At 45.7% G+C, this 119,405-nt stretch overlaps 1 protein-coding gene across 2 annotated transcripts; it reads left to right on the forward strand.

Annotated features, from left to right (window-relative positions):
- Positions 1 to 20,063: 20,063 nt before the first annotated feature.
- GARRE1 (granule associated Rac and RHOG effector 1) lies at positions 20,064 to 116,764 on the forward strand. Of its 2 annotated transcripts, none has more exons than XM_040329431.1 (14): positions 20,064 to 20,171; positions 59,207 to 60,550; positions 76,501 to 76,701; positions 91,734 to 91,874; positions 93,554 to 93,649; positions 94,874 to 95,035; positions 96,756 to 96,914; positions 100,116 to 100,213; positions 100,656 to 100,781; positions 101,139 to 102,199; positions 110,214 to 110,379; positions 111,667 to 111,804; positions 112,219 to 112,297; positions 114,144 to 116,764. In XM_040329431.1, exons 2-14 carry the CDS (start codon positions 60,065 to 60,067, stop codon positions 114,441 to 114,443), a joined length of 3,213 nt encoding a protein of 1,070 aa, XP_040185365.1. In that variant the 5' UTR covers positions 20,064 to 20,171; positions 59,207 to 60,064; the 3' UTR covers positions 114,444 to 116,764. The 2 variants fall into 2 exon arrangements, with proteins under 2 accessions (XP_040185365.1, XP_040185366.1); XM_040329432.1 differs by lacking the exon at positions 20,064 to 20,171 and adding an exon at positions 20,172 to 20,243.
- The last annotated feature ends 2,641 nt before the right edge of the window (positions 116,765 to 119,405 follow it).

A 119,405-nucleotide genomic window follows, 5' to 3' on the forward strand; every position in this document is an offset into this window, starting at 1 on the left:
CTCTGAATCATTCAGATATTCATTAGCAAACATCAGACGGGCCTGTACATGTGCTTTCTTGAGCAGGGGGACCTTGCGGGCGCTGCAGGATTTCAGTTCTTCACAGCGTAGTGTGTTACCAATTGTTTTCTTGCAAGAAACACTAGCGCTAAGAATGGTGGATAATAATGATAATTATATTAAAAATTATAATAATTGAGGAGGTTGCAAAAATCTCTAAAAGAGAATATATATGAGTCCAGAGCAGCAGGATGCAATCGTACCCAGAAGTACCAATTATACACAATTTAAACACTAAAACCAGCGTTTATAAGACTCAAACACATGTAAGCTTAATAGCAAAAAGTGAAACTAGGTCCATTTATTATTCACAGTAGGGTATAATCAGTCCAATACAAACATGGATGAAGATAGAAAGGTTATCCGTAAGATAACAATAACAGTTTGCAGTTCACAATAAACAGTGCTGACATCCACGATCCATAGAGAAAAGGGGAGTTAAAGTTTTTAGCGTAGCTCAAAAGGCTCCTGTAGATAGATTGTGGTGTGTAACACAGTACCTTAAAACTGGCTTTCGTTAGCAGGCCGGCGGCAGTCGAGAATGGGGGGGGGCCCTCCAACATAAACAACGTAAATCGGGACAGTGGCTCAGCTAGGACGGGGACGGGGTGTGTTTTCCCGACTGAAAACCATCTCTTAAGGTTTGACATATGTCTTCCTCTGCTTCAATGCCAAATAGATATTCTTTTCAACCTGCGTTATAAGCACCTTACCGTAATTAATACACCATGGAGAGGGTCTGCACTGAGGGGGTGTCTATACTGATGGAGGGGATCTGCACTGAGGGGGTGTTTATACTGATGGGGGTCTGCACTGAGGAGGGTCTATACTGACGGAGGTGGGTCTGCACTGAGGGGGGTCTATACTGATGGAGGGGGATCTGCACTGAGGGGGGGTCTATACTGATGGAGAGGGGTCTGCACTGATAGAGAGGGATCTGCACTGAGGGGGTGTTTATACTGGTGGAGGGGGATCTGCACTGATGGGGGTGTCTATATTGATGGAGGGGGTCTGCACTGAGGGGGTCTATATTGATGGATTGATGGAGGGGGTCTGCATTGAGGGGGTGTCTATATTGATGGAGGGGTTTGTACTGACCGGGGGGGCATATTGATGGAGGGGGGTCTGCACTGAGGGGGTGTCTATACTATAAACATCACATTCTGATGCAGTCTTCATGTAAAGGTCACATTCTGGTGGAGTCACACTGTAAAAGTCACTTGGAGTCTCAATGTGGATTTCACATTCTGGTGGAGTCTCAATGTGGATTTCACATTGTGATGGAGTCTCAATGGGAACTGCACATTGTGGTGAAGTCTCAATGTGAAAGTCCCATGCTGGTGGAGTCTCAAAGTGAACGTCACAAGCTGGTGGAGTTTCAATGTAAACATCACATGCTGATGATTTTTTTTGGGGGGGATTTTTAAAAAGTAAAAAATAATGTTTTTTTTTTTAATTTTCCTGTTTTTTTTATAGCGCAAAAAATAAAAACTGCAGAGGTGATCATCAAATACCACCAAAAGAAAGCTCTATTTGTGGGGGGAAAACATTTATTTCATTTTGTTTGGGTACAGCGTCACACGACCGCGCAATTGTCAGTTAAATCGACGCAGTGCTGTATCGCAAAAAAAATGGCCTGGTCATTAAGGGGGAAATCTTTCTGGTCCTTAAGTGGTTAAAGATGCCTATAAATGAAAACACTTATAAACGTGAGTTACCGTGTTTACACGCTGTTACAAGCATTTGGCTTTTCATTCGTCCAGAATGCATTTTTTTGCTTTAAAAAAAATGCTTCCAACCTCAACTGCCTTGAAACGACTATAAACGACCCTGTGTACATGTCCTGATAAGATAACATATAGGAGAGTTCATGGGCTGCTGAAAATACGCCAAACTGTTCCCAACCGTCCATTTATCAGCTGCAGTGTACATGAGGCCTAAGCCTGCGAGAATGAAATTGCAACAAAATTTGAATAGAATAAAATCGGATCCAATAAAACTGCAAGAAAAAAGCGGATGACATCACAGTGCGGTAGATGGTCATGTGACCTTGATTGAGATTAAAATCCTACAGTCCCATGGCTGACATAAAGATCTGTATTCCTAGGATAGCACTGTGAATTGTGTCTTATCACTTCATAGAAAGCATTTCTGCAGATCAAATAATTTTCTTTCTGTCTTGCTGTTATTTATTTTTTTAATTATCTTTCATTTAATCATTATTACCCAAAATAATAAAAACAAATTCTGGTCCTTACAGTATTTCTTTATCAGTCTCAACCCCCTCCTGACATCTGTTTTCGGCTCTTTCTGAATTCTGTGTGCGTTCTGAACCCAAAACAAACCAGCAATCATTACCAGCAGGGCGTGTATATGTAAATTACCACCAAAAATGAAAGAAAATCCCAAATTTTGGGTTGTCACCAGAACAGGAATAGAGGAGAAATCTTCCAATGGGGACACTAGCTATGATAACAGCCAGGGTTTTTGTCACTTTAGGGAAGTTCTGTCACTTCCTGTTTTGGCTATGGGACAGGAAACGAAGGGAAATCTCACCAATGGGGACACAGATGACAAAAAAAACCCGACAGAAGTTATAGCCCTCCCGTACTCAATTCAAAATATTGAAAAAATATTTTCTTTTAACTATATTTTAACTTTCAGCTGGTCTGTGGGAGATAATAGGGACTTAATCTCAAAGAGGGTGAAGCATAATATACATGGGGCTCAGCGGGGGGGGGGGGGGGTGTCTGCAGACATGAGCAACTGTTACTGCCAGAGAGGTGGTAATTTTAACCCCTTCACTGATAAACAAATTTCATTTATTTTTCATTTCTTTTGTCCCGCTATGATGGGACAACTAATCTATAGGGACTCGGGGCCAGATTCACGTAGAATCGCGGCGGCGTAACGTATCCTAGATACGTCACACCGCCGCAATTTTTCATCGCAAGTGCCTGATTCACCAAGCACTTGCGATGAAAACTACGCCGGCGGCCTCCGGCGCAAGGCGGGCCAATTTAAATGGGCGTGTGCCATTTAAATTAGGCGCGCTCCCGCGCCGGACCTACTGTGCATGCTCCATTTCTTAACTCCCGCCGTGCTTTGCGCGGCGTGACGTCATTTTTTTGAACGGCGACGCGCGTAGCGTACTTCCGTATTCCCGGACGGCTTACGCAAACGATGTTAAATTTTGAATTTCGACACGGAAACGACGGCCATACTTTAGACAGCAATACGTTGCTGACTAAAGTTAGGGCACAAAAAAAAACGACTAACTTTGCGACGGGAAACTAGTCTAGCGGCGACGAAGCGAACGCGAAAATCCGTCGTGGATCCGCCGTAACACCTAATTTGCATACCCGACGCTGGTTTACGACAAGAAACTCCCCCCAGCGGCGGCCGCGGTACTGCATCCTAAGATCCGACAGTGTAAAACAATTGCACCTGTCGGATCTTAGGGATATCTATGCGTAACTGATTCTATGAATCAGTCGCATAGATAGAAACAGGGATACGACGGCGTATCAGGAGAAACGCCGTCGTATCTCATTTGTGAATCTGGCCCACTGTGCTTAGGGCCACTAATCTATGGGGGGCACAGTGATGGAGCAGCCGATCTATGGGGACACTGTGATGGGGGCCATTAATCTATGGGGCACTGTGATGGGGGCCATTAATCTATGGGGCACTGTGATGGGGGCCACTGATCTATGGGGACATTGTGATAGGAAACGGATCTATAGGGACACTGTGATTGATGTCACTAATCTATAGGGGCACTGTGATGGGGGCAACTGGTCTATGGGGGCACTGTACTGGGGCAACTGATCTATGGGGACATGTGATGGGGCAACTGATAAAAACGGGGGGTTGCAGCATACATAATGTTTATTTTATGACTGATGGACATTTAAACATTTAAACTTTATGTATGCTGCAACCCCCGGTTATAGAATTTTGCTATATACTGTGTGTATGCATATATACACTCAGGGTACACCTGTTCAATTGCTTGGTAACACAAATTGCTAATCAGCCTATCACATGGCAGCAACTCAATTTATTTTGGCATCTAGACGTAGTGAAGACAACTTGCTGAAGTTCAAACCGAGCATCAGATTGAAAAAAGTTGCCGGTGAGTATATATATATATATTTCTTTTTTTCTAATCAAATGAACTAATGACCGCATGAGAGCAAATTCTGTAAACAGGTAAATAATAATTCTCATTCAGAATGCATTTTTATGCACTTAAAATCCCTTCCTATCATTCTGATAACTGCTCCAAAAACAAGTATATAATCCACCTAATACCGTGTACACACCATCACTTTATGTGATGAAAAAAAACAATTTTTTTTGTGAAGTAAAAAAACAACGTTTTTGAAACCTCAATTTTCCCGGCGTGCATTGCTCCCACTGACGTCGCTAGGACGTTAGTGGTTTCGACGCTTACGTAAACGACGTCCATCTGTATTCGAGAACGAATTACGCAAACAGCGTAAAAAAAAAAAAATTGACGCGGGAACGACGGCTATACTTAACATTGGCTGCGCCTCATAGAAGCAGGGGTAAGTATACGCCGGGAAAACCGCTACGGAAACGTCGTAACAACACTGCGTCGGGTCCGCGTATGTTCGTGAATTGGCGTATCTCGCTGATTTACATATTTCTCAGCGTAAATCAGCGGGAACACCCCCGCGCCATTTTTAAATTGCAGATAAGATCCGCCGGTGTAACACAGTTACACCTGTCGGATCTTAGGCATATCTATGCGTAACTGATTCTATGAATCAGGCGCATAGATACGACCAGTGTAAGTCAGAGATACGACGGAGTATCTGGAGATACACCGTCGTATCTCTCTGTGAATCTGGCCCATGGTGTGTACGCGGCATAATTGTTGGTCATTAGGTTTACTGCTACTCATTGCCTTGAACTCAAATAAGTTACCAATTTCATTCACTAGGTGGCAGCAAAGTACCACCATCTGTTGCTTTTACTAGTTCACTGACTCACAGGGCTGATTATCACCGTCACCCCCATCTGGTGATAAGTGAGAATGAATTCAATGAACACACTATTTGGGCTAATTTACATTTTTGCATTGCGGTTGCTGTTTTCATATATAACGCACATAACATGCACAATTACATCACTGCATATTGAAAGCCCCCCCATCGTACTTAATGCAACACAGTAGTGCATTGCGTTATAAAAAAGTGGGTCATGTCAAATTGTTTGGCATGTTGATTAGCATTAACATTAGATTCAGGCGAGTTGTTAGATGCACAATCGTTTTTTTTTTTTTAAATCATTGCCGTACATACTGTTTTAGAGATATATGTCCAGGTTTTTTTTTTAACTCCAGTCCAGTTTTTTTAAAAATCCAGTCCGGATTTTATTTTTTTAACTCCAGTCCATTTTTTTTACAAATCCAGTCCGGGTTTTTTTTTTCAACTCCAGTCCAGTTTTTTTAAAAATCCAGTCCGGGTTTTTTTTTTAACTCCAGTCCAGTTTTTTTAAAAATCCAGTCCGGGTTTTTTTTTCAACTCCAGTCCAGTTTTTTTAAAAATCCAGTCCGGGTTTTTTTTTTTTATTCTGGGTTTTTAAAAAAATCCAGTCCAGGTTTTATTTTTTCAACTCCAGTCCAGTTTTTTTAAAAATCCAGTCCGGGTTTTATTTTTTCAACTCCAGTCCAGTTTTTTTAAAAATCCAGTCCGGGTTTTTTTTTTTTACTCCAGTCCAGTTTTTTTAAAAAATCCAGTCCGGGTTTTATTTTTTCAACTCCAGTCCAGTTTTTTTAAAAATCCAGTCCAGGTTTTTTTTTTACTCCAGTCCTGTTTTTTTAAAAATCCAGTCCGGGTTTTTTTTTTTTAACTCCAGTCCAGTTTTTTTAAAAATCCAGTCCGGGTTTTTTTTTTTAACTCCAGTCCAGTTTTTTTAAAAAATCCAGTCCGGGTTTTATTTTTTCAACTCCAGTCCAGTTTTTTTAAAAATCCAGTCCGAGTTTTTTTTTTTAACTCCAGTCCAGTTTTTTTAAAAATCCAGTCCGGTTTTTTTTTTAACTCCAGTCCAGTTTTTTTTAAAAATCCAGTCCGGGTTTTATTTTTTCAACTCCAGTCCAGTTTTTTTTTAAATCCAGTCCGGGTTTTTTTTTTAACTCCAGTCCAGTTTTTTTAAAAATCCAGTCCGGGTTTTATTCTTTCAACTCCAGTCCAGTTTTTTTTAAAAAATCCAGTCCGGGTTTTGTTTTATGCGCGTTTTAATAGTGCTATTTTTAACGCTAAAACGCTGTAAAAACGCTTCAGTGTGAAAGGGGTCTTAATAAAAAAAATTTTAGATGGACCTCCTTCCTCACCCCCTAGTGGCTAACCCCTTGCATGCCAGTGCCATTTACACAGTAATCAGTGCATTTTTATAACACTGATCGCTGTATAAATGACAAGGGTCCCAAAATAGCGTCAAAAGTGTCCGATGTGTCCGCCATAATGTCGCAGTCACAATAAAAATCGCAGATCGCAGCCATTATTAGTAAAAAAATATAATAATAAAAATGCCATATAACTATTTTTTCAACTCCAGTCCAGTTTTTTTAAAAATCCAGTCGGGGTTTTTTTTTTTTACTCCAGTCCAGTTTATTTTAAAAATCCAGTCCGGGTTTTATTTTTTCAACTCCAGTCCAGTTTTTTTTAAAATCCAGTCCGGGTTTTTTTTTTAACTCCAGTCCAGTTTTTTTAAAAATCCAGTCCGGGTTTTTTTTTTAACTCCAGTCCAGTTTTTTTTATAAAATCCAGTCCGGGTTTTTTTTTAACTCCAGTCCAGTTTTTTTAAAAATCCAGTCCGGGTTTTTTTTTTAACTCCAGTCCAGTTTTTTAAAAAATCCAGTCCGGGTTTTATTTTTTCAACTCCAGTCCAGTTTTTTTTATAAAATCCAGTCCGGGTTTTTTTTTAACTCCAGTCCAGTTTTTTTTTAAATCCAGTCCGGGTTTTTTTTTTTTAACTCCAGTCCAATTTTTTTTTAAAATCCAGTCCGGGTTTTATTTTTTCAACTCCAGTCCAGTTTTTTTTAAAAATCCAGTCCGGGTTTTTTTTTTAACTCCAGTCCAGTTTTTTAAAAAAATCCAGTCCGGGTTTTATTTTTTCAACTCCAGTCCAGTTTTTTTAAAAATCCAGTCCGAGTTTTTTTTTTTAACTCCAGTCCAGTTTTTTTAAAAATCCAGTCCGGTTTTTTTTTTAACTCCAGTCCAGTTTTTTTTAAAAATCCAGTCCGGGTTTTATTTTTTCAACTCCAGTCCAGTTTTTTTTTAAATCCAGTCCGGGTTTTTTTTTTAACTCCAGTCCAGTTTTTTTAAAAATCCAGTCCGGGTTTTATTTTTTCAACTCCAGTCCAGTTTTTTTTATAAAATCCAGTCCGGGTTTTGTTTTATGCGCGTTTTAATAGTGCTATTTTTAACGCTAAAACGCTGTAAAAACGCTTCAGTGTGAAAGGGGTCTTAATAAAAAAAATTTTAGATGGACCTCCTTCCTCACCCCCTAGTGGCTAACCCCTTGCATGCCAGTGCCATTTACACAGTAATCAGTGCATTTTTATAACACTGATCGCTGTATAAATGACAAGGGTCCCAAAATAGCGTCAAAAGTGTCCGATGTGTCCGCCATAATGTCGCAGTCACAATAAAAATCGCAGATCGCAGCCATTATTAGTAAAAAAATATAATAATAAAAATGCCATATAACTATTTTTTCAACTCCAGTCCAGTTTTTTTAAAAATCCAGTCGGGGTTTTTTTTTTTTACTCCAGTCCAGTTTATTTTAAAAATCCAGTCCGGGTTTTATTTTTTCAACTCCAGTCCAGTTTTTTTTAAAATCCAGTCCGGGTTTTTTTTTTAACTCCAGTCCAGTTTTTTTAAAAATCCAGTCCGGGTTTTTTTTTTAACTCCAGTCCAGTTTTTTTTATAAAATCCAGTCCGGGTTTTTTTTTAACTCCAGTCCAGTTTTTTTAAAAATCCAGTCCGGGTTTTTTTTTTTAACTCCAGTCCAGTTTTTTAAAAAATCCAGTCCGGGTTTTATTTTTTCAACTCCAGTCCAGTTTTTTTTATAAAATCCAGTCCGGGTTTTTTTTTAACTCCAGTCCAGTTTTTTTTTAAATCCAGTCCGGGTTTTTTTTTTTTAACTCCAGTCCAATTTTTTTTTAAAATCCAGTCCGGGTTTTATTTTTTCAACTCCAGTCCAGTTTTTTTTAAAAATCCAGTCCGGGTTTTTTTTTAACTCCAGTCCAGTTTTTTTAAAAATCCAGTCCGGGTTTTTTTTTTTTAACTCCAGTCCAGTTTTTTTTATAAAATCCAGTCCGGGTTTTTTTTTTAACTCCAGTCCAGTTTTTTTTAAAAATCCAGTCCGGGTTTTATTTTTTCAACTCCAGTCCGTTTTTTTTTAAAAAATCCAGTCCGGGTTTTTTTTTAACTCCAGTCCAGTTTTTTAAAAAATCCAGTCCGGGTTTTTTTTTTTTTAACTCCAGTCCAGTTTTTTTTTTAAATCCAGTCCGGGTTTTTTTTTTTCAACTCCAGTCCAGTTTTTTTTTAAATCCAGTCCGGGTTTTTTTTTTAACTCCAGTCCAGTTTTTTTAAAAATCCAGTCCGGGTTTTATTCTTTCAACTCCAGTCCAGTTTTTTTTAAAAAATCCAGTCCGGGTTTTGTTTTATGCGCGTTTTAATAGTGCTATTTTTAACGCTAAAACGCTGTAAAAACGCTTCAGTGTGAAAGGGGTCTTCATAAAAAATTTTTTAGATGGACCTCCTTCCTCACCCCCTAGTGGCTAACCCCTTGCATGCCAGTGCCATTTACACAGTAATCAGTGCATTTTTATAACACTGATCGCTGTATAAATGACAAGGGTCCCAAAATAGCGTCAAAAGTGTCCGATGTGTCCGCCATAATGTCGCAGTCACAATAAAAATCGCAGATCGCAGCCATTATTAGTAAAAAAATATAATAATAAAAATGCCATATAACTATTTTTTCAACTCCAGTCCAGTTTTTTTAAAAATCCAGTCGGGGTTTTTTTTTTTACTCCAGTCCAGTTTATTTTAAAAATCCAGTCCGGGTTTTATTTTTTCAACTCCAGTCCAGTTTTTTTTAAAATCCAGTCCGGGTTTTTTTTTTAACTCCAGTCCAGTTTTTTTAAAAATCCAGTCCGGGTTTTTTTTTTAACTCCAGTCCAGTTTTTTTTATAAAATCCAGTCCGGGTTTTTTTTTTAACTCCAGTCCAGTTTTTTTAAAAATCCAGTCCGGGTTTTTTTTTTTTTAACTCCAGTCCAGTTTTTTTTTTAAATCCAGTCCGGGTTTTATTTTTTCAACTCCAGTCCAGTTTTTTTTATAAAATCCAGTCCGGGAGGCAGTGCAGAGGTGGGGCAGCTAAAATCTCGTGATTTTCACATCAAAAGAATGTCGGTTTCGGACATATCAGGGACAGATGTAAAAAAAACAAAGGGCCAGATTCACAGCGGAGATACGCCGTCGTATCTCTCAGAGTATCTATGCGACTAATTCATAGAATCAGTTACGCATAGATAGCCCTTAGATCCGACAGGTGTAATTGTTTTACACTGTCGGATCTTAGGATGCAGTACCGCGGCCGCCGCTGGGTGGAGTTCGCATCGTAAACCAGCGTCGGGTATGCAAATTAGCAGTTACGGCGATCCACTGTGGTTGTTCGCGTTCGGTACGTCGTCGCTAGTCTAGTTTCCCGTCGCAATTTTAGTCGTCGTTTTACCTGGCCTAACTTTACACAGCACACGTATGTGCTGTTTAAAGTATGGCCGTCGGTCCCGCGTCGAAATTTAAAAATGTTTTCTTCTTGCGTAAGACGTCCGGGAATACGAATGTACATCGCCGTTCGAAAAAATGACGTCACTTCGCGCAAAAGCACGGCGGGAATTTCAAAACGGAGCATGCGCAGTAGGTCCGGCGCGGGAGCGCGCCTAATTTAAATGGCACACGCCCCTTTGAATTACGTGGGCATATGCCGGAGGCCGCCGGCGTAAGTTTTCACGCAAGTGCTTTGCGATGAAAACTTGCGGCGGTGTAACGTATCTACGATACGTTACGCCGCCGCAATTCTACGTGAATCTGGCCCATAGATTTTTACATACTGTCCCTGGTTTTACTGAGCCTGGCAACCCTGATGGGGCCCCCTAGTGGCATGGGGCCCTCGGGCAGTGCCCGAGTGACTCAATGGTCAGTCCGCCCCTGCTGCTGCTAATATAAATACAAAAGGTATTGTTTATAGAACACAACCACTGACATTCTCTCCTGTGCCCGAGTTTGGTTACCAATTGCATTCTTGTGGTTTTGCTCTCTAATTCCATCGGAATTGTTCACTGCAATGAAAACACAGAAGGAGCTTTGAGAAAACGGTGAGTCATCTGAGATCACATAAACAGCAAAACATTTCTACGGAGGATCAGGAAATGAGAAGAAGAGAAATCTGGCCCCCGTGATTTTAGGTGCAAAAAAAAAGTTACTCCCACACCCCAAAGGGGTGACAAAGGGGGATCAAATGACAAAAAGCGAAAACTGCGACTCTGACAGGATATCGGGTTTCATTTCCTGAACAACAATTGTGGCACTGCACTCACTGTAAGGAATCAGCTGATCCGTGCCTGAGGCAGTAGGGGAAAGTGCAGCGGATACTGTGTATATCTTTGTATTCTTTGCTTTTGTTTCCATTTGGAGTTTCGTGACGCTTGTGGGAAAATTCAACTTTCCAACTGAAGAGGGCGCTGCTGAGAGGCTCAAGAGTCGCAAGGCTCCTGTAAGGTGAGTTAAAGCGGGAGTTCACCCATTTGTAAAAAAAAAAAATTTCTCCCCATAGCTTCCTGCTCGTTCGGTCTAGGGGAATCGGCTATTTGTATTAAAATATGAGCAGTACTTACCCGTTTTCGAGCTGCATCTTCTTCCGTCGCTTCCGGGTATGGGTCTTCGGGAGCGGGCGTTCCTTCTTGATTGACATTCTTCCGAGAGGCTTCCGACGGTCGCATCCATCGCGCCACTCGTAGCCGAAAGAAGCCGAACGTCGGTGCGGCTCTATACTGCGCCTGCTCACCGACGTTCGGCTTCTTTCGGAAAATCGTGACGCGATGGATGCGACCGTCGGAAGCCTCTCGGAAGCCTGTCAATCAAGAAGGAACGCCCATTCCCGAAGCCCATACCCGGAAGCGACGGAGAGGATGCATCTCGTAAACGGGTAAGTACTGCACATATTTTAAAATAAATAGCCGATTCCCCTAGTAAAAACGAGCAGGAATCTAAGGGGGAAAAGTGCCCTCTAAGGGTGAACCCCCGCTTTAAAGTAGACGTGGGACCACTTAAAGGGGTTGTGAACCCTCATGTTTTTTCACCTTAACCACTTGCCGACTGCCTCACGTAGATATACCGTATAGACTCGAGTATAAGCCAAGTTTTTCAGCCCTTTTTTTAGGGCTGAAAATACACCCCTCAGCTTATACTCGAGTCAGTGTGCCTGAAGGGCTGCGAGTTTCCATGTTTAACTACTTCCCGACTATATACGGCGGCAGTTTAAAGATGGATATCTCGGTAACGGCAGCAGCTGCTGCCACAACCAAGGTATCCATCTTTAGTGTGAGCGGTCCTGTAAAAGATAACGGTGGTCTCCGTGGCGGATTCACCGCGAGATCACCGTTATCGGCAGCGGGAGGGGCCGCTCTCCCGTGCCCTCCGCCGCTTCCCGGAGCCGTCAGTAGCGGCGGAGGCGATCGGGTGCTTCAGCCTGCTCTGTGGGAATACGAGTGAGGGCAAGATGGCCCCCACCCGTCCCCATAGCATTGCTGGGCGGAAGTGACGTCAAAACGTCAGTCCCACCCAGCATCTTAAAGAGACATTTTTTTGTTGTTGTTTTTTCAAATGACAAAATTTACATTTTTTTTTTGCATTCAAGTCTTTTTGACCCCAGATCTCATATTTAAGAGGACCTGTCATGCTTTTTTCTATTACAAGGGATGTTTACATTCCTTGTAATAGGAATAAAAGTGATACATTTTTTTTTTGTGTAAAAAATAATAAAAAATAATAAAAATAAATAAGAAAAAAAAATGTTTTAAAGCGCCCTGTCCCGACGAGCTCGCGCACAGAAGCGAATGCATACGTGAGTAGCGTCCGCATATGAAAACGGTGTTCAAACCACACAAGTGAGGTATCGCATCGATCGTTAGAGCGAGAGCAATAATTCTAGCCCTAGACCTCCTCTGTAGCTCAAAAAATGCAACCTATAGAATTTTTTAAACGTCGCCTATCGAGATTTTTAAGGGTAAAAGTTTGACGCCATGCCATGAGCGGGCGCAATTTTTAAGCGTGACATGTTGGGTATCATTTTACTCGGCGTAACATTATCTTTCACAATATATAAAAAAAATGGGCCAAATTTATTGCTGTCTTATTTTTTAATTCAAAAAAGTGATTTTTTTCCCAAAAAAGTGCGCTTGGAAGACCGCTGCGCAAATATGGTGTGACAAAAAGTATTGCAATGATCGCCATTTTATTCTCTAGGGTGTTAGAAAAAAATATATATAGGGCCAGATTCACGAAGCAGATACGACGGTGTATCTCAGATACACCATCGTATCTCGGATTTTTTCTGGTCCTATCTATGCACCTGATTCATAGAATCAGATACGCATAGATAGGGCTGAGATCCGACAGTGTCACACTGTGTTACACTGTCGGATCTTTTTTTTGAATTAAAAATGGCGCCGGGGGCGTTCCCGCTGATTTACACTGAATAATATGTAAATCAGCGAGATACGCGAAATTCACGACCGTACGCGGACCCGTCGCAGTGTTCTTACGTCGTTTCCGTAGCGCGGTACCCGTCGTATACTTACCCCTGCTAAAAGCAGGGGTAAGTATTGTTAAGTATGGCCGTCGTTCCCGCGTCGAGTTTGAAATTTCCTACGTCGTTTGCGTACGCCGATTCACGAACACGCGCGTCGCAAGTCTAGCTCCCGTCGCAACCACTGACGTCCTATTGACGTCAGTGGGAGCAATGCACGCCGGGAAATTCCCCGGACGACGCATGCGTATTTAAATCGGCGCGGGAGCGCGCCTGATTTAAATATGACACTCCCCTAGCCGCGGAATTTGAATTCCGCTGGGGGATTTAGGATCCGCCGTCGCAAGTTTGGAGGTAAGTGGTTTGTGAATTAGCCACTTGCCTCCTAAACTTGCGGGAGCGGATCTTAATTCACGTAGATCGAGCGGATCTATAGATCCGCTGAGCTACGTGAATCTGGCCCATAATGTTTGGGGGTTTTAAGTAATTTTTTAGCAAAAAAAAATGTTTTAGTCTTGTAAACACCAAATCTGAAAAACACCCAAAGTAGAGAAGTGGTTAAAAGTCGCGGCTTCGCCCTGGTCCCTTCCGTGAAAGGTGTTTCCCAGCAGACACTGTGTTCAGTGTTTCGCCTATCACGGATATTCTCTTGTGCGAGGATGAAAAGACGTCCGTGATTGGCGGAACACTGAACACAGCGTCTGCTGGGAAACTGAGTCCGAGGATGAGAAGACGTCCGTGATAGGCTGCTGGGAAACGCTTATCACGGAACGGGACAAGGAGGAGACCACGACTTTTTAAACAATGAATGGACACCTGTCAAGAATTTCAGGTACACTGACTCGGGCACAGGGAGGCTGCAATGGGCACAGTGAGGTGACAATGGGCACAGTTAGGTGGCAATGGGCACAGTGAGGTTGGGCACAGTGAGGTGGCAATGGGCACAGTGAGGTTGGGCACAGTGAGAACCGCAGTTCTTTTGAATGGCACGAACGCAGTGACGTCATCGACTACGACGAGCATGCACTCGTCACATTCGATGCCGTCGCCGCCATCTTGCTTCACCCTAACTATGCCTTGGAAGCTACCGCGCATGCATCGAAGTCATTTCGAGCATGCGCGGGTTTCCATGGAGACAGGTAAGTATACACACGCTCGGGTTTCTCGGCAGGAAAACACTGCCGCCCTAAGCACAGCACAGTGATTGGACACAAGAGGCGGGATTTATGATTTATCCAATCACAAACAGGGGGTAGGGATTGTGCTCCTCCAGGCATTCCTGACCGGGACAAGTACTGTCAGTGAGAAAAGCGGTGATGTGGCGGCCCTTTTTTGGGGGCATCAGATTGGCCGGGGGTGTAGATGTGTCAGTTTCATTCCGGGACACTGTATTGTCCTGGAATGAAGGTGCCCGGGACAGACCTGCAAAATGCGAGACTGTCCCGGGCAATCTGGGACACGTGGTCACCCTAGGCGGAGCAGTGGCCGCAGACATTCAAGAGACAATAGTGCCACCTCCTGAATGCCCATTTTTTTTTACATCTCATTGGGGATTTAGTTTGCTGCAGCGCAACCGCAAGCTTAGCGATTGCATTGTGTCCCTATTTAGCTTGGCAGGGAGTTTTGCGATAGCATCACTGCTGTGGCACGTGTACACCCCTGAGTGGCAGCATACTATCTTGTTGGCTCAACCGCCTGTTTTTACCGCCGCCTGTGTGAATGAGGCCTTACAAAATTAATGCCCCCCTCCAACAGTCAGCTTGGAACGTGTGTGGTCAGCTTTAGGCTCTTTAAACTCAGAGGGTCGGATTCAGAAAGAGATACGACGGCGTATCTCCTGATACGCCGTCGTATCTCTGAGTTCCGACGGTCGTATCTATGCGACTGATTCAGAGAATCAGGTTACGCATAGATATCCCTAAGATCCGCCACGTGTAAATGTTTTACACCGTCGGATCTTAGGCTGCAATTCCAGGCTGGCCGCAAGGTGGCGCTTCCGTATTTTTACGCGAGGAATATGCAAATGGAGATTTACGCCGATTCAGAAACGAACGACCGCCCGGCGCTTTTTTTTTACGTTGTTTGCGTTCGGCTTTTTCCGGTGTATAGTTACCCCTGCTATATGAGGGGTAGCTAATGTTAAGTATGGCCGTCGTTCCCACGCCGAGTTTTGAAATTTTACGTTGTTTGCGCAAGTCGTTCGCGAATACGGCTGGACGTAATTTACGTTCACGTCGAAACCAATGACGTCCTTGCGACGTCATTTAGAGCAATGCACACTGGGATATGTACACGGACGGCGCATGCGCCGTTCGTAAAAAACGTCAATCACGTCAGGTCATCACACATTAACATAAAACACGCCCCCCCTTCCACATTTGAATTACGCGGCCTTACGCCGCAACACATATGTTACGCCGCTCTAACTAAGAGCGCAAGTTCTTTCTGAATAAAGAACTTGCGCCCAAAGTTAAAGCGGCGTAACGTATTGGAGATACGTTACACCGGGCGGACAGATACGCCAATGTATCTGAATCCAGCCCAGAGATTCTAATCGGCGTCCAGCCGCCTGAGTGCTGATGTGAGTCACGGTGACACAGCGTGAGTTTCCACGTCTTCCAGTAAACGCAATTGGAACACTTTGAGACAATAAGAGGTCACCAGTGCTGCCCTTTTCACTTGGACCTTCTTAATCATCTTTAAAAAAGTTGAATAAACAAGTTTCCTTTTGTCCACAGACATGTACAGCTTTGTAACCCTTTGGTCACAAGATTTTCCCTTTTCTCTCTCCCAAGCGATACTTTGCTGCCTCAAGCTGCTGCACATACTCAAACACCGGGATGGAGAGGATGCACATGGGCTTCTTCACATTGGGGGCTGATTGTTGTCACCAGAAAAGGAAATGCAGGGAAATCACCTATTTTGGTGACAAGTGTCTAAGACTAGGTTCACACCATAGGTGTGCGCAGCCCATTGCATTAGGGTGTGCACCCCAAAGCTCAAACACATATTCCTTTCTCTGCAGCCTCCGCTGCATGGGGTAGTAAATAAATGGGAAGTGCTCTGTGCTGAGCGGCTTCCTGTTCATTCACCAACTGAAGCATAGTAAACTATGTTTACTATGCTAAGTTTACTATGCTTCAGTTATGAATGGACACAGTGAGCAAGTGTGTTCTTGTGTCCATTTAGAAAAGGAAGAGGCCGGTAAATTGTATATTTACTAGCCCCTTTCCCCGCTCTCCATCCTGAAACATTTCCGCAGCAGCCAGGTGAGAGGGGGGAAGCCAGAAGCACTGCAGGGCGGGGGGGCAACATGGGGGAAGCCTGGACAGTAGGGGGAATCGTGCCGAACAGTGATTAGGGTGTGCCCAGGCACACCTGGCACACTCCCTGTGCACGCCTGTGGTTCACACCATTAAAACGGCTGCTACGGTTGCACCCATCCAGGATTGACCCAGACAGTCCAGGTTTTGAATCCTGTGTCCAGATTCCAGACAGTCATAGGCGTGCACACAGGGTGCCTGGCAGTGCCACCCCCCTAATCCATGTGCCCGGCCCATAATCTACATGCAGGTTGCCGGACACATGGATTCCAATGTTTCTGGGTTAACACTGTTTTTATGCTGTTATCTATACCCTCTCTTCCAGGTATAAATAGGGTGACCACGTGTCCCGGGATAGTCTCGCATTTTGCAGGTCTGTCCCGGGCACCTTCATTCCAGGACAATACAGTGTCCCGAAATGAAACTGACACAGCTACCCCCGGGCCAATCTGATGCCCCTAAAAAAAAAACACCATATCACCACTTTACAGTGCTTGTCCTGGCCGGGAATGCCTGGAGGAGTCCAATCCCTGCCCCCTGCTTGTGATTGGAGAAATCATAAATCCCGCCTCTTGTTTCCAATCACTGTGCTGTGATTCGTTACAGCACAAGCTGATTTTTGGGAAGAGAGGGTGTCCCTGAATGGTAGTTTGGAAATGTGGTCACCCTAGGTATAAACCCTGTTTGATCTGGATCCACCCATTCTGACATCAGTTTTTTTGCCCAAATTTTTGCTCAAATCTACGTGTCCGAAGATTTGTTCAATAAGGCCTCTTTCATTAGCTTTACCGCTAATTTTGCGGCGCTATTCAGCCGCTAGCGCGCGGTTTTACCCCCGCCTAGCGGCAGAAAAAGGGTTAAAAAACACCACAAAGCACCTCTGCAGGGACACTTTGCCGGCGGTATAGCCGCGGTGTCCATTGATTTCAATGGGCAGGAGCGGTGGAGGAGCGGTAAACACACATTCTCTCTGAATCTGGCTAATAGTGTATGTGTGAATGAAAGTTTTTTGTGCCCAAGATTTAATGAATGTGACCAAGGGTATGACAAAAACATGGATGGGATCCCAAAAGCTGGAAAGGCGGAATCTGGACTAAAGAAGGATTCCGGAATGTGATCAGACTGCAGTCTGTTTTTAATTTCCAGCGGGGCGCTGAGACGGGCGGACAGTCTGATCCAAGCATTGTTTGCTCATTGCACAGAGAGAGACTCGGCGGGAGCATTTAGGGAGAGTCGGGGTGACGGTGAGGTCAGTCTGAGACCGTGCGGTAATGTGTTTTCTTTGGCTGTGTTCCCCTGCTTTACATTACGAGGGGCGCACACTGGGGGGGAGGGGCGATCTTTTTTGGGGGGGCGATAAAGTTACTTCTTTCTTTGTTCCCACAGACTTTCAAATCCCCACCCCAGTCAGACACAATACTTGTCCTATGAACTGTGCTTGTGATACTGTGGGATCTATTTGTAAAAAAATATGCATAGCAGTTCACCAAATGAAAGTGCGTGAACATTCGTTCTGTGTGACTGGGGGGGGGGGGCGGGGGACGGGGTTGTAAGAAAAACAAGCAAATGCAATATGCTGCACACCCACAAAGCCCCAACAGTCTCTATAGGAAGAGTAGCGTCAGATCAGGCTCCATTCAGGCCACCCCCCATGTGTTTTACCCTGCCCACGAGGCCCTCCATGGCTAAGCCCCGTGGGAAGGGCGAAACGCGTAGGTGAGATGTGGTCTGGATGGAGCCTGGGCTGAGGCTGCTCTTATGTGCAGCACCTACTGTGTTATAATTTTCATCTCTCATCTTTCATGTCTCATCTCTGTACGGTGACAGTCTTTTGTGTCTATCATCTCTGTACAGTCACAGTCTCTTGTATGTCTCATCTCTGTACAGTGACGGTCTCTTGTATGTCTCATCTCTGTACAGTGACAGTCTCTTGTATCTCTGTACAGTGACAGTCTATTGTATCCAGGGCCGGCCTTGGGTGTTCAGGCACCCTGTGCGAGCTAATCCTGTGGCGCCCCCCCCCCATCTTCACCCCTCGCCCCCAAGACATTGTGTAATTTGCCGCCCCCCTGAAAGTGCCGCCTGGTACATTGGTACCATCGGGGTCCCATGTAATCATGTGAGCAACTGACTGCGACTTACATTCTGCGAGCTGTGATGGCCGCACGGCGCCCCTGTTGCCCATGGCGCCCTGTGCGGCCGCACAGCTCGCACACCCCAAAGGCCGGCCCTGATTGTATCTCTGTACAGTGACAGTCTCTTGTATGTCTCATCTCTGTACAGTGACAGTCTCTTGTATCTCTGTACAGTGACAGTCTCTTTTATCTCTGTACAGTGACAGTCTCTTGTATGTCTCATCTCTGTACAGTGACAGTCTCTTGTATCTCTGTACAGTGACAGTCTCTTGTATGTCTCATCTCTGTACAGTGACAGTCTCGTGTAATGTTCTGTTGTTAGTCTCTTGTATGTCTCATCTCTGTACAGTGACAGTCTCTTGTATCTCTGTACAGTGACAGTCTATTGTATCTCTGTACAGTGACAGTCTCTTGTATCTCTGTACAGTGACAGTCTCTTGTATCTCTGTACAGTGACAGTCTCTTGTATGTCTCATCTCTGTACAGTGACAGTCTCTTGTATCTCTCATCTCTGTACAGTGACAGTCTCTTGTATGTCTCATCTCTGTACAGTGACAGTCTCGTGTAATGTTCTGTTGTCAGTCTCTTGTATGTCTCATCTCTGTACAGTGACAGTCTCTTGTATCTCTGTACAGTGACAGTCTCTTGTATCTCTGTACAGTGACAGTCTCTTGTATCCCTGTACAGTGACAGTCTCTTGTATCTCTGTACAGTGACAGTCTCTTGTATCTCTCATCTCTGTATAGTGACAGTCTCTTGTATGTCTCATCTCTGTACAGTGACAGTCTCTTGTAAGTCTCATCTCTGTACAGTGACAGTCTCTTGTATCTCTGTACAGTGACAGTCTCTTGTATGTCTCATCTCTGTACAGTGACAGTCTCTTGTATCTCTCATCTCTGTACAGTGACAGTCTCTTGTATGTCTCATCTCTGCACAGTGAAAGTCTCTTGTAAGTCTCATCTCTGTACAGTGACAGTCTCTTGTATCTCTCATCTCTGCACAGTGACAGTCTCTTGTAAGTCTTATCTCTGTACAGTGACAGTCTCTTGTATCTCTGTACAGTGACAGTCTCTTGTATCTCTCTACAGTGACAGTCTCTTGTATCTCTCATCTCTGTACAGTGACAGTCTCTTGTAAGTCTCATCTCTGTACAGTGACAGTCTCTTGTATGTCTCATCTCTGCACAGTGACAGTCTCTTGTAAGTCTCATCTCTGTACAGTGACAGTCTCTTGTATCTCTGTACAGTGACAGTCTCTTGTATCTCTCTACAGTGACAGTCTCTTGTATCTCTGTACAGTGACAGTCTCTTGTATGTCTCATCTCTGTACAGTGACAGTCTCTTGTATGTCTCATCTCTGCACAGTGACAGTCTCTTGTAATGTTTTCTGTTGTCAGTTTCTTGTAACACATCACTCTCTCTGTTGAAATGATCTCCCACACTGCCACCTGCAGTTCATAGTATGTCCATCAGGGGGCGCCAAAAGACACGGGGACCGGCAGGCGCGCTCTGGTAGGAGGTACGCGCTCACACATACACAGAGGTAAGCAGGCAGAGATGATGCGGCGCATGCGCATTTTCTTGGTGAGCGCCCGGGGGCGCGCCTGTGGATCGGGCGGGGCCGCGCACGTCGGGGGAAAGAGGGCGGGGCGGGAGGACAGAGTGGCCGCACGTCGGGGACGGGGCTGGAGACGATGAACATAGGCCCGCTGCGGCTGCGGGGGATCTGAGGTGCGGAGTGAGGGGCGGTGACGTCACTTCCGGTGGGCGGGATATCAGAGGGTGAGAGCGGCCCCGGTGGACGGTGAGTTCGGTGTGAGGCGGTTGTGTGTGCTGTCAGTGGTGGGGGGAGGACTGAGGGGTGCTCTATGAGGAGGTATGTATACATTCCGGGGTTGTACATTGTGTGGGGGATTCTGGGGTTTGGTCATACTGCACTGTGAGGGGGGGCAGGGCTGATGATTGGGGTCTGTGCCGGGAGGGGTCAGTGAGGTTGTGAGGGGTCAGTGACAGGTCGGTGTTGGGGTGTGTAGTCAGTATCGGTGTTGGAATTCTGCATTGTGAGGGGGGGTCTGGAGTGTCAGTGTTGGGTGTGTGATGCACCATGGGGGGGGGTCAGTGTTGAGGTGTGATGCATTTTGGGGGGGGTCAGCGTTGAGGTGTGATGCATTTTGGGGGGGGTCTGCATTGAGGTGTGATGCATTTTGGGGGGTCTGCATTGAGGTGTGATGCATTGAGGTGTGATGCATTTTGGGGGGGGTCAGCCTTGAGGTGTGATGCATTTTGGGGGGGTCAGCCTTGAGGTGTGATGCATTTTGGGGGGGTCAGCCTTGAGGTGTGATGCATTTTGTGGTGTACCTTTTGAGGGGGGGGGGGTTCAGCGTTGGGCTACAGTGCACTCTGGATCATTGTTGAAGTATAATGCATTTGGAGGGGTCAGCATTGAGGTGTGATGCATTCTAGGGGGGGGGGTCAGTGCTGGGGTGTGAAGAATTTTGTGGGGTTGGGTGTGATGCACTCTGGGGGGCGGCAGGTATGGTGTACTGTTGGGGGAGGTCATCGTTGGGCTACGGTGCACTCTGGGGGGATCGGTGTTGAAGTATGATGCACTTTGGGGGTCAGCAGTGAGGTGTGATGCCCTCTGGGGGGAGGAGATGTTGGGGTGTGATGCATTCTGGGGGGGGTTGGGGTGTGATGCATTCTGGGGGGGGGTTGGGGTGTGATGCATTCTGGGGGGAGGAGATGTTGGGGTGTGATGCATTCTGGGGGGGGGGGGGTTGGGGTGTGATGCATTCTGGGGGGAGGAGATGTTGGGGTGTGATGCATTCTGGGGGAGGAGGGGTTGGGGTGTGATGCATTCTGGGGGAGTAGATGTTGGGGTGTGATGCATTCTGGGGGGAGTAGATGTTGGGGTGATGCATTCTGGGGGGGGGGTCGGCATGTGATGCATTCTGGGGGGAGGTGTGATGCATTCTGGGGGGGGGCGTCGAGGTGTGATGCATTCTGGGGGGGCGCGTCGAGGTGTGATGCATTCTGGGGGGGGGGGGGTCGGGGTGTGATGCATTCTGGGGGGGGGGGGTCGGGGTGTGATGCATTCTGGGGGGAGCAGATGTCGGGGGGTGATGCATTCTGGGACGGCGTCGGGGGGTGATGCATTCTGGGACGGCGTCGGGGGGTGATGCATTCTGGGGGGGGGTCGGGGGGTGATGCATTCTGGGGGGGGGTCGGCGTTGGGGTGTGATGCATTCTGGGGAGGCGTTGGGGTGTGATGCATTCTGGGGGGGTGGGGTGGCAGCGGGGTGTGATGCATTCTGGGGGGGGACGGCGGCGGGGGTGTGATGCATTCTGGGTAGGGGGGAGGTCGGGGTGTGATGCATTCTGGGATGGCGTTGGGGTGTGATGCATTCTGGGTTCGGCGTCGGGGGTGTGATGCATTCTGGGGGGGGGTCGGGGTTGGGGTGTGATGCATTCTGGGGGGGTGGGGTGGCAGCGGGGTGTGATGCATTCTGGGGGGGGACGGCGGCGGGGGTGTGATGCATTCTGGGTAGGGGGGAGGTCGGGGTGTGATGCATTCTGGGATGGCGTTGGGGTGTGATGCATTCTGGGTTCGGCGTCGGGGGTGTGATGCATTCTGGGGGGGGGGGGGGGTCGGGGTGTGATGCACTTTAGGGCTCTGTTGGGGTCAGGTGATGTAATGTGAGATGATGAGGTGAACACGGAGTTGTGTATTTTCCTTCTGTTGGTCTTCAGGTGAAAGTTCTGACGTAAGATTCCTTCTCTGAGTTCAGAAAGCAAAACTGGAGATTGTGAACGTTGTTGTTGTTTTTTTTTTGGGGGGTGGGGGGGATAATCAGTATCGGGTTATGGGGTACTCTGACGTAGTAGTGGGCTTAAGCACTATGTGGAAATACAAAAAGGGCAGTCACTTCCAGCGCTAATAGGTCTTCCAAGGTGTGGCGTATCGGATGTCACATAAAATGGTGATGTGAAAGGTATATAGGGTATCCCCAAAACTAGGTGGATGCTGCCTTCCTCGGAGGAAGGGGGTGCACCCCTGAAACGTGTTGGCTGTACCCCGTGTTCTGTGCATGCCCTCGCACTGTGTTTATGGCCAGTTGCATTTTGTGAGTAGTACCCACTTTTATACAAAAATTTCTTAATTTAATAACATTTCTGGTAATACACGAGGTGCGCGCCTTCCATTCTGTCTTTCTTCAGCACTGTGTGACCAAATCTTCGTATGTTTAGCTTGTTTGCTGAATATGTTCAGGTGTTTTATAGCCTTACAGGATTTAAATGTCATTTAGTATGTGAGCGCTGTAATCATTTCCTCTGTCAGTCTTATAGCTGCACCATCTAATGTTATGCGTTCTTAGGCTCCATGCACAGTGGAAGCGAAAAAAAAGCTATGAAAAGCGCCAGTAGCTTTGCAGGGAGCCTTTCAACGTTTTTTAGTGTAGCGTTTTTTTTTTTTTCAATGGATTAAAAAAAACGCTGGCGATCTGTGTTTATCAGCGTTTTGCGTTTTTAGCGTTTTCCCCTCTGAAAAACGGCACTTTGAACGCAAATTTCTAGCGTTCAGCAAAAAAAACATAATCTCCACTGCTCGTTAACGCTAAAAAACGTCCATGTGTGCATGGACACATAGGCTAACATAGAATGCAGTTTATGGGGTTTAAAAAAAAAAAAAAACACCAATAAACTACAATTTATCAGCTTCAGTGTGCATGGAGCCTTAGGGTGTGCCCCCCAAGGGTTGCAGGTAGGGTTGTCCCGATACCGATACTAGTATCGGTATCGGGACCGATTCCGAGTATTTGCGGGAGTAGTACGCCGCATCCCCGCTTGGTTAATACGGGCGGGGAACATTACAGCTTTCATTTGAATAGCTGTTCTGTTTCCCGCCGCGTATAGACACTCCCCCTTGCTCGGGTGAACTGTCCAATCCCGAGCAAGGGGGCATGTCTATACGCGGCGCGAAAGACTACAGCTATTCAAATGAAAGCTGTAATGTTCCCCGCCCGTATTAACCAAGAGGCGGCGCGGCAGCATGTACGGTAAGGGGGACATGGCTGCATATATGGGGGGGGGACATGTCTGGATATGGGGACACATTTAAAAAAAAGTATCGGTATTCGGTATCGGGGAGTACTTGAAAAAAGTATCTGTACTTGTACTCTGTCCTAAAAAAGTGGTATCGGGACAACCCTAGTTGCAGGGGCTGTAGAATATTGGGGGGGTGGGTTGCAGAGGCAGTAGAATATTGGGGGGGGGGTTGCCTAGCAGGGGGCTGTAGAATATTGGGGGGGGTTGCGTTGCAGGGGCTGTAGAATATTGGGGGGGTTGCGTTGCAGGGGCTGTAGAATATTGGGGGGAGGTGTTGCAGGGGCTGTAGCATATTGGGGGGGGGGGGGGTGTTGCCGGGGCTATAGAATATTGGGGGGGGGGGGTTGGGTTGCAGGGGCTGTAGAATATTGGGGGGTGTTGCGTTGCAGGGGCTGTAGAATATTGGGGGGGGGGGGAATGTTGCAGGGGCTGTAGAATTTTTTTGGGGGGGGGGTCACATTTATCAAATCTGTCAGAAATGTGCCGATATTGGTCAGACCTCCTACTGGGATGTTGTGGGGGTGGGGTAGAATATTGGAGGGTGTTTTGCGGGGTGTGTAGAATATTGGGGTATTGCTGACATGCCTGTCTCCGTTGAGTTCTGTCTTTAGTATAGCGTGTATACTGGCTCTTGAGGAGTCCTGGTATTTAGGATGGAGATCGTTCATACCACCTGGTACTATTAATTGGAAACGGTAGAAGAAAAAGCCCCCCCCAGAACACATGCATCTGATGTGTATGGCTTGTAATCTAATCTGTACCCCTCTGCAGTGACAACATTGGGGCTCTCCACCCCAATAATGATCTGTACACCGGCGCTCCTTTGTGATGACGATCAGCGGATCTATGCCGATGTCTGTGGACAGCCGCTGATGGATCTCAAAATCAGTAACAGTGTAGAAATCACAATCTTTTCCTCTTGTGTGCTGGATGCCCCAGTATTTTACATTATTGGGGGTGTTGCAGAGTAAAGAGTATATTGTCACTGGGGGGACGGGGGGTGCAGCAATGTAACATTGTGCTGGGCCCTTCCTTTAGGACTTGTCACCAATGGACACAGATTCCTCAGTAGGGCCTCCCATTGTAGCTTCCTCCCCCCCCCCCCCCCCCCCCCCCCCCCCCCCCCCCCCACCTTGTGCTCATTCCGAAAAAGTGATGTCATTGTAGTGAAGCCGGATAGGTTCAACTTCATGTAGATCAACAAAAGCCAAACTCTAAAATCTCATGTAACATGTTCACATTATTCCAGATGTTTTCAGTCTATTTAAAACTGCAACTTTCACTAAAATTACTAAATATAACTAAAGGCAAAACTTTTTTTATTTTTTTTATTATTTAAGTTTTGGACAGTGGAGAGGAATTGGAACCCCTGTCTGGTTTTTATCGCTGTCTGTGCCCCCATTAGGGAGATTCACCCTCTGTTTGGCCTGCTTAGTGCTTACCATTATCCCCCACAAAAGTAATGGAGGGGGAATTGTCTGGTGTCTTGGGGGGGGTGGGGTTTGAAGGTGAGCGTAGCTGTGCTCACCTTCACATTTTGCACATTTATTGCGCTCATCACCCCAATCATCAGTCACTTATGTATTTATTTATTTACACATAGATTGAGCAGCACTAATACGCACTTTTCTTCACTACTCATTGAGTTCATTTTGGAGGCGCAAGAGCTCTCTACCTATTCATTTTGGGGGGGTGGGGGGCCTCCCTATGTATTTCCTATCACTTCCTGTGTTGAATATGGAACAGGAAGTCAAGGGAGATATCCCCAATGGAACACAGATGGTAATAAAAAATTGACAAAGGGTTAGAACCCTTTCTTAAAGGGATTGTAAACGTACATTTTTAGTATCATGTTCAGCATGCACCCTTGATTCCCCCCAATAGTTGGGGGTCCTCTCCCTGCACCAGCTTTCACAATTTTATAAACAGCGTGGCCTCCGCCCACACAGGTATGTCATTTGAATAGACTACAAGTTCCATCATCCATTGCAGCTGACGGCTTTTAGCACTTTAACTGCAAGGGTGTAGTGAGTGCTCTTGTAGTTCATTGATCTTCCTACCTGTATCCGAGGTATGTGCCGACCGCTATCCTGAGAGTCTGATCGTGCCTGAAATCTGCTGACTTTTGGTGTAATGCTCTGCAGGTTCCCTAAAATCGAAATGGGACCTGTAAGAACTCAGCAGGGAGATCGCGCTGGACTAACCTTGTATTGTTAGTACAGCGGCTCCAGACTAAAGCTGCCTTTTTTTTCCCCCCATGCAACCCGTGGGGTTGCACCAAAAAAACTGTAGTGTGTCAAGATTATAAGGTTCATTATTGTTTGACACAAATGGGATTAGGGTGGGTTACGAGGGGAGGGGGGATATTTACCATAAAAAGGCTGTTTAGCATACCATGCATACAGTTTTGGTTAAAAAATAAAAATAAAAATAAAATTGTTGCAATGTTGATAACTCGCCCCCAAAGTCGTACAAGAACCTTTTTCTAAGTCGGAGCGACTTGGAGTCGCTCCTATTAGAACGGTTCCATTGAACAGAGCGGAGCACGACTTTCAGGGTCGCCCCTGTGTGAACCGGTGACTTGTCCTTAAGGTTCCCCTAACGAGAAAGATCCTTCAAGGACTGTGCAGGCGCAAACTTGCCGACGGAAATCTCAGAATCTCGCCCGGCATCCAGGCTCATTCTTTAACATCTCCGTGGATTGGAGGATGTTAAAAAAAGAGCCAGGAGGGCGAGCGAGCCATCCAAGCGATTTCCTCAAAATCCACGTCGCCCTGGATGCCGGGTGAGGTTCGGAGATTTTTCCGTCGGCAAGTTTGCGCCTGCGCAGTCCTTAAAGGAACTTTCTCGTTAGTTGGAACCATATCGGCAGATCAGATTGCGCCTGCGCAGGAACTTTCACGTTAGCCAGAACCATATCGCCAGATCAGATTGCACCTGCGCAGGAACTTTCACGTTAGCCAGAACCATATCGCCAGATCAGATTGCACCTGCGCAGGAACTTTCACGTTAGCCAGAACCATATCGCCAGATCAGATTGCACCTGCGCAGGAACTTTCACGTTAGCCAGAACCATATCGGCAGATCACCGGCTTTCTTTTGGTTTGCATCGGTGTAAAACTTTTGCATCTGTTTAGTATAAACATTTTATGTTTTTTCTTTTGTTTGCATCTGTATGGCTGAGAATTCTGTCTTTGCCCCGTACGTGCGGACCCTTCCAGTTATTTTAGGAGAGACGACCATGTTTGCCTTTATTTAGGTGATGGACTCTTTGGCACTGTTTTTAGGGAGAGAGGGTGGAGGGGGGGCACTCCAGCTTATGTAGGAAGCTGTGGGTTATTTAAAGAATGGGTGGTATTTAGGAATGACATAGCCTCTCTTTCTTTCTCTCACATTTTTTTGGAGGGGGAGGGGTGACTAAAGGCTCTTGGTTCACATAATAAAAAGGAATCTGGCTGGAGTGACATGGACTATGTAAACAATACCGGCGATTCAAGGCGCAGTTGAGAAGTAGGTATTAGAAGTAGCGGCTGATGCGTTTTCTGTGTATTGGGGAGCTTGCCTGCTATTGGTATGTAGTACATGTACTGTGAGTTTCAGTGAAACGGAACATAAATTCCACAGGAGTCTTCCTGGGTTGAAGCGATTCCGCCTCGGTCCTGGCAGCTCCCGTGACGCTCGGTGGATCAGGACTCGGTACTACACCTCCCCAGCCTTTTGCCATAAGACAGACATGCACACTAATCCCGGCTTAAAGCAGCTGGAGACCCGCTTACCTTGCCTCGCCTTTGCTCTGGGAATCTCTCGGCGGCGTTCATGCTTTACCTCGCACCAGAGCGATTGTATCACAGAGGTAGGTGTCGGGTTTGTGCATATTTTAGCTTTGATTGCTGGCGGTTAATGAGACTGCAGCACTGACAGGATCATGTTGATGTACTATTAATCTGAACTGTAACGCTTTTTAATTAGCAGAACCTGCCAACCTGTGTGGTGCCTTTCCGATGCGATGCGTAGAATGCTGCAGAGAGGTCCGGTTTGTGTGCATTGCTTTATCAGTGGCCTGCTCTGTGGATTCATGGATCTGGAAGGGGCTGCAATTTAAAATGCATTTTATTTGTATGGTGTGCTTTGCAGGTTGTGCAGATTTGTTTTTGTTGAAGTAGAACGAATATTGACATTACATTCCAATCTGTTACAAGTTGGACACTACTGATTTACATCATGTTACATTGTATCTGCTGGCTTACTGAACATTAAAGGCCCCTTTCACTTGGGGCGGATTCCGTTCTGATCGGCAGGGGATCAGCTCGCATATCCTTAGCTGATCGAAGGAGAGCGGACGGATGACAAATCTGTGTCTGCTCACTTTGTGCAGAGCAGACGTGGATGCAGCCCACTCTGCTCTATGGGTGGATGGTAGTAATTGGACTCTGCTGTCTGTTTACCCCGGACTTATGGCCCGTACACACGATCCGACTATCGGACGACGGATCATACGACTTTTTTCGCTTAATAGTCGCAAGTAAAATGAAATAGGTTATTAAAGTCACACAAATTCTCGTACTCGGAAGTGATGTCATGTGTTGTAATGTATTTGTATTGTATTTTCGAACGACAACTATACTAAACGAAAATCGTACGAGGAAAATTTTTGTGCTTGTTCGATCGAATAATATCGGATGAACTGTCGTGATCGGCTCTCGAAAGTAGTGTACACACGATCCGAAAATCGTACGATTCTTCCTCGGACGATCGTTTTCGTCCGATATTCGGATCGTGTGTACGGGCAATTACCCTGTAATCCAGTGTTTCTCAACTCCAGTCCTCAAGGTGCTCCAACAGGTCATGTTTTCAGGCTTTTCATTATTTTGCACGGGCAATTTGATCAGTTTCACTGCCTTGTTAATTACCAAAGCTGTTTCATCTGAGGGAGATCCTGAAAACATGACCTGTTGGGGCTCCTTGAGGACTGAAGTTGTAAACGCTGCTCTAATCCGATCTGCCTAAATGTATAAGGACAGATACCCCCCCCCCCCCTTTTCTTTTTTACCAGATTGGACCCAGAGGTAGGCGAGTGTAACCAGCCATGTTAACGCCCGCCTGGCCATAGGAATGCATTGACCTTCAGATCAGGTCTGCTTGAAAAACTGTCAGGAAGACCTGGTCGGATCGCCCCTGCGAAAGAGGCCTAAACATCATATCAATGTTGGTTTGGAGACATTGAACTATGTGTTTGAGAAAATATTTTTAAGAATGTGAAATGATTTGTATTTAAAATAGTTGTAAAGGTGCATGTGTGTGTTTTTTTTATTTTTTTTTATTATTTAAATAACTTGTTATACTTGCTCCTGTGCAATTGTATTGCACAGTGGCCCCAAACCTCCTATTCTGGGTTCCCCTTGCCCGCAATGTTTGCTCCTCCTTCTTCTCAGAGTGCCCCCATAGTAAGCGATTTGCTGTTGGGGCACTCACGTGGGCTCGATCCCAAGCTGCACTGTGTGCATCTATAGAAACACACAGCACGGCTTGGCCCCCGACCCTGCCCCCTCTCCCTCCTCTGAGAATTTGATTGACATCTCTGGTGCCTTTTTAAGAAAGGAGAGAAGACGAGCGCTACTGCAGAATGGTACAGCGCTGGATTGAAAGCGGTGCTAGGTAAGTAGTTGAGATTGATATTCATTGACAATACATGGATCGATGTTCAGATGGTCCAGCAGAGACAGGCCGGACTTCAATCCATGTATGGGTAGGCTGCTTGTACAGAAGTCAAATTATCATATGTTCTGTGCCGCTGCCATCACTGATCATTGTATTCTGATGGCGGGGAACGCTCTCCACTGTCGGAATACAAAGTCTCAGCAGGAATCGAATGTGTGCATTGGGGGAATCCGCTGGTAAAAAAATAAATAAAGAATCGTATATGGCCAGCATTAGAGAGAATTACCCTCACTTCCTGTTTTGCTGACAACTGCTTCACCAGACAGGAAGTAAGGGGAAATCTTCAGCAATGACTCTGGCAGGGGTTCTAGCCGCCTCCTCTACTAAAGAAGAAATAATTTTTCTCCCTTTGTTGCCAAGCATTCCTCTGTCTGGGTAACCTGTTGTTGGCAGGACAGGAAATGAGGGAAATATCTCTAATAGACCCACAGATAGCAGTAGAAGCCAGGCAGGTGTTGGTATAGAGCCCTTCCTGATTCCATTCCAAGCTAAAATAGTTTTGTCTGAACTTACATTTGTGTTCCCGGACTTCGCTGTACACAATGTTTTCATGAAGCATTTTTTGGCTGCCAATAAAAGGCTTTATATGGAAACCTTAGACAGGTGAATAATTTTGTCTGCATGTAAAGGAAAGTATGTAAACTGTGCCGCATTCCAGGGAGAGGATGGAATTCCTTTATTGACTAATAAAGTGCACCTGTTCCCAGAAGACAGCTGAGATGAGGAGACTCAGAGTTTTGGTATCACTCTGTTACAAAACATGGCTGGCTTTCTTTGTTATGTTTATGTAAGGCCGGAGTCACAAAAAACAAACTTTGACTGCGATACTTATCATCAATCTAAAGCTATCCCCTGCAGTGCCTCTTCTTCATCACAAGATGTCCTCAGTCTTCAGGGTTAAATGGTGCCCATTGTTTTGCTTAAAGGGGTTGTAAAGGTGTTTTTTTTTTCTTAATAGGTTCCTTTAAGCTCGACAAATCCCGGTCGCCATGGCGACTAGAAATAGGGTCCTGGCGACTTGGAGCTGGCGCCATCTGGTGGTGAGCCGTTAGTATTACAAGTTATTACCACCAGATGTGTAAGCTGGCGCCATCTGGTGGTGGCCCTTGGTATCACAAGTTAAGCATTACAAGTTAAACAGCAATTCTAATGTCATTTTTCACAATTTTCACTGCCATCTTCTTCCCTCTAATTAGAACCCCCAAACATTATATATATTTTTTATCCTAACACCCTAGAGAATAAAATGGCGATCGTTGCAATACTTTGTCACGCCGTATTTGCGCAGCGGTCTTACAAGCGCACTTTTTTTGGGAAAAAAATTACACTTTTTTTTAATTAAAAAATAAGACAACAGTAAAGTTATCCCTATTTTTTTTTTAAATATTATGAAAGATAATGTTACACCGAGTAAATTGATACCCAACATGTCACGCTTCAAAATTGCGTCCGCTCGTGGAATGCCGACAAACTTTTACCGTTTAAAATCTTCATAGGCGACGTTTAAAAAAATCTACAGGTTGCATGTTTTGAGTTACAGAGGAGGTCTAGGTATCGCCCGAGGGCTTTCACACTGGAGCTGTGCGCTAGCAAGGCAGTAAAAAAAATGTCCTGCTAGCAGCATCTTTGGAGTGATGTGTGTACTTCTCCTGTTCATTGAAATCAATGGGCACCGCGGCTATACCACCGGCAAAGCGCCCCCTTTTTTTAAACTCTTTTTCGGCCGATTGCGGGGAGGTAATAGCACCGCAAAATTGACGGTAAAGCACGGCTAAAAAAAAGCGGCACTTTACCACCGACGCTCCCACCGCCCCAGTGTGAAAGGGGCCTTAGGTTTCAGAGTAAGTATAACAAGCGTGCTTTACTGCATATACAGACTGATTTTACTGTTGTGGGTAACACTTTTAAAGTGTTTATTAAGCCTTTTTATTAAAAACTGCCAGCCGCTCTCTATTAGAGGCTGGCATACCACACTTGTGTAAATCCTTTCTAAAAACAAGCATTCTAAATGGCTATTTAGAGCTGTCTTCAGGCCGGTCACGTGACTCGTGGGCGCTTTTCATCTTCGATACATGGCTACTGCAGGAGGGACCGCGATCTCCCTCTGACGTCAGCCAGGGAGATCAAGTGGCCACTCGGCTCCTCCCGCAGAAGCCCAGTCTCTGAGCTGTAAAGCGGCTGCGAGTCACGTGACCGGCCTGAAGACAGCTCTAAATAGATAGTTAGAATGCTTGTTTTTAGAAAGGATTTACACAGTGTGGTATGCCAGCCTCTAATAGAGCGGCTGGCAGTGACAATTTTTAGTTTTTTTTTATTTTCAGTAATAGCGGCGGGGCAGAGACAGAGAGGGCGCTGACAGGCAGGAAGGAGGGGTTGAGGGGGGAGCGAAGAGAGCAGGGCAGCGTATGACCGAGGGGCGCACTTTGACCACAGTGTTCAGGGCTGAGTAGCCCTGGTTATCAATACAGAAAGTGGCAGATTCAGGAAGTGTTGTGTTTTTTTTTTTTTTTTTTTTTTTTTTTTTACAGTTTAGAGAGGGGTGTAATAAAAAAAATAAAAAAACTCGACCCATGAAATTTCTCGACCACGTCATTTCCAGTGCGCCAACGTCAGCAAGCAGCTGTTTGCGGAGCTTTACCGAGCATGCGCGACTTCCCCACCGTTTTATTGTGCATGCGCGGACGCAATTTTCGGGTCCAGAAAAATTATAGACCCCAATGGGTGGGTGGAGCGGCGATTTTGTTTAGCCACTTCCATACAGGGCACTTATACACCCTCCCGCCCAGACCAATTTTTAGCTTTCAGTGCTGTTGCACTTTGAATGACAATTGCGCGGTCGTGCTTACACTGTACCCAAACTAAATTTTTATCATTTTGTACCCACAAATAGAGCTTTCTTTTGGTGGTATTTGATCACCTCTGGGATTTTAATTTTCTGCAAAAAAAAATAAAAAAATTACATTATTATTATTATTATTATTATTATTATTATTATTATTATTATTATTTTTTTGTTTGTTATAAAACTTTGTAAATAAGTAAGTTTTCTCCTTCACTGATGGGCACTGATGGTGCGGCACTGACGTGGTGGCATTGATGGGCAAGGATAGGCGGCACGGATGGGCACTATTTTTATTGGCGTTTCGTTTTTTTTAAATAGGTCTTGTGGTTTCTTTAAGCATGCTAGTGAGATTGGTGATTTCAAGGGGGTTGTAGTCTGCAGTCCCATGAACTTTTTGATTGCTAGTAATCAATGGCAATCGCATTCCTGCAACTTTTTACATTTTAAAATGACATTGAAAAGACCTGAAGTCTAAAAGCTCATCAAATTCATGGGGTGCTTTTTAGATGGGGATTTCTGTGCTGTGAATAGAAACGCACTCGCATTGTGCGCACGGCTCTGCGTAGAACTGCGCATTGTGCTTGGCGGTGACCCTTGGCTTCCAAAGGCAGGAAGCAGACTGGTTTCCTATGATCCCACATTCTCAACCGACTGTCATGTCTGCAGACGTGATTATTCATCTCCATAATGAAATCCTTCACTGGCTTCTCATTTAAAGAAAAGTAAAAATAGTGGCCCTGGTTATTTATAAAGAATCTTTCATTCTTAATGACGGAGTGGGAGACTTGTGTCTTTGAAGCCAGTGGTTGGAAAGAAAACACTCAGATTTAAAACTTCTTATACGCCAAGAGTTCTTGAAAATATGACTGTGGTATATCTACTTAAAGGGGTTGTAAAGGTACAATTTTTATTTTTTTCCTCCTAAATATCTTCCTTTACCTTAGTGCAGTCCTCCTTCACTTACCTCATCCTTCCATTTTGCTTTTAAATGTCCTTATTTCTTCTGAGAATTCCTCACTTCCTGTTCTTCTGTCTGTAACTCCACACAGTAATGCAAGGCTTTCTCCCTGGTGTGGAGTGTCGTGCTCGCCCCCTAGTGAGTGATTCTTACTGTGTGGGGGCGTGGCTTGGTGTGTGACGTCACTGATCGTCGTTCCCTATGACAGGGAACAGATGATCAGTGACACTCACTTTCCCCGTTCTTCAGCTCTGTGACCCGATCGCGGGTCCCGCAGGAGCGGTCAGGGAGCATACGACCGGCTGGGCTCTTAAAGGGGATGTACCCGTACGTCCTTTTGCGCAGCCGTGCCGCTCTGCCGACGTAAATCGTCATCAGGCGGTCCTTAAGCGGTTAAAGGGATGTAATGTGTTCTCTGGAGCCCACTAACACACAGCTCCTTTCTCTATCTGCAACGTAGAGAGCGTCCTGACTCTCCAGTAGTCGAAGGGAGGGGGCGAGCACGACACTCCACACCAGGGAGAAAGCCTTGCATTACTGTGTGGAGTTACAGACAGAAGAACAGGAAGTGAGGATTTCTCAGAAGAAATAAGGACATTTAAAAGCAAAATGGAAGGATGAGGTAAGTGAAAGAGGACTGCACTAAGGTAAAGGAAGCTATTTATGAAAAAATAAATAAAAAATTTTACCTTTTACAACCCCTTTAAAATTTTCTGACAACAAATGTGTGTTGTCGGATTTTCCGATCGTGTGTACAGAAAACCGGACAAAACTCCAAAGTACAAACACGCATGCTCAGAAGCAATTCTCACCATAACGCAACATTGGCAGAAGTTGCCCAAAGGGTGGCGCTAAAGAGCTGAAAAACCACATAGTATCGTGTTTGTTGGCTGACAATTTTTTCCTGTTTGTATGCAGTTCAAGTTCACGCCCAAGACCTACGCTTTGTCCGACAGAAATGCGATCGTGTGTACGAGGCTTTACAATGTTGTAGGTCAGTTGCTGGTTCCTTAGGTCAATGTCCTCCGTCCTCAAGGCGCCCCAACAGGTCATGTTTTCAGGATTTCTCTCAGATGAAATGGCTGTTGTAATTGCTAAGTGGCGGGGCTGGAGACTTCAAATTCAACCTACCTAGTCAATGTTTGGTGTCTAAACTCAGAATTTTGTCAATGAATCGGTTCATTGAGAAGACAAGTGTGATTTGTGATGATGACACGTTGTAAACCTGTGAAAAGGGAAGAAATTTGTCTGTAAATGACCAGGAATAACGGGTTTCACCACCATTTGGTTCTCGCGGTCGTGATTTGTCTGCATTCTTTCTCGGACCCAGGCATAGGGGCTTGCGTTGTGTTAAAACAGGATCCGCCGTCTTGTTTGCAGGAAATGGAGAGAGCGACTTATGTCACCAAATAACATCAATTGAGTGACAGAAACTATTCCTCAGGATGTCTGCGTCGGGGAAATTTCAGCCATGCAGTCGTCTCTTCCAGAAATTGCAACGGTTCTCTTATCACTTGACACCCATTCTACAAATTGGCCTTTTAAGGATTGCGGCTTTGTGTCAATTATCTGAAATATGCGCCACCTTAGGCAAATTTTTTATTTATTTTTTTCTTCATGTTTTCATTACAACATCCTGTTTTTGGCCTCTATTAAAGTGAACCTTTCAGTAACTGCATGAATACATTCCTGACAGGTCACAATACACAGAAGCAGGATCATTGTTCAGAAAAGCTCCACCTTTTATCATTAAAAAGCCGTCCTTGAGCTCCGGTTAGTGACATTGCTTAGCCACCTTGAAGACCAGACCTTTTTCTGCCACTTTTTGTTTACATGTAAAAACATTTTTTATTTTTTTTCTGTGCTCTTGAATGAGTTGGCGCCCCCAAACATTATATATTTTTTAAAGCAGCATAAAACGTTGTTTTTTTTTTTTTTTTTTTTTTTTTGCCACTTCTTTTTCTATGACGCACAGTATTTATGCTTTTTTTTTGTTTTTTTGGAAAGAATACACATTTTTGAATCATAAATAATGCAAAAAAAAAAGACGTTCTTTGTTAGATTGTTACGCCAAGTAAAAAAGATGCCAAACGCGCCGCGCTGTAAAATTTTGCAAGCTGGTGAAATGGCGACAAACTATAAATTTTACTCTCCATGGGCGACGCTTTAAAAGTTTTTACACCACCACCACTTTATATTTTCACAGGGGGTCTGGTGCTAGAATCTCTGCCCATGATCTAATGTTCATGGTGATGCCTCACATGTGTGAGACAACCGCTGTTAATTTTTTTACTCTGTTACATTACATATGTGTGTTTTTTTTTTTTTTTTTTTAACACTTTTTATTGCTATCCATAGGCGTGCGCACAGGGTGTGCCAGGTGTGCCCAGGCACCCCCTGCTGCACAGATTCCCCCTGCTGCACAGATTCCCCCTGCTGCACAGATTCCCCCTGCTGCACAGATTCCCCCTGCTGCACAGATTCCCCCTGCTGCACAGATTCCCCCTGCTGCACAGATTCCCCCTGCTGCACAGATTCCCCCTGCTGCACAGATTCCCCCTGCTGCACAGATTCCCCCTGCTGCACAGATTCCCCCTGCTGCACAGATTCCCCCTGCTGCACAGATTCCCCCTGCTGCACAGATTCCCCCTGCTGCACAGATTCCCCCTGCTGCACAGATTCCCCCTGCTGCACAGATTCCCCCTGCTGCACAGATTCCCCCTGCTGCACAGATTCCCCCTGCTGCACAGATTCCCCCTGCTGCACAGATTCCCCCTGCTGCACAGATTCCCCCTGCTGCACAGATTCCCCCTGCTGCACAGATTCCCCCTGCTGCACAGATTCCCCCTGCTGCACAGATTCCCCCTGCTGCACAGATTCCCCCTGCTGCACAGATTCCCCCTGCTGCACAGATTCCCCCTGCTGCACAGATTCCCCCTGCTGCACAGATTCCCCCTGCTGCACAGATTCCCCCTGCTGCACAGATTCCCCCTGCTGCACAGATTCCCCCTGCTGCACAGATTCCCCCTGCTGCACAGATTCCCCCTGCTGCACAGATTCCCCCTGCTGCACAGATTCCCCCTGCTGCACAGATTCCCCCTGCTGCACAGATTCCCCCTGCTGCACAGATTCCCCCTGCTGCACAGATTCCCCCTGCTGCACAGATTCCCCCTGCTGCACAGATTCCCCCTGCTGCACAGATTCCCCCTGCTGCACAGATTCCCCCTGCTGCACAGATTCCCCCTGCTGCACAGATTCCCCCTGCTGCACAGATTCCCCCTGCTGCACAGATTCCCCCTGCTGCACAGATTCCCCCTGCTGCACAGATTCCCCCTGCTGCACAGATTCCCCCTGCTGCACAGATTCCCCCTGCTGCACAGATTCCCCCTGCTGCACAGATTCCCCGAAAGGGACTCAAGAATCTCTGTTCTCAACCCCTTTCCTTGTCTTAAAAGTTAGATATCAGGGGTCTGTTTAGGCCCCTGATATCTCACCAAAGTCTCGCAAAGGTGCTCCTAAAAAATTGTAAAAGAAAATAATAAAAACATATTGTAAAAAAAATATTCTAAAAAATAAATTGTAAAAAGTAATAATAAAAAAATAATAAAAATAAACTGACAACAGTCCCTGCCCACTGACACCATCCACTGTTCTATTGACACTGGCCATTGCCCTACAGCTGATAGGGCAATGTGTTTGAGCCTTGGGGTGCACACCCTAATGTAATAGGCTGCACACACCTATGTTGCTATCACAAAGAATATAAACATCCCTCAGGACAGCAATAAGGCATGTGACGGGTACTCTTTACGAAGAAATCTAGGGTCTATAATACCCCAGACCCCTCCTATGCATTTAAAAGCATTTGACCACACCAAGATCGGTGTGATCAAATTCTTAACTTTTTTTTTTTTTTTTTAGTGACTCCATTTTCATCCGGGTAACCTGGAAGTGATATGACGCCATTGCGTCTGTGTTGGAAATTTTGTGAACACAGCTAAGAACTTCACAGGCATTTACATGATTGTGTCATCGCTGAGCCAACATCCTAGTCCAGGAAGTAGATGATGACCCTGGATGGTGCCTGAACAAAGATGACACTATCCTTGAAAAGTGAAGCAGGTTAAGGCATTGTCGGGGAGTCCTGTGATGCATTGCTAAGCATGCATGCACATAACATGGAAAAATATATCCAAGGCGAGGTCCACTTTAAAGGAGAGATCAAATATATATGTACTGGGTGCTGAGCTCTTGTATTCCTGTACAATAAAGCATGCTAAACACGAGAACTAAAACTTTATTCCCCCCCCCCCCCCAATCACATCGGGGGGGGGGGGGGGGCCTTTATGCAGCAACCCAGGCAGTTTCTTGCCGCCATAGCAGCCTGGTGCCTGGGGTTTGTCGAGCCCTTGCTCCTGCATGCTTCCTCCTCTCCGTGCCCCAAAGCCTCTTCCTTTCATTTGCCAACTTGTCGCAGCTCTCTGTCATCCCATACAATGCAGGCCCAGCAGAGGGCCCACCCTCGTTGGCTGCTGGAAGATTAAGGTAAGAGTGCTTTCAGTGCTTTACCGTCGTTTTTGCAGCGCTTTTATCCCCTGCTAGCGGCTGAAAAAGGGGTTAAAAGCTACACTGGCGCTTTGCTGGCGGTACGGCGGCGCTGCCCATTGATTTCAATGGGAAGGGGCACTTTAGGAGCGGTGTATTGACCGCTCATAATGCGCTTCAAAGAAGCTGCTGGCAGGACTTTTTCTGACGCCCTGCCAGCGCACAGCTCCAGTGTGAAAGCACTCAGGCCTTCACACAAGTGAATGGAGAGGTCTATTTTAGGGTTCTTTGCAGGCGCTGTTTTTAGCGATATAGCGCCTCCGTGTGAAAGTGGTCTAAGTATATTGGTGTATTCATCATCCCTCTAGGCAAAACAGCCAGTTGACCCTTGCAGTGGGACTCTGCTGCATACTTTTATTTTAGGCAGTTTTGGTGCAGGCGGATCGCACACAGCCGAGCCCCACTGGTGGTAGCCTGTAAAACTAAGAGGCCTAAAGCTGCCAGTGTGCCGAGGGGTACTAAGGTTTAGGACAGTATTTGCCCAGGGCTAAAGCAGTCTGCGTTCCAGGCATTGACCCCCTGGGCGCATACTGCCCTTAACATTAGTACCACTCTGTGCACCCTTCAGTCACAGCAGCTTTTAGCCTCTTAAAGCATTTTACAGGCAGCGGGGCCAGACGGGGGTCTTCTTCCCGCACCACTCCGGTTTCTTGTGCATCAGGGCTAAAGACCCAGGGCTAGATTCACATAGATTAGCGGATCTAAAGATCCGCTAATCGATGTGATTTACGATCCGCCGGCGCACTTTGTGAGGCTAGTGCAGTATTCACAAAGCACTTGCCTCCAAACTTGCGCTGGCGGATCGTAACTCCCCCGGCGGAATTCAAATTCCGCGGCTAGGGGGAGTGTACAATTTAAATCGGGCGCGTTCCCGCGCCGATTTAACTGCGCATGTGGCGATATTTCCCAGTGCGCATGCTCCAAATGACGTCGCTAGGACGTCATTGTTTTCAGCGGCAACGTAAATTCCGGCCATTCGTATTCCCGACTGACTTACGCAAACGACGTAAAAATGTGAAACTCTGTGCGAGAACGACGGCCATACTTAACATTAGCTACCCCTCATATAGCAGGGGTAACTATCTGCCGGAAAAAGCCGAACGCAAACGACGTAAAAAAAAAGCGGCGGGCGTTCGTTTCTGAATCGGCGGAAATCGGAATTTGCATATTCCTCGCGGAAAAAAACGAAACGACACCTAGCGGCCGGTGGGATATTGCAGCCTAAGATCCGACGGTGTAAGTTACTTACACCAGTCGGATCTAAGGGAGATCTATGCGTAACTGATTCTTATGAATCAGTCGCATAGATCTGACCGTCGGATCTCAGAGATACGATGGCATATCAGGAGATATGACGGCGTATCAGGAGATACGCGGTCGTATCTCTTTGTGAATCTGGCCCACTGTGTGCAATAATGGTTCCTTTTAGGTGCTCTTGTACCTGAGACCAGATGTTTGAAACCAGTTCATTGCTGTATATGCAACCTGCCCTTAAGCCCCGTACACACGACAAAGCGTTGATTTTTGTCCGAAGGGCGTTGGCCATGAACTTGTATTGCATACAAACGGCAGAGAATTGTCGTCCAACAAACAGGAAAACTATGTGGTTTTTCAGCTCTTTAGCGCCACCCTTTGGACAACTTCCGCTAATGTTGTCTTATGGTGAGCATTGCTTCCGAGCATGTGTGTATGTACTTTGGATTTTTTTCCGAAGGACTCGTGTACACGCGATTGGAAACTCCGACAAGACACATTTTGTTGTGGGAAAATTTTAAAGCATGCTATCCAACATTTGTTGTCAGAAAATCCGTCAACCATTGTCCGACCGAGCGTACAAAAGGTCGGATTATCCGATATCATCCTGCCATCACACTTTTCCTGTCGGAAAATCCGATCGTGTGTTTGGGCCTGTTGAATAGCGCTGTGGCTAAGTGGTTGGCACTTCTGCCTAGCAGCAACAGGGTCGTTGGTTCAAATGCCAACTACGGCACTACCTGCACACAGTTTGCATGTTTTCCCTGTGCGGGTTTCCTCCCACACTCCAAAGATATGCTGGCAGGTTAATTGGGTTCTGTCAACTGGCCCCTAGTATGTGAGTTCGGGACCTTTTTTTGATTGTAAGCTCCTTGAGGGCCGGGACCAGGGGTGGACCAGGGGTGGTCTGACAACTCATGGGGCCCCCTGGGCAATAGAAGATTATGGGGCCCCTGGGCTTACAGATGGCCACCACGCCAGGAGGCATTGCATAGGCAGGGCAGCTAAAATCTCAGGATTTTCACATCAAAAGCATGTTTGGGTTTGGACATATCAGGGACAGATGTAAAAAAAAAAAATGATTTTTACATACTGTCCCTGGTTTTATTGGGCCTGGCAACCCTGATGGGGGGCCTTGGGCAGTGCCCGAGAGTGCCAATAGTCAGTCCGCCCCTGGCCGGGACTGATGTGAATGTGTAATAAATATGGAAAGCGCTGCGTAAAATTGACAGCGCTAGAGAAGTACCTGAAATAAATGAATACATTTTGCAGAAAACGCAAACCCATGCATTGCATGAAGAGAATGCTGTGCTGTGAGTCCGCTCTGCAGCATCCCCTTCTCTTTCATCCTTGGGATACGTCACCAGGAATTTTTCTGCGGAATTCCTCATGTTCATTGGGTGTAAATGAAAAGCACTCAATGGCAGTGCAGAATAATGACACAAAGCAGTTTATCCCTTGCCTGTGAATGAGTGCTAGAGAGGATCCTCCCTGCAGATCTGTGCAAGCCACTGACGAGGAGAGCGCTTTGTTTTTTGAGGATTGTGCGTTCTTGTGCGGAATAGTTTTGGACGGAGAAACGGCAAACATCTGCTGGGGGTTTTAGGAAATGTCTTTAATTTCTTCATTCTGTGTCGGGCTTGCCAGTGCAGAATGGTCTGGCCTCTGTTGTTGAATGAATTCACATGGAAGGGTATTTTGAGGTAATGTATTGTCAGTGTGAAACTGGGTGGGGGTTATACTTCTCAAAGGACTTGTATTTCTGTCCTTCCAGTCCTGAGCTTTACACAGCTTTGCCACACACCACCGTCCTACATGGCAGGAGGCCTGATCTTTCTCCGCTACAGTTAAAACAACCCTGTTGGAAAGCTCTCCCTGCAAAAGAGTAATCCCCCGTTCACATTGACTTTGAAATAGTGTGACTTCATCCGAAATGGCACAATTTCAAAGCCGCAGGTCAGTGCGACTTGGCGGACATCTGTGCGGCTTTATGCGCAGATGTCTATCCAAGTCGCACCCAAAATCAAACTTTTTCAAATCGGTGCAGAACCACTGATTTGAACACGGCGATTGCCGGCGACTTGTTATGCGACTGTCAATTCGCATGACGGGTCACTCCAATGGGAACGGGGGCCGGTCCTTTCATAACATGTTTCACCCTGAATATAGGTGCAACGTGTTATGAAAGGTGAACTTCTCCTAAAGCGGAGGTTCACCCTAAAAACATTTTTTTAACATTACATTGTGCTCGCGTCCAACATTGACAGTATGCTGATTTTATTTTATTTTTTTGCTGTACATACAGTCGTATAGCTATTTCTCCCCCCCTGGCTTCCGGGTAGTGGCTCCCGCGGGAGTGGGCGTTCCTATGCAGAGGCTAAGTGATTGACGTGATGACAAAAACTTTCCCCCGGCGCATAAGGCGCGTCGCCAGTTTCCGAAAGAAGCCGAACGTCGGTGCGCAGGCGCCGTATAGAGCCGCAGTTCAGCTTCTTTCAGAAAATTGTGACGCGCAGGGGGGAAGTTTTTTGTCATCATGTCAATCACTTAGCCTCTGCATAGGAACGCCCACTCCCGCGGGATTCACTACCCGGAAGCCGGGGGGAAAATTGCTATACGACGGTATGTACAGCAAAAAAAAACAAAAATCAGCATACTGTTGGAAGTGAGCACAATGTAATGTTAGAAAAATGTTTTTAGGGTGAACCTCCATTTTAAGTTTAATGGGGTTGTAAAGGTTTGTTTTTTATTTTCTAAATAGGTTCCTTTAAGCTAGTGCATTGTTGGTTCACTTACCTTTTTCCTTCGATTTCCTTTAACTTTCTATTGACCCCCGCAGAGGACAATGTGAACTGCCTGCGAGTGACATGTGGCGCGGGAACACGCAAAGGAATTGTGCTGGTTTTCACATCGCATATGTGTAAACCCAGCTTAAGGCTCTGTTCACAATGGTGCGATACAGGAACCCTGCAAATCCACTGCGAGTTCCTGCATCGCACCCGACGTGCGCGGCAGTTCACACTGCCATATGCAAACTGCTGGGCAATGTCGTACAACATTAATGACACCCCCATTTCAGCTCACAGATCACACTGCGAACTTAGTTTGGACATGAATTGGATCGCATAGGTGTGAGAATACCAATGCGATCCGATTCTGGAGCAGACCAAAGAAAGGGTCCTGTGCATGTTTGGTCTGAATGCGGTGCAATATCAGCCATACTATCTGTATGGCTGAAATCGCATTGCACGGACATCGCATGTGATTTGCACTGCAGTGCTTCTAAAGCACCCCTGCCCATTGAAATTAATGGGCAGCGCCGCCAAACCACCTGCAAAGCGCCGCTTTGCGGGCAGTTTTAACCCTTCTCTGGCACCTAGCGGGGGTTAAAAGTGCCCTGCTAGCGGCCGAATAGCGCTGCAAAAACGCAGCGACAATGCCCCAGTGTGAAAGTAGCCCTACTGAATATCACGTACGACCCTTCGGGTCTCACTTGCGGCCCCCTTTATCTATTATGCTGACCATCGCCACTTTTTAGATATGAAGTTGTTAGCAAGTCATCAAACCCACTTCAGCCTCTCTACGTTTTATTATGATATGACATTCATCGCATACATATGACAGGACGTATATCATAAAATAAAGCAAATGTTATTCTGGAATTATATCGCTATAATCACTGATTTGTTTTCATTCTCATGCAAATGAAGAACTGTAATTACCGGACTGTCAGTTATACTGAATACAGCAACGTGATTTGGAAACTCACAAAAGAGACAGACATAAAATTACAAAGACAGTATAAAATACATCAACCAGGTATGAATACAATAGTATTGCCATAAAGACAAATGGATCTAAAAAAAATACAAGGCTAAGAACAGGGTGGGAGAACGAATATCTTTGATTACGGTTACACCAGATTAGAGGGGTATTAAATAAAAAACCAACACTCGTGTATTGTCGGCAAAGCTCGGCTACCCGCGCTGACGTCCTGTACGTCCAGGACGTGAGTGCGGAAGGAGCCGAGACTGCCCGACTATACCCGAGTGTACTGCGCTCGGTTTATGTCGGCGCAGTATTCAAAACTCGGCGCGGGTATCGGCGTATACCGCGCACCCACGAATTTGCCCTGATTTTCAGGGGAAAAAAGTGCGCGGTATACGCCGATAAATACGGTAATATCAGTCAGTTTTAGTGTGTGTGTGTGTGTTGTTGTTTTTTTTTTTTTTTTTTTTTTTAAAAACATTGTGTTATGCTTGCCTGCTCTGTGTAAGGGTTTTGCACAGAGCAGCTCCGATTCTCTTCTTGGGTCCCCAGGAAGTTGTGAAAAGAGACGGCCAGCCGACATGAAAAACGTACAACAAAGGAATATTTTCCAAACCATTTTATATTGGATTGTCAATAATATAGTTTGTATTGTTATTAAAATGCTGATTTTATGTAATGAAATTGCACGCCATGATCACAAAACTCCTTTAACTCCCTTGGAGCCGGTGCCTCCCGGTGTAAGGTTTATTAAAGCGGAGGTCTACCTGTTTTTTTTTTGTTTTTTTTTTGTTTTTTAAAGCCAGCAGCTACAAATACTGCAGCTGCTGACTTTTAAAAAAATTGGCACTTACCTGTCCAGCGCGCCCGCGATGTCAGCAGACGAGACTGAGCAATCGCTTGGTCCTCGGCTGCTTCCGCCGCCATTCTCGGTAAGGGAATCAGGAAGTGAAGCCTTGCGGCTTCACTATCCGATTCCCTACTGCGCATGCGCGAGGATCGCGCCGTCACTTGTCCCCGTTCTCTCCTGGGAACACTGTTTCCCAGAACACGGCGAGGGTGTGACGTCACGAGGCTGGACTCCCCGTGGGATTCAGAACCCAGAAGTGGTGCAAAATGCAAGTACCTGTCTCGGACAAGTATCTGCACCCCCCCCTCCCTCCTGAAAGGTGCCAAATGTGACACACCGGAGGGGGGGAGGGATCCAAAAAGCAGAGATTCACTTTTTGTGTTAACTTTCGCTTTAAGATCATGTGACTGCCATGATTGGCTGTCGCAGCAGTCACGCGATTGGAAAGCTCCTGATCGCAATTAGCGGTTCGGAGCTTTCCCGTAGGCACAGGCAACTCTTCTGGGAGCACGCAGGGCACGCTCGCTCTTCACAACTGTAATTGCGCTAATGCATGTAAATATGCAGCCGCCATGGTCCACCCCCGAGAGGCCGCATGTTTAGGTGTACAAGTGGTTAATAATTATTTTTTTCCCAGTGCGTTTTAAATTAAATTTCAGCAAGTGTTGTGATTCCATGATTCACAACTGGGGTTTGTAATATAAACAAACTCTCGCTTGCCATTTCTGTTACTATTTTGCGTATTTATTGTGCACCTCCCAAAGATCTACAAAAGCAATTTAAATCTGTCTTCAGGAGTTTATTGCTTGCAGACATGATTTTCAGAGGGTTGTGGTATGCTGTGGGGGATTTATAATAAGCTTGGCTTTTTTTACTGTTTTTGTTCCATTTTTGTTTTTGTGGTATTTTTTTATTTTTATTTTCTTGGCATCCATTCGGGTTTGTTGAGTGCGCAGACATTTCCTGTTGGCTCTGATATACCGCAGCCATGAAATTTTATCTGCTAAACGTCAAACAAATGTATTCTCAAAAATCTTTTGTAACGTTTTGTCACTTTTTTATGTAGACGAGGGGGAAAGAAAACTCCAACCAGCGCAGATTGTCATGGTGGTGGTACGCACACAGTTGCCTGTTAACAGATGTCACGCTATCTTGCTCCTCCTTCCCTGCAGTTGTGCGCTCTAAAAATAATAGGCACACTGATGGTTAAGCTATGTGACCCTTAACACGCAGCACCTTTATAGTCCCCCTGACAGTTGTGAAATGCATTATTTTTTCTTTTTTTTTCTTTTGAGTGTGTAAAAGGACCCGTGTCTCCGCAGAACAGCCCTTGTGTTATGACCAGAATACTTTTCAGGGGATCTCTAGTTTTATCAGCAGACAGATGGAGTCCGGCATAAAACGCCTTTGCTTGCCAAAGGCCCAGAGTATGCGAGAGAAATCAGTCTTCTGCAAAAAAAAAAAATAGCAATTTATTAGCTGAAGTATCCTATTGCTGGAGGAGGATAAAAATAAGTAGTTTTTGTGTGTCATTGCTGTATAAATAGAGACATTGGTATAATTTTTCTTTTGACAGTTTTTTTATTTTATTTTCTAAAAATAACATACTCATCTCCTCTGTAGTGGTTTTGCACAGAGCAGCCCAGAGCCTCCTCTTCTCGGGTCCCTCTCCTGCGCTCCTGGCCCCTCCCTCCTGTTGAGTGCCCCCACACCAAGCAGCTTTCTATGGGGGAACCTGAGCTGAGTCACAGCTTCCTGTGTCCATTTGGACACACAGCCAATGGTGCTGCTGCTGTGTCTCAGCCAATCAGGAGGAGAGTCCCGAACGGTTAAGGAACTCGTGGACATCGCTTAAGAGAGATGGGTCTCAGGTAAGTATTATGGGGGGTCTTTTATATATCTTGATGCATTAAAGCGGAGAACCAGCCTTTTTTATGTTTATTAAAAGTTAGCCGCTACAAAAAGTGTAGCTGCTGGCTTTTAATAAACTGACACTTACCTGCTCCACTGTCCAGCGACGCGGCCACCTGGAACGTCGCTCCTCTTCTCCGCCGGTGCCTCCATTCAGACTGTGGGCACCCGGCCGTGACAGCTTTCGGCTTCACAGCCGGGCACTCACTGCGCCAGCCGCGCCGCGCTCTAGAAGTGGACAGGCGATCGCCTGGGACCTGTCACGTGTCCCAGGCGAACGCTTACAGGGAGGGGCTACCTAAGGCGATATGACGAGTCGCCTAAGCGGTCCCTGGGCAGAAGGAGGAAGGTACTAGGATGTAAGAGGAAGCAGCTTGTTTATTGCAGTTGCAGAACTTGGATGGGTTCAAACCCCAGTCTTGCATAGATCAAATATTTTATAAGTGTTGCACTGCTTGCCATTATTCTTCTTGTGCTGTTTGATACATTTGCTGTCATGTTGTATAAGAAGTTGGAACCAACTGTTGAAATCCCGATAAACTCAGGGTCAGGATTGCTGTTTGTGGTCAGGCGTTCCTCCTGTTCACATAATAACCCTGACAGCTGCTCCTTGTACCTCCTGAGCCTGTGTGTGTGAAGCCGAGGTCAGATAATCTCAGCGCTGCCATGTTGTCACCTGTTCCAGACAGCTGAGACCGGCTGCCTTGTTGTCTTAATTGTGTCTGGCTAAATCCTGCAGCTCTGGTGTATTGTCGGTCATGGTAATGGACGCTCGCTTCCCCCAAGTTCACTTCTTGTTGGGTTTAAGAGCCGGGACACAATTTCAGTTTGCATTCTTCTTTTTACAGTGTTTTTCCATGTAGTTTGTGTACTTGCTTTGCTTTGAAATGCACATAAAGCTTATGTATTGTGTATCTTTTTTTTTTTTTCATGCATTTTGCATGAAGTTCCATTCTTTTCTATGGGAGATATATTATGATCCGTGGCATTGAATCAAGGTAAATTTGAGCAATATATATATCATATGTCCTCATCTTAAATGTGGGATGTATTGGAATTCTTGTTTTAATATAAGCATAATGTAATGGTTATGCTTTTAGTATTATGAGCTCGCAACAGGGTATTGATGTGACCACTGAAAGCTAAACCCCAGCTTTTATAAAAACGCATTATCCAGGCTTCTTATTTTTTTATAATATTGTGTGTATTCAGGGCTCGACAAATCCCGGTCGCCAGGTTGCCATGGCGACTAGAAATAGCATCCTGGCGACTTGGCTTGGAAGTCCCCAGCTCTTCCTGACCTTGTGTGAGCTGGCGCCATCTGGTGGTGGCCGTTGGTATTACAAGTTAAGCATTACAAGTTAAAGCGGATGTGCCATGGGAAAAAAATATTAAAAGCCAGCAGCTACAAATACTGCAGCTGCTGACTTTTAATATTAGGACACTTACCTGTCCTGGAGTCCAGCGCCGATCGCAGCAGAGGACGAGCGATCGCTCGTCTCTGCTGCTCCCCCCCGCCATCCTCGGTGAGGGAACCAGGAAGTGAAGCGCTCCGGCTTTCCCACCCCGGTTCCCTACGGCGCATGCGCGAGTCGCGCTGCGCCCGCCGATTGGCTCACACGCTGTGTGCTGGGAGCCGAGTGTTCCCAGCACACAACGGGCGACAGACGGGAAGTCAGAAAAACCCGTCTTTTGCCCGTAGCGTGTGGCCGGAAGTGGGTGCAAATACCTGTCTTTAGACGGGTATCTGCACCCCCTCCCCCCTGAAAGGTGTCAAATGTGACACCGGAGGGGGGGAGGGTTCCGATCAGCTGGACTCTACTTTAGGGTGGAGAACCGCTTTAAACAGCAATTCTAATGTAATTTTTCACTATTTTCACTGCCATCTTCTTCCCTCTAATTTAGAACCCCCAAACATTCTATATATTTTTTTATCCTAACACCCTAGAGAATAAAATGGCGATCGTTGCAATGCTTTGTTACGCCGTATTTGCACAGCGGTCTTACAAGCGCACTTTTTTGGGAAAAAATTACACTTTTTTTAAATTGAATAAGACAACAGTAAAGTTATCCCCATTTTTTTTTTTTTTTTTTTTTATATTCTGAAAGATAATGTTACGCCGAGTAAATTGATACCCAACATGTCACGCTTCAAAATTGCGTCCGCTCGTGGAATGCCGACAAACTTTTACCCTTTAAAATCTTCATAGGCGACGTTTAAAAAAATCTACAGGTTGCATGTTTTGAGTTACAGAGGAGGTGTAGGGCTAGAATTATTGCTCTCGCTCTACCAATTGCGGCCATACCTCACATGTGGTTTGAACACCGTTTACATATGCGGGCGCTGCTCACGTATGTGTTCGCTTCTGCGCGCAAGCTCGTCGGGACGGGGTGCGTATTCTGGCTCCTAACTTTTTTAGCTGGCTCCTAGATTCCAAGCAAATATGTCAACCCCTGATATAAATGCAAAAAAATGTAAAAATCCCCACCTAATACTTTGAACCTGTTACTGGTATTAGTAATTGTTGGTACCGATGAAACCGTTGATTCGTATTTCCGATCTCAGCTGTGGTCATTGAATCTCTTTAGAACGCAACTTCCCTGTACGTGTATGACAACCTCTGTGGAGCCGGTGTCGCCATCTTTCTCCGGTTATCTGTGTCATTGTCCCTGCTGTCGCTTTTATTATATAAAGGTTACAATAAGACAAGCTAGAGGCAAGTACGGATCTAATTTTAATCTTCAGGAGCTATATTTAACCGAGCCGCCTCCAACAAAGGAAATGCCAGCAAGATTGTGCGGCTTGTGTTTATTTTCCGAGTTATAAATCGGATCGGTCTGTCAAACAATACGAAGTTTGGCTTCTACTCTTTGAGGAGTCTGTAAACGCAAGCAAAGACCTTTGTAAGGTCCGGTGTCCTTGAACTTGGGCTGACCAAAGACATCAGAGGAAGGTCCTGACCATATGAAGATGTTTTTAGGTCCAGCTTCAGGCTGGTTCTCCCATCTGATTGCTTATGCTATGGAGCGAGGAAGGAGGAGATGCGTGCAGACGTATAGGCGCATTTGCCCGTGCAGCATAAACGGGCTGTGTATTTTTGGTGCCAGGAATGTCCTGGTGCCGCATACAGCTATGGGCAGCTATACGCGGCACCAAAAATACGCAGCCCGTTTACATTGCACAGGAAAATGTAGCCTGAGCACAGCTATGTGCTGCCATTACTGTAAAGTGGTGTAATGTCCCCAATTGGGCTTGGGGATTTTGTTTTTAACCTGCTTCAGCTCTGGAAGGTTTACCCCCCCCCCCACTTTCATGACCAGGCCATTTTGGCATTCTATGCATTAAAGCGGTGGTTCACCCTAAAAAGCAAGTTTCTACCATGAAATCCAGCATACTAGCGTGAGCTACAGTATGCCTTTATTTATTTTTTTTGCGCCGTACTCACTGTTTAATCCCGTAGTTAAGTTTCAGACTCCACGCGGGGAATGGGCGTTCCTATGCAGAGGGGACAATGATTGACGGCCAGCTATGGCGCGTCACGCTTCCCGAGTAGGACTCGGCTCTTCACGGCGCCTGCGCACAGACTAGGAGCTGACTGCGCAGGCGTCGTGAAGAGCCAAGTCCTATTTCGGCTATTTCCGTGAAGCGTGACGCGCCATAGCCGGCCGTCAATCATGTTCCCCTCTGCAAAGTAACACCTACTAGACTGAAACGTAACTACGGGATTAAACAGTGAGTACGGCGCAACAAAATAAAATGAAGGCATACTGTAGCTCGCGCTGGATGGCATGTTAACAAAAAAAAACATTTTTTTTTTTTAGGGTGAACCCCCGCTTTAAGGTGAAAAAACTTCTGTAATGCAGCAGCCCCTTTTTTACTTACCGGAACCCGTTAATACCGGGGACGAGCACAGCAGCTCCAGCCGCTGTCCTGGGTCCTCATTGGATAGATTGATAGCTGGCTCCCGCTGCTGTCGATCAAATCCAGTAACATGGGACCTGGAGGGCTGGGCCAAGTCCTGCTGTCTGTGTCAATCGGTGAAACAGCAGGGACTCGGGAGTGTGCCCGCATGAGCGCCACCATGGAATGCGGCTCTTTGTTGGGGCACTCGAGGAGGAGGAGCCAGGAGCGCAGCTGTGGGACCCCAGAAGAGGAGGAATCGGGGCCGCTCTGCAAAGCCCTTACACAGAGGAGGTAATTATGACTTTTTGTTATTTAAAAAAAAAACAAACCTTTACAACACCTTTTTAAGTGACAATTGCGTGGTCGTGCGACGTTGTACCCAAATAAAATTGATGTCCCCCCCAACAGATAGAACTTTCTTTTGGTGGTATTTGATCACCTCTTCGGTTTTTATGTTTTGCGCTACAAACCACAAAAAAGCGATTTTAGAAAAAAAAATATTTTTTACATTCTGCTATAAAATATTCCCCCCCAAAAAAAAATAATGTAAAAAATCTAATTTCTTTATCAATCTAGGCCAATATATATTCTGCTACATATATTTGGTGTAAAAAAAAAAAAAAAAAAAAAATACAAATAAGTGTATATTGGGTTGCGCAAACATTGTAGCGTCTACAAACTGTGTGTGTGTGTGTGTGTGTGTGTGTGTATATGTGTGTATATATATGTATATATGTATGTATGTATATGTGTGTATATATATCTATATCTAATATATATATATATATATATAATCTATATATATCTATATCTATATATATATATATATATATTTTATTTATATATATATATATATTTTATTTATATATATATATATATATAAATTTCTCAAATTGTAACTAGTCATGGTGGTGATCAGCGACTTATTGTGGGATTGCGGTGGAAAAATCGCGTACCCGGCTGACACTTTTTGGGGCACCGCGACACTGATAGATTGGCAGTGCTTAAAAAATGCACAGTCACTGTACTAATGACACTGGCAAGGAAGGGGTTAACAGAGGTGATCAAAGGAGATCCCAGGCGAATGCACCTATGTGCACGATTCCTTTTAAAAGTGGCTTGTTGGGGAGGACTCGGATCACGGTACTCCCCCATATTAGTGCTTTCATCTGCTTTTCTCTCTAGAAGCCATCTTTATGTAGGCATCATATCCTTCCAATGAATGGTCTGGCTCGGAGATGACCCCATCCTATGAGGTCTTGTAAACTAGTAGGGTTTCTTCTACGTCTGCCATCGCATTGTTGTGAGCAACAATGGAAATCGCAATATTCTGTGTGTTGTCCATTCACATGCATGTGCTTCTTTTGGTACTGCATAGGGGGTTTTTGGCCCCATAGACTTCAATGGGAGAGCATGAAAAGCACATGAAAAATGCATGTACACGGCGCTATTTTGGCAAGGTTTTGTGTTTAACAACCAGTCTACAAAAAAATGCATAAAACTCGGCTAAGCACTAGCTACGAAAACTAATTGAAAAACGCATGATTATGCAGCAGCACTATTGTGACCCTAGGCTAAATCCTGCTGCCTGTGCTGTTTGTGGCTGTGCTCACAAATGTGTGACACAGATTAGCCCCTGCTGCAGCCTCTAATCTTTTGGCTACATGGTTGGTGTGCAATTTGAGTGATCACTGGGGGGGGGAGATGCTTCCTCCGGCTTGCAGCAGACTGGTGACATCCCAGCCTAAAGTCACAGAATTGAAGTTTATTGAAAAATGTGTTCTGACATGTTAGGAATGTCTTCATGCAGACATAAAGTTACTGACAGGTCCTCTTTAAAGTGTTACTCAACCCACAACAGTGAAATCGGTCTGTATACGCAGTACTGCATGCTCGTTATACAGTGGAACCTTGGTTTTTCTTGCAAAACTAGCAGAATTCAAGCTAATGTGCAGCGCCACATTTGGCCAGAGGTGCGGCGGCGCTGGTGACACTTGAACGGTTCGGATCACTCGGAAATACTCAGTCTTTGAACCTTTCCGAGATCAGCCGAGCTGAGCAGTATTTTTTAATTCTCTCCAGCCCCCACCTCTGGCCACTTGCGGTATTGCATGCAATAAAACTCAGTGTGGAACTAATTATCTTTGTTTCCATTGACTTCTATGGGAAAACTCGCTTTGATATGCGAGTGCTTTGGATTACGAGCATAATCCGTTCCGGGAGAATGCTTGTAGCCAAGGTTCCACTGTACTCATGTGAAACATAAGGGGTTAATCCTCCTGTCACAAGGCTGTTTTTATCCTGTCTTCTCTGATCCTTGCCTTCTTCCACTGTCCCCAATCTATCTCCTAATAAAAAGACGTTGGAGTCACCCTGCACATGCTCAGTTTGGTGTGTATTGCTAGAGTTTTATTTTTTTATTTTTTTCTTCTTCTTCGGAGGGTGCATGTAGTCAGCACAGGGCCAATCGGCAGTGTCCAGACAGTCAGGGGTCATGCAGCCTCATCGGACAGTCAGAGGAGACTGAAGACCTCTCCTACAAGCTTTAACCAGACACTGAAAGGAGTCACAAGACTGCTATATATATACTGCTAATGAGAAAAGGTATTTAGCACTGAGTTTATATTTACTAAAATAATTGCATTTCCATGTTCTGTGGGAGACCAGATATAGTGACTGCAGGGTGTTGAGTTTAGGCCAAAGGAAATGGCGCGCTCTCCCTGCTGGATTTGTACGCTATACTGAACCAGAACACAACGGGAGGAATGTGTACACCCTGAAGCCGGCCCATGGATTGTCTTGTGCAGTCTGGACCTGCTCTCTGGGAAAAAAATATACTTTTTTATTTTTTTGCATTTTTAGGTCAATTGCCTTTTAAAGGCAAGCCGGCGAAGCCATGTATTTTGAAGCGGCTCAGATACTGGCTCTTCATTGGACTACCTCGGATGTTTGCCTATGTTGTCATTCCCAAAATATGCGCGTCCCGTGCCAGGAATCTCTTTAATACGATTAGCCACAGTGCTTTTTTTTTTTTTTTACATTGTTCCAGGGTTTAATGTGCTCAGCAGACTTACCCATCTTCATAATAGTGACTTATCCAGTTGTGTAATGTCATTATGTGGGATCCATATTGTTTACTATAAAAAGCTTTACGGACGAAACGCAGCCACACTTTGTCATGAGAAAACACAGGATTAATTAAAGCGGAACTCTGCGCAAATTTCTACTTTATCCACACAGACCCAACCTACACATGAGCAGATATAGCCCACCAAGAGATTTATAATCCACAGGGTCCCGTCTCTGTATAGAGCATTGGTTCTCAACCTTCTAGTGCCGTGACCCCTCGATAAAAAATTTCCCAAGTTGTGGGGACCCTTAACAGTAAAATTATTTTCGTAGCGTGGGTTGGCAGCACCCAAGGCAAGATAGGTCATTTGCGCCCCTAACCCACGGACGTTTAGCGCTCCCTAAATGCCTTCCACTCGTACAATATTAAAACCCCTTATGGTACATTTTAGGATGTACCACTCTTTCTCTTTGTTCTCCTTTCTTTCCCTTTTATCTCTATCCTAATTCCTTGTTTTTTTCCTCCATCTTTCCCTCTAACTATCTTTCTTGCTCTCTCTTTTTTTTTCCTTTTGCTCCCTTTTTCTTTGTTCCCGTCCCCTCTTATCATCTCCCTTCCTGGGAGAGCAGTGCGGGCTTCAGGAACAGCCCAGGATTTGGTGACCCCTGGCAAATCATCATTTAGTCCCGACCCCCCCAGGTTGAGAATCTCTGGTATAGAGGGTGCCACCGCTATTCTAAAACTGCCGCTTCCTGAGTTTCTTCTTACACTTTTTTTTTATTATAGCATAATTGAGCCCTCACTTATTGTTCTAATGCTCTGTTAACCACTGCAGCTCCGGACCATTTGGCTGCGTTTTTTTTTTCGCACTTTTTTGCGATTTGGCACTGTGTCGCTTTAACTGACAATTGCGCGGTCGTGCGACGTGGCTCCCAAAGAAAATTGATGTCCTTTTTTTTTTTTTCTTTTTCACACCAATTTCTTCTTTTTTCGGAACTGCGACATTATGGCGGACATTATTGGGACCATTGGCATTTTTATAGCGATAGGTGCTATAAAAATTCATTGATTACTATAAAAATGCCACTGGCAGGGAAGGGGTTAACACTAGGGGGCGGGGATGGGTTAAGTATGTTCCCTGGGTGTTTTAACTGTAGGGGGGAGGGTGGCCTCACTACAGCGATGTTCATGCTTCGAGAGCCGACGTATAGCTACGCGATCTCGCACAGGGGAGCCGACCTGCGGCTGGTCGGCAAATAGTTAAAAAGCATGTACCTGTACGCCAATTTGCCCAGCCGTGCCATTGACGTATATCGTCGTGCGCTGGTCGGCAAGGGGTTAAAGTGTATTTTCAGCCGGATGCTTTTTTATATGCTCTGCCTGCAGTTTTAGTCTAGGTTCACACTGAACGCAGCTTTTAAAATTGTGCGGTGTCACTTGGTGCGACTTCAGGTGTGACTTGGCTGACATCTGTGTGATTTCGTGCGCAGGTGTCAATGCATTTTGCACCTGAGATCGGCGAATGTAGTGCAGGAACTACGGAACAGGAAACTTTGGATCAGCAGGACACCCACACATAAAATTAGGGAATTCCTCATTCATGGGAAAAAATTGGAATCCCCAATCCCTATCGTGAACGGGGTTCAGCGGGTTTCCCGCACCTGTCGGCGAAGGGTGGACACGCGCTGGTCCGTTCAGTGTAGCGCGCGTGCAGCCCCCGACAATCTAAGGGCATCACAGACCTGTTGTTGCCCGATCTCGTGAAACTCGTCCTCAAAATGTGTAACGTGATGTAAAAGTTGCACAAAGACGACTTTACACAGAATATTCTTCTTTTTTTTTTTTTTTAAATCCACTTTAATTGCCCTTTAAATTCTACTTCACAAGCGACGTGTTGGGATCCCTCCTGTCTCCAGTGTGTCTGATGTTTGTTTACCTGAACAAATACAACACTGCTTCTGTAAACAACACGGATGAAATATTCTGCGTTTACTTTGTGAGACGGTTTCCTCTTCACAATGGCAGTGAAGGGTGGTTTGTGTTAAAGCGTATCTATGGTCTGACTGTAAAATCCTGTATTCATTTTCACTTTGTTTTCTAGTTATTTCTAGTTTACTCCTATTAATCTGAATCATCGTTTAGTTTGTAACGGTTGTGAAGACCCCCCCCCCCCCCTCCCCTCTACATTTACTGCCTTGAATTCTGTGACACTCGGTCACTATGTCCAGTAAGTAGACACTGCTATGTCACACATTACACAGAGCCTGCTTTCTGAACAACAGAGGCGCTGAGAGGAGTTTCAGGAGGCAGAGTCAGTACAGGAATCGCTGATTGCAGGCAGCAAGGTACCATGGGATATATAGTCCTTAGAAATGGAGGAGAACCTGCAAAGCATGCTGGGAATCCAGAAAGTGGAAAGAAGGCCAGCAGACAAGCAGAACTTGCAACACGAAGGGCGATTTTTATTTTTTAAGTAAACTTTTATTAGATTTTCAGTAATCCATTAAATCATTTTATAACATCAGCCAGGGTTTGACAAATTTGCTTGGAATCTAGGAGCCAGCTAGAAAAGTTATGAGCCAGAAAACGCGCCCGTCCCGCCAAGCTCGGGCGCAGAAGCGAACACATACGTGAGTAGCGCCCGCATATGTAAACGGTATTCAAACCACACATGTGAGGTATCGCCGCGATCGTTAGAGCAATAATTATAGCTCTAGACTTCCTCTGTAACTCAAAACATGAAACTTGTAGAATTTTTTTAAACGTCGCCTATGAAGATTTTAAAGGGTAAAAGTTTGTCAGCATTCCACAAACTTTATCGCGGTTCACAGGGGTGCTGTAACTGTTCATTGAGCAGCTTGGTGTACATGAAGGCTGACAGGCAGGGACAAGCAGTTATTACAACAGAGACCAAAAATAATATAACCTGTTTAATTTAATTTTAATATTTTGTTGGCGGTTTACATAAATTATGAGAATGATGCTTCAAAAGTGAATGCCGTTTTCTTGGGACGCAAATAAGCGTTTAAAGCTGAACTCTGGGGTAAGCAAATGTTACTTAAATACAATCGCCATCTGTATTCTCCTTGAGTCTCGGTGTGCTTTGTGTATGTATTTAAGACCTGTGCAGTAATTTAGTGTGAAACGTTGTTTCTGTAATAAAGACCGGATTGCTGATCTCTCTCTCCTAGTGCAGGGTGACTGGTCTTGTCTCCACCCCTCTTGGTTTCTGCAGGCAGCCTGTAGTGGGCGGAGCCTGCTGGAGCCCTCCCACAGCTCGGCTCTGCACAGGCTCTTTGCACAGGCTATGAACAGTACAGCGATGATGTCACTGCTACTTTTAAAAGTAAATATTTGCAAAGGCATGCAAATAATTATATTCTCTTAGGTGTTGAGGAATATATTTAAATTGAACAAATTGTGCCCATGGTTTAGCTTTAAGTGAGCAATTTACATTTCTTAATCCTTTTTTCTCTATGGCATACATATCTGTTAACAGCTGTCATAATCTTTTAGGTTACGTTGGATTATCTTCAAACTTGGCCATTAATCCCCTGTTTAATGCCATCTATTAAATTGGTGCGGTTTTCTAGTCACCACTGTGAGGAAAGGATCGGTTGTAGGATGCATTTTTATCCGGAGATCCATTTTGTTCGTACAGATTTGTAGGAGAAGCATTTTTTTTATTTTAATGCATATTATAGGGTTTTGGTACGGCATGAGGGTCAGCGCTGGTGCATTCATAATCCTTATGTGCGGAGTGTCGTTCTGCAAGAGCTTGTTGTAGGAATTTTTTGGAGCTTTGTATGGCAGTTCCTGTAAAATAATTTCTGAGCTTTTTGCAAGCGTTTCTGTAGATATTCATGGGAGGAAAGCTGCATGCAGGAATTTATTATTTTGATAGATAAATAGAGATATATCTCTATCTCTCTATCTCTATCTCTATCTCTATCTCTATCTCTATCTCTATCTCTATCTCTATCTCTATCTCTATCTCTATCTCTATCTCTATCTCTATCTCTATCTCTATCTCTATCTCTATCTCTATCTCTATCTGTGTTTTTTTTTTTTTGGGGCACTCCTTGTTGAAATTCCTTGATGTTAATGAGCGGTGTTTGAAAGTGAAGCATTTTCTCCTGCTCTGATGTTCAGGCAATTGGCTGGCATTGCAAAATCCTCGGAATGATTTGCAGGATAGACTTGGGGCCCCTTTCACACATGCGGACCATTTGTCTGTTTTTTCATTCATCCGTTGAATGAAAACAGACATCAATTAGAGCTGCACGATTAATCGTTAAAAAAAAAAAAAAAATTGCGATCTCGATTCAAACCCCCCTCACCAATCACTATGCAGATTTTCCAGAATGAACCACTTCCATACAGGGTGTTTTCACCCCCTTCCTGCCCAGACCAATTTTTAGTTTTCAGCGCTGTTGCACTTTGAATGACAATTGCGCGGTCATGCAACACTGTACCCAAATTAAATATTTCTTTCCCCCCCCCCCACAAATAGAGCTTTAGTTTGGTGGTATTTGATCATCTCTGCGGTTTTTATTTTTGCGCTATAAACAAAAGAAGAGCAACAATTTTTGAAAAAAACAATATTTTTTTTTTTACTTTTTGATTTAATAAATAACAAATATTTATTTTTTAAACAATTGTTTTTCTCAGTTTAGACCGATACGTATTCTTCTACATATTTTTGGTAAAAAAAAAACCAATAGGCGTTTATTGATTGGTTTGGGCAAAAGTTGTAGCGTCTACAAAATGGGGGATAGATTCATTGCATTTTTATTCATTTTTTTTACTAGTAATGGCGGCGATCTGCGATTTTTTTTTATTTTTTTTATTTTTTTATTTTTTTTTATTGTGACTGTGACATTGCGGCGGACATATCGGACACTTTTGACACGTTTTTGGGACCATTCACATTTATACAGCGATTAGTGCTATAAAACTGCACTGATTACTGTGTAAATGTGACTGGCAGGGAAGGGGTTAACACTAGGGGGGCGCTGAAGGGGTTATTATGTTCCCTGGGAGTGATTCTAACTGTAGGGGACTCGCAGGGGGAGGAGACCGATCTGTGTTCCTCTGTACTGGGAACACACTTCGGGCTCCGAAGTGTGTTTACACACACAGATCCACACTCCTGCCCGTGATTGCCGGCAATCGTGGGTGCCCGGCGGACGTCGCGACTGCCGGGCACGCGCACCGGGTCGCGAGCTTTGCCGTGGGTGCGCGCGTTTCATTTATTTAACACGTATAGAGAGTTCTCTGCTCACTCAGCTGTCAAAAGAAAAAAAAGTCTGCCAAGTTTTTCACAACATTGTCAGCTGGTACATTAACTATAAACATTGTAACTTTTCCTTCTTGGATCAAAGGAATGAACTTCAGTCTGACATGAGGGAAGTTTAACCACTTGGACTAAAGTTTTCTGACACTTGTTTCTTACAAAGCTAAAACTTGTATTTTTTACTAGAAAATTACTTGAAACCCCCAAACATTTTATTATATATATATATATATATATATATATATATATATATATATATATATATATATATATATATATATATATATATAATATATATATATATATATTCTAGCAGAGACCCTAAGGGGAAAAAAAATGGCGATTGCTGCAATATTTTATGTCGCACTGCATTTGCGCAGTGGTTTTTAAAACAATTTTTTTTGGCAAAAAATACATTACAATGAATAAAAAAATAAAATAAAAACATCAAAGTTGGCCCAATGTTTTTTGTATAATTTTTACGCCACGAGAGTCACGATCTTTTAAGGCCCTCGCACACAATCGGATTTTCCTACAGGAATTGTGTGATGACAGGCTGTTGCTGCAAAATCCGACCGTGTACGCTCCATAAAACAATTGTTGGATTTTCTGCCAACAAATGTTGGATGGCAATGCTTTAAAATTTTCTGACAACAAATGTGTGTTGCCGGATTAACCACTCGTGTATACACAAGTCCTTCGGAGCAAAACTCCAAAGTACAAACACGCATGCTCAGAAGCAATGCTCACCATAACACGACATTAGCAGAAGTTTCCCAAAGGGTGGTGCAAAAGAGCTGAAAAAAACATTGTTTTTATTGAATCCGCTTGCTCAGTGGGGGATTTCCCTGCTGAGCCGGTGGATCATAGGTCCATGTCTACTCCATGTGTTTTTTATTTTTTAAAAAAAAATCTTCATTAAAGTGTATATTCGGCAAAAAAACGCTGTGCAAATACAGAGTGACATAAATTGCAACGATGGCCATTTTGGGGTCTCTATTTGGGGCTTAGAAGTACGATTTCGACTTGTAAATCAAGTGCCAGAAAAAGCCTGGTTGGCAATTGGTAAAAAAAAGGGGGAAAAAAAACGCAAGCCTTTAAAATCACTTTTTTATTTATTTTTACTTTGTAAAGATAATAAAAAATCACTTTTACTTTTTTTTTTTTTTTTATCTTTACAATTATTGTATCTTTACAATTATTATCATCATCTTTACAATGACCTCCAATGTACGTTCGTACGTACGTGTGCACATTTTTTTCCTTTCCCAGAAGGAGGTAATCTGTGCGGTGAATGTTTTATGTTTTTGTCTGATATAAGTAAATAATATCAGAATGTTGCTTGTCGGCTGTAGCGATTTTTGTCGGTATATAATAACAGCCCACACAGCTCTCCAGGACAATGACCACTTTTTTTTGTCCTCTGTACATCCCCCAATGTTCCGCTCCTCCCAGAAATCTTTCAGGGCTGAGAACTTTGACAATAATAAAAACAACTGTACTGAAACCCTTTCTCTCTTTTTTTTTTTTTTTTTTTTTTTTTCTTTCCTTTCACAGGAAATGACCTAGAGGCCTTACGAATACATTGTGCGCATTCTTTCTCCACAACGCCATCCAGAGCAAACTCAATCTGGGAGCTGCACTTGTTTCCGCTGTTACCAACTACCTCAACGTACCCAGAGGAGGAGGAAGAAGAGGAGGGGAGGGAAGCTTTCCCAGTAGCAAATCTGTGATTTCACACTATCGAGAATATAGTATTAGAAGCACTTAAACTCGGAGCAGACTGGATCTGCCGGACTGTAGCATTTACACATCTGTTATTACGGCATTTATATTTTTTCCCTTTTTTTTTTTTCTCTCTCATTGAGAGGCTGTTGATTGCTTGAAACACACTGTTGACCAGTGTTTATGGTGGTTCATTTTTTTTTTGTTTTGATTGCAACTTTTTTTTTTTTGGTACTTTGTGCTTTTTTCTTTGCATTTAAAGGATTATACTTTTTTTCACGCCCTCCCTGGATGTCTATATAGGAATTTGCAGCAGTGGGATTCCTGACCGGTGACGAGAAGCAAAAAAAAGAAAAAGGGAGCAGTTTTAGGACAAAGGGACACGCACAGTTTTTTTTTCGGAGACTTCAGCTGGTTTGGAAAATAAAAGTTGTGAGCCGCAGCTGGGCTGCATGGAGTCCTAAAATTCTCCCAAGTCAGCATAATTGCTGCCTTCCTCTGCTCATACAGATTACCCACGCTTGCCTTTTGGAGATGCCTTTTCCGAAACCTATGTGTGCAGCCCTCCTGTACTATCTGACCTAGCCCGTCGTTTAAAAAAAACAAGAGAAGAAAAAAAGAAAAAAGAGAAAGGCTGATTCTGGAGGACGCCTGCCTAGGTTTGGGACGCCTTTGGCTGCTAGGTCACCTATGTATTGCTGTAGCGCACAAGAAAGTAAGATGGACTACAAGAGGCGATTCTTGCTTGGCGGGTCCAAGCAGAAGGTGCAGCAACACCAGCAGTACCAAATGCCCGAGCTCAGCCGGACTCTGAGCGCACCCCTGGCCTCAACCACCCCTTTAGTGTCCTCAGCTAACGCGGGCAGCTGCCCCCACCCTGGTGCCCACACTACCCCCATCGCGGACATCCAGCAGGGTATCTCAAAGTATTTGGACGCGCTCAACGTCTTCTGCCGCGCCAGCACTTTCCTCACCGACCTTTTCAGCAGTGTTTTCCATAACTCGCACTACTCGAAGGCAGCTATGCAACTCAAAGACGTGCAGGAACATGTCATGGAGGCTGCAAGTCGACTTACTGCAGCAATAAAACCAGAGATCGCAAAAATGCTAATGGAGCTGAGTGCTGGCGCCGCCAACTTTAAAGATCAGAATGAATTCAGTCTGCAGGACATAGAGGTCAGTTGCTGTTTTTTTTTTTTTTTTTATACCTTGCATTATTTGTTTGCCCGGCCACAACTGATTTTCTGCTTTTGGTTTTCAAAATTGCTTCTTTAAAGTATTTTAGATTTTATGTTTACACCATTATAGAATGAAGTTCCCAACATGTTTCGCCCATATGTCGGACTTCTTCAGGGGATGCTGTCCAATTGCTGTCCAATTAGAGGTACAAGCCTTCTATCAAGAAAACCCATACATATGATTACATCAACAGTTGGTTTAAGAGCATATATCATATACTTTAACCTTTTAAATACATAGCAGTTTGATATATACATGTGCATGTTCATAACCGGAGCCGTGCTACTTCCCTAGATCTCTTTGAATGATGGTCCATTCCCTACAGAAAGTCACAGATGTCAATCTGCACCTGAAGTACCAGGGGGCATTCAAGGACCAGCTAAAAACAATACTAGAGAATAGCAAATTTAGTTTGATTCCCATTTTGTGATAATTAATCTCCAAGATATGAATTTGAGGACTTAAAGCGGGAGTTCACCCGAAAAAAATGTTTTAACATTAGATTGAGGCTAATTTTACTAAGCAGAATCGGGTGTTTTTTTTTTTAAATGAATGCAGTACTTACCGTTTTAGAGATCGATGTTCTCCGTGGCTTCCGGGTATGATCTTCGGGACTGGGCGTTCCTATTTGAGTGACTGCCTCCCGACGGTCGCATACAGCGCTTCACCAGTTGCCGAAAGAAGCCAAACGTCGGTGCGGCTCTATACGGCGCCTGCGTACCGACGTTCGGCTACTTTCGGGAACTCGTGGTTCGCTGTATGCGACCGTCAGAAGGCTGTCAATCAAATAGGAACGCCCAGTCCCGCAGCCCATACCCGGAAGCGCTGGGAGAACATCGATCTCTAAAACGGTAAGTACTGCTTTCATTTTAAAAAAAACACCCGATTCTGCTTAGTAAAATTAGCCTCAATCTAATGTTAAAAATTGATATTTTGGTTGAACCTCCACTTTAATATAAAGGAGGAACAACTTGCAAAAACAAAGTTCTGCAGTGGACTCGATGCCAGGGGACAAATGCTGTCTGAACACGCCAAGGCTGATTTCTAAGACTATCTTCCTAGCCATATTGAAGAAGTCCAACATATGAGCGAAACACGTTGGGAACTCCATTCTATAGTGCTGTATCCATGAACTCCTCTTGATTTGTACTTGACAATTGTTATGTTTTAACATTTTTTATTTTGCTCTTTAAAATATATATATATATATATATATATATATATATATATATATATATATATATATATATATATATATATATATATATATATATATATATATATATATATATATATATATATATATATATATATATATATATATATATATATATATATATATATATATATATATATATATAAAAAATATAAATTATAGATGTAGATTGATAGATATATAATTTTTTTTTTTTATATATATATAAATTATTGCTGATATTGCTTCAGTTTATTCCGCACCTTAAAAATCCCAATCCTTTTTTTTTTTTTTTTTTTTTTTCTAAATTCCTGCTGTAAAGTTTATGCCCTGGTTATTGTAGATTTTCCTTCACTTCTTGTCTGGTAACCTGGACTGGCATGTTCACACCACAATGCCATGCGCTGCATCACACTCATAGTTGCATGTTGCAGTTTGTTACAAATGTGCACTTTTTTTTTCCTCCCAGGTCAGATTTTCTTATAGTTTCAAACATTCATGTGTGTTTTTTTTTTTTTGGTACAGTTTTATTTTTAGTTCTATGACATGTGACCAAGAATAGGAATAAAGAACGCTATTGTTTGTGACCACTATAAATATTACATGGCAAGTGCCACGGCTTATTTTTGTTTTGTTTCTTGGTAACAAAAATGAATCAAGCATTTCATGGTGGAGATTGGATAAAGATACAACCGTTTATTTACCAATATAAATAAGTTTTATGTAATGACCACGAAGGGCTCATGCACACAGGTCGTTTTTACAGTTGCTGTTGGGGGCATTGGATGTTTACTTTATTTTGTGTTAAAAAAAATAAAAAAATCACTTATCCGGCGCTACAATCTGAATTGGCATTTTTCAGCCAGCATTTTTTTTTCTAGCCTTTTTTTGAGCGTATGAAAAATGCTAGTGTTCATGGAGCCTTAAACCTCCTTTACACACAAGCAGAATGTCAGTAGACATTTGCCGGTTGAAGAAAAAACAGCCGACATTCTGCCCCGGTGTGTCGAAAGTGCATACTGGAAAACCAGCAGCCGACCGACTCCCGATCAGCGCTCTCTGCCAATGGAGTGTTGTGGCAAGGGAGGGGGGTTTGCCCCCCCTGTCAGAACACAACAGCTCAGTGGGGGAGATCGCTGGACTAACCTTGCATGGTTTGTAGTACCGTCTCTCCAACTGGAGCTGTCCATCTTGTTGCTCAAAAAAAACTCTTAGGCCAATTTCACACCTGCGGATCCCGTGAGGATCCGTTTTTAACATCCGCTTGCTCAGCAGGGATCGCTCCGTTCATCCCCGCTGAGCTGGCAGATGACAGGTCTGTCTCTGCACACTGTGAGGGGACCGCCCTGTCCGATCTCCGCTCTCGTCTATAGGGGATCGGATGAAAAAGAACAGTCTGTTCGTTTTTATCTGATCCGGTCCACCAGACGGATGCAAAATAGGGTTTGCATCCGTGACATTTTAGCAGAGGGGATCGGGTGTCAGCGGACATGTCACCGCTGACATCCGACGCTCCATAGAGATGCATGGAGCGCCCGTTCAGATCCACCTGAAAAAAGTGACAGGCGGATCTGAAAGGTCCGCAGGTGTGAAAGGGGCCTTAGTGTGTACCCAGCTTTAGTCATCTTCTCTGTTCCTTCAGTTTTAAGGTTTCCTAATATATTTACTGTAACCACAGGGTCACTTTGGTAGCTATCATTTCTCAAACTCTGCTGAGATAACATTGCAACAGAACAAAGGGGAGAAGAAGTTCTCGTAATCCCCATTTCAACTCCTTCAGAAAGATTTTAAATGGAACTACACTGCGTCTGAGCGCCACAAACCAGAAACGCTAATTAAAGGAGTTGTTAAGGCAGAAGCTTTTTTTATCTTCTTGCATTCTATGCATTAAGATAAAAAGCCTTCTGTGTGTAGAAGCTTCCCCAGCACCTTCTAATACTACTTATGGGCTGAGACACAGCAGTGGCGCCATTGTTTCTTGTGGCTGTCAAAGTCTGTAAGCCAATCAGGGGAGAGAGAGAAGGGGGTGTGGCCGAACTGAAGCTCCATGTCTGAATGAGCACACGGAGCTGCAGCCTGGCTCGGGTGCCCCCAGAGCAAGCTGCTTGCTGTGGGGCAATCAACAGGAGGGAGGGACTCAGAAGCGGAGAAGGGCCCAAGAAGAGGAGGATCCGGGCTGCTCTGTGCAAAACCAACTGCACAGAGTAGGTAAGTTTAACATGTTTGTGTATTTAAAAAATTCATCCATGTCTCCATGCTTTATTTTGCTGAAAAATCACTTAACAAAAAAAAACCCACTAGCATTTCTGGTTTGGAGAGCAAATTTCTGCTTTAGTTTTGTTTTGCATTATGTTGCTTCTTCCTCCCTGGAAGGGGTTAAGGCAGCAGCCATTACCTGGGCTTCAGGAAAACATCACTTCCTGTTTCCATGTTTGGCGTCCAGGAAGTAACACACAGCTGTTTCCATGGAAAAGTGTGAACGAAAATTAGCTTTTCCTGCAGGAAACACCGGGGATCTCTTTGGGGTTCTTTTATTAGCTGATGAACTCCTGCAAATAGTCGTCATTTCTGGAGGCAGAGGGGCGGACAATGCACAGGGAGCAGAGAAAGCAGATAGTCTTATCCATTGCATGCAGTGAGTATCGAGGCTTCATTTCCCCGTGCAAGTGAAAAAAGAAGCCTTGTTGCTCCATTCCACCACAAGACGTTCCTGCAAACCATAAAAAGAACTCCTCTTGTAAACCAGCCACCACTAGGGGTTCCCTTTGCATGCACTTGATTCCAATGCCCAGCTTTTCTTTTTTTTTTTTTTTTTCAAAGAAAGACACGCACAGATTTTTGGCTCCAAGCAATTTTTAAAAGTGGTTGTAAAGGCTTATTCTATGCATGAAGGGAAAAAAAAACTCTGTGCCCCCCCCCCCTCCCCCAATTACATGAGCCCCATCTTGATCCAGTGATGTGCACGAGAGCAGCGACTCTCCCAGGCCACTTCCTTCTCCTTGGCTGAGACAGCAGAAGGAGCCATTGCTTCTGTTACGGTCAATCACAGCCAGTGAGCCAATGCTAATGAGGAGAAAGCAAGGGCAGGCCCGAGCCGTGCTCTGTGTGCGATTGGACACATAAAGCAGCAGCTCGGGAGCGTTGGGTGCCCCCATAGCAAGCTGTTTTAGAATTGGGGAGTGGCCAGTAGCACCGGCGGGGGACCCGAGAAGTGGAGGAGGATCATGGCTGCTCTGTGCAAAACCATTACACAAAGTAGGCAAGTATGACATGTTTGTTATTTAACCACTTCCTTACTGCGCAATAGCAGAGAGACGGCTACAGCATTGCTCTGTTACGGGAGGAGACGTCTATGGATGCCCTCCTTGCCCTTGCATCTGACAAGCCTTTGGACACAGATCGTGGCCCTCTACCATGTGATCAGGTGTGTCCAATCACAGCTGCTCAGTGTAAACAGACTTGCCACTTATTGGCAGCCCTTTCCTCACACGCTGTCATAGCATGAGGAGAGGAGAGCCAGTAACTAGAAATCCTGACAGGGGACATGTACACAGATAATCGGGGCACTGATCATTGGTGATCATCAATGCTGCCTCACTAGTGCAGTGTCATCAGCGCACATCGGGGAAGGAGAAAAATTGCTTGCTTTCTGTTTAAAAATGTTTGCAAATTGTGTTTTTTTAATTTTATTATTTGTTTAGTAAAAATAAAACCCCCAGTTGTGATTAAATGCCACCAAAACCCCCCCCCCTCCTCTTCCCTCTCACCTTGCTCCTTCTCTTCCCCCTCCCTTTCCCCTCCCCCTTTCCCTTTCCCCCTGCCCCCTCTACGTCTGCAGTAAGCAATGAAGATATGTTGCTTCCCTCCGGTCTCATGATGGACCTTATACGTGATTTGATATGGATTGTACTGTTTTTTTCCTTTTTTTTTTTTTTTTTTATGTACTACACCCGTCTTGTCATTTTTGCACTGTACTCTGCTACTTCAGGGCTCGACAAATCCCGGTCGCCAGGTCGCCATGGCGACTAGAAATGGGGTCCTGGCGACTTGGCTTGGAAGGGGGGCAAGCCATCTGGTGGTGAGCTGTTGGTATTACAAGTTATTACCACCAGATGTGTAAGCTGGCGCCATCTGGTGGTGGCCGTTGGTATTACAAGTTAAGCATTACAAGTTAAACAGCAATTCTAATGTCATTTTTCACTACCATCTTCTTCCCTCTAATTAGAACCCCCAAACATTATATATATTTTTTATCCTAACACCCTAGAGAATAAAATGGCAATCGTTGCAATACTTTCTGTCACGCCATATTTGCGCAGCGGTCTTGCAAGAGCACTTTTTTGGGAACAAATTACACTTTTTTTAATAAAAAAATAAGACAACAGTAAAGATTCTCCCCATTTTTTTTTTATATTATGAAAGATAATGTTACGCCGAGTAAATTCATACCCAACATGTCACGCTTCAAAATTGCTTCTGCTTGTGGAATGCCGACAAACTTTTACCCTTTAAAATCTTCATAGGCGACGTTTAAAAAAATCTACAGGTCGCATGTTTAGAGTTAGAGGAGGTCTAGGGCTAGAATTATTGCTCTCGCTCTACCAATCGCGCCGATACCTCACATGTGTGGTTTGAACACCGTTTACATATGCAGGCGCTGCTCACGTATGCGTTCGCTTCTGCGCGCAAGCTCGTCGGGACAGGGTGCGTTTTCTGGCTCCTAACTTTTTTAGCTGGCTCCTAGATTCCAAGCAAATTTGTCAAACCCTGTGCTACTTTGTATATCTTTTTATTTTGAATTAATAAAGACCAACCTTGTTAAAAAAAAAAGCTCTATCGTTCTAAATTTTTTTTTTTTATTTTTTTTTTTTTTTTTTTTTATATATGGGTACAGTGTTACATAACTGCACAATTGTCATTCAAAGTGTGACAGTCTTGAAAATTGGCCTGGGGAGAGGGGGGGGGGGGGGGTATAAGTGGCCAGAAGGCAAGTGGTAAAGTGACAACGTTTTGTTATTTTAAAAAAAAAGTTATACTTCCCTGCTCTGTGTAGTGGCTTTGAACAGAGCGCCCCCGATCCTCCTTTTCTCGGGTCCCTCGCCAGCGCTCCTGGCCCCTCCCTCCTGACCCCACAACAAGGTCTTGTTTAATGCTTCGATGAATACTGCTCAGAGAAGAGAGACACCAATTGTAGTAACTAACCAGCATGGTCTGCTCAAAAAGCTGCAATGGATTCATTGCATATTTGTGAAATAAAGACCTCTTACAAGTAATAGAATTGGAACATGCGAAAGAAAAAAAAAACACATTTTCTAAAGCGTTATTTCCTTTAAATTCCCTTTAAACCACAGTCAATTGTCACTGCAAAGGTTGCAGATTGCTTAAAGTGGAGTTCCACCCAAAAATGGAACTTGCGCTTTTTGGAACCCCCCCCCCCCTCCGGTGTCACAATTGGCACCTTGTCAGGGGGAAGGGGAGAGACTCCACTTCCCGTTCCCCCTGCTGGCTTCTGGGAAACACACTGGTCCCAGGAGACAGCGGGGACCACTGGGAAAGCGCCACGCTACTCGCGCATGCGCAGTAGGGAACCGGGCAGTGAAGCCGCAAGGCTTCACTTCCTGATTCCCTCACTGAGGATGGCGGCGGGGGCAGCCGAGAGAGACGAGCAATTGCTCGTCTTCTGCTGCCGACATCACAGGCGCACTGGACAGGTAAGTGTCCATTTATGAAAAGTTGGCAGCTGCAGTATTTGTAGCTGCTGGCTTTTAATTTTTTAGTGCTTGCAAGGGCGCTAAGCACTTTTTTTTTTTTTGTACCCCGTTGTTTCCCGCATTCCATTTGTGATGGCAAATGGGTGGGCTTTAACGGCTATACACTGCACATATGCATCAATGGGCAACCAATGTTTCTGTGCTCACTGGGTCCTCCCAACACAGACCAAGCTGTCAAACGCAGCTCTCAGTTCCCACCACCGATGGGTAGCTGTTGGGACCAACTCCTGATCATGTGACAACTTATCACAATGGTCACATGATTGCAGATCCTTCCTGCCCTGGAGCGTATAGACCTTATGAAAGGTACACCAGGGCTGGGTGAGAAGGGGGTTAACACAACGGCGATAACAAAGACTAAAGGGGTTTTTTGTTTTCTTTAAAACAAAAGTTATTTCCTGTTACAGATAAATGTCATGGCTTTCCTATTAGCTGAAATGAGTCCAAAAAATGCTGACGATTGTGACTAACTGTTGCGTTTTAATTATGAGAATTAGGATGCAATCGCCGCCGTCAGATGTCACTAGAATTGAAGGGACTTTCCACTTCTTCCCCTGGAAATTAAAAATGCCTTTATTGACCTCCAAGATATCTTGATAAAACAAATGCTGCCAAAATTAAAATTTGTTGTATAGGATTTAAATTTCAGTCAGGTTTTTAATTAAAAAAAATTCCCTGACGCCTTTTTCTTCCTGCCTCTATGACTACAAGAAATGAGGGGAATGGTTGTCACCTGAGAAGGTCAGCACAGAGAGAAATGCAGTATTTTTTCAGAAGTGCCAACTACTCTGCATACTACTAAAATGTGTTTTCATCTGTGTCTATTTTGGGTTAATTTCCATGATCGTTAGCGTGTGTTCTGCCCTGAATTCTGATGGTCGTGCTAAAAAAAAAAAAAAAGGCAAATGGAGGGCAAAGAAGAGCTAGTCCGTATTGCCCGTGGTTTCCCTGCAGCTGATCTTTTCCCCATTGCCGACTTGCTACGACTTGTTTTGTGCAAGTGGACATCTTGGTAGAGTCTTTAAAGGCATTTTTAATTTCCAGGGCAAGATGTGGAAAGTCCCTTCAATTCTAGTGACATCTGATGGCGGCGATTGCATCCTAATTCTCATAAATTAAAATTCAACAGTTCGTCTCAATCGTCAGCATTTTTTTCGACTCCTTTCGGCTTTGCTTCCCCAACGTTGAAGCCTTTAGCAAGGAGAATGGCAAGTAGCTCAGTAGTGATATCGCCAAATCTTAATCCCGATCTCCTGAGAGTAGCAGTCAGAGTAGTGCCTTGAATCTCGCACTGAATGTAAAACCTCTATTCCAAAAAAAAATTGGGGTACTGCGAAAAAACCTACATAAAAACAGAATGCAATGATTTGCCAATATCATAAACCCATATTTTATTTACAATAGTAAACATATGAAATGTTTGACCTAAGAAAATTTACTATTTTAAGAAAAAAATAAGGTCGTTTTGAAAATGTTGGCAGCAACACATCTCAAAGTTGGGACAGGGCAACAAAAAGCTGGCAAAGTATAAGTGGTACTAACAAGGAAGAGCTGAAATTAAAATGTTGCCACTAATTAGCCATAGGTCAGTAACATGATTTGATATAAAAGGAGCATCTTGGAGAGTCAGAGTGCCCCAGAATTAAAGGCACACTAAAGGCAGATTTTTTTTTTTTTTTTTTAAATAACAAACATGTTATACTTGCCTCTGCTGTGCAGTTCGTTTTGCACAGAGTGACCTGGATCCGTGTCTTCTGGGGTCCCTCGGCGGCTGTCTCGGCTCCTCCTCGCAAAAGCTTTCCATGTTCATGTGAGCTCCCTCGCATGGTGGAAAGCTTTTGCGAGCGCGCTCCCATGATACATCGGCGGCCATAGCCGGTGACTGTATCACTCGGCCCCGGCGCGTCATCAGCTGTGATTGACAGCAGCACCAGCCAATGGCTGCGCTGCTATCAATCCGCCCAGCCAATCAGCGGCCAGGATGCATTAAGGTAAAAAAACTTTTACCTTTACAACCCCTTTTTAAGGATGTGCAGAGCTTCACAAAAAATCTTGCAGAATAGGTTGAGGGGAGGAGGGGTCAGAGGGGATTGGCGGGGGCGATATTTTTTTCCCCTGAGTGAGGCTTTAACACCTGATAACGTGTTGCCTTTAAAAACCTGTAGTAGGTTCCCTACATATCCCATAGTCCAGAAGCTCCTCCGTCCTGGTCCTTGTGTGACTCTTCAGGCTGCACCGATTCCCGGATGTATACAGCTGGGCACGGTATGGTCCGTTGGAAGCTGCTCACCTATTTTTCTGAGAACCAAAGAGAGGAAAACGGGTTTATTGATATGCTGCCTTTATGTTCATCTTGATGAAACAATAGAGTTGACACATAAATGGGAAGCATGGGTTCAGCACTTGGTTTTTAGTGAGGTTTTAATGTTTGGCAGTGGAAGAGCCTTCATCCTCCATGCCTGTACAGGATCGTCCTTGCCTTTTGTTTCCAAGGCTTTGGGATAAAGGCATGTCCCAGGATTTCCTCTTAATGACCCCGCTGTCCCAGCAGCCCCTACACTCCTAGCTCCTCTCAGTCTGTTCCATTTCCTTTTTGCTTTATCTTTGCTAATCCAGACTTATATTGTTCCTTCCCCGCAGACGCATACAATCTCCGGGCTTGGGAGAAAAAAAGATTGTCCACAATTTTGCAAGCGTAGAATCAGCCATGTGTAAACAAAAACTCCTAAACTCTATTTACAAATGTGTAAACGGAGGACAAAAAGATTCCTATCTTTACCACTTGACCTCCAGAAGTTTTTGCCCTTCCATGACCAGGGCATTCTTTTGCTATTCAGCACTGCGCTATTTTGCGGATGTGGTCATTCAATGCTGTAACCAAATTAAATGTATATAATTTATTTTTTTATGGTATTTAACCACCACTGGGCTTTTCATTTTTAATTATATAACCCAAAAAGCCTGAATATTTTGTAAATCCTTTTTATTTTATTTTTTTTGTTATAAAAAAGCATCCAATAAAAAAAAATCTAATCGAATGTCTTCATGAATTTAGGCCAAAATGTATTCTGCTATTTGTAAAAAAAAAAAAAAGTGTATATTGATTTGTGTGACAGTTACAGCATATACAAACTATGGTACAGGCATACCTCGCTTTACGTACCCTCACTTTATGTACACTCGCAAGTATGGACACATTGGTGTCTATGGGAAATCTTGGTCAGCTTGACATGCCACTGCTCCTGGTTTATAACATTGGGGTCTATGGGAAATCTTTCTCAGCTTGACAAGGCACTTGCTCCCGAACCACAAGTGACGGGGACGCCAAACCTTGGAGAGGGGACCCAGGACTACAACATACCTGAATTTGGGATCGGCCAACTTGTCTAGGTAGTCCTGGGTCCACAAGTTTGTTGCCCCTATCACTTATGGTTCGGGAGTAGTGCCATGTCAAGCTGACCAAGATTTCCCATAGAGCTAGTGCATTTGTATGCATTGAGAAGTGAAAATAAGGTATTGCTTCACTTTAAGTACTATTTCATTTTTTAGGGTTGTCCAGATACCGATACCAGTATCGGTATCGGGACCGATACCGAGTATTTGCGCTAGTACTCGTACTCGCGCAAATACTCCTGATACCAAAATAGAATACTTTTTTTTTTTTGTGACATCGAACACAAATTGGATGGCACCATTGGATGGCACTGATAGGTGGCACTGGCATTGATTGAATGGCACTCCTAAATGGATGGCACTGATAGGTGGCACTGGCATTGATTGGGTGGCACTGATGAGATGCACTAATAAGCTGCCTCCCTGCACTGATGCACTAATGGGCACTGATCTGCACTGATAGGTGGCACTGGCTAGCTGCACTTTTGGGCACTGGCACCGATGAGCTGCACTGACAGTGATCACTCCTTCAATGATATGTAGTTTTCCAGTACCGTATGCTAAAAAACAGCTCCACACCATGATGTACCAGTTCTTCATAATTCTAAAGAAAATATCCTTAGTCTGTATTGTGGTTTGAAAACGGTCACATGACATTAAAAAAAAGTATCGGTATTCGGTATCGGCGACTACTTGAAAAAAAGTATCGGTACTTGTACTCGGTCCTAAAAAAGTGGTATCGGGACAACCCATGCATGCTCTGGTCCCATTGTGTACTTTAAAAGTGGGGTGTGCCTGTGTATATATATATTTGAAATTACTCAGCTATGATTCTATTCAAGTAATGGCAGTGATCAGCAACCTATAGAGTGGCTGGCTATCTGGCACTGGCTGGTAGGTAGACTAGCTGCAGACAAGACATGATATGCCCATATATACACAGTTTTTAGTAATAAACTGACCTTTTAATAACCGTATTCTATTCCATCCCAGAGCAGGAGGTCGCGGCCCACATCAGAGGGCTCCACGGGCCTCATGTGGACCCTGGGCCACTGGTTGGGCTCAGGGCAGTCTTAATAGCATCATGGGTCCCTGGGCAAAGTAATGCTTTGGGGCTTCTACAATGATGACAGTGCAGGTAAACAGACATCAAGTAGGTAGGAGGCAGACTGCCCCCCCCTGTGTATCTATCACTCAGTGCCATTATGGGGCCCCCCAATTTCGGGGCAGCCTGGGCTCAAAGACAAGCTGATTTGGGGAAAGTGCAGGGGCCCCTCATGCAGCTGGGGCCCCTGGGCAGTGCCTAGGTGTGCCCTCTCACCAAGACAGCCCTGGTTGGGCACCCCTGCTATACGCTATCGCTGTGCTAATGACACTTTCTGGGAAGAGGTTAACATAGGGACAATCAAGGGGTTAACACTGTGTCCAGCAATATGTATTGTGTGTAATAAAGAAGATTCGGGAGAAAATGGACAGCCACACTCCAGATAAACTTCGGAAAGTTGTCTTATTCAATAAAAGTAGGCATACACAGCAAGACACAGCCACAGAAAGGGACAGCCGACATGTTTCGCACTACATTAGTGCTTAATCGTGGCCATCTAATGTGTGTAATATTTGCTGCTTTTACTACTAGATCTTGCTGGGGGTTTTTTTTCCTCCTTGCTTTGCAGGGAGAAGAAACAGCCAGATCTCTGCTCTGTGTACAGTCCAGTGTATTTGTACACACACAGAGCTCTGTGCTGTGACTGGACACAGTTGATCAGCAGGTCTCGGCCATAAAATCATTGGCTGGGTTCGACTAACAAAATTGCGCGGTGCCCATCCACAGTGCGGATAAGCAGAGGATGGGTGGCCCATACACAGAAGCGAGCTTGCAACATTTATTTACCTTGCTGAGCCTGCAGTTGCTGCTTGGTCACGGTAAATCTACTGTGACTGAGTGGCAAGTGGTTAAAATTTACTCCAGTATGTGTGTTTTATATACATAGATGTGAGCTGTGGACCTTCGATTGTAAGCTCATTAGGGACAGGGACTTATGTGAAGGTGCGTAAATTGTTGGCACTATATACATGCCTGAAATGACTAAAACATTGGCCCTGTCCACAACTGATCTTTCATTTTCAAGTAGTCATTGATGAGCTGACTCACCGGCTTCCTACTGAGTGTAATTTGTGCCCGTTCTCACGCAAGGTCACAGCAAAGATGTTTCTTTTGTAGCTGGATTTCTAAATTATGTTACGTCTCCACCATGGAATACCCAATATGACATTAGGTTTTTCAAAGGTTGAGGCAGATTTGGGAAAAGATTACCATTAGAATCCATAGAAGTTGCATTTGCCAAGTATCCATTTTTCTAAAGAAGTCATGCAAGACTAAACTATAGAGCCTGACCCTGTTGGTATATAAAAATAAAAGTCTTATTAGCAGCCCTGTCTGCGGAGTCCCTTCTTTGTTCCCCTGTTGCCTTCTATTTCTCAGAGAATTTGCTGGTGTGGCTAAGTGACCTCCCATAAGATTGTGCTTTGTATAGTTCCAGGTTCAGCAACACTTGGCAGCGTCGGAGACATGACTAAGGGCGGCATGCTATGACTAAGTACTAGTTTCAGTGCGAAACGCGTCAGAGGTCGGGTTTTATTTTATGTTGCTGTGATTTATAGTGCTGTCCTTCTTTTAATAAAGGCTACAATTTTTTCAGAGTGCGGCTGTCCAGAGACAATTTTTGTTCCTGCTTTGCTAAGTGCATTGCCTGCACCTGAGTTATCTGCAACGGAGGATATTCCCTTTTCCCAAGGGCGGCCTGCTTGCCGCTGACTGCCTGTGTAAGGCTGGCCTGCTTGCCGCTGACTGCCTGGGTAAGGCTGGCCTGCTTGCCGCTGACTGCCTGGGTAAGGGCGGCCTGCTTGCCGCTGACTGCCTGTGTAAGGGCGGCCTGCTTGCCGCTGACTGCCTGTGTAAGGGCGGCCTGCTTGCCGCTGACATTCTTGTCAGGGATTCTATACACTCTATATTAACTTCTGCAATTGTACTTCTTATTTTGCGATTAATACCAATAATATAGTTTGTCTGTCACAATCCCTGTTTTTTGGGGATGCACAGCCGCAGCAGTCTCTGGGGAAAGCCTTGGTCTCTGATATTCAATCCAGATAGTGAGAGAGGGAGCTGAAATCCCATTAGTGGTTGGACACATTGTAGACACACAAACATGTTTCCTCTCTAACATACAGTGTGTGTTTGTGGGGCCTGCGGAAAGTCGGGTACAGTAGCTGGTGTGTTTTCTGTTTGGTGACTGTGATCCTCCATTCATGTATTCCACTGCCTGGAGAAGGAGCAGGACGATTTCTTGTTTGACAGGCAATGCTTCGCGTTTGTGCCGACGTCAAGGGACTAAAATAGAACTCCTGTTTCCTCCCCATGTGAAGCCAGCTGTGTTGTGAGGGACGCTGGCGCTCTGAAGCCTCTTTGTTTGTACTTGTCAATAGGGGAAAATAGACAGCATTAGGTCTCCGCTCCTCCTTATACCAAACTATTTCTGCACTCTCCATGTTTTGTATAGTAAAGAGATTTGCTGAGATTTTTCTTTTTTTTTCCTCCTTTTTCTTTTTTTTTTTTTCTTTTTTTAATGAAGGCAAACCGCAAATAAAATGTATGGGCAAAGTCTTGTAAAATACTATTAAAATATTTCAATGTTTATAACATCGCCTTCTATAAGCATTCTGAGCGTATTTTCTCCCGATAGAAATCATAGTGAACACGAGGCTCGAGGCAGCTCAGTACAATTCAGAAGTAGAGCTGGGCGATTTTTTTTTTTTTTTTTTTTTTTTTTTTTTTTAAATAAAACTCGATTTACCTTTCGAATTGTTTTTTTTTTATTTTTATGGACACTACGCCGGTCCTGAGGAGCTGCTGGCAGTTTTTAAGCGAAACCGCGGCCTCTTTAAAAAACTTCTGCCCACAGCTCCTCAGGACCAGTGCTGTGTCGGCGCCGGTCCCGGGGGAATTTTTTTTTTTTTTTTTTTTAATCGTATCGATTTTTATTTTTTCCCAGCCCTATTCAGAGGTAACTCGTTAAACACAAAGCTACTCAGATGTGATCTCTGACAGGCATGAAATCATACAGAATTTGACCCAGTTCAGAGTCTGATAATGCACCTTTTGCCCCTCTGGTCGCCTCTCCCGCCTTTTGCCCCTCCGGTCGCCTCTCCCGCCTTTTGCCCCTCCGGTCGCCTCTCCCGCCTTTTGCCCCTCCGGTCGCCTCTCCCGCCTTTTGCCCCTCCGGTCGCCTCTCCCGCCTTTTGCCCCTCCGGTCGCCTCTCCCGCCTTTTGCCCCTCCGGTCGCCTCTCCCGCCTTTTGCCCCTCCGGTCGCCTCTCCCGCCTTTTGCCCCTCCGGTCGCCTCTCCCGCCTTTTGCCCCTCCGGTCGCCTCTCCCGCCTTTTGCCCCTCCGGTCGCCTCTCCCGCCTTTTGCCCCTCCGGTCGCCTCTCCCGCCTTTTGCCCCTCCGGTCGCCTCTCCCGCCTTTTGCCCCTCCGGTCGCCTCTCCCGCCTTTTGCCCCTCCGGTCGCCTCTCCCGCCTTTTGCCCCTCCGGTCGCCTCTCCCGCCTTTTGCCCCTCCGGTCGCCTCTCCCGCCTTTTGCCCCTCCGGTCGCCTCTCCCGCCTTTTGCCCCCTCCAGTCGCCTCTCCCGCCTTTTGCCCCCTCCAGTCGCCTCTCCCGCCTTTTCCCCCCTCCAGTCGCCTCTCCCGCCTTTTCCCCCCTCCAGTCGCCTCTCCCGCCTTTTCCCCCCTCCAGTCGCCTCTCCCGCCTTTTCCCCCCTCCAGTCGCCTCTCCCGCCTTTTCCCCCCTCCAGTCGCCTCTCCCGCCTTTTCCCCCCTCCAGTCGCCTCTCCCGCCTTTTCCCCCCTCCAGTCGCCTCTCCCGCCTTTTCCCCCCTCCAGTCGCCTCTCCCGCCTTTTCCCCCCTCCAGTCGCCTCTCCCGCCTTTTCGCCCCTCCAGTCGCCTCTCCCGCCTTTTCGCCCCTCCAGTCGCCTCTCCCGCCTTTTCGCCCCTCCAGTCGCCTCTCCCGCCTTTTCCCCCCACCAGTCGCCTCTCCCGCCTTTTCCCCCCACCAGTCGCCTCTCCCGCCTTTTCCCCCTACCCCCTCCAGTCGCCTCTCCCGCCTTTTCCCCCTACCCCCTCCAGTCGCCTCTCCCCTTTGGTATTACATAAAGGGTAACATTTGGCTGAGCGGGTATTCCTATTCATGGAATGGTTGTCTGATACAGGTGCCTGAGGATTTTTATAAGCAACAGGAAACCTCTTCAGACACTCACTCAAATGGCACTTGGACAATATTTTTAGAATTATTAGCTATGTGATAACAGCAATTAATAAAGCTTTTATGGGAAAAGGAGAGAATTTTTTTTTGAATGATTTTGATCTATTTGTCATTTTTTTCATGCCCCAATGACGTACAGATTATTTATTGTGAATACGTTTACTATGTTCTTTTGCTGCATCTCTAACTAATCCCCCCCTTTCTCTCTCTGCAGGTGCTTGGCCGCTGTTTCTTGACTGTGATGCAGGTTCATTTTCAGTTCTTGTCCCAGGCCTTACAGAAGGTGCAGCCCGTGGCACATGCGTGTTTTGCAGAAGCGATCGCACAGGAGCGCAAGAACTCTCCCGGGTCCAGTGACATGAGCCCCACCAGGGAGCTGGAGGACGCCGTGAGGAGTTGGAGAGGAGCTACTGAGGTGAGAGCCCATCTAGCTACTATTTCATTCTTCCATATTGCTTGCTGATTGTGTTTTAGTAACATTCAAAGTGATCTACCGTGTACAAATTATTCTACACAATGACCTTTCGATGAGCTTTCTGTTTGCCAGATGGCCTTCCTCCCATATACTGCCCATCAGGGGAGATTCTCCACTCTAAAATGGCAACCAGCCTCTAGGAACAAGACTCTTGACTTGGGGGTCACACTGTGTGTGCTTGTAGGATGGAAAAAGTGGGACCAGGAGCAAGCATGCATACACAGGGCGGCCTTCTGATCCAATTATTAGTGACGATTATAAACCCAAGTATAGACGGTTCAAATCAATCCAGTTACCGTATTTATCGACGTATAACACGCACCCTAACTTTAAGAGGGAAGTTTCAGGAAAAAAACCTTCCACAGCCCCCTGCGTATAACACACAGGCACAGTTTACCCTCTATTTTCAGGGTAAAAAAGTGAGTGTTATACGCCAATAAATACAGTATATATTTTTCGAACCATGTATGGTCATGCTGAATGTACCCAAGCTGTTATTGCCGCCAGCAATAATCACTGTGTTCTCCTGGCGAACAATGAAGACCACATGATTACATATGTCACCAATGTAGTCTCTGAATTCTTAGCAGACGCAAACTGTGCCAACGGGGCATTCATGGGGAATGTGGAATCGTTGCAATAAAGGAAGTGGGGGGGGGGAAAGTATGCTTTGAGTGGAATTTTTGAAGCTATATAGCGCCATATTACTATTATAATCCGAATAAAAACTGCTGTATGCTTTACCTTTTTATTGCTGCATAACCATATTTTTTGTTTTTTAGGCTATAGTTCTACTTTAAAATGTGTATTGGGGAGGGGAAAGGACTTGACCTCGCTGGTTTATGTGACGTTTCTGGGTCATCATGTGTTGTGTATTAGGACATGGGAAGCGTCACTTTGGCAGTGGCCCAGAACATGTTCTTGTTTGTTTCATTCATCTCCAAATAGGAGAAAAACAAACAAAGCTGACTTCCTGTAGTGGTTTCTCCTTATCTGTCTGTCATCGGCGGCTCATACCAGTTGCTGGACACGGCAGCATTTTAAAAACACATCAATTTGTCTATTCAAGCAGAAAGCAGCTGGTATCGCCGTTCTGTAGTATTTCCCTTTTTGGCAAAGATTCTATCTCCAGTTAAAGAAGAACTCCACTTTCTTAGGCAACTACACTCATTGTACAGTCCAAGACAAAGGGTGAGCATTCATAGAACCTGGGTTATAGGCTTGTATCTTCAGCTGATGGGACTATGGCAAAGCTTTGAGGAACATGCTTCTTCTATAACCCCACCCCACTCTGCAAGTCCTCCGTTTTTATTTTTGCAAGTGTCCTAAGGCAGGGGTGTCAAACTCAATTTCATCGTGGGCCGCATCAGCATTATGATTGCCCTCAAAAGGGCCGGTTATATCTGTGAGATTAGATGTCCACTGCATCCCCTTCCCTTCACATTAGATGTCAAGAGCCACCCAACCATCAGAAGTTGAGTCCCCCACTCTCCCTTACATCACAATGCACCCCCTTTCCTTATGCTGCTGCTGGAAAGAAGCTGGATGCATTGCTTGAAAGCAGAAAGTAAGGGTCTAGAGCAGGGCTCAAGTCCTGCGGGAACGCGTGGGAACAGAGTTCCTGCACTTTTTTCACAGCAGGAACTCGGTTCCCTTTGCAGGACTAGAGCAGCCGAGCCAATCCTTCACTAAGCGGCAATGCCAAGCTCGAGTCACTGTCAGGGGCAGGCGAACCTTTGTTACTGGCCACTTCCTGTATATGGATTCATCGGGTAGTGTGCGGGTATTCCGTCACTTTCTCGATGCCGCAATGTCTCCTGGGAGCTTTTGACATTGTTCCCAGGAGATATTGCGAAGGTCTGCCGCGAGTTATCGCGGGATTTAGAAAGAACTTGCGGTTTAGTAATTATGCATATGAGCGTATCTTTTTATTTTTTATTTTTATTTTTTTATTTATTTTTTTCTTTTGGTGGGGGAGTGGATCTTGTGTGGGAGTTCCCACACTTTTTTTCCCCCAGGACTTGACCCCTGGTCTAGAGTAGGACCAGAGGAGGGCTGGAGAGGTGCAAGGGCCGCATGAAATGGCCTGGAGGGCTGGATTCGGCCCGCGGGCCTTGTGTTTGCCACCTATGTCCTAAGGTGAATGGACCTTGTCTTTGCACTCTGTACTCTGTAATGCCACAGTAAGAAGCAATGCATCCGAGACGGTACATCACAGTGCACCCCCCCCAATACCACATCACAGCACAGCCTTTTCCTCTTGCATCTCAGCCCCCAGTATTGCAGATCTCCTTTTTGTGTGTGTGTGTGTGTGTGTGTGTGTGTGTGTGTGTGTGTGTGTGTGTGTGTGTGTGTGTGTGTGTGTGTGTGTGTGTGTGTGTGTGTGTGTGTGTGTGTGTGTGTGTGTGTGTGTGTGTGTGTGTGTGTGTGTGTGTGTGTGTGTGTGTGTGTGTGTGTGTGTGTGTGTGTGTGTATGTATATATAGATATATATTAAGAGGAGAGGGAGGGAACATTTAAAAAAATAGGTATAGTTAGGCTTATCTTCCACTTTAAAATTCTTGTCCTGTCGGACACCTGGACAGGAAGTGGAAAAAACACAAATCCTGAGGGGTTATGCTGTGCCTATGAGCACTAGGTTTGTGTTTTTCGTACATCGGATTGGCCAGGCCACACACACACACAGTCAATCTTTTTATTTTCTAGGACAGGAAGTGCAAGGAAATTTTCCCAAGTGAGGACACAACAATAAAATGCCAACAGGGGTTTCTAAATCTTTGTCCTCATTGGGAGAAATCCTCCACTTCCCATTCTGTCTCCCACTCGTCATAGACAGCAAGTGGGCAGATTTTCCCCTCACTTCCTGTTCTGAGTAACACCCATTCAAGTAAACAGGAAGTGGGAAGAAATCTCACAAACGGGGACAAAGATGGCAATCAAATTTCCAGAGGTTCTCACCCTTCCTTGTTCTATCCAGACCAAGAAAAAAAAAAGTTTTGGGTGGAGTTGGGCATTGACCCTTTTTTTTTTTCTGTCAGCTGTTTCTCTTCTCCTTTCAAGTTGACACGTAACTCCGGTCACGACAATATCAAAATATATTCCTAAATGGCCACAAAGGATATAAATAATTTTTTGTGTGCCCCAAGTGCCTTTGCAAACCAGGATCTTGCCTTGTAAAAGTAGCAAAGACCTCATCACATCATCAACCCTTAGGCCCCTTTCACACTGGGCGCGGGAGGTGTGCTGGCGGTATAGCGGCGCTATTTTTAGCACCGCTATACCGTCGTTTTTGCCACGATATTCGTCCGCTAGCGGTGTGGTTTTAACCCCCGCTAGTGGCCGACAAAGGGTTAAAACCGCCCGCAATGTGCTGCTTCAGCAGTAAAGGAGTGGTAAACAAACCGCACCTTCTCAGCTCCAAATATGCGGTTAGTAGGACATTTGGAGCGGTCCTGCTAGCGCACTGCTTCAGTGTGAAAGCCTTCGGGCCTTTCACAGTGAAGACTGCAGGGCAGGATTTTTTCAGGCGCTATTTTTAGTGATAAAATGCCTGAAAAACTCCTTGGTGTGAAAGGGGCCTTAGTAAGTTCTGACACCATCTGAGGTGTTGCTTACCATGGGAAATGACTTCTGGTTCCAAGTTGGGGGACGTTTGTATAAGTTAGAGAGGATTTGTCTATCTAAGCATTTCCGTTCATCGTACATTTTTTAAAGTACAAATTCCTGAAACCAGGGAACCACCAACAAAAGGTAATTGTTCCAACTCCAGTGTTCTGGGTCTGATGTACCAACTGGAATCCCCTCTCCAGCCTGATGCAAAATAAATAAACAAATGTCAAGGGACAAGGCGCATATTCTTGAAAATAGCTCGCCTTTCTCCATGCTGGCACCGGAACAGTCACCCACATGGGGCATGGACACCAATCAAATGAAAGGTCAGTATGTGGATGGATGTGTGTTCTACTGTAACCATTGAACAATGCACAAAGGTCTGCCAGCAAACGGAATGAGAAGGCTCCTGGCACCGGGGCGCTGCCATAGGCCGAATACTGCGGCAGGCGACTGTAGGATTGTCGCATGCAGCCTGAGCAGAGTGGAGATACATATGACTGGAACTTATAAGATGGCTAGATAAAAACCGTACAAGACTGAACTGTTTGTACCATCAGGACAAACAACACATCTGCCCTCTGTGGGCCTCTGTGTTATTTTTACAGCAAGGAACAAGCATTATCTACATAATTATAGACTTCAAGTAATGATATAATAGTAGGCTGAAGTCAGAGGCTCATGAGTGTTAAAGCTGATCTCTGGGGTAAGCAAATATTGTCTTGGTGAGCTTTGTTTTATTTATTCCAGATCTGTGCAGTAATCCAGTGTGGAACTTTGACTCTGTGCAGAAGCGTACTATAATAGACTGGTCACTGCTGTGCTCTCTGCTTATGCAGGATGTCCGGTCTAGTCTCCGCCCCTTCCTATAATAGACTGGTCACTGCTGTGCTCTCTCTGCTTATGCAGGATGTCCGGTCTAGTCTCCGCCCCTTCCTATAATAAATACTGGTCACTGCTGCTCTCTTTGCTTATGCAGGATGTTTGGTCTAGTCTCCGCCCCTTCCTATAATAAAGACTGATCACTGCTGCTCTCTTTGCTTATGCAGGATGTTTGGTCTGGTCTCCGCCCCTTCCTATAATGAGGACTGGTCACTGCTGCTCTCTCTGCTTATGCAGGATGTCTGGTCTGGTCTCCGCCCCTTCCTATAATGAGGACTGGTCACTGCTGCTCTCTCTGCTTATGCAGGATGTCTGGTCTGGTCTCCGCCCCTTCCTATAATGAGGACTGGTCACTGCTGCTCTCTCTGCTTATGCAGGATGTCCGGTCTAGTCTCCGCCCCTTCCTATAATGAGGACTGGTCACTGCTGCGCTCTCTGCTTATGCAGGATGTCCGGTCTTGTCTCCGCCCCCTCTAATAAAATCTAGTTACTACTGCCTTCTCTCCTTGTGCAGGTTGATTATTCTGGTCTCCGCCCCCTCCTGTAATAAAGGCCGGTCACTGCTGTGCTCTCTGCTTATGCAGGATGTCCGGTCTTGTCTCCGCCCCCTCTAATAAAATCTAGTTACTACTGCCTTCTCTCCTTGTGCAGGTTGATTATTCTGGTCTCCGCCCCCCTCCTGTAATAAAGACCAATTACTGCTGTGTTCTCTGCTTGTGCAGGGTGGCTGGTCTGGTCTCCGCCCCCTCCTGTAATAAAGAACGGCCACTACTGCTGTTTCTCTTTGTGCACAGTGACTGAACCTGTGTCTGCCTTATCTTTTTTTTTTTTTTTTTTTCTCACTTCCTGGTTTCCCCAAATTCACTGGTGATGTAGCCTTGGCTACACACATGTCCCCTGGGAAGGCAATCTCACCATTTGCCTTCTGGGAAATCTCATACCCAAACTGTGGGATTTTTGCAGCGTCATACTGCGCATGCACGAAATGAAGCACATGATTAAATTTTTCCTATTGTACGTGTGCTGTACGACATGACAGGCATATGTTGGGGAGGAAGGAAAAAACAAAACCCTTCCTCAAAATTTCGAACAGGTTTTTTTCCCCAACAAATGCCTGTAGTGTTGGCCGGCACATGTGTAAGGTGAAGAGCATGCGTGTGCAATGACCATTTAAAAAATAGTGTGTGGGAATGGGTACCCAGGCAGCATTGAGGCAGGACAAAAATAGGCAAGTGACGTAAATGATGCCATTTTTCTTTCCTGCAGCCACTCCATTCCCCCATAAACAGTCAGTATGGGGTTACTGTGTTCTCCCGGCAGGGGAGAATGCAGGGAGCAGTTCCTAGCGTAAGAACACAGTAATTGCTGCTATAGCTGCTGGCAATAATTGCATGCTAAAAATCCAACATGCTGGTTGTAGTTGATCAATGGATAGACTTGTGTACAATCAGCCTGCCCATAGATCGAATCTGCCAGTCCTTGCTGAATTAGCAAAGTTTCGATCAATCTATTGATAACTTTAGTATCATTGTTTGTCCCCCCCCATCCCCCATAAACCTTTAAGCCTGAATTGGGGGAGGGGTTGTAAAGGTACAATTTTATTTTTTCCTAAATATCTTCCTTTACCTTAGTGCAGTCCTCCTTCACTTGCCTCATCCTTCCATTTTCCTTTTAAATGTCCTTATTTCTTCTGAGAAATCCTCACTTCCTGTTCTTCTGTCTGTAACTCCACACAGTAATGCGAGGCTTTCTCCCTGGTGTGGGGTGTCGTGCTCGCCCCCCTCCCTTGGACTACAGGAGAGTCAGGACGCCCACTAACACACAGCTCCTTTCTCTATCTGCAACGTAGAGAGCGTCCTGACTCTCCTGTAGTCCAAGGGAGGGGGCGAGCACGACACACCAGGGAGAAAGCCTTGCATTACTGTGTGGAGTTACAGACAGAAGAACAGGAAGTGAGGATTTCTCAGAAGAAATGAGGACATTTAAAAGAAAAATGGAAGGATGAGGTAAGTGAAGGAGGACTGCACTAAGGTAAAAAAAGATATTTAGGGAAAAAATATTGTACCTTTACAACCCCTTTAAGCTAGCCATAGGTGGATCCAATCTTGGCTGATTCAGCAGGGACCAGCTGAGATTAGTATGGAAGGGTTAGAGCCTCTGTCATGTTTATTTGTTGTCTGTGTTTATATTGTGGATATGTCTTTTATACAGTTCATATGAGGGGGAAGTGATGGGAAGTCTGATAAGGACACAAGCACATTTTTAGTAAATTTTAGGAAGAGTTTTTGTTGCTTTCTCTACCTTCTAGTCTGGCTGACAGTCGCTCCCTCCATTTCTTCTTGTTACAGAAGCAGGAAGTGAGGGATCATCTCCCCAATGGCATCACAGACAGAAATAAAAAACCCGACAGATTTCTTCTGTTCCCCAGAGAGGAGAATCTAAAGATCCTCATACTAAATATGACATAAAAATATGAGGCGCCAACAATGTAAACATGTTAACCATCCTCTTTAAATAAGTGATGCAGTCATGGCGTGACAAGTGTACGCGCTGAGAAAGACGATCATCTCCCTTTAATCTGCAGTTTCCGTAGTATGCGCTGGGACTGTTGTGTCCCTGTGGGGAGATTGCATAGTGAGTAAAAACGGTTTGCTTCACTGAGCTCGACAGAGAGGCTTGTAATCCTTGCCATTTCCAGCAGTGAATTCATCAGTTTGATCGATGGCCTTTAATACGTTTTAAATATATTTGTGTACAGGGAGCTTTTTTATACATCAAGCTAAAGTAATTTTCGATCGGGTCAGAAAACTTCTGTTCCAATGCTTGGGTTGATGTTTCAGAGCTCAACCCTCTTGATTGCATATTCTCACTCTGCACTAAGTCTGTACACCTGTTGGCACAGGGATGGTGGGAACCCCTCATAATGGGCACAGTAGGTGCACAGACTCGGGAACTCGGCACAGGGATGGTGGGAACCCCTCATAATGGGCACAGTAGGTGTACAGACTCAGGAACTCGGCACAGGGATGGTGGGAACCCCTCATAATGGGCACAGTAGGTGCACAGACTCGGGAACTCGGCACAGGGATGGTGGGAACCCCTCATAATGGGCACAGTAGGTGTACAGACTCAGGAACTCGGCACAGGGATGGTGGGAACCCTTCATAATGGGCACAGTAGGTGCACAGACTCGAACTCAGCACAGGGATGGTAAAAAGCACTCATAATGGGCACGAGTTCCCATGTCTGTGTAAACCTGTTGTGCCCATTATGAGAGGATTCCACATCCCTGTGTGGAGTTCCCAGGTCTGCACACCTGCTGGGTCTATTATGTGGGGTTCCCACATCTCTGTGCTGTGTCTGGGTCTGTACACCTGATGTGCTTATTATGAGGGGTTCCCACCATCCCTGTGCTGTTTTCCTGAGTCTGTACACCTGATGTGCGAATACCAACAGTCTACTCAAAGCAATAGCGTCCCCTTTTTCTGGTGTATTCTCAGCACTTATAAGCAGGGAGCAGTGTAATCAATGGAGTGTTTGCTCAGATTTCTAAACAGGACCAGGGAATGCTTCTGACTTTTGCACACCGCCGATCAGGGTGGCCGCAACAGATTGAAGTCTTTCTGGCCTCGGTTCAGAAGAGGAGGGCCCCCCTACTCCGCAAAACCCCATTAACATCTACGTCATTTGTTTACTTCTACATAGCTTGAATGGCTTGTGATCCTGCAAGTTTCCAGAGTTGGCTGACAGACACGGTTCTCATGCCCAGGGCCGATCCTCCCCCTCCAGCTTCAGAACCGCACCTGATCCGTGTGATACTTTCTCCCACCTCCGCAACAATTAACCTGCAGTAACACTTCTGGCTGCAGCCTGTCATAGCTGTGAACTGAGGTTACGCAGATCTGTGGAAGTGTCTCCGATACAGCTTTCATCAGGTTAATCCTCAAATCTAGGTCAGCTTGAGAACGTGTGCGACTTCTATGCACATTTCAGGCCGCCAGAAAGCAGATGTGTCTGCATACCCTGCTTCTGCGCTTTGAACCCTCCTGTTGGGAGCCGTGCTGAAGATGCTTGTTGATGTCGTGACGCGGTGCACAGGCTGTGATTGGGGCAATTTGTACAGCTTGTCTATTGCAGAGATCTCGCATGCCTTAAAGTGGACCGTCAGTGGCTGCTGTCATTGGAGGCATCATTGAAGGGTTACACATGATACTCTACGACGGGATATGTATTAGATTTAATGCTCCATACAAACCGCTAATTAGACTAATTAATTAAAGCGGGGTTCCAACCACAATTAGCATTTTTTAAATGTATGTCCTTTCATCATGCGATTTTATAATCTAAATCCGGTCACTTACTATTTTACAACGCTCCGCATAGTTATTCAAAAAAGATCGTTTATAAAACTATGTCCACACCGTTGTCATTTTGCTTGTGGGCATTGTGAAGCCCACAAGCACTTACTTCCTGGAAGTCTTGGATGGGGAGTGATAATTGGGTAGCACACTGCATCCTGGGAAATGACACACATTTCACAGTAGCATTAGAGGGAGATGATGTCAGGATCCTAGGTGATTCCAAAGGCAGATTTCGTGGGACTGCATAGCAACAGGCATTTCCAGATGAGTAAAAAAACGTTTTTTTTTTTTCTTTTTTAGGTCGAATGAGCACAATAATGAAAAAAAAAAAAATTGGGATGGAAACTCCACTTTAAAGTGATTGTAAAGGTTCAGGTATTTTTTAAATAACAAACATGTCAAACTTGCCTCCTCTGTGCAGTTCGCTTTGCACAGATTGGCCCTGAGCCACTGGTTCTGGGGTCCCACTGCGGCTCTCGCGGGTCCTCCCTGCATTAGATGACCCCCCTCTGGGAAGCTCTCTCCCCAGGGGGTTTCCTTGCGGGCGTGCTCCTGTGTCATACACATGACATCCATAGACGCCGAGTGTATGACTCGGCCCCGACACCCACGTCACTGGGTTTGATTGATAGCAGCGCAGCCATTGGTTCCCGCTGCTGTCAATCTATCAAATCAATGCCAAGACTCCGTGGCGAAGACGACGATGTGGCCGCACTGAGCAGGTGAACGGGCTCAGGTAAGTAAAACGTGGGGCTGGGGGGCCCATGATTGCCAGGTGTTTTTTCACCTTAATGTATAGGATGCATTAAGGTAAAAAAACACAAGCCACTGTTTTTTTATTTTATACATTTATCCCGAGTCTGTACACCTGATGTGCCCATTATGAAGCCGCATCAACTTTGATTGTTGTCAAAAAGGCCTGTTGTATCTGTAAGATTAGATGTCCAGAGTCTCCCCTCCCCATATATTAGATGTCAGGAGCCACCCACCATCAGAATTTGAGTCCCCCACTCTCCCTTACGTCACAGTGCACCCCCCTTCCTTATGCTGCTGCAGGGAAGAAGCTGGATGCATTGCTTGAAAGCAGAAAGTAGGGGTCTGGAGGAGGACCAGAGGAGGGCAGAGGTGCGCAGGGCCACTAAGGATGAGCTCCGGTGTGTTCGCCCGCCAGGAAGTGAGCCCGGCGCTGCTCTAATCACAGCCAAGCAGACATTTCCCGATCTCTGCAGCCGAGCATCGGGAAATGTCTCCCTGGCTGTTATTAGCGCAGCGCGGGTGCCGACTTCCTGGCGAGCTCCGCACGTGTTCTATGCGAACACGCCGGAGCTTATTTTTACGGGCCACATGACATGGCCTGGAGGGCCAGATTCGGCCCGCGGGCCTTGCGTTTGACACCTGTGGCGTATACACTTGCAACACAAGTCGTATTGTAATTGAATGGTGTCAAAAATTGCCTTTCCTTTGCAATCTGCAGCCGCTGTAATTTTCTGAAAATGCAATATGGCTACCTGGAGGTGTTCTGTACACAGAATGCCCCACAGAAACATTATTTCTTGATTATGTGATTGGCTCACTGATTTGCTCAGAAATCGCTGCATTCGCTGCAACAAAAATCTCATTTTTGCTGGGATACTCCCAATAGGAACACATCTAAAGGGATGCAGGCCCAGCCGCTTTCCTCATTAGTGCCCTGCAGGTGCACAGCTGATTGAGTCTAATGGGAGTGGTTTCATAATTATCACTTTCCCACAATAGCACAGAGACACACAGGAAACAACAAAGTTCATTAAAATCCTTGTAATGTACATAGATCACCCAGAGGGGAATGTGTTTTTTTTTTCTTTCAACAAAAGTGGAGTTACATTTTAAAGCTGCAACCCTCTTAGGCCTCCGCCTGGACCTGGGCCAAGACATTGCTTCTCCAGTGATGCGAACTAGAATACGCATCATGACTCTGAAACAAGTATTCTGAAAACTGCATCTGCAATCTTAGAAGTCCCGTTCCAGCCGTACTGCGTTCCTGTCAAATTTTGGAAAAGCTTTACACTCGGGAGAGTGAAAAAAAAAAACACGAATGCTGACTTGTCTGCAGCGAGGTGAAATGTGATCTGCCTCAACAGCCCAAACAAGCTTGTGGAGTCTGCTGTAGCCGGCTGTGTGCAGGTTAAGCGCAAGGATCGTGCTGGTATGGGCGTCCAATCTGTCAGTCTGGCATTCTTCGATGGGACTTGCACTCGCATGCCTTGGACAAAGCATGTCTTTGTAGTACAGCTTATTCACTCATCACATGACCTTCCTCGTAATGAATGGCAAATAGGGATGCAAAGTTGCCATAATAAGATGATTGACATTTCTAGATGTACGCCATTCTTATTCTTATTTCATAGGGGTTTTTTGGGGGTTTTTTTTTCAGATCTTTTTAAATGGACCCAAGCTGAAAATGTTCTTATTGAGTGTTAAGCTGAGTTTTTTTATAGGCTTTATTCTGCTTTATTCATCATTTATAGCAGATTTAAAGAAGTCTCTCTTCAGTTCTTATAAACGGGTTCTGTTCCTCAAGAGCAGGGGTCTTCAAACTTTTCAAACTAAGGGCTAGTTTATTGTTCTTCAGACTTTAGGAGGGCCGGATTGTGGCCTGCAGGGGCAGAAAATGTCACGGGCCCGGCATCAGTGAGAATAAATATGGCCTCAGGGTTGGTGGTCAATAGGAGGAGTATTCCCCCTATTAGTAGGAGGAATAGTATCCCATCATTGGTATCCGTGGAAGATATAGTGTCCCATCGTTGGTGTCAGTGGGAGGAATAGTGCCTCATATCAGTGGAAGGAATTGTGTCTCAAGGGCCGGATTAAGGCTAGCGAAGGGCCACATCTGGCCCTCGGGCCGCAGTTTGGAGACCCCTGCTCAAGAGGACCAAGCACATGTTGTACTTTTGTCCCATCTTCCTTAGTCCTGTCTAAGGTTAGCTGTAAGGTCAAACAGGTACTTCTCCTCACTCCATGGCCATCTGACCAACGCAGCTAGCAAAGAGATGATGGCATGGACATACAGCACTTTTCTCCATCTCCAAACATTTGCCCAAGACAAGTTGGTCACAAGGATCTTGGGGGGATGAAGAAAAGCGCTCCATGTCAAAGCAGCTGTCTCCTTGTTAGCTGCGTTGTTGCTGGGTGGTGGCCATTCGAGGGAGCAGGGGCACCTTGTCCAGCCTCACAGCTAGCCTCCGACAACTATAGAAGGTTGGGATCAAAGTTCTACATGTACTTTGTTGTCCTAAGGAACCGAAAACATAAAAAAAAAATTGTAAGTGAGAAGTTCTTAAAGTGGAGGTTCACCCGAAAAGTTAATTTTTAAGATTAATGCTCATTTTGTCAAGGGTAGTTTTTTTGTTTTTTTTTTAATCGAAGCAGTACTTACCGTTTTAGAGAGCGATCTTCTCCGCCACTTCCGGGTATGGGCTGCGGGACTGGGCGTTCCTATTTGATTGACAGTCTTCCGACGGTCGCATCTATCGCGTCACGATTTTCCGAAAGTAGCCGAACGTCGGTGCGCAGTATAGAGCCGCACGACGTTCGGCTTCTTTCCGCTACTCGTGACGCGATGGATGCGACCGTCGGAAGCCTGTCAATCAAATAGGAACGCCCAGTCCCGAAGACCATACCCGGAAGCGGCGGAGAAGATTGCTCTCTAAAACGGTAAGTACAGCTTCGATTTAAAAAAAACGACCCGATTCCCCTTCACAAAATGAGCCTCAATCTAATCTTAAAAAAAAAAAATTCGGGTGAACTCCCACTTTAAAGTTTTTTTTTTTTCCCCTAAATAACTTCCATTACCTTAGTGCAGTCCTCCTTCACTTACCTCATCCTTCCATTTTGCTTTTAAATGTCCTTATTTCTTCTGAGAAATCCTCACTTCCTGTTCTTCTGTCTGTAACTCCACACAGTAATGCAAGGATTTCTCCCTGGTGTGGAGTGTCGTGCTCGCCCCCTCCTTTGGACTACAGGAGAGTCAGAGGACTTGGGGCTTTGGAGAGAGATAAGTAAACGCTACGGATGCAGTATGTACCTAGGTCAAATGTCACGACTCGGGTTTACATCCACTTTAAGGAGGGGAGGAAGCTGGCCAAAGCCAGGGTACGCAGGAGGAACTCTTGTCAAGCCAGACAACATTAGATGCTGGTCCAAAATGAAAGGAGCCCTGAAGAGGGGCTTTAAAACCTGAAACGTGTTGGCTGTTTTACTAGTTTCCTCTTTCTTCTTTCTCTTTATTTTTTCTTTATTTTACAAAAGTTATATTGGGAGTAACAGTATGGGTTATAAACCCTTTCAAGAAGTTACATTAGGATGTTGGGAGTAAGGGTATGTTTGCTAACACGGGGCCAAGACATACCAAAGATTTTCCATCCATGGAGCATGTGCCGGGATAGAAGTTGTCACAAAGTATTGATTTCATAAATATGACGATGATGGGTGAGCTGGTGAATATGACTCATGATGGTCAGTACTGTGAGTCATGCGAGTTATGAGTCCCAAATAATGTAATAAAACTGCAGTATTGATTGGAGATGGAACAGCAAATCGCATGAAAATGAAACCGATATGGAAAGTACTTTATCCAAGGAGTGGGTGATATGGCGTAATGATTGCAAAGGGCAATGAATACAAGGAGTCAGCAGCCTGTGGTGACAACCAGAACAGGGTGAGGAATGGATGGATGGATCGGAGAGTTCTGCAGCTAAGACATATCAGATCAGGGAAGGATCCTCGGCAACATGTAAAAAAAAAAAACAAGGTGGCCAAAGTGCATGAATTGATAACTGTAGTAACATTTAAAAAAAATAAAAAACACTAATCTACACTTAGATTGGGTAAATAGAAATGCTGCTTGAACATGGAGGGGAAGCAATGTGTGTTGTGGTTGGAATCCAGTGTCTGCAGAGCGGGGAGCAGTTGTCGCACACACCTATAGAGCCGGAACAAGGCGGTGTCTATGGCTGTCCTCAACAAGCAAGACAAGCACAGGAATGCGGAAAGGGGCATGTGCAACGCGTTTCAGAGGCTCCACCTCCTTCTTTTTTTTTTTTTTTTTTTTTTTATAAAGTATGGTGGAAAGGTGGAGCGTTTTTAAATCCGACGGATGTAGCTGGTAAGAGCGTATAGGAGCTAGGCAGGAAGCCGCAAGTATGGTGACCGCTTTAAAACAGCCAATCAGCAGAACCTGAGTCAGACAGAATGAGCTGGTAGTTGTGTGTGTAATACCAGGTGGTAAAGTGCACATTTATTAAAGGGGTTGTAAAGGTACAATTTTTTTTTTTTTTTTTTTTTTTTTTTCTAAATGCCATTCTTTGCCTTAGTGCAGTCCTCCTTCACTTACCTCATCCTTCCATTTTGCTTTTAAATGTCCTTCTTTCTTCTGAGAAATCCTCACTTCCTGTTCTTCTGTCTGTAACTCCACACAGTAATTCAAGGCTTTCTGCCTGGGGTGGAGTGTCGTGCTCGCCCCCTCCCTTGGACTACAGGAGAGTCAGGACGCTCTCTACATTGCAGATGGAGAAAGGAGCTGTGTTAGTGGGTGTGCTGACTCTCCTGTAGTCCAAGGGAGGGGGCGAGCACGACACTCCACACCAGGGAGAAAGCCTCGCATTACTGTGTGGAGTTAGACAGAAGAACAGGAAGTGAGGATTTCTCAGAAGAAATGAGGACCAGGGCTTGGTGAGGATTTCGTCTAACGTCCGGTGCCAGTGACCGTTGTGATAGACTCACCCGGGACAGAGGCTTTTGCAGGGAACTGAATGCTAGCCTCTTGCTTACGGACTATGGGCCCTGGCATTTGAGGGAGCTACAAGCATTTAGGAAGATGTTGACTATCCCGGGTGAATTTTATCACAACCGTATCCATAAAACCAGAAACAAGGGGAAATCTTTCCAATAAAGACACTTTAGTGAATGCTAGATCGTAGGTGCTAAACATTTTGTACTCTGTCCATAGGAGCTGGAGTTGAATTTTTTGAGTTTTGATTGCTGACTTGTATGTACTGTGAAGATATAAATACCTGGGTCACTGAACCACATCTAAATGTACACTTTGCCATAAAGTAACCGCTTTTTGCCATTTCCTTTATAGGCCACAAGCCGCCTGCGGGAGAGAGGATGCGATGGCTGCCTGGCCGGATTAGAAGTCCAGCAGCTCTTCTGTTCTCAGAGCCTGGCCATTCCAGAGCATCACCTCAAGGAGCTGAACATGAAGATTGACAGTACCTTACAGGTCAGACCTCATGAGTACGAACATGGTGTGTGAAGACTGGAATGACTGTTACATGTGCCAAAAGGGAGATATATGTTTAAAGCTTGCAATACTATTAAAAACTATTATCTGAAGTTATCTGATATGAAAAAAACCTCCTCCCATTTTCCTGGTTGATAATGGACAGGGGAAACAACGGCCATGATTGGTGCACGTTACAAGGGGTAACGTGTCCCATAAAGCATTGCATCCTTGGCAGTGATGGGTGTGTACAGACCATGTTTTTTTTTTGTTTTGTTTATTGGACACTGTCCGGCAAAGAATCCTGACCCCGCAGGGTTATAGCGCCACATCCAGGAGTAGGATGCAAAGCAGGAAAAAACAAACAAAGCACTGCCTAGGGACAGTCCCTACTATTTGCCATAAGTAGATATTCGCCAGCAAACCAAGGATCATCCATTTCATCCAAACGGTTTTAATACAAGAGTTCCCATCACAAGATGGTATAGTGCAACGTTTCGGAGCCATGCAGGACCTCTGAAGAGGTCCTGCGTGGCTCTGAAACGTTGCAAAGTACCAGTTTCTGATGTGATCTCTCTTGAATAAAAAACGTTTGGCCGAAATTAATGATCCCTTGTGTGCTGGCGAATTTCTACTTGTTGCACAGGTATCCAGCTGGCGGTCACTACAGCACCCGTTTAAATGGCTCATTCCAGGAGCGTGTGCCATGGGAATATGGGATGCCTACTATTTGCCAAACCCCCCCCCCCCCCCCCCTCCATCTGCTATAGCGGGGGTCCTCAAACTATGGCCATCCAGTTGTTCAGAAACTACAATTCCCATCATGCCTAGTCATGTCTGTGAATGTCAGAGTTTCGCAATGCCTCATGGGTGGTGTAGTTCCGCAACAGCTGGAGGGCCGTAGTTATGAAGATCCCTGTGCTATAGGAAGCTCCGTTTATTGCCTAGTGTTAAAGTGGGGCAGCAAGCGGGTACATGCAGACCCCTAGTTACATGCAGGGTAGGCTGCGATAGCCCTGTCTGGAAGTGGGCCAGCCAATGAGCTGTCCCATAGGGGACACCTATGATCAAACTTTTTTTGTCACTGTTCCTCACTGGCTAACAACCCCCTACTTGAGTGGGAGGCAGACTGTCTTGGTAAAGGTACCCGCGCTCTAACTTCTAGGATTGGTGGGTGGGCTTTGGGCACACCCTTTATGTATTTTTGGGGTTCGGTCAGTCCTGTCTGGGACACCGCATGTCAAGGTACCTTTTACCAAACCCAGATTTATTACCCAGATTTATTGTCCAGACTCTATGGAATCACTGGGCAGTTGGCACTGTACGAAGATGGGGGTATTGCTGATCAGGAAACAAGGGTGGTAACTCTGCTAGTTGCTCTACCCTCTACTTGCATGGGTAACGTAAATAAATCACTGATGTCCTCGGAACTACTTGGGAGTGTTAAATCACCAGGTGCTAGGATTGGAAAACGACTTGGCGAAAAATACTGTTGCATACCTGGTGGCTGAATGGGTGCCAGTGATCAGTGGGTGTTTTTTGTAATTGCTAAAAATGTACTTGGCCTGAAAAAACTGGTAAGCTGCAATATTATTTTTTTGTACTTTGCTTTTAACCAGCAAACCTTATTTAACAAGTTCAGCATATTTTTATTTAAATTCTCAATTCTTCTGTTCTAGGCATACAAAATAGCGCTGGACAGTTTGGGTCACTGTGAATATGCAATGAAGGCCGGGTTCCACCTCAGTCCCAAGGCTATTGAGGACTGTCTGAAGGTAACACTGCATTTTTTTTTTAATCAAATTTATGTTTTAAGCTGAACTTCAGGCAGATGTAAAAATCACCAGTTAATGCAGCTGTAATCTTTAACCGCTTGAGGACTGCCGCACGACGATATACGTCGACAAAATGGCATGGCTGGGCACAAGGGCATACATGTACGTCCCCTTTAAGATCCCAGCCGTGGGTCGCGTGTGCGCTGCCGGCGGCGCGCTCGTGACCTGGTCCTCTTCTCCGTGACCGTCCCCGCGGAAACAGCGGACCCGATCTCCGCCGGTGTCCCGCGATCGGGTCACAGAGAGGAAGAACGGGGAAGAGGTAAGTGTAAACAAACCTTTCCCTGTGCTTCCTAGTGAGCCTGTCACTGATTGTCTGTTATCAGTGATGTCACACACCCAGCCACGCCCCCCCCCCCCCCACAGTAAGAATCACACACTAGGGCACACAACCCCTACAGCGTCCCCTCCTGGTCAACCCCTTCACTGCCAGTGTCATTTTTACAGTAAACAGTGCATTTTTATAGCACTGTTCGCTGTAAAAATAGTGTCCCATGTGTCGCCATAATGTCGCAATCACGATAATCGCTGATCGCCGCCAATACTAGAAAAAATTATTAATAAAAATGCAATAAAACTATCCCCTATTTGCTAGACGCTATAAATTTTGTGCAAACCAATCAATAAACGCTTATTGCTAATTTTATTTTTATTTTTTACCGACTCTCTGCAGTCCTTGTACAGCAGGGCTGGAGTGTGAAAGGAAGAAGCAGCACGGAGAGGCTGTTGGTTCATGTACTGACAAGAAATATGCTGATAGGAGGAGAGACTAGAGTGACAGGGGAATGAGCTCATCACTGTGCTGCTTCTTCTTTCACTGTCCAGTCACAGTCTAGAGTCATTTTTAATTGGTCAGAGTAAAAACTTTACTGCTTGGCTGGCTTTCAGCTCGGTGCAGCAGTGCCAGAAGTCTTTAATTCCTTCCCAGTGAACCTACTTAGAGGAGCCATGTCAATTTTTATTTCACTGGTCCTATAGAATCCCCTCCCCACAGCACTAATCTCTGTCAGATGCTGGAGGTGAAAACAAGGTCAATGTATGGTACAGTCAGAGTCGGGGATCTTCATAATCCGCTCATGGCTACAGGCTTTAAGGCTATGACCTCAAGGCGATGATAATGTCCCTATAGAATGTTTAATTGGCTTTTATTCCCCCCCTCATCAGGGCTGCTGTAGCGATGCAGAGGCACAACAAGCAGGAAGGAGGCAGACTCCACCACAGCCAATCCAGTGCGAGCTCCCGACTGTGCCAGTTCAGATTGGCTCCCACTTCCTGAAGGGAACCTCATTCAATGAGTCCGCTGCTGATAACCTGAAGCTGAAAACGGTATTTTCCCCACTTTATCTTATTTTTCTAATAAGGGGTTCATGAAGACCTATATCATACAGTACCAACGATCACTAGTACCATGAAAAACATACATAGTCTGGGCAATACAGCTTGAGTTACTTTGAAAGCAAGTATAGTATTTGGTAATATTTTAGTCTAGGAGTACCTTTTTGTTAAGGGTGGTATAGGAATCATTTATGCAAAACAAAATACTGGGCTTCTCTAGACTCTCCCCTCCCTGCCTCGCTCCCTCCCTCCCCTCTCTCCCCCCCCCTCCCCTCTCTGTGCCTCTCCCCCCCCCTCCCCTCTCTGTGCCTCTCCCCCCCCCTCCCCTCTCTGTGCCTCTCCCCCCCCCCCCTCCCCTCTCTGTGCCTCTCCCCCCCCCTCCCCTCTCTGTGCCTCTCCCCCCCCTCCCCTCTCTGTGCCTCTCCCCCCCCTCCCCTCTCTGTGCCTCTCCCCCCCCCCCTCCCCTCTCTGTGCCTCTCCCCCCCCTCCCCTCTCTGTGCCTCTCCCCCCCCTCCCCTCTCTGTGCCTCTCCCCCCCCTCCCCTCTCTGTGCCTCTCCCACCCCCTCCCCTCTCTGTGCCTCTCCCACCCCCCTCCCCTCTCTGTGCTTCTCCCACCCCCTCCCCTCTCTGTGCCTCTCCCACCCCCCTCCCCTCTCTGTGCCTCTCCCACCCCCCTCCCCTCTCTGTGCCTCTCCCACCCCCCTCCCCTCTCTGTGCCTCTCCCACCCCCCTCCCCTCTCTGTGCCTCTCCCCCCCCCCTCCCCTCTCTGTGCCTCTCCCACCCCCCTCCCCTCTCTGTGCCTCTCCCACCCCCCTCCCCTCTCTGTGCCTCTCCCACCCCCCTCCCCTCTCTGTGCCTCTCCCACCCCCCTCCCCTCTCTGTGCCTCTCCCCCCCCCCTCCCCTCTCTGTTCCCCCCCCCCCCTCCCCTCTCTGTTCCCCCCCCCCCCTCCCCTCTCTGTGCCTCTCCCCCCCCCCTCCCCTCTCTGTGCCTCTCTCCCCCCCCCCTCCCCTCTCTGTGCCTCTCTCCCCCCCCCCTCCCCTCTCTGTGCCTCTCCCCCCCCTCCCCTCTCTGTGCCTCTCCTCCCCTCTCTGTGCCTCTCCCCCCCCCCTCCCCTCTCTGTGCCTCTCCCCCCCCCCCCTCCCCTCTCTGTGCCTCTCCCCCCCCCTCCCCTCTCTGTGCCTCTCCCCCCCCCCCTCCCCTCTCTGTGCCTCTCCCCCCCCCCCCCTCCCCTCTCTGTGCCTCTCCCCCCTCCCCTCTCTGTGCCTCTCCCCCCTCCCCTCTCTGTGCCTCTCCCCCCTCCCCTCTCTGCCTCTCCCCCCCCCTCCCCTCTCTGCCTCTCCCCCCCCCCTCCCCTCTCTGCCTCTCCCCCCCCCCTCCCCTCTCTGCCTCTCCCCCCCCTCCCCTCTCTGTGCCTCTCCCCCCCCCCCCCCCTCTCTGTGCCTCTCCCCCCCCCCCTCTCTTGAAGATGAAAAGGTTGTGGGGGATAATACCAGGGATGGTAGGAACATTGGAGGGGGAGGAGCTAACACTAGCAATTACCTGCCAGATGTTGGGTGGGAGCGGTCAGGTATGACTTGGAGTTTTCTTTTCAGGTGAAAAGGTGCAATAGGAGGGAACTGTGTTCTCAGTATGCCTTTAGGTCTATCTAGTAGTGTTTAAGGCTGATTTTAGATCTAATACTTCTCCAATACCCTGCTTTAATTTCAGCATGCAATGCTGCAGCTGATAAAGGAAGCCGATGGACATAATGGGATGACTGACAGAGATGAAACAGCGGTGACAGAAATTCTCAATCAAGTGTGTCCTTCCACATGGCGGGGGGCGTGTAAAACTGCAGTGCAGTTGCTGTTCGGCCAGGCTGGTCTGGTAAGTCGGCAAGCAGCAAAAAGTTGTCTGTTCAGGGCTTATATCTTCTGTTTTCATCAGAGTCCAGGCAGAAGAGAACGCTGATGCTTCTGTTCTAACAGGGAGGGAATGTAATATACAAAAAAGTGTATGAGGGCTGGTTCACACCTGGGTTTTTGGTGCTTTTTGCAGTCCATTTAACATGGGACATGTTCTCAACTATGATTTATTTTATTTTAATTTTTTAACAAAAATTGTATCTGTCCAGCAACAAATAGGCAAAAATAACCATAAACGCAAATTACGGTAAAATTGTTTGTGCAAAATGCTCTGTAGAACGCACCAATTGCATATATCCATGGGTGACTAGTTCTCTTAAGATATAATGTAGACCCCGTTCTAACATGTTATGATATTGGAAGTGGGATGTTTATCATCACATCTGTGAGAACCAGCCTCGTTCAATGGTTTCGCTCCATCAGTGCTAGGTGACACAATCCCTGTCTGTCACAGCCCATAATGTTTGTCACACCCGGAGCAGCGAGTTGTCACTTGCTCGCTTCATCCCACACATCCCTATTGAGTCAGGACCTTGTTTTCTTCTGGTGGAAGGATGAGACTGCAGTCTCTCTTGTTGGCTTGCCTTGTTATCAAGGTATAAAGCGGGGGCATGCTGGCAGTGTAGGGTTATGATCTCATAGGACTTTGTGTACTGGCGATAGAGAAGGCATTCTCGTGTGATAAGATGAAAGGAAACACCTGTCACACCAAGGACGGAAGCTTTTCCCTCATCTCCTGGCAGGGCGTCTGTGAGAAAGAAAAATGTTTTTGCAACAGGCTATGCAGTTGTCTGAGTTCAGAGGTTTGAATGGCTTTTATAGCCAATTTGTCTTCTGTAGGCTTTTATTGGGTTAGGCAGTAAGGAAGCATAATTGGGTAATTATTTGTATAGTTCTGCTTAGAATATATATATATTATTCTCAGGAGTGCTACGACATAAAAAAATTTTTTTATATATAATCTATCCTTTTATTTTTATTTTTTTTATAGCACTCCTGCTCTATCCCAAACTCTCAAAAATGACAAAATTGTTCTGTACCTTCGATGTGTGCCATGTCACATAAAAAGTTTAATAAACTTGTGAATTCCTTAAATCAAACTTATTGTGACTGCTGCAGAGTTACCATGTGCACTGTTATAACACAGTTGATTAAAAAACAAAAGTAAACAAAACACACTTGCATGCCACATTAACTATCCATTATGTTAATTTAGATCTTATACAAGTAATGTGCTTAAAGCGGAGTTCCAATCATATTTTTGTTAACAATTACTGTACCTGTTGACTTTTAATAAACAGTCACTCACCTGCCCCACCAGCGATGTGTTCTCCCTCTGTCCTCCCGCGGCAGCGCCAACATCTCTACTATAGGCATCCGGCTGTGACAGCTTGCAGCTTCACAGCTGGGTGCCCACTGCACATGCGTGAGTGGTGCTGCTCTCTGTGACAGCTCCCGAAGTCTTGTAGGACCTGTCATGTGTCCCAGAAGACTTTTGGAGGGAGAACTTCTGCTCCCGATCACCTAAGGTGACCGAAACAGAAGTGGGAGCAGATATCTGTCAACATTGGGTACCTGTTCGTTCGTTCGTTCCTTCCTTCCTTCCTTCCTTCCTTCCTTCCCTCCCTCCCTCCCTCCCTCTACTTCCTTCCTTCCTCCCTTCCTTCCTCCCTTCCTTCCTCCCTTCCTTCCTCCCTTCCTTCCTCCCTTCCTTCCTTCCTTCCTTCCTTCCTTCCTTCCCTCTACTTCCTTCCTTCCTTCCTTCCTTCCTCCCTTCCTTCCTTCCTCCCTTCCTTCCTCCCTTCCTTCCTCCCTCCCTTCCTTCCTCCCTTCCTTCCTCCCTTCCTTCCTTCCTCCCTTCCTTCCTTCCTTCCTTCCTTCCTTCCTTCCTTCTTTCCTTCCCTCCTCCCTCCCTCCCTTCCCTCCTTCATTCCCTCCTCCCTTTCTTTCTTTCTTTCTTTCTTTCTTTCCTTCTTTCCTTCTTTCCTCCCTCTCCCCCCCCCCCCATATTTTACAGAAAGGAGTCAGGAAAGGCGCCTTAAAGCGGAAGTTGCACCTTTGGGTTGAATTCCGGTTTAACAAGTGATTAAAAAAATAAATAACAATTATATCAATTCATTTAAATAAAGTACCAGATGCAAAGTCCCACATTGATCATCCCAAGTGATAAAGTGCTGGTGCTCTTTAAAGCAATATTAACGTCTTGTTTTGTATTTAAAGGAGTTATAAAGTCAGTTTTTTTTTTTATCTTGATTCATTCTAGTGTAAAGCCACTTGCTATATAGGTTTATACAACCTCCAAAATTTGGTCAAAATGTCCTGAATGTGCACCACAACAAGCAGTCCCATTTTGGTTGGTACTATACAATATATGTAAATATGATGGAGCAATGTTGTATGTTCTGTACAAAATTGCAGTCTTTATGAATGCTTATCAATTTAAGTGGTTAACTTCCACCAACCTTGAGATATTGTCCTGATTTTGCAGAATAATTTCACTTTTTGCACAGCCCATAACTATTGTCACTATTGAAAAACAGCGGGGCTCCGCCCACACAGCCACATAATTCATTCACCTTTTCCTGTGAATGGATAGATTTACAAGTATCGTCGGCCATTCTGGCTAATGCCTCGTAGTTTTCAATGAACTATGAGAGTACTGGTGAGCATTCTGGTAGTTTGATTTTCCAGCTCTCGGGTAACTGCTTGCCTGTATGAGGTACGTGCAGGCAGATACCCTTAGATTCTGCCTGAGATTGCACCCTCTATCTGCTGATTACAGGCTCCTTTTGGAAAAAAAAAGGTGCAGTTAAAAATTAACCTTTAAGCAACTCCACCATCATCTGGAAAAATCTTAATGGCACTTTCCTGCAAGTGTTCTCCTCTCCAGAAGTCCATGTCTCCTGTTTCCGCTCTATTCAAGTACCGCAGCCTCCCTTGGACAGAAGTGTCAGATGCTTGTGTCCCCCATTGTGCGCTGAGGAGTCTGATGGAGACTGCAGTGCTTGAGCAAAGGTAAGGAAGGAGACCTGGACTGCTTGAGAGGTATTTCAGGGACCTGCTGTTAAAATATTTCTGGGCAGCAGCAATGTTGCTTTAACTTTGTCAGACGTATTGATTAACAGACTGTTTATGATCATTTGTATTTTTATTTATAACACAGGTGGTCGTTGACACAGCACAGATTGAGAATAAGGAAATATATGCACCACAGATCAGTCTGGAAGGGTCAAGGCTTATTGTGCAAGTTCCATCTACCTGGTAAGTCATTTTTCACTTCGAAGTTCGATCATAAATCTGTTGCTCTTTGTGGCTTCTGCATTAGTTTAGCTATCGGTATGGCTATTCCTTCCGGGAAGGTCTTTCGCAGTAACCCAGAAGAGGGAGTCCCTGCTATATTATTTTTTTAAAGGTTCGGTTGGGTTTTGGACCAATCCCTGGCTGTTGCAAAGCCTGTAATGGAGGCTGAGACCATTCATGGAGTACAGCAGTCTTTGTGCTGTATACATGTCCCTCTGTTCTTTTTACTGAAAGAGTGCCTATAGGCTGCTAGTCAGCATTTTTGTGAAAGCCTGTTCAGAGCTCTCCTTGAATGGAACTACCCACAGCGCAGATTGCACCCTGGCAGAGCTAATATATATGGTTTGATGTATGATCCACACGCTGTATGCTAAATATGATGTGCTTTCTTTTGCATATGCAGGTGTCTGAAGGAGGACCCAGCGACCATGTCTCTCTTACAGAGAAGCCTGGACCCAGAGAAGACCTTGGGACTGGTGGATGTCCTGTACACTGCAGTCTTCGATATCACTCGCTGGAAGACAGGACGGTACGTATTCCTGTATGGGACAGATGCTGTGTATCCTTACTGACACAAGGCCTAGGGATGACCATGGCCTTATAGTCCACATGCTTCTATTTGACAACACTGCTTTTCTCTAGATGCAAAATGATGGCAAGGCATTGAAGCAAGTAAATGTCTGCTTTAACATTCCTTTATGACAGCTGCAGCAGAATAGGCTGGGGCAGTACTAATGGGGAGGGGGGTGTTCCATCGGAATCGGGAACGTCCAAATGCTCCACTCTTTAATAATCATGCACACAATGAGTTATGCCTTAGTTGTCTTTCAAGGCTTTGCTTTCTTCAAGTCCAGCGATACTAATGATGTTTTTGTGTTGGTTGCAGAGAGCAAGCTTTGCCCATCATCCAGATTCAGTTACAGCGGGACACCTCCGACTTTGGAAACCAGATCGACCTCCCACACGGGAACGGCAGCAAGTCGTCTGGGGGCCTGCAAAAGACTTTTTCTAAACTGACTTCAAGGTTCACCAAGAAAGTCTCCTGCAGTGGTTCTGGCCACAGCGGGAGCTACTCTGTCCCTCAGACCCCTTCCAAACACGTCTTAACCACTAGCAACTCTGAAGAGAAGATGAAGTTCCCCAATCACACGGATTCCAAGTTACAGAGCATGCTGACCATCGGCAGCTTCTCCAGGTCCATGGACACTCCCCAGTCCACCCAGAACACAAAAAGCCAGCTGGTCAACGGATTCCTTGTGGAGCGTAGAGAGGACTTGTTCAAAGGAGAAGAGCAAAAGGACGAGAAAGGAATGAACTTGCCCTCTGACCAGGAAATGCAGGATGTCATCGATTTCCTCTCTGGTTTTAACATGGGCAAATCACAGCAGACTTCTCCTGTGGTCAAGAGGAGAAACTCCACCACTGCATCTGTTGTGCCTGAGCAAAAACAAGGAACTGTAAAACCGCCAGCACAACCAGCTATCCACCCTCCTGTTCACCCTCCTCCTCAGCAGCATCAGCAGCAAGCCCAACCTCAGCAGCAGCAGGGACTGCTACAACAGCCACCGCCGCAGCTGTCGCAGAAGCAACAATTGCAGTATTATCCGCACTTGTTCCAATCAATCGGGCCGCAACAGCAGCAGCAGCAGCAACAGTCACAGCACCCGCCAGGAAAATGGCTGAACAGCTCCAGCCAACCATCCTCACAAGCGGTGGGGAGTGGCCTGTCTCCTATTGGTCAAATGAACCAATGGAGCAGCCAGGGAGTCTCCGATCTCAGTTCTGACTTGTACAGCATGGGGCTGGTCAGCAGTTTCATGGACAACATGATGTCTGAGATGCTGGGCCAGAAATCGCAAGGACCTCGAAATAACACCTGGCCAAACCGTGACCAGAGCGAAGGGGTGTTCGGGATATTGGGAGATGTGCTGCCTTTTGATCCAGCAGGTAATGAGTCTCTTTTTTTTTTTTTTCCTTTAACAGCAAAAAATAAATAAAAATTCAAACCGTGCCCTGCATTGTAACAGTTTAATAATTTTATATAGGTAAGGTTTATTTTAACAGATGCAATGTCCTGTTTAACGGTCACACTTTTATTCTTCATATGAAAGCAGTACAATGTAACAGTACATTGTATTTACTCAGAGTGAGATCAATAGTTCTAGGCCCATTATTGACCATTGATTCTAAACTGATGACCTGTAAGGTCGCCTATGGAAAATATAGGGTACCAATTTTTTTTGTTGTTTCATGGCCACGTGCAGTTTTAAGCCTTGACATGTTGGGTGTCCTTTTACTCGGCGCAAGCTCCTCCTTCTTTTTTTTTTTATAGTTAAGTACAGTATTACATATGCTGTGATAAAATTAACTTTTCTGTATTTTTTTTTTTTTTTATTATTGAAATTTTGCTTTTCATAAACTGTTGTGCTAATGCTGAGTGACATAAAAAAACATTTTGAAACTACTATGATTTTATTCTCTAGAGTGTCTGCTTTCAGAAAATATATAATTGGGGGTTTTTGCTAATATTCAGGCCAATATTGTTAAAACCTCTGTGCAAAAATGGCTCAGGCAGCAAGAGTTAAAGTGATTGTAAAAGGGGGGGGGGGGGGCAATGTTATACTTACCTGCTCTATGTAATGGTTTCTTTATCGTACATCACGGGACACAGAGCGGCATTCATTACTATATGGGTTATATGGAGTACCTTCAGGTGTAGACACTGGCAATCTCAAACAGGAAATGCCCCTCCCTATATAACCCCCTCCCATAGGAGGAGTACCTCAGTTTTTACGCCAGTGTCTTAGGTGTTAGTCATGGTTTAGCTTGCCTCCGCATCCTTGGGATTAGGTGAGCTACCGGTTCTGTCCAAAAAAGCCTCAGCGCTAAAGTGGTCAGTAACCGGACCCCAAACCCTTGGGGTATAGCCCATAATGCTTTTCTTTTTAGAGAGCTGGACCCTGGGCCCAGAACTTAGAAACCTTTGGGTACCTAAAGTTTTCTGTTGCCAGGGTGCTATATGGGCCCAGGACAGTGGATCCTTCATAGGAACCCAGGGCCTGAAGGTCTAGACATCCCCACGGAGATGGGGGAAGATTGGGCCTCTTGCTTGGCAAAGTCCTGCGGCATGGAGCAGGTAAGTGAGGGGAAAACTTGCGGAACTTGGTTCTTAGCAGGTTTTTTTCTGGGGGGTCACAGGGGACATGCCTAAAGTTATGCACTGCATCTGGCAAACTAGTCACATATCATAAAGATAGGATGGCTCTCTATGTATTATTCCCCATAAGATGTGACCTCCCTTGTAGTGTTGGAAAAGCATTGAGTGGGGCCTGTGTTATATAAAAATATATGTGTGTGTCAGAGAGCTTTGCTTACCTGCAGGCCTCCAGGCCATGCTCCATTCAGTCTTCCTCCTCAGAGCCTGCAAGCAGGCAAAACGCTGACCTCCTCATGGTTCCAGGCTGCAGGTTGCAGTTTGCTGGAACAGAGAGGTCCCTTCCTCCCAAAATCCCCCCCCCCAAACCCCCCCCCCCCCCCCCCCCCCTGTCGGGAGGGGCATTTCCTGTTTGAGGTTGCTGGGGGGGAAGGGCGGGTCAGTGGCTTAAAGGAAGGGGCGGCCCTTCCTTGTTTGTTCCATCAATACTTTGGAACTGAGGAGAAAGACCAGAGCGGCAGCACGGGGCGCCGAGGACACACAGTGGCCAGAAAGGATATTGCAGTCTTCAGAGGACTGTTTTGTCAAGCCTAGAAATAGGCTGTTTCTTTTCCATCTCATAGTTTTTCTTTGCAATACTACTCAGGGGGACAGAATGTTTTTTCTTTCCTGGATTTGAAACAAAAACGAAAAAAAAAAAAAAAAGTCATCTAGGGGAGAGGAAGCATTTTTTTATCCCCCAAACAGGTGTTTGGACAATTAACTTTTATAGTTCCAAATACCAATAGGTAGCAGGTGTACCTCGGTATTGTACCATGGTATGCCGCTGTTTTCCCTACAGGGAGCCTTGGGGCCATCGGGATCTGGGGCTGGAGCTGACGCGGGTCAGTCCAACCCTAAGATGGTCACGGAGGAGGTATTACTCACCTCTTTAAAAGAGATGCAGAAAAGCATGGGAAAAATGATATCCGCAGCTATGCGGGGCAGTAAGCGGAATAGATCTCCGTCGCCCGAGCGCGGACCCTCAGAAGAGGAGGTCCTTTCCTCAGGGGAATTGGACGACCTCTTGGACACGGACCAAGTAGGTTCAGGGATCGAAGACCCGGATACAGAGGAGTCTGGGGCAGTCTCCCTGAGGGAGAGCTGGTGGATTCAAGGATTGTCGGACTTGGTCCATAGGACATTCAACTTGCCAGTACCAGATCTCCAGGTATCGACGGTTTCAGCTTTGGGCTCACTGAGGGCGCCTCAAAGCAATGCTGTGTTTCCGATCCATCCTCTATTAGAGGGAATTTTGTTCCAAGATTGGAACAAGCCAGATAAGATCTTCTTACCACCTAAAAGGTTCTCTGTCCTATATCCTATGGAAGAAAATTTTTCCAAAAGATGGGCTACTCCTGCAGTGGACGCAGCCATCTCATGTGTTAACAGATCGTTAACATGCCCTGTAGAAAACATACAGGTGTTCAAGGATCCAGTTGATAAGCGCTTGGAAGCACTACTTAAGAACTCCTTCACTACTGCAGGGGCAGTAGTACAGCCAGCTGTGGCTGCGATTGGGGTCGCTCAAGCATTATCGGATCAATTTAAGCAGATGCTTAAACTTATTCCGGCCCAGCAGGCAGAAAAATTTTCGGATGTCCCTAAGGCCATATGTTTTACGGTAGACGCAATCAAGGATTCTATCCAGCAAGCGTCACGTTTATCGTTATCCCTTATCCATATGAGAAGACTCTTATGGTTAAAAAGCTGGGAGGCTGAGCCCCCATGCAAGAAGCTCCTGGTAGGGTTCCCCTTCCATGGAGGACGACTCTTCGGAGAAGACCTAGATAAATACATTCAGACCATTTCAAACGGCAAGAGTACTCTCTTGCCAACTAAGAAGAAGGTTCAGGGACCTGCGTTTAAACGACAGTATTCCCCTGGGCAGGGGCCCTCTAATGCCAAGCAGTATCGACGGCCTCCTGCAAAAGCAAACTTCGGCTTCAACAGCAGATCACAAGGACAGGCTGTTAGAGGCAAAAGGCAGTGGTTTCGCAAACCAGCAAAACCAGCCCCCAAGCCAACCTTATGAAGGGGCGCCCCCACCCACGAAGGTGGGGGGGAAGGCTGCGACTCTTTTCAGAGATTTGGGAAGCCAGCATTCCCGACGAGTGGGTACGGTCTTCCGTGGCCACAGGCTACAAATTAGATTTCCTAAGGTTTCCTCCTCCTCATTTCCAGAAGTCGAGGATTCCAAACGATCCGGAAAAGGGAGCCGCATTAAGATCGGCATTAGATCATCTACTTTCCCAGGAAGTAATAGTAGAGGTACCAGTCCTGGAACAGGGGCTGGGTTTCTACTCCAACCTATTCATCATCCCAAAATCCAATGGAGATGTCAGGCCAATTTTGGACCTAAAGATAGTAAATGCATATCTAAAGATCCGCTCATTTCGGATGGAATCCGTGCGGTCAGCAGCTGCCACACTCCAGAAGGACGACTTCATGGCGTCCATAGACATAAAGGATGCCTACCTTCATGTTCCAATTTATCAGCCACATCAAAGATATCTACGCTTCATGGTGGCTTCGCGTCACTTCCAATTCGTGGCGCTTCCCTTCGGGTTGGCTACGGCCCCCCGGGTGTTCACGAAGGTCCTAGCTCCAATCCTAGCCAAACTAAGGATCCAAGGGGTCACGATCCTAGCATACCTGGACGACCTCCTAGTCATAGATCACTCGTCTCCCGGCTTGGAGCGAGCAGTGGCCCTCACGGTCCAATACCTCGAGAGGTTCGGCTGGGTCCTAAATCGAGAAAAGTCAGCTTTCCAGCCCACAAAGCAGTTGGAATATCTCGGCATGAGATTAGACACAGAACAACAAGGAGTGTTCCTACCTCTGAGGAAGGTAAAAGCCATCAAGGAATTAATCCTACTGGTTCTAAGCAAGAAAGAACCGACTATTCGCCTATGTATGAGGTTACTAGGCAAGATGGTGGCCACATTCGAGGCGGTACCATACGCCCAGAGCCACACTCGCATCCTACAGGCAGCCATCCTGTCAGCATGGAGCAGAAGGCCACAGGCCTTGGATATCCCGTTGCCGCTCTCATCAAGAGTCCGACAAAGTCTGTGTTGGTGGTTAGACCCTCAGAATCTACTGAAGGGGAGGTCTTTCAGCCCAGTGGCTTGGAAGATAGTGACCACAGACGCCAGCCTGACGGGCTGGGGAGCAATTTTGGATGGTTGCACTCGCCAAGGTACTTGGGCAAAGCCAGAGAAGCAGTTGCCCATCAACATCTTGGAGCTCAGAGCTGCTCGACTAGCCCTCAGGGCTTGGACGTCAAAATTGCAGGGGTTCCCGGTGAGAATTCAATCAGACAATGCCACGGCCGTGGCACACATAAATCACCAAGGGGGAACCAGGAGTCAAGCCGCTCAGAGAGAGGTGAGCTTGATTCTTCTATGGGCAGAGGCTCATGTGCCCTGCATATCGGCAATATTCATTCCAGGAGTGGACAACTTTCAGGCGGACTTCTTAAGCCGCCAGACTCTATGGCCGGGGGAATGGTCTCTGCATCCACTAGTCTTTCAAGCACTCTGCCAAAGATGGGGAGTGCCGGACGTGGATATCATGGCATCGAGACTCAACAAGAAACTAGACAGGTTCATGTCCCGCTCAAGGGATCCGATGGCCTGCGGAACCGATGCGTTGGTTTGCCCTTGGCATCAGTTCAAACTTCTTTATGCGTTTCCCCCGCTCCAGTTACTACCCCGCCTGCTGCGCAGGATCCGGGTGGAGCACATACCAGTCATCCTGGTAGCTCCAGCATGGCCCAGAAGGGCATGGTACTCACTAATCTTAAGGATGGTAGTGGGAGACCCTTGGACTCTTCCTCTACGGCCAGACCTGCTATCGCAAGGTCCGATCCTCCACCCTGCCTTACGGCATCTAAATTTGACGGCCTGGAAGCTGAATCCCTGATTCTCAGGGGTAGAGGTCTGTCTCAGAAAGTAATCTCTACTTTCTGGCTTTCTCTCAAATTTCCATCGATAGAGTATTAAGTTTTCTCCAGCTAGGAGTGGATAAAGGATTGGCATTAAGCACAATCAAAGGACAGATTTCTGCTCTGTCAGTGTGGTTTCAGCGGCCGCTGGCCACCCACTCGCTGGTTAAGACCTTCCTTCAAGGGGTCTTGCGTATTAGACCTCCAGTTAAATCCCCGCTTTGTCCGTGGGATTTAAATCTTGTTCTGTCAAGTTTACAGAAACAACCGTTTGAGCCGTTGGCTGATATTCCTTTGGTTCTACTGACAAGGAAGTTAGTATTTTTGGTTGCCATAGTTTCCGCAAGAAGAGTTTCGGAGCTGGCAGCCTTATCCTGTAAGGAACCATATCTTGTTTTTCATAAGGACAGGGTCGTTCTCCGCCCTCATCCTTCCTTCCTTCCGAAGGTCATATCCAGTTTTCATTTGAACCAGGATTTGGTATTACCATCCTTCTTCCCTAAACCTACTTCCAGAAAGGAAGGGTTGCTGCATACCTTGGATATTGTCAGGGCCATGAAGGCCTATCTTAAAGCTACAAAGAAGATCCGGAAGACAGATGTGCTGTTCATTCTACCGGATGGGCCCAAGAAGGGGCAGGCAGCTGCAAAGTCCACCATTTCTAGGTGGATTAAGCAATTAATCACTCAGGCCTACGGCTTGAAAGGGTTGCCTCCTCCAGTATCATTAAAGGCTCATTCTACTAGAGCCATGGGCGCCTCCTGGGCAGCACACCACCAGATCTCTATGGCTCAAGTTTGCAAGGCGGCAACCTGGTCTTCTGTCCACACGTTTACAAAATTCTACAAGTTGGACGTAAGAAGGAATACTGATACTGCCTTCGGGCAGGCAGTGCTGCAGGCTGCAGTTTGAGACCCTCGGATTCCGGGGGCTCCTCTTGTTCGAGTTAAATTTAAAAATTTTATTTTTCTCAACTAAGTTGGATTTATTATGATTTGAGTATATCTCTAAATTAAATCCTTTTGTCTTGGAGATGTTCTCCCTCCCCTCATTGTAAGCATTGCTTTGGGACATCCCATATAGTAATGAATGCCGCTCTGTGTCCCGTGATGTACGATAAAGAAAAAGAGATTTTTAATACAGCTTACCTGTAAAATCTTTTTCTTGGAGTACATCACGGGACACAGAGCTCCCACCCCTCTTTTTTTGAGGACCATTTTGGGAGGCATACTGCTTGCTACAAAACTGAGGTACTCCTCCTATGGGAGGGGGTTATATAGGGAGGGGCATTTCCTGTTTGAGATTGCCAGTGTCTACACCTGAAGGTACTCCATATAACCCATATAGTAATGAATGCCGCTCTGTGTCCCGTGATGTACTCCAAGAAAAAGATTTTACAGGTAAGCTGTATTAAAAATCTCTTTTTTGCACAGAGCAGCCCTGGTCCTCCCTGGGGTCCCCCTTGTCGAGTTTCCCCAAAGCAAGCGGCTTGCTATAGGGGTGTCCGATCCCGAGACAGCTCTTTGTGTCTAAAAGACGCAGAGAGCATGGCTCAGCTGTGGCCCCTGCCTCACTGACTGATTGACAGCAACATGAGCTAATAGCTCCTGTTGCTGCATCTCAACCGATCAGGAAGGATGGCTTTGGCTCTTGTGCACATCACTGGATCAAGATTGGACTTGGGTAAGTACTAGGGGCTGAGGGAGGAGCTGCACACTAAAGGTTTTTTAACTTCATTCGTAGAATGCATGAAGGTATAACCATCAGTTTTTACAACCACTTTAGCCTAGGTTCACATTGGAGCGATTTGAGAGATCCTGAGTCGCAGCCTATTGGCGGCAATGGCACTGTTCCAATCGGTGCAACAAGATTTTGCGGTGCCACACTGATTTCCAAGAGTTTTTTCCTGCACTACTTTTGCCGATTTCAGGTGCGATTTCAATAGACATCTGTGTATGAAGCCACACAGATGTCTATCAAGTAGCACCTGAAATCGCACTGACCTTGCTACTTTAAAATCGCGCTACTTCAAGTGAAGTAGTGCGATTTCAAAGTCGCATCAGTGTGAACCAGGGCTTAAGTCTATTGTTTAAATTGCATGATCTATCTACATTCTTGCTGTCTTTGTGTTATATGATACATTGGAGGTGAATTTTTTTATTTTTGTGTCATTTTGCGACCAGGAGAAAAATACGACACCGTAATATCATTACAGCTACAATGGCTATCGCCAATAGCGTGACATATATATCATTTGGGACACTACAGTCCAATCTGGAGGATGTGTCCGACAAACCAGGAATAGCAGGAACAACCTATCTGTATTAAATGCACAAGTATATTATAAACAGAAACACAAATATCAGTATCGGACATCAAAGAAGTAGCTATTCGAGTCACAACGGAAGGTGACCCAAACATGGCCTAGTATGTTTTATGATACCTTAAATAATATCCATATATATTTTTTCTCTTTGACCTGGTATGTTGATGTCAAACTGTCCATATACACTTAATATAAGTCCATACAGACCGGCACAGAATAGGGTGTGCTGGCGACCGCATTTAAATGCGTGAATTTTTTAGCCACGTCTGCCCATTTTGAGCCCAATTAACAGAATGTGCTATTTTCCGTCGATTCCCGGAGTTTATCCGATAAACAAAAGTATCATGGGCTGCTGACCGGCAGTGAATCCCTTTATTGTGTTCTATTCAGGAGTAGAAGACAGTCTGGCTTAAAAGATTAGTGTCTGGGATAACAGGGTACAAACAGGCTGACGCTGTTCTGTGATTTACCCCCCCTTTCTCTTCTCTTGTAGTTGGCTCAGACCCGGAATTTGCCCGCTATGTGGCCGGGGTCAACCAAGCTATGCAACAAAAACGGCAATCGCAGCATGTCCGCCGTCCGAGCACCACACGTAGCAACTGGCCCCATCTTGAAGATTCGCACAGAACGTGGCCCTTCCCGGAATATTTCCAAGAGGGGTAAGAGAGCTTTCTGGGGGGAACGCAGCTGGTACTTTTGCAATGGCAACACTACGGTCAGTATGTAAATGGCTGCTGGCTGGGTGAAGTAAGGTGTCCAGTCTGAACATTGTCTTTTTTACTACTGCTTTCTATTTCTGGTACAAGCATTTTTATTCAAATGCAAAAGGTAAACAGATGCCAAATTTCCACACAGGGGATATGAACATTAGACACAATGCAGAGTTTCACATAGGAACACACACAAAAAATGTGCCATAGAGGAGTGCTTGACAAATTTGCTTAGATGCTAGGAGACAGCTAAAAAAGTTAGGAGACCGTTTTTTTAAATCGGCTGTCCAGCGCCCAGAACTGCAAGTCGCCGGCATCTGGCAATAAGCATTGCTCAGGCCTGGTGCCAGGCGAAAAAGACAGAAAAGGAACAAAACAAAAAAAAGGGGGTGGGCTGCGCTGGTGGGCACTGATAAATGGTCAAGAACAATGGCCATCATTGTGCAAAATTTCATTTATTACTTAAAAGTTTACACTCACATATGGTAGTGCCTTAGACCGGCACTGAGTCTTTCCAGCATTCCAGACCGCCTGTCTGTTTACAACTGACTTCCATCTGATCCGCCAGACGGGTAACATTCTCCCCATACTGCTGCCACAGGGAGGGGGCGGCGGCGGCTGCAGCACCTGGAATATGTTACGTGTTCCACCCTAAAATCAGGTGCAACATGTTCTAAAAGGTGAACTTATCCTTAAAAGGGAGACCAGCACTGTACCATGTACAATGACATGCAGTGCTGGCAAACATGAACAGACTGCTTGAGCTGTAAAGGCAACAGCGCCATCTAGAGGCCAGAACATGGCATAACAAAACCACCTTATTAGCACCAACCACCGAAGGAGGTAAAAGTGACACCTTAAAGTCATTTTTACCCATATGGTCACTTAATAAAAAGAAGCATTAATATACTTAAAGCAGAGTTCCAGCCAAAAATGGAACTTCCACTTTTCCCCTCCGGTGTCACATTTGGCACCTTTCAGGGGGAGTGGAAGGAGCAGATACCTGTATAATACAGGTATTTGCTCCCACTTCCTGGCATAGATCACTGCGGTGACCTGCGGCACGTCCGGTGCCTCTCAGCCCCCCCCCCCCGGTATTTTGGGAGCACATTATGTACTAAGTACTAAAAAGGTGTTTGTTTTTTTTGTTTGTTTATTTTTACTGTGGTTTACTGCCGCTTTAAAGTAAAAGGGGGGAAACAAAGAATAACTTCCTATTTTCCACTTGTTCTGCAGCGATGTGATGAACAGCAACTGGACAGGTGCTCAGGCTGATTCGGCCAGTTCAAGTGACGAGACTTCGTCTGCCAACGGAGACAGTCTATTCTCCATGTTCTCAGGTCCAGACCTTGTTGCTGCAGTGAAACAAAGGAGGTGAGTCACATGACTGGAATCGCTTCTGTAGAAGTCCTTTTATTGACCTGTTACCGGGAGAAACCACACTGGCTCGCTCTGAAAATAGATCTTTATTGTGAGGAGAGAAAGTCTAAAAAGGGCCAGAGGTGTCCGTAATACCAGGCAGATTATTCTCTGATTACTTACGGTTTGTTATTATTATTAAAGGTACTTGTATAGCGTCATCGAATTTACACAGCTCTTTACATATACATTGTATATTCACATCAGTCCCTACCCTCTAGGAGCTTAAAATGTAATCATATATAATGGGTTTCATTAACCATCAGTTATTTTGTAATGCAAAAAAAAAAAGACGCATTAACTTTATCTAGAGAACTTCTGGTCTCTAATAATAATTCACTATTGCTGCATTTTTTTTCTTTCCACCAGAAAACACAGCAGTGGTGAACAAGAAGCAAACACATTACCGTCACCACCCCTCCTCTCCACAGTAGACGATCTCAACCAGGTGAGACTATGGGAGCAGTCCATTGTTCAGGCACCTTCTCTTTTTTTTTTTAATAGAGTGTGGTATCATTTAGCGACTTTTTTTATTATATAATTTTAGGGAGTTAATGTGACAGAATATTGACTACAAGAAGGCTTATGAATGGTTGCATTGGGTTATTGAACCCTTTCTGTTTATTGAATAAGCTTGCAAGTGTGTGTAGGGGACAACTGTAACACAGCCATTCTCAAACAGACTTCTGTGAAACCCTAGGGTTCCCCCAGAAGTACCTAGGAATCCCCCAGAAGTTGCTAGGGGTTCCTTGAACTTTAAGTGATTGACCTGCCATCTGCTGTTTCTTGCATAGCTCCAGGATAAACATCACTTGACGGAATCAGCGGCATTACACCAATCATCTTTTTAGATGTCTGTAAGGGTGGCAGTCTGACAGGACATTGTCCCTACTGGCCACCAATGTACGGGACATTGTCCCTACTGGCCACCAATGTACGGGACATTGTCCCTACTGGCCACCAATGTACGGGACATTGTCCCTACTGGCCACCAATGTACGGGACATTGTCCCTACTGGCCACCAATGTACGGGACATTGTCCCTACTGGCCACCAATGTACGGGACATTGTCCCTACTGGCCACCAATGTACGGGAGATTGTCCCTACTGGCCACCAATGTAGGGAGCCTGACCAAACTTCATCCCTACTTGCCGTTCAACCCAGCATCAAGCACATCTAATGTAATATTATGAACAATTAAAGTGGAGTTCCACCCAAAAATTGAACTTTCAGGGGGGGGGGGGGGGAGAGCAGATACTTATCTAATACAGGTATTTTGCTCCCACTACCAGACACAGATATCCAAGCAACTTCTGGTGCCTTTTCCGTGCCCCCCTGTACTCTTCCCCCCCCCCCCCCCCACTAGTTACTCTGGCGGGGTCTCTCCCGGAAGTTGCGCCTCACCGGCCAATGACGTCCCTTTCGGGAGTTGCGTCTGTGGATCAGATCAGGATTCATCGATCCCTGGCAAATTGGCATTTGACCCCCGACGGGGTTGGGGTAAAAGAGTTGAGAGGCTGCAGTAATGTAAAATACTTGTAGACATTGAGCAGTCACGGGTCCTAAATCATTAACGTGGAATTCCTGTAAAAAAACAAATCTCCCCTTCATTTTGTTTGGTAAATAACATAACCTTTTGTATTATGCAATTTTTGGATTGCTAAAGGTCTGATTTAGAAATAACTATCCCATGCAGACATTCAGCAACCCTGCTCTGTGCAGCCGAATGTGCCTGCTCAGACACTTCCTAGTAGGGTTGTTGGTGTCTGTTCTCCTGTGTCTCGGCCAGCTTGGCCTGTCGTTTTATGTATCACCCAGAGGCCAACCGGCCACAGAGCAGCAGGCACACATTTCTTTCGAATGCAACCGCACTAGCTTTTTAATTTTGCACCCAGTGCTGGCTGCATCAGTTTGGCGCTTTGTGCTGAAAGTGCCCAGTGAGCGCGCTCTCGGCACGGAAACAATGGCCGCCCAACGACGCATATGTGTGGTGCATGGGTGTTAAAGTCCACCCTTTTGCTGCTGCCTGTAGGTATTGGGCTGTCATAAAGGGGTTACCGCCTACAATCAGACATTCCTATTTAAATGTATTTACCACTAATGAAAGTAAACAATATATTTTATTGTTTAGATTGGGATTGGTGACTGCTGTTCATAAGTCAGTATGTAATAAATATTAATGGTGTCATGTAGTTTAGGTTTGTCATATTTTCGTTAATGTTTAGAGAGTAGATTTCCCATGTTAATTTTTTATTTCATCTCAATACCGTTTTATTTTCTTTTGTTTTTTAGGAAAACAAAACCAAAACGTGGCCGCCTAAAGCTCCTTGGCAGCACTCCTCCCCTCTCTCTAATACACTGCCCAACCAGAGCTCCTCTTTGTACCACATGTCAAATCCCGTGAGCCAATGGAACGACACAATGCAGATACTCCAGTCACCCGTCTGGTCCACCGCCAACGACTGCGCGCCGCCTGCCGGCATCTCCTCGACCTTTGCGTACGCACAGCAGCCGTCTCAGCAGACGAACAAGGGCTTTAAATCCTTCCAGATGAAGCACGAGCGCAGGCCCTCCTACCTGCACCAGTTCTGACTGGGGCTACCACTTGCAGGGGATGGGGTCCAATGTTAAACTTTTTGGGGTTTGAGTTGCAAACAGTTTTGAGGTGTTTCGGTTCTAATCCTGTGGTGAGAAAAAAAAAGATAGATTTTTAACTTTTTTGACAGCAGTGACTATTCTTAAACATGCTTCTCCTCCATCTTCGCCGGGTTACATGTTACTGGAGTCTGTCTGTGCCGTATGCGTCCGTTGTGATAACTTTCACCACCCGCAGAGACCTCAGTCCGCTCAGTGTTTGCTAGTTGGGGGTTCTGGGCAGAGACACCCCCTGGCTCCCATCCACCACGGTCAGCTTGTAGATTTGTAGATTACCCCCTGTACTCTTGGTCCTTTGTGGTTACGTTGGCCTTTGTTAGGGCAGGAAGGGATCTCAGGAGCTAGATAATCAATATGCCTGAAAATAACAGCTGGTGCCTAATGTTTAAATCTTGTTGGGTTGCCGGCGCAGTCACCAGATTTTTGGCTCCTTTAAGTGCCTGCCGGCTTCTAGATTAGACTAACTGGTTTCCATATTCCTCCTTTTAACCCCTTTCCGCTGGCCTTTTAAAGAGAACGTAACACTGGAGGTGTTTCACGGACTTCCGATTGTGTGATTGACTGTCACTCATCCTACTGGCCCCCGATCGTTGCTTTGTGACCAGGAGCTGTCAGTGACAGCAGGATCAAAGTGCTAGGGGAGCACAAATGAGCGTGGCCAGCACAAAACATATCTGTGGCAGCACAGAGTAAGGCCCAGCTCTTTGCTACCACATCTATGCATACAGCCAAGGGAAGGGGGTTAAAAGGTATCTGTGCTGAGGGGAATACAAAGGATGCCATTGCTGTTTGTGCCCCGAAAATGTTTGTTGCTGGTCTGTAATGACCATCCCCTTGAAGTTTAAGTCCCTTACCAGAAGCCTTTATGCAGACCAGGAGTTTTGATGTCACTGTGACCTCTCTGCCTCTAAGCAGCCGGAGACAGCCAATCGTATTATTCCCCGCACTACTCCCAGTTCCTTGGTGTCTTTTTATAGCATTCAAGCATCATAGCAAGCAGGGATATATGGGGCTCGCTGGCTACTTTTGGCTCTGCAGCTCTGGCCTGGCAGTGTTTGCCAACCTCTCATTCCTCAATATTTGGAGATTCATTATTAAAGGGTTCATGTACTTTGCTGAAGATTCCCACAGACATGAGATAATCTTCCCTAGTTCAGGCAACTGTTCCCTTTGTTTATAGCGTCCATTGGGTTTCTATGAACAAGCACTCGGACAAAAGCTCTGGGATCTTTCTGATCTCTGGGGGCCAGTGTCAGATGGAACACTGGTCAGAGAAGTTCATTTTTTTGTTATTTTTTTTGTTATTCACTTTACTTGTCTGTGAATCACTGGGCTTCCGTCCCGCCATCCTTGCTGACCGGCATGATGCTTTGTGCCTATAGGTTTCCAGTCACTGCTGCAATGTGTGAAGAGAGAGGAGGCCAGCCAAAAGTGCTGGAGGAGGTTTAGATAACATGCAAGCGGTTCATTCTGTATTTGCATCTCTTAGTCTGCTTTCAGATGGGACAGACTCTGGATCAGCAGGGCATCTGTCCGCAGACCCCTGCTGATCAGAGTAGAGCAGAAAGATGACAAGTCCGAGCCTGCTTTGCTCTGCGGACAGAGCCTGCTTTGCTCTGCGGACAGAGCCTGCTTTGCTCTGCGGACAGAGCCTGCTTTGCTCTGCGGACAGAGCCTGCTTCCAATCCACCTAGACAGAGGATGACGGATCTCCTGTTTGTGTTTTAATGGACCCGATCAGATCTGAGGTAGGCGTGTGAAAAAAGACACAAGTCTGTTTACATTCGGCAGTTCGTAGGAATGCATGGACCATCCAATCAGGTCTGCCTGAAAAACTGTCAGGGGGACCCGATTGGAACGGTTATGTGAAAGGGTTGACTTCAGCAAGCTGCATGGTTTTCACTTACTGACAGAAAACGCCAAAAAAAACGCAAGCATTCATAACGGGGAGATAACTAAGCTTCCCGTGCCAGAAAACTGGTTCAGGAAACTGTCTGAAATGGTGTTGATGACATTATCTAAGGAGCTGATGGGCTTGTTATAGATCCATCGGCACCATCCAGAGTAAAGTAGAAACTGGTTCGAGTTCTGCAACTAATTACAAAGGGAATGTGGGAGTTCTCATTATGGAAAACTGCCACAGATGCCCACCAGGTTGGATCTGGTGTATAAGATGTGAGTTGTCAGACATCTGACATTACTCTCTGCTTGTTACACTGCATGAACATCGCCTGCACACATCCTCCTCCTCCTCCTCCTCCTCCTCCTCCTCCTCCTCCATTGTGATCTCAGGTTGTGCTTGGGGGTGGCAGGGACAGGCAGCTCCAGGTGTACAGTTCTGTGTCTCTCACAGACACAGCTTGGAACACGGAGCAGATGCTGCTTAACAAAATGGGTGTAGGGCCCTTTGTGAATTAGGACTGATCTGCTCCATTTTCTTCAGGTCCACAGTAAAGTGAGCAGTGTGATCTTGGCTCAGATACCTGGACAGAGGAAAGCTTGCTTTTGATCCGTTTCTGCAGTGCTTTTTATGTTTTTGCCATATTTTTTTAATGTGTGTTTTTTGCATTTTCTTTTGGGCTAATTTGTTGGGCAGAGTAAAAAAAATGTGGCAAAAACACACTACATGCTATTCTGCAGCTTCTCCATTGAAGTCTATTAAATGCACCGTTTTGCATTAAAAAAAAAAAGTCCCAAACCCTTTCCAAAAACGCAGCGGCTGAAAAAAAGCATAGATGTGTCCCATAGGAAACCATGATAAATATGGTAGCGCGTTTCTGCAAGAAGCACTAAAAAAGCACATAGGAAATGCATTTAAAGGAATTGCCCATGTAGATCTTATTATGAAACCACGCCCATCAGAATTAACCCTTTGTGCAGGGGACAGCAAAGTCAGATTTTTGACCCCTTTAATGGAATCCTCCTTTTGGACATAATAATTTACTAAAATGTTTGCACTCAGAATCTTGTGCAGCTGTGCATAATGACCAATCGGCTTCTGAGGCTGCATTTACACCTAAGCGTCACATTTTCAAGATTTTCAAGTGTTTTTTTTTTAAATGTTTTTTTGGAGCAGAAGTTGATGTTTTTGTAGCTTTTGTTAGGTGTTTTTTATTTTTAGGGCGTTTTTCGACTAAAAGGTATGGGAAAAGCTGCTGAAGAAGGGACCCAGAGCTGATGTTTGACAACAAAATGCTTAAATAAACGCTTGAAAAAAATCCCATGTTCCGGCCTATGACAAAAACTCTTAATTCTGCCTGAAAATAAGTACTTTTTTTTGAGTGACAGCCATTTTGCTACAAGCGACAAGACACTCGGATATGAATAAGGGCTATTGAAAACAAAAGGTCTTTGCTTGTTGAGAGTTTTTGATCCTGGAGCTACAAGGCGCTCAAGTGTAAACGGCGGCCTAACTTCAGCTGCTTTAATGAAGCTTTGAAAATAAAACCCAGAAGCTGATTGGTTACTGTGCACAGCTGCACTAGATTCTGTGCGCGGCAGTTTTGTTAAGTCTCTTCCAATGATGGAGCTGGTCAGCCAAATCTAAGAGGGTGGGAGGGGTAAAACTATTTTTGAAGCGCTCCTCCTGGGTGGAGTTAACATAGGGTAGGCAACTGTGGCACTCCTGTGCTATGAGCAAATGACAAATCCCATCATGCCTCTTGAGAGGCATTACTGTGACTGTCAGTCTTGCAATGCCTCATGGGACTTTTCCATAACGGCTGGAGTGCTGAAGTTACCTACACCACTAACAAAGAGATTGTGACTTCTAGCTCATTAACTTCTACAGGAGGGCTGTTCATGGGCGCTCAACCTGTGGCCCTCCAGCTTGTCTCATGAGGCATTGCAAGCCGCTGACATTTAAAAGCATGACTCCCAAAAGCAGAGGCATGATGGGACTTGTAGTTCTGCAATAGCTGGAGGGCCCGAGGTTTGAGCACCCATGGGCCAAAGTCTGCAACCCTTATTTAAAATCAGCGTCAACTGGTTGTTCTGTTGAAGTAGAATTTCAGCCTTAATGTAACTATTAACAATCCCCTCCCCCCTCCCAAACACCTATGCTGACCTGTGTAAAAAACAAAACAAAAAGTGTCTATATTTACCAGCCTGCTGCAGTCATGTGATCCCTGTGTCACCCAGCGGCAAGAGTGCCCACAAAGGCTGAGAATGCCTGGAAGTGGAGACATCACCCCATTGGCTTCCATGTCCCAGCTGTTTTCAGTGGTCCCTCTTCTCTCCAGCAGACATAAGGTAGTCAGATCACGGGACCAAACCCAAAATAGGTAAGCATATCCATCCTTTTTACACAGGTTAGTCAGCATAGGTCAGGGGTCTCAAACTGGCGGCCCGCCAGCTGTTGCGAAACTACAAGTCCCATGAGGCATTGCAAGGCTGACGGTTACAAGCATGACTCCCACAGGCATGATTGGACTTGTAGTTTTGCAACAGCTGGAGGGCTGCCAGTTTGAGACCCCTGGCATAGGTGTTTGAGGGAGGTGGGGAGGAGTTCTTAAAGGTAAAGTTCACCTTTTATAACACCCAGCCCACCCGGCCGTGTCATTCAGACTTCTGAAATATGGGAGAACTAAAAGTAACGACAGCTTTAGCGGCTGTTGACCTGTAGTTCTCAATGATCTACCAGGGAGCTTTTGTGCACTCTTGGTAGTTCATTGATGCTTCCTGACGGTGTGTAACTGCTTGCCTGTATGAGGTACGAGTAGACGGCTTACACTGACAGTATGCAAGAGCCCTGCACTGACTATCTGATCGCGGGTGTAATGCTTTACAGCAGTGATTCTCAACCTCAGTCCTCAAGTACCCCCAACGGGCCATGTTTTGGGAACTTCCCTTTGATAAAATGGCTCTCATCAATACCATGTCATTGATATTGATTTAAAT

Source organism: Rana temporaria, chromosome 11 (genome assembly GCF_905171775.1).
Source record: "Rana temporaria chromosome 11, aRanTem1.1, whole genome shotgun sequence".
In the NCBI taxonomy this organism is placed as follows: Eukaryota; Metazoa; Chordata; class Amphibia; order Anura; family Ranidae; genus Rana; species Rana temporaria.

Coding starts and splice junctions, on each gene's coding strand:
- GARRE1 (XM_040329431.1), top strand. CDS start 60,065: ATGTATTGCTGTAGCGCACAAGAAAGTAAGATGGACTACAAGAGGCGA. Junction 95,036..96,755: donor ATAACCTGAAGCTGAAAACG/GTATTTTCCCCA, acceptor CTTTAATTTCAG/CATGCAATGCTGCAGCTGAT. Junction 96,915..100,115: donor TGTTCGGCCAGGCTGGTCTG/GTAAGTCGGCAA, acceptor TTTATAACACAG/GTGGTCGTTGACACAGCACA.